Source organism: Dromaius novaehollandiae, chromosome 27 (genome assembly GCF_036370855.1).
Source record: "Dromaius novaehollandiae isolate bDroNov1 chromosome 27, bDroNov1.hap1, whole genome shotgun sequence".
NCBI classification, from domain to species: Eukaryota; Metazoa; Chordata; class Aves; order Casuariiformes; family Dromaiidae; genus Dromaius; species Dromaius novaehollandiae.
The window spans coordinates 633,313-773,393 of record NC_088124.1 but is presented as its reverse complement, the minus strand read 5'-3'; the positions used below and the strand labels follow the sequence as shown (position 1 = coordinate 773,393).

Here is a 140,081-nt window from a genome sequence, read left to right as displayed (position 1 = left end):
GCTCAGAGGCTCCTATGGCAAAGGGTCAGCTGGGTCCTGAACTGGAGCTAGGTTACCTTTGACTGTTTGCTGCAAGTCTCAGAAAGGCTGGAGCATTCATGGTCCCAGAATGTTCCTCTTGGGACAAATGGGCACCTTGTTTCCCCTGGGTGCTGCTGCCTTCCTGCATGCAGCCTCAACTGATGGTGCCCTACAGAACCCACCCATAGGGCCAGGCCAAGGCCAGGCAAACACATGTCAATCTCAGATGGAGGAATGCAACCCCCTCCCCACCTTGCCTGGTTTGAACCTGTCCTGATCCTTCTCAAGGTAGAACTGGGAGGACATTTCTACCTTTCAAATCACTCCCCTCCATCCAGGGCAGTCAAAGGAAGGCATCTGAGCTGACAGCAGTGGGAGTCAGGGGTGCACCATTCTCAGCCACTCTTGCTGGATATGTGACACCCAGCAGCGACATATCTGAGGCTTTATAAGAAGAGACAGGCACATGGATGCTTCCCCTATAGTGGAGCTGGCCCATTTAGGCTCTGCTCCCCCAGGATAAAGCACAAACAAGGCATATTTAATGTGATAGCATAAGCCATTCTTGCGCTAGAGATTGTCCATTTGTTCCCAAGAGCCCCAAATCTCTCCCTCTTCCTGAAAGCATTGTCCTTCTGACTCAAATGATGCAGCTGTAAACCTACATCTCCCTGAACCCTGCTTACGACCAAGTCAGGGCAGCGCGGGTTGCTGCAGCCAGACGCCCCTGGGCTGAGATGCCTTGTGCCCTGAGCCTTTGCAGGTCTCAAGTCAGGACGAAGGACCCTTACAGACATGGTCTGTGTGAGCTGCGCTCCAGCATCCCTCATCTCAGGGGAGAGGTGAGGAACTGTTGAGGCCCTGGGGTGCTGTACACTATGGTTGCACTGTGGACACCCTCCCCAGCAGCCATTGCTGGTGGTGGGAGGCTGCAGGACCTCGCCAGCCTCTGTTTGCCCACGTTTGTACTCCTTTCCGCACAGCAGTGTTTGCCTTCACATGGGACCTGGTGCTGAGCAAACAGAGACAGGGAGCGACGAGCAGACAGCAGGGAGGGCCAGTGCTGGCCGTGTCCCCACAGCCACCTCCCACTTCCCCCCCCTGCTTCAGGCTTCGCAATAAAAGTGCAAGTACAGGTCCAGTTTGAGCTGGGAGCCTGCAGGGTGGGGAGACCTGGCAAGCTGGGACTGCCAGAGCAAGAAAGGCTGTTGAGAGGCAACAGGAGAGATTGATCAGCTTCGCTTACAGGGGTGAATGAGTGTGTTTTACCCATATCATGCTGATGATTATAACACAAGAATTCCTACATGAGAGAGGCAACTTGCCATGACAGGGTGGGTGCTGGGAGAACTGGGTCTATTCTAAGTCTGTAGCAGTTTAGCCATGACTATTGAACATCTGTCATCCCTCTTCTGTAACATCTTTGTCTCAAAGTCAGAATCTCAGCCACGGCAAGGCTCTGAATTTTGCTTTCTGCTGCTTGGATTTTCTCTACACTTGTTTGATGCTGCAGACTCACTGCTATCCAGGGCTAACAGTGGGGGAAGAGCTCATAATCATCCTGGGGACCCAGTCCTCTGCAGCCAGTGCTGCCAGCTCAGTCAGTAGACAGCCTAAGCTGGCTGTTCCCAGGTAAGCCTCTCTGCAGAAACTGTGCCAATCAAACATAGGTTGTTTTTGAATTGATTTCTCCAAGGCCACAAGGATCCATGTGAAGATATCTGCAGTCCAGAGCCTGCTGACTACAAAGCGAAATGCTCCCAGTCTCAGCCTAGAGGTGAATTCAAAGCAGTAAAGTTATAGTGGTTAATGCTGGCAGATGATCTCCTTTTGGCACAAATAGGATTGTTGATGTGTTCGTTTATATAATTTGGGAACTGGTTTAAGCCAAACTGGAAAAAAGCCAGTGCTTTATCAGCAAAAGAGCAAACAGCCCAGGTCTGTGCTTGCAGAATGACCCACATGGTGAGATGGGTTCATCAGCTCCACGCAGAATAGGTCCTAATCAATATACAGCTTGTTACAAGCACAGTCTGGGTGTCCTGTGTGGTCATTGCACTCCTATGGCTAATCCTGTTTTCAGGTCAGCAGAGTCTGGACCTGTGTGTGCAGACAAGGCTGGAGGTGGTCCAGACTGGCTCAGACCACCCCATTGCCAATGTGAGATGCACTCAGGGAAGCAGCTGGAGTAGGATCAGCGTGTTCCTACTGCCCTCCATTGCTTTGCTGAACCCATTCTTAAAGCACTGCTGTCAATCAGCTTCTCCTAGTGATTAGCTTAAATCTCACCTGTTCCCACTAAAGCCTGTCCCAGCCTTGCTAGACATGAGAATCACAAGGTGCACCATCGGGAGACCACCAGCCAAGCTGTCTTGTGCTTGCCAGCAGGACTGATGGGCACAGCCACCCACTCTCTCACACCATCATATCCTGCTACTCTTCAGTGTGTGCCTTACATCCTCCAGCGAGAAGCGAAGCAGATGAAGACTTGGAGTATCCCCAGAAGCACACGTTCCACTCCACAGGTCACTAGCAGTGAAGAATGAACACGTGCTGCTGAAACACCTCAGGCCTTCTGTGACGCTAGAGAGGCGGTGCTGGGTCTCTGATCCTGACTCTAAAATACTGCACTTGATGAACACAGGGCCATTTGGGTGTGACTCTGCCAGGAACTCCCACAGAGATCTGATAATGCTTCTTGGCAGAGAGGAGGCAGGTGTATTATCCAGTCCCCACTACTGGGGAAGAAGGCATCCGACTGGACCAGGCATGGGATGACTGAGGAAGGAGCCAGGATGGCGCTGTGCTTAGCAAGGACGAGATTCATTGAGGGAGGTGAAGGGAGATCCAGACATTTCAGTAGCTTCTCTCCACAGCCACAGGGTCTACATATGAGTTCTGCTCCCTCAAGCAAACCTACCAGCTTTCTGCCTGGACAAAATACCTTCTGCCTCCCAAAGATGCACACAGGCACCCCAGTTTGCAGCCAGACTTTGAAGGCAAGCAAGATGGATAACAGAATGGGCTGCGAAGGCCTCCAACCAAGCATGTCATGAAAAGTTCTGCTGCTAACAAGGGGTTGGGAGTGAAGACTCATGGCAGCCAAGACCTGTAGTAGGGACCTTAGCTGGACATAAAATCTCTCTGGCCCTAGGATAGTCTGAAGCAACAGTGACCCAGATGCTTCCTTTTCCTGACTGTGGCCTCACTTACTTTGGCTCTTGTTCACCTTTCCTGCCTGCAGCCCTCACTACTGGTACTGGCCAGGTGCAGAGGGAAACTCAGAGACACGGCAACAGGCATCACGTGTACTGAGTTGCTGCAGTCCAGTGGTATCTTCATTGTCTCCAGTGGTATCTTCATTGTCTCTGTAAGCCAAAGGCAGGGAGGAGCTGCCCACTATGGGCACAGAGATTCATGGGCTAGTCCAGATGCATGATGAGCTTGTGTCAGGGCTGGGGCAGATCCAGACAAGTGCTCGGTGGTGCTGCAGACTCCACTCAGGGCTTTTGCTATCCTTCACTTTGCCTTGCTGCAATCTTGCCCTTTCCAAAAAGCCTGCAATGGGGCCAGGGTGGCCCACCAGCTCTGGGTTGGAGGACTGGGTGAGATCTAGGTGCTCGGTGGCCCTACTTACCCTCAAGGCACTTGTCCAACTATGGCCAGGAGGACAGGGTATGGGGATACCTGGCTTTTGCTTTATCAGGTTTCTGCTGTGATAGAGCAGCAGGGTCAAGGGCACAGGAAAAGGGGAGGGCTTGCTGTGCATGGGGCCCTGAGGTGCACGTATTTCTTTCAAACTGTTAGCATTCATGTCCATAAATAAATAAATACCCGGAGCCTGGCACTCGTCTGCTCCCAACCATTACAAAGAAGCCAGTGTTTGCAGCCAGGCTCCTCCTCCAGTGCTGTCAGGGCCTGCTCATCCCTCAGGCCTTGGGCTTTTCCTGAGTCAGGACATGATCTGCACTCCGGGGCACAAGATCCATTAGGGCGAGCATGCAGGGCTGGCCAGAGACGGTGCCCTTGGGATCCCCGTGTGCTGAGGCAGAGCGGTCCTGGGAACAGGAGGAACGTGGGGAAATTCCACTGCCCGGAAGCCTGTAGCTGAGCCGAGCCCTTTCCTTGGGAAGTCCAACGACACAGAGAGACGAGGTGACCAGCCCAAGGTCACACTATGAGTCAGCAGCTCAGGTAGCAAGGAGTAGGGCTGAGGACATACCTAAAAACTCCACAGCACATGTAACAACTTCAGGCAGAGCCTGCAAGGCTGCATATCTGCTGCGTAAAGGTGCTGTTTGACCCTCCCTATGCCCAAGAAAATATGAGGGAAGTTCAGAGGGTCCTGCAGCCCATCCCCTCCCTGCAAGCCCTTTCTTTCTTTGGGGAACGAGAGCAAAGTGCTGCCTTCATCCCAGGTCTGACACCTCATCTGATCTTGTGTTTAAAGGAATAAGAAGCTTTGTCATACTGCTGGTTTGCTAGGCCATCAGATCTGCTCTCTGGGGATGCACAGGCTCTGTGAGACAGCTGGTCTGAGGGAAGAAAGCAGAGGAGTAGGGCCACAGGGCTGCAGAATGGGGGAAAGAGGGTGTTTTTGAAATGTGCTTTGGATCTGGGTCTCCACGGCCGCCTTCAGTGTTGCTTTATATTTCCATGAACTAGCAACTTGGGAACAAAATAGTTTTGGAAACAACATGTTTCTGAAAGGAAACAAAGATCCTCAGAGCCTACAGCTCCAATACCTCCTCTGCCAGCCTTGTGCTGCTGGGATGGTGTTGCCCTCAGCTCTGCTGGCTCCCCTCTCCTGTGGCAGACCTGAGACACAGTCCCTACCCTGGCAGGTCTGCAGTGTGTCTGAGCACAGAGCTGTGTCTGCGCCCTAAATGCCCAGGCCCTGGCCAGCTGTGCAGCCACAGGAGAGCCCAGAGTATGAGGAGCGAGAAGAGTGGAGCTCAGGACCGGACCACATGCCCCCAGCGTGGAAGGGCTGAGTGGACTGTGCCTGGCCTCCTCTATGCATCTCACTTGTCCCTCTGTGTTGTGAGCCTACACTCAGGCTGACGAGATGGTCTGAGGTCTCTCCTTACCGTACCCTGATGTCACCTGCTGCAAGACAGTTGGGATATGAAAGCAGAATAGCACAGTGTTCCTACAGAAGAGACCCTAGGTCCCCAGCCACTGCCGCCTACAGAGTGCAGTGGGATGAGCGAGGGATTTGAGCAGCCCTGATGAGACAGGGGAGACAGAGGCTTTCAGGCTCTGCCTTTTGCCATGGCACCAAGGAAACAAGAAAATGGTGCTTGGGGACTCAGGGCTTTCAGACTTAATGCTACGAAGCGTGGGGCTGAGTTCAGCTAAAACCCTTGATCCCCTCAGAAATCCTGGGGTATCCAGCATGGCTGGCTGCCCTGAAGATCTGGATCAGTGTCGGGAACCTCCTGGCTTCCCACATCTCTGCCAGGAATCCAGCCAGAAGGCTACTAACTCCAGGTTTGTGTGCTCCTTGCTGGAGGAGGCAAACCAGGAATGCAGTCCCAGCTGCTACAAAACTGCTGTGGACCTGGTGGGAATTGTTGATCCCAAAATGTTTCAGATTCCCATGAGCTGGTGTTCCGCTTTGTTTGAAATTCCTACCTAGCACAAAGCAAGGAGTTTTGCAGTCCTGCTTGTCCTCACCGCTCTCTCCCCCATGTCCTGCTGCTGCCTTTGCTCTCCCGGGGTGACCTGGATGAGGCAGGTGTGGTTCAGGCTAGGCGCTCGCAAAACTCACAGTTGCAGTTTATTTAGTTCATGACCCCAAGTCTGTTTGCAAAATGAATGTCTAGGCGGTGCCGCACCCCTGGCTGACATGACGTCCTAGCTCAGATCCATGTTCTGGGACCATGCCCACACGTACACGCACACGCGCACGCGCGCGCGCACACACACACACACACACACACACCTCCCACAACACAAACAGAGCTCGGGTTACACCAGCCCTGGATCAGCAGCAGTGGTGTGAGGCTGCAGGTGGGTCCCTCTGCTAGGCAGTTCAGGCAGGGACCGTCCTACCCTCGTGCTGGCTCTGCGGGGGCAGCTTGCGGCTCAGCTGAGCGTGGCTGTCTCTGTGGGAGGAGGGAAGGATTTGTGGTGACTGTGTTGCAACTCTCCTAAACCCTCTCTCCTTTGCACTGCTTACGTGCCCTTCTGGGCTTTTGCTAGGCTTGTGCCCTGCGTGCTCTCTGTGTGGGGAGCACCTCTCCCCAGAGGGGCAGAACACCACTTCTGCCCATGCTTGTGGGTCTGGGGAGACCATCTAGGTCAGGTGACCATAAGATCTGCTCTGCTCCCAGCCCCAGATCTTGGGGACTGGGTACAGCACTGACTGATGGCCTCATGCAGGCTCACTGGGGAGGAGGAAGAGCAGAGCAGGAGGAGAACTCTTTTGGCTACAGGACGAAGTTTGCACAAGGAGACGTGAATGTCAGACACTGTCTCTGGCCATATTTCAGCTGGAAAAGAGAAAGCTTCCAATCATGAGGGCGGGCAGGAGCTGGGATAGCTTCCCAGGCAAGTGGCTGGACTGAGGATCACACCTGGTGTTAAGGCAGTGCTTGGCCTGTCTTCAGAGAGGTGGACACCCAGAGTCCCTGAAGCACCTGGGGGCTGTGTGGCCACACCAGCCCTTCACCCCATGGCCGGCCATGTGCTGGTGGCAGAGCCAGCTTTGCCACCACAGGGCAGACCTGGGGCAGTGGATGGTCAGCCAGTCCGGGAACAGCTCTCACTTCTCACCGTGCTCCCTGCACCTCGGCTTCTCCACTGAGGCTCCGCTGTCTTGAGACCTTGGCCAAGGCCAGGGCTCCTCTGTACAGACCGTGTGTGGTGGCAGGTTTCCGACTCCACTCCCTTCAAGGGGACCAGCAAGCCAAAACAGCAGCCAAAACCCTCTGCAACACCTGTGCTGTTAACCCAAGGGAGAGACACGAAGGGGAAGGCACTACAGTAACTGTGATGCTCCCTCCCTCCCTCTCTTTCCCCTACGTTTCCTAGGTTGCCCTGACTTTTGGAAAAGTGCCTTGGGCTTGTGGAAACCTGCAGGCAGGTGTTCTGAGCCACGCTGCCAAGTGTCAGATCCCCTACCCACCCTGGTGCACAACACAGGGAGAGAATAGTGGTGTTTGCAGGTCCCCTGTGTCTCTGAAATCCCAAATAGCAAGGGGGAGAAGAGAGAGAGTTGCAGCAGCTTGTGTGTGTCTGTGTGTGTATATGTGTTTGCATGGGCATGCAGAAAGGATGTGTGCAAGTATGTGGGGTACGTGCATGTAGGGTTGGAGTGTGCATGATAGGAGTGAAGGGTCTGTGCAGGCAGGGAGGAGTGAATATAAGGTGCTTGGGGATAGGGACAGGTTGGCCAGTGGGGTGAATTTGTTTGTGAATGGAGGGAGATTGAGGGGCGGGGGGGGGGGGGGGGGGGAGAGGGAGGCGCCTGTGCATGCAGCTGTGGTGTGCTTGCCAGATGAGGCTTGATGCAAGCATGTGTCTCCAGAGGACCATATGTAGGATAAATGTGGGACAGCAGGGACAAGAGTGGCAGGCATTGGGAGCTGACGGGAGGGAATCCAGCTTGGCTGCTTGGGCCTCAGTGCTGCAGCCTCTCCATGGTGTGTGGGATGGGCAGAGGCTCCATACAGCCATGGCAGGTCCCAGCTGGAAAAATAGTTGGAGAGCAGGAAGAAAAATAGCTTCCTGTGAAGGCACTGTCTGGTCTCTGAGATGCTAAGGGTGTCTAAATACCTCAAGAGGGCATCCTAGAAGGAAGAAGGGAGGTTTTGCCTGTTCCCCTGCTGCCCTGCAGGGTCATGGCTCCACCAAAAGGGATTTGCTCAGTCTGGTGATCTGATGGCAAAGAAGAGCCTGGAGAGGGCATGAAGGCTGATGATGCCTGGTGCTGCGGAAATGTTCTAGTCCATCCTGGGACATCTAACTCCCTGGTTCTGAGGCTGGGAAGAAGATGGTGAGGGATACATTGATTGCCAGAGGAACAGCTGCTTTCCCAAGTAGTGGAGGGATGGTTTCATGGTGCAAAGGCCATAAGGAGACAATTCACTTTTTCCAGAGAGGCTTTTTGTTGTTCCCATTCAGGCCAGGTCTCCAGATGTGACCTAGATGTGACCTAAATGTGACCTGTACTGACCCCAGCCTGCCTTGTTCAGCCTATGATTGTAATTATACTCTAATTATGCTCTGCGGACTGTTTAGCCAGCTCAGCCACACCTTGTAGCTGGGAGCTGAGTGTCGTGTTCACCCCATTCGTGCCCCCCAACCATAATGCAGTGCCTGGCACTAGGATCCTGAGCCTCCTCTCCCTGGGGCAGCCCATGGGTGGAACAGGGGGGCTCTGCTCTCTACGGGTCACCCTGGCTCTCATGCCCCCAGACAACCCATAGCTCCCTGAGCTCACCTGCTCTTGCCCTGGGCCACGCAGACCTTGAATAACCTGTTCCCACTCCTCCTCTCACCTCATGACAAAGCACCTGGCATGCAGCAAGGAGCGTTACCATAGCAAAGTGAGCTCATCACCATACTAGGGACAGCGTGGGGCAACCATGGGGCCATGGGAACAGCAATCAGAGGCCCCTGCCGGGGGCCTTGCCCTCTCCCCTACCCCACTGTGCTTTCTCTGTGCAGCCCCGTGCACCTACGTTGAGTGACTGCTTCCCTGCTATAAAATGGGATTTGCACCCACTGTTTGGGGACATGAGGACCAAGCTGGAGACTGTTGTAGATTTCCACAGTGCTGTTTCAAATCCAGTGTGAACATCTCCCTCCATGTGAACACCTCCCTCCCCTCACCCCCACCAACACACACACATACGTAGCAGTTCAGCCCAAATGTCTGCATGGTGCCAAGTCATTTCGTGATTTGCTACATCCTCAGTCTTCCTCATCTCCTACGTGCACTCATTTGCTTTGAACCCTGACCAGTGCATCTGCCTCATGGTAGAGCTGATGGCTGCTGTTATGCAACTGAGCTCCACCACCCAAGCCCTGTTCTCTGAGACTCCTACATACCACAATGCCCAGGGGAGGTTTGGTGGCCTTTACCTGAGCCATCTGCGATAAACAGCAGTCTCACTGTGCTCAGCTTGCTGGGGCAGCAGTTTGCCCACATATCTCTATGTCTGGGCAGCTGTCTGGCAGTCTCACCCTGGATCACAGGGCACGGCTGGAGAGAAGCTTCAGCAGCACCCCATGGGCCATCATGTGTAAAGCAGAAGTCAGATGGGTTTTTGGATTATATGTGAACTCCTGTCACAGGCAGGAGCAATGAGGGGATCCCAGACACCCTTTCTCCTCCAAGGAGAGAGGCACAGCCTAGATCTCTGCTTTGTTTGCAGGGAGATTGAGATGGTTGGAGACAGCCTGGGAGACCTTGAGTGGTTTGGCTTGTTTGCAAGTGGCTGGGCAAGATGTTGAGGCTTGTCTCCTGGGGCTGGAATGGCCTGGCTAGGTCCTGAAGGTTGTTTGTGACCCTCAGTTGCTTACTGAGGCTGTGTGTGTCAGAGGTCTCTGGCCCCAGGAGAGTCTGTCCCTGCAGTGCTGGGCTCAGGTCACCATTACGTCCCTGGGGACAGAAATTAGGAAAACAAACTGTATGTGGTTGCACAGCCCCTGGACAGTGGCCAGCCATGCCTGACACAGGCCCTTGTGGTCCTTGCCAGAGAAGCACTGGATGGATGCATGCCAAGGCAGGCAGGGTGCCGGCCAGCACTCCCCTCAGGTTCCTGCCTGGCATTGTCACTTCTTGCTAGAAGACCTTGCATGGGGTGGAGTCTGCCCATGGTTGGCCTGTGTCTTCACCAGGCGTGGCTGGGAGTCAGCTCTTGGCTATTGAGGGTCCTTATTCCCCCCAAACGAGGGCTCTCACTCACCCTGCACCTCCAGGTGCCCTCACCTATTGCTTCCAGCAAGCCCAGCGCTAGAGCAGGGGGTGTTACACCACTATGTGGTGTAATCCTTAGCCCCGTTGCCACCCCTCAGGGCTTGCTGCACATGCTGAAGCACTCCCTGACCCAGGGAGTGGGGCAGATCTGGCCGAGGGGTGTTCGGGCAGGCTGTCTGGGCATCAGCAACAGGAATGAGAAGCCGCAATGGTGGGGAATAGCAAGGCAGCCACAGCAGGACAGGGGGCTGTGGGGCACCCGGGCTTCTTTGGTGAGTGAAGGGTGCCAGCACAACTCACTCAAGTTCTGCTAACACTGCATGGAGTGCAACCTGACTGGAAGGTGTGCATGTAGCCATGGGTGAAGAGTAGTGTGTGGGCCTGTGAGTAACTGCACGAATAACCATGCGTGTTAACTGTTTGCATGCATGAGTAATACAGTATGCAACGCTGTGCATGTGTTTGTGTGTAAATGTGCACAACTTACAAGTGTGCATATCTGTGTGCATGCAACTGTGCAACACAGCACGTGATTATCTGTGTGTATAACTGTCTGCAACTGTAACACCGTGAGGGCATCTATGTTTTGTATGTGTGCCTATAGCTGTGTAACCCACTGCCTTTGCAGCTGTGTGTGTACCTGTGTGTGCAACTGAGTGTGCTTGTGGATAATTCTCTCACTGAGCGGCATACCTCCACGAAGCAGTGTGTTGCCCCCAGACATCTCTTTGTGCCTGGGAGAGACCTGTGCTGCTCTTCATGCCTGCTGCTGTGGGGCAATCCCTGGCAGAGGCCCTGCAGGTCTGGGCAAGCTGGTGGGGTGGCCGGTGCCAGCAGCCTGGCCCCACCCTTGCTTTACCTGTCAGACAGGTGGGGCTGGCTGCTGGCCAGGGCCTGCGCGCCATCACTTCTGGGAAGGGAGGATGCCAGAGGGCTGGGTCTCGGCACCAGCAAACAAAGGCTGGAAACCTGCTTTTAGCTGAACTGACCGTTTGTTCCCCTCCTCTGCGGCACTGAGAGGCAGACACCGGGCTCTGGGCCTGGCTCCGGGAGTGCTCCCAGCACTGGGCAGGAGGGACCCTCGAAAGCCTCAGGGTTCGAGTGTGCCCAAGGACATGGGAGCACAGTCCCCAGACACTCAGCCCTTCCATGTGGCCTTGTCGTCTCCTCCTGCCAGGCCCAAAGGACCCCAAAACCCACCCTTCCTCTTGCACAACCCAGGACCCCAGGGCTGCCCTACCTCTCCCTTCATGACCCACGGCTGGAGCAGAATCTCCAATGGCAAAAACCTTCTTTATTTGTGTCCTACCACCCTGCTGGGGTGAGGATGGTGAAGGGCTTTCCCAGCACATCCCAGGAAGTCACTGCCCATCTACCGTAGCAGATCCTGGACCTGGGTGCCTACTCTAACCCTGGCCCCTTAGATAAGGCCAGGACCTCATCAGGACTCTGTTAGAAGCCTGGTGCCAGGCAGAGTCAGCTCTTGGCTGTGTTCAACTGAGTGCACTGGGAATTTACAGGGGAGAACTGGGACACCCAGCAATGCTGGCATCTCCACATCTGTGAAGCTGACGAAGAGCTCATGAATGACGGTAGCCACACTGTGACCACTTCACCTTTTTGCTCTGGCAGACCCTGCTCACATGTCAGACTGTTCAGAGCCACTGTCGCAGAGACTGTTCTTGGTGCAGCTCGGGGGATATGGTGTTGCAGTGCGCAGATCTCACCTGGGACAGCTTGGCTGGTATGTGCACTCCACAGTTTCATGATGCAGGACCTAATCCCAAAGCTCCCATCCCCCCCAGCAAGTAAGGCAGCACCTCCTCCTGGCTCAGGCCAGTGCCATCTCCACGCTTGGCACATGGGTTCCTAATGATTCAACCTGGTCGCCCATTAAAATATGTCTTATGTAATGGCAGTGGCTGAGGTGGCTCTCACAAAGCGTGCTCTGAAACTCAGCTTATTTTTGAAAGGCCTGGAGCAATGAGATCCTCTCGTGGGACCCACCCTTTGCCCGAAAGCAGGCTCAGGCCTGGACTTGCTTGCCTGCAGTCCTGAAGGCAAAAACTACAGGAGCGCCTGATCTCTGAGGACCTGAAGATTCTGAAAGAGCTGCAACCACAATACCCCATGACGACAGCACCTCAGCCACCTGAACGCATCCCAGCTGAAACTGGGGTCTGTGACCAGGAAACCGTGAAATGATGCAGCCGCCTGAGCTTGCAGGCAGGCTGGGGACAACCTGGCCCTGGTATATATTGTCACAACAAAGACCTTGCCTCCCCAGGGGGCCAAAGACCCCTGAATGAAGAAAGTCTGTGGGGATTTGCCCTCCAGATAGATCAATGTGAAGGCTTAAAGGTTTCATGTTGGGATGACCAAGAACAGATTCTCAGCTCATCTCAGCCAAGGTCGTCACCTCCCTGGGCCACTTCATCCTTTGGAAATTGAGGGAGCTCTGTCATCTCCACCCCAAGCAGACCTTTGCCCTGGGGCTCTGGAGGAGCACGCTGCTGACGCAAAAGCATGTCTTGAGCTCAGTGAGGTGTGCCTGGGCTGTTCAGCAGGGTACTGCCATCCTGGTCTCCAAGGTACAGACACATAACTGGGCAACTGGAAATTTTTGGTGTTAATGGGAAATCACAGGATACATCACTTTGGCTGGTGGGGGAGCACCCTGCCCAGTGGCACGCCTGTGCTCTGTGGTGGTGTGCTGTCCCGGGAGCTTTGGAAGGGACTGGAGTGGGGTGATCCTCTCCCCCATGCCCTTCACCCTGCCCCCCCCCCCATGGCTGAACTGTCAACTTCAGAGACCGGAAGGTAGGGAAATCTGACAAACAACAAACTACACGGTACAGCAGAATGGACACTTACAATGTCTTTCATCTCCACTCACTAAGCCCATGAGCCCTGACAGCAATGGACACTGGAGGGGTGTGATGCCCCCTTTCATTACCCCTGTGCTGATCTCTCTTGTCCACCACAGAGCAACATGCTGACTCTGTGAATAGGAATGTAGCACAGGCCAGACATGGACTTCTATTGTGTGGACACGACAGAAGATATGGGACAGAGCTTGGCAGGGAGATGTTGTTTACATTGCTACCAGCTCAGGCTTGGTCACAAGAAGTGGGTGAAAGATAGCTTTGCTTCAATCATGGGTGGGTGTCCAGAGGCACCCTTCCTGTGTGCACACACTGCTCTTGTACCATAACTGACGACTGACTGCCCTCATACCGTACCTGGCTGTTGGTGAAGAGGGAGTGGATGCTGCTAAGAAGCCAGGAGCAGCCCCCCCCCCCCCCCCCCCGAGCTGTTTCTGAGCTTCCTGAGAGGGATTGCACTCTTCATCCAGCCCCATAGCCCTGGCCTCCAGGGACAACCTATTTGATGCTAATGACAATATAAAATGATCAGCAAATGGTTCCTTATGTGTTTGCCTTGCTTAGACACCCAATCACAGAATCACAGACTGGCTGAGGTTTGAAGGGACCTCTGGAGGTCATCTAGTCCAACCCCCCCCCCCCCCCCCGGCTCAAGCAGGGTCACCTACAGCACTTTGCACAGGATTGCATCTACGTGGGTTTTGAATATCTCCAGAGAAGGAGACTCCACAACCTCTCTGGGCAGCCTGTTCCAGTGCTCTGTCATCCTCACAGTAAAGAAGTTTTTCCTTGTATACAGATGGAACCTCCTGTGTTTCAGTTTGTGCCTGTTGCCTCTTGTCCTGTCACTGGGCACCACTGAAAAGAGTCTGGCCCCATCCTCTTTACACCCTCCTTAAGAAATTTGTATACATTGATAAGATCCCCTCTCAGTCTTCTCTTCTCCAGGCTAAACAGCCCCAGCTCTCTCAGCCTTTCCGCATACAAGAGATGCTCCAGTCCCCTAGTCATCTTTGTAGCCCTACACTGGACTCTCTCCAGTAGTGCCATGTCTCTCTTGTTCTGGGGAGCCCAGAACCGGACACAGATATTGGCGTCGCACAAAGGCAGTCAGCTTCTGTCCCACAGCTCCCACTACCCCCTCACATCTTTTCTCAAGCATTTCAGACACCTGTGCTCCCCCATGTTCCCTCTTTTTCCAATATGTTGTTCTTCCTTTCCTTCCTCTTTGACTACATGAGTTCATGTGCTCTGCTGTGGTGCGCTGAGGTGCTTCAGCAGGGGAAGACACTGACCTGGGGTAGGTCCCATTGCCTTGCTCATACACACCTCCATACAGCAGCAAAGTAGACCAGCCCTGGAGTGGTGCCCTAGCCACAGTGGCCTTCAAAAATGTAGACTCACTCAGTGCTCAGCGCCTTGCTCAACTGGGACCCAGGGCATACCCAAAATGGTCTGGTGGGATCAAATGCCTTCTTTTACTGCCTAGACTCTCAGCCGAAACTTCAGGAAGGACACATGGCCACAGCTGGGTAGGAAGGTGAGAAATATGTGGAGATTAGGATTACTAAACATCTCACTGTGAAGTGAATCTTTACAAGGTGGAGGAATGAAAATATTGGCTGGGAGCTGCAGCCCATGAGATAGCATAGCTGTCTTGCCCACATCCGATACCTGCACTACATGCAAGGGTCCCCAGCCCTGTGTCTTGGGGAGGTTACCAGTGTGCTCTTATCAACAAGCATGGAGGAAGCCCTTCCAGGACATGAGGCTTTCAAGGCCACACACCTTGATAGTTTGACAGAGGATTTCTGAATTTTTTCTTCATGGTCTGCTCAGCATGAAGCAGGGAGAATGGCTAGACATGTGGGATCGCCCACGAGAACATAGGCGACATCACTATAGCCGACCTTGGCCATGTCCAGGTGAAACATGTGAGATGGGAGTTGAGCCTGAGTAACCCTTGGCAGCCTCTTCTGCTTCTGCCCAGCCTGCTGATGATGCTGTGAGCTCCTTAAGTCCCTAGTCTCTAATTCCTGGACTTCCCAGCTCATGCTGCCTTTCCAGTGCTTGCATGCTGGTGTGGTGCCAGACTCCACGCTGTGGTTGGTGGATAACAAAGGGCAGAGTTGGCCAGGAAACAAGAATGCAATGAACATTTGTTTTTGTTTCACAGTGAGAGAACTGAGATTTTTACTTGCAATAATGGAGCAAGGGGGAGGGAGGAAGCTAGGAGACATCGACTCCATAAGACCCAGAAGGGCCACTCCTTTGGGGATGCCAGAGACCAAGGGCTGAACATCAGTTCTGAACTGTGAAGTCTGGAATCTGGCTTTTTCTGCTGGAGGGGAAGTATTTGTGCAGGGAACAAGAGCTGGGGAGGATGGAGAGATTCAGTGTTGTCAGACCTGGGTGGGAAAAAAACTTAAGTCTGGGAGCAGGTCTCAAAGTCTGCTCTTGAGGAGCAGGGACTAACCAAGGGAGAGCCCAGTGAAGGACAACCATGTGGCCAGCAGGAGCCACAGACAGGCAGCACCACCAAGCTGCATGCAAACCCCTGGCCCCAGAGAAGCAGAAAGGTTGGTAGAGGATAGACAGACCATGGGGTAAATCCCTGGTCCTGCCCAACATCCCAGGAGAAGGGAGGGCACTGAAAGAGGAGCAGACAGGCTTGAGAGGGCTGAGCGCAACAGAATCACCATGAGGGAGGCCAGGATCCACCCATCTGGGGACACAGACAGCTCTGGCCCCATCGCAGACACACTGGCATGCTGGTGAGGCAAGCAAGGGGACTCCCAGTGAAAACTGCTGGGAAGCTCAGGCTGGGGGTAAGGGATGGAGATGGGATTTGGCAGCAGTGTTGACCACAGGGAAAGGGAAACATGGGCATGGGCATGCAGAGACCTGCTACATGCCCAGGGATGGCACCCCCTCATGCCCTGGGGCCTTTCTTGCCTGGCATGCCTGGCACGCTGGCATCCTGCTGTCTCTGGTTCCAGGCAGCTGCTGCAGCGGCTTCCCCGTTCCAATGGCGTGAGCAGCCGCTCTCTTGTTTAACAACCAAACAGCCCAGGGGTTTAACAGATGAGTTACCAGCAGCGAGCAGCTCTCCTGGACAAGCCAGACACCCCCGGAGCAGCTACTGCTGGCAGCAACTAGCAAAGAAACTGTTGGGCTACCGGGCAGAGGAGACCATTGTCTGGGATCCCAGGCAACTGCTGTTACCCTGGGAAAGAGGGACGCAGCCCTGAGGCACCTGTCCAGCCCCAAGCATGCCAGGCCAGCCCTGGAAACCTGGCTAAGTTTGCACCTGCCATGGCAGTATCCAGCTAGGAACCCTGGCAACACTGCCTCCCATACAACACCCCTAGGCAGTAACTCTGCCCTCCATATAACACCCTGAGCAGCAGTGCTCCTCCCATATAATCCAGGGTCCCGAAGTGCAGGTATCCCATGCCATGTAACACCCCCATCCCTCACAGTACATGCCCCAGCAGCGTTTGCCTTCCCCCCACCAGTGCAATCCCTAAAGCTCCATCCATGAGACCCTTCCCAGGACTGCAATGCAGCCAGCAACAATGCAGCTTGCCACACACCCCTTCATCCCCCCCCGCAACCCTAGTCCCCCCATGTGTACCTAGTTCTCAGCTCCATGGATGTCTGCCCCAGAGCTCAGCCCCTGCTGTTACAGTTGTTCCTCTTCTCTGAGCAAACCCCTCTGCCATCCCTGTGCACTACCCCCCAGCAGCTTCCAGGTCAACCCAGGGATACACAGACCATCCCCCCCCCCCCCCCCTCCATGTAGGGGGAGGGAAGGTCATCAGGACAACATTTTCCCAGGCATCTTTATGCCAACAGATCTGTTAATCTGGTCCACTGTTAGGAAAGCACCCAGAATAGTTGGGCAGCCCTAACTGCCTGTTATGTTTGTCCTCTGTCACTTTCCCTGGTGGAGCCTTGGTGCTCTGGATCTTGATGCTATCCATGCCAAATCACGCGCACCTCCTGAAAGTCCAGTGGGGAGAGGGTTTTCCACCACAGCTGGAGAAATCCAGCTGCAATAAATGCCCCTTACAAGGTTCCAAGTCCACCCCCTCCCCCCCACCGCCTGTGTTTTTAGCAGGACTGAACCCAACACTTTACACACCTTCTTCTTTCTGCAAGTTTGTTCTCAGAGTCTGATGGGCTATGAATCCCACTTGCTCCAGGTACCCTGGGCAGAAACAAACCAAAGAAATGTCCACTCAAAGAAACGTTTCCTCTTAGAAAAGAAGATGGTGGATATTTTGAGTCTTCACTGCTTTTGGGTCAGGTGCCATCCTAGCCCCTAACCTGGGCTCCCTCCACCTGCCCCTTTTGTGGATCTGGGGCCAATCTCCATTCTTGTGCTGCTTGAGAGCTCCTGCATATATCAATGGGAAGGCAGTTGCCACCCCCACCACTCAGTTCCTCCCCCTTTGGGGTTCAGCCATGTTTCCTAGGGGGTGCTGAGCTAGGGGAAGGAGGGTAAGAGATGGTGAAGGCCAATGAAGACTGCAGAAAGCTTGAAGAAGAGGTAGTATGAGCAAGAAGGAAAGCTGGGGGTCCCAGGGAGATGCTCTCTGTCTCCTGCAGGCTGTCCCCACTCTGCACTGGTGTTCCTGTCAGCCCTGCCACACAGCAAGGGCAGCCACAATCCTGCTGTGCCCATCTCTGCTGGAAAATTGGGTCACACCATTGTGCTCAGGGCAGTTCATGGTCTGGCATGTTGGATGCCTTCTGCTGGTCCAGCCACAGGTGCTGAGTGAACCTGCTCCCCTCACCCCATTTCTCTGCTCCCATTTTTGCCACCTTTCAGCCACAGCAGCCTGCTTTGGGTCCATGGGTCCCAGGCGAGAACTGGCAAGGACAAACCAGCCCTCCCATCTTCCCGAACTGGGATCAGCAATGGCCCCTGTCCCTCAGTTGGGTCTGCAGGGGGACAGAAAACCCCTCTGTAATATACAGACTTGAAGGGCAATTAAGATTTTTCCATGTGATGGGAAAGATCTGTGGCAGACCCCGAGTGTGTGTGTGATGTGTCTGCTTTGGGGAAAATCCTCTTTCTCTGTTTTCTGCCTTGGTTTACCACAGCTGTAAGATCTGGGCACCTCTAAGCAGGCAATAAAAAGAAGTAAACCATCTCTCTCTCCTTCCAGGACACCAGAAAGCTCTGCTGGGCGGGCTCAGTGTGGGCATGGAGGTCACTGTAGAGGTTATCCTAAGTGTGTGTTCACATGTGTGCTTACGTGTGAGCATGTGTCTAGCCTTGCATACCCTCCCTCACTCCTCCCCGTCTCTCCCTCCTGTGGACCCATGCAGACCTCATGGGAGGCTGCAGGATCTGGTCCCCACCTCTGTCCCCTCATTCCCCTCCCTGGGACAGGGACAGCCCCAGCTGAGGGAGCAGGATGAACAGATGCTCCCTCTCTGCCCTAAGCCTCCAGGCTGGTTGCCCTTCCCATGCAACGTTTGTGGCAGGGGGCCGTGGGTGGGTGGTGGGAACACTGAGGGCATGGAGAGGCAAGGCAGACAGGTTTCCTGTTGCTACCAGAGCTGGTTAAACATTGTCCCAGGCCTGTTAGGTAACACAAACCGCAGTGGGAAAGAAATGAAACTGCTTGAGCAAACAAGGTGCGCTTGGCAGGGCAGCAGGCTGCGTGACAAAGTACTCTTCTCTCCCTGCCAATCTGCCAGGGTTATCTATTGACTGAGAATAAACACCTCACCCACAACCCCAAACTCTGAGGGACGGCAGCTAGGCGCACAGATGACACAGACGGCTCCTGAGAGACCTGGCCTGGGGCTGGGCTTGCCTTGCTCACAGTGTCCCCTCCCCAGACACGCTGGCTGCTTCCAAGTACCAGCACGGCCCCCTCCCACACATGCAGCACGTGTGGGCAGCCCAGGCATCCCAGCACGGTCCCTACTGCCATCCAGTCCAGCCTGCTTCTTCCAGCAGGTCATGGAGGTCAGGGATGGGCCTGGAGCACCATCTGTTAGCTGGAGACAACAGACTCCAGCTGGGAAAACCTGTTCCCTGGGGAAGGTTATGCAAGTAACCTGACAATGGACTGGCTGCAGCCCAGACCACGGACTCGTTCCCAGTTCAAACCCAGGGACTGGGACCTCTTCTTGCACCACAAGGCAGCCCTGATGGCCTCATCTCAGTCCTGTGTATGTGGGGGTCCATACAACTCCAGCCCAGCACACTAGAAAATAATTTTGTCATCCCTAGGGTTTTACATGACCACAGATCCCCTTTCCTGAGCTGTCTGCTGAACAGCAAGGGTGGACATAGCCTGGCATGGCAGAAGGAGACCAGGCCACCCAGCTGAGCCAGCAAAGCAATTCCTCATGCAAACAGCAGATGAACCTGCCCCAAAGAGGTTGGGGCTGGCCCATGGACACCTCCTTCCACCAGCAAGTCAGGTAGGCTCTTGCCATACTGTGCCCAGGACTTGGTGCCCTGTGGGTGCTTGGGGCCACTGCGGCATCATCAGAAGACCCTGCAGCTGCCGCTGAGACCACGGCCTGGGGGCTGCTGCCAGGTTGCATTGCCTACAGGACAAGGTGTTTTTCCTTTGGACACTAGCAGTCTGATTATTATGGTGGATCCCAGCCTGTGGCCTGCAAAACTCTGACCATGTACACCAGGAATTTGGAAGCAAAAAGGGAGACTTGGAGCAGGATCTGTGGTCCCCCCAGCTCCTGTATCCGTCCCTTGCTACTCATACACTTGTGAAATGGAGGCCTGGACTTCCGCAGGCAACACAGTGGCTCAGCAGTGGGGCTGCTTTAAGCCCACCGGCCTCTCCATCAAGGTTTGTCCAGGAAAACTGGGAGCAGTGTCAGCTCCTGCAGCCAGAACTGACCAGGGTAGCCAGTACAGATGGTCCACGTGAGACCTTGCTTTGTAGGTCTCATTTTTCTCTCTTTTGCAGACAGTCAAATTCTTCCAGGTGTGGAATGGGTAATTTTTAACAGTGCCACATCTCCTCCAGCAACAGAGGGCAGTCAGGTTACAATATCTGGGTCCCCCTGCCAAAAAGGCACCTCTGAGTCTTTGCAAAGCATCCTGACTGCTCAGGAAAATCCCCCCAAATACCCTCACCCCCTTGGTGGTGGTGGTCTGGCTCTGTTCCTTAGTCACTCCAGGCACTAACAGTAACCTTGCTGAAGAATGTGGCATTGGATGTGGCATTGCTTTTACCTGAGCATCCCAGACCTAGTCAAGCTCCAAGCACAGAGGGGAAATCCTAGGGCCTTTGCTCTTGACGGTGAACAGGAGCTGAGCAGTGCTGTTGCCTCCATGCTAACATTCAGGAGGGCTCTGGACACCAGGAAGATACTGGGATGACAATTCTGCTGGGTCCCAGACCCTGTGATGCTTGGTCAGGCTTTGGGAAGACTCGCTATGAAAAGTGGGTAACTCATTCCAACTGAGAGTGATTATCAACCACTGTTTGCCAGGCCCATGGTAGAAATATACCCAGGAGTGTTCTTTGCCTCCAGCCTTGTATGTTGCTTCTTGCTGCCCCACAGACATATCCCGCAGGGTTGGAGAAACCCTCTCAGTTAGTCCATGGCACCCCTGCAGCTCCCTTAGGCTCCTTCCCTGCCTCCCCATGGTTGTGCTAGCAGGGGAAGGCTGGTGTTGGCACTGAGCAAGAACGGATAATCCCTCAGAAGAGACAGTATGTTTGGGCTCTCTGCACCGCTGGGCCTCGGCAGTGCCCCCCACCTAAACACTTGACACCCCTTTGAGAGGCACCCAGGGTCTAGAAGAGGCTTCCAAATAGCCAGACTGGAAGATGAAGAGGCCTTAAAATCATTGCAATATCTGTGCCTCTTCTTTATGTCCTTTCATATCTCAGAAGAGACTGGTCAGAGAGGGGCTGGAGGCCTTCCCCTCAGTCTATGACTCCAGAAGCCAGGCCTTCCCCTCAGTCTATGACTCCAGAAGCCAGACTGGAGATCTAAATGCTGAGAGAGCTGAGTCCCCGTCTTGCCTGCCCAGAATGTGGGTCTCTGGGATCTGAAAGTTTACATCCCACCCAGAGGCTTCTGTGACTTATCAAACACCAGCTTGGAGATGGCTCTCTTGGAAAGCCTTCATGCAAAGGTGCATGGTAGGGCAGAAGTCTTTGGAGAATCCTCACAAGGGCCGAGAGCTGGGAACTGGTGCAAGATTCTCCTGCACTGATGAGCTGACTTTTATGCCCTGGCTTTCAGACATGACCTCTACCCCTCACTCCCACCAGGCTAGGGGCAGACTATCCATCCCACACTGAGGAAGACCCTGCAACCCTGTGCCAGGAGAACTGGGCAGGTCAGGCAATGCCAGGCAGACAGTTTTCATGCAATGGGACATCCTGTGTAACATGCATCTGGTCACTCCCATGTCTTCAAGGAAAGCAAAGCAAGAAAAATGACATACAAGAAGTTACAAAAAACCAAACAAATAAGAATTTATTCCTTTATGTTCCTAATTCAAAAGGAGGAAACTACATGCACCTGCTGGGTGGCTGCCTGGGCTAGCATCCCCCTCCTGTGGCTGGCACAGAGCCCGTCTGTGCCCCTGTGACATTGCTTCAGTCCAGCTGAGCATCACCACCTGCCACAAGACATGCGCGTGCCCTACAATGCACATTGTCGCACGGGAACATCTTATTCATGAAAAAATAGATCTGTACATTCATTCTGCACTTTTTTTTGTCTTACATAAATTAGAAGCCACTTGTGGGAAACAGGCCTGTTTCCAGATACAGGTGGCCAGGCTGGAAACTCAGACAAGCTCTGCTGTCTAGAGTCCGCTATCCTTCTGTGGGTTTTCCAGAGTTGGACGAGACTCCGTGTTGTCTCCATCTGCTCTTGGCTGATGCCATGTTGAGGAGCTGCTGCACAGAGGGTCCTCACTCATTCCACATGAAGAAAACAGGACAGTGGGCACCTTCAGCAGGTCTTGAGCAGCAATGGAGGAGGACACTTCAGAAAGGTCTCATAGCTGGGACAAGTCCTGTCTGGTCAAGGATGAGACAGTGGTGCTGTTCCTCTGCCCGGGCAGGAGGTGGGTGCCAGCAGGATACCTGCTGGATTCTCTCTTCAGTGCCATCTGTCACCCAGATTTCTCTTCCCCTTTGCCTTTGTCCAGGCTTTGAAACAACCAAAGTCACTGAAACTCCAGTTGGAGGTACAAATCCAACAAGGGAAATAATGGTTTACAATAACCTACTGGAGCCAAAATATTAGCTTTAAATATCTCTGTGCTGGCGGTCACCAGCATGCACATGTGTGCCCACACAAGGGGCTGGAGTCTCACACGCTGCATGAGGCAGCAGCTTCCATATCCAACTGTAGGCAAAATTTCCTGCCAAAGAGCCAGGTTCAAGGCTGGCCCTCGGGGGGTTTGCTGGGCCCCAGTTCATCCAGGACCTTTACAGTTCTTTGTTCTTGTTCAACACCTCCTCCTCTTTCCAACCACTGGAGTTCTTCCCGAATTTGTACACCAGCCGTCGCCCATCAACTCTCTCCAGGATCTCCCGTTTGTAGTAATACCTAGAGGGAACAGAGGTGGAATCAGGGCTCTGGATGCAGCACCATGTGCTGGAAGCTGCTGTAGGGGACCAGGGCTGAGCTCTAGTGGATCTGACCCAGCCCCATGGGCAAGGTACCCCCTGGGGAATAGGTGAGGGCACTTACCGCATGGCTCGGCTCAGCTTCTCGTAGGTCATGCTGCTATTCTTCTTCTTCTGGCCCCAGAGCTGAGCCACTGCCTCTGAGCGCAGGAACTTGAAGACACCTTCCCGCCGGTCCTCCCACTTCATCAGCCCCTCATTCAGCTCAGGGTGGATCAGGATGTCCCGGATAAACTCCCACAGGTGGGTACCTCTTGGGGCTGGAGGAGAACAGGCTGTTTGAGCAGGCAGAAGTTCTTGGATTTCCCTGTACATTGGGTCCCCCTGAGGCCCCTGCCAAAGAGCATGGCCAATGGACACCATCCTTTCTCCCACCTCCCCACCAAATGGAGTCAAGCTGGGAACAGGCAGTTCCCAGCTCCTAGCTGAAGGGGCCTGGCTGGAGTCCACATACAGTGCTTGCTCTTCCGGCTCTCCAGGCAGTCTCTGCTGTCCTTGCTGAGTTTTCGGGGCCGTCCCCGTTTCCGCTTGCCATGTTTGGTGTCCCCTTTCTTGCCCACTGCAAAGCCATCTGTGCACACAGACAAGAGGAAACGTTACTCTGTCTTCAGAGTCTTCTGGGTTGCAGCTCACACCTGCCTGGGCACAGAGATATCTCTAGCCTCTTCAGGACCAGAAGCACAGGGAAGAGCTAGTGATGGCAGGAATCAGGGGCTAAACCCACTTTGCAGGCCCAGGTACCAGAGAACTAGCTCCCTTAGAGAATGGTCTCCCCATTCCCTCCAGCCATCATCCCCTTCCCCACCAGGAAAGATGTGGCATGCCTCTCCATCCATAGGGCAGCATGTCATTCCTTCCCCAAACCTTGCTGTTCCCTTGCATCCCTGTCTGAAAAGCAGCTGGGATCAGTCCTGAAGAGGATTGACCCCTCGGCTCACAGGGCCTGGAAAATCTGGCTAAAGCCTTTGTCCGTCTGCCTCTGCCTTCCCCTTCCCACTAACCTCACTGCTGCCCTGGCTACACCAGCTCTGGTAAAAAGCAAGGCAAAGCCTGCACCATCACCATGCTCAGCTTGGGAGAAAGGGGTCCAGGGCACATAGAAAGCCGATGTTCTCCATCCTTCCCTGTGTGAAGATGGCTGTTCAGATCTTTTCCCTAAATCACTGTCAGAGGAATTGCACACTGGCCCTCACACTTTCCATCTGGCCCTTGCACTGTTACTGTGCCAGCCAGAAAGCTGGAAATGGCCAGGAACAAGCTCTCATCTCTGAGCTCCCAGGTGGGAAGTGAACGACTCACCATCAGGGAAGAGCTTTGCTTCTGTGGGGTCGAGGTCAAGGTCAAGGTCACTTCCACCGGAGTCCTGGGAGTTGGGGCTGTGGGACATCACAGGCCCTGGGAGATAAAAGCACAGGGCTCACACCACCAGCAGTTTGCATCTGAAGATGCTTTCCCCTGGCTTTTCCTCCTCCTTCTCATGAGGTTCCCTCAGCTCAGCCTCTTGATACAAGGCCCAAACCTTCCCTGGGGCAGGATCCCATCACCCTCCCAGCTCAGTGCAAACAAGGGGAGTTTGCAGCTGAGCAGGCAGTGGGCAAAACACTGACCTGAGATATCTGAGCTGCCTGGAGACATGGCACCAGGCAAGCAGGTGAAGTCTGTGGAGAGGAAAGGGTTTGTGAACTTCATGTCCTCCAGCGAGTCTTTGGCACAGGGATTTCCCAGCTCTAGAAAGGACAGAGACGGGGAAAAGGGGTTAGCCCTCCCTGCAACATCTGGTCCCTGGAGACAAAGCCTGGCTGAGGCACCTCTCTTACCCAGATGGCTGGTATCCAGGAATGTCTCTTGGGAAGTGACATCCTCTTTTTCCAGCAAGTCAATGATCCAGTTCAGCTCATCAGAGGCTGCAGAAAGGGATGCCTGGGATTAGCGATGCAGTGGGGAATGGCACACACAGGGAGTTGAGCCCAGCCCTGCCTGGACTCCAGGCTGTGCCCCCACTCCCCCATGCCATCCTGTCCAGCTTCCCCCAAGGCAGCCTCCCCCTCTAGACAGCCCTCTGCAGTGCCCAGGTGAGCAGGGGGTCCCTGGGCTAGCAGGAGGCTCTCAGCCTCATGCGCAGAGCCTACCAGCCCAAAGGCAGAGGAAGCACTGGGGCCACTCACTGATCTCATGCAGGCGGTCATAGAGCTCATCCCCTAGGGGCCCAAAGATGAGGCGCATCTGGTCCCTTGTGCAGTGGCAGAGAGTGTGCCCATCCATGTTGCAGCAGGAGAAGTCGATGGAGCTGGCATCATACTTGTTCTTCTCTACATGGTAGCTGATCCACTCCAGCACCTGCACCTTGGTCCAGAAGTATGGGAGCTCACTGAACCACTCTGGCTTGTCTGCAAAGGATGAAGAGTGGGGTTCAGGGCCAGGGAGGCAGTGCTGGGGCAGGGTGCCATGGGCTGCCTGGGTGGGGTCAGTGCCTGTGCTGATCATGCAGGGTACAGCAGGCCTTGCACTTGGCAGTTTATGGGGCTAACACGTGCCTGACGCCTGCTGCTGGTTTGCCAGCCACACACTGCCCTGCTCCGCAGAGGTTCTGGGGGACAGTGATGACCTGACCCCCTCCCTGCCACCAGGTTGAGGTGCTGTTTGCCCCATCCATGCTGGGATCTGCCCTGTTCTGCTGGCTGTGTTTGTCTCACTGGGTTCCCTATGCCTCCCCTGGGGCCATCCTGCAATGGTCCCACCCACAGTGCAGGATCCTAAGCACTAGGACCATATTTCTGAACTGCTCCGTCTCCCATTCAGCCCTCACAGCCTGCGTCCTGGGGATGTGTTAGGGGGAGGATAGCAATGATTCCCTGTCTCTCCTGCCCCCATACAGCCAGTGCACTCTGAACACCAGACTTTGTGCCATCTTGTGTCTCCTTCAGCAAACGTCTAGCCAACACACCACTAGGGAAACTGAGGCATGGTGCAAGCCATTGACTAGCCCCAGTGGGACCAGGACCTTGAAATGCTCTTCCAAGACAGTGGTACTGCCTCATTTCTATCCTGGATGCTGGGTCCCCCGTACAGCCCACCACCGCTTCCCCCTGTTATCCTGCCTTACCCCTACCTGTGCTTTCTGACAGCGGCTGGCTGGTGGGAAGGCTCAGCCCCAGGGTGCTGTCATCCGCAAGGTGTCCTAGCATGTCCAGGGTCGGCTGCCCCTCTTCTGGCTGGTACATGGCGCTGATGTAGTTAGAGAAGATGTTGCTGATCTCACAAGATCCCGCCATCAAGCTCTGCGCTGAGAGACCACAGTGAGTCTTGGCCCTGTCAAGGCAGGGGGGACCTGGGCCCCTAGCAGCCACAGCAGCTGTAGGACTGGGGCTGGGCAAAGCTGGGCTCACCCTCCCTCCAGCTAACGTCATCTCTCAGGTCACCTCTGCAGAAACACCCTTGCCCGGCACCCAGCCAGTCTGGGCTGGGACCTGACTCACCGCCACCACAGGGCCTGGTGTGGGCCAGCTCCCCATTCCTCCCCACAGCAGGGAGGCTCAGACAGAGCAGGCCAAGGGACACAGCATCATCACGCTTGCAAGAAAGTCATTTCCCCAATAGTCTGGCCTCTCCAATCCCTCTCAGGGCCAATGTAAAGAGATAATAAGCAAGCAGCCCTGCTGTCGTTTGCAGAGAGTGGTCTTGCAGAGCCCCTCTGTGGGGTCAGACATCGCAGGAAATTCAGCAGTCAGGCATTCCCCCAGCCCCACGTCCCAGCGGCACCCAGAAAGTCACAGCCCAGCTCTCCGCGCTGCCGACGCTGCCAGGGTCATGCTCCACTGTCGGGAGGGACTCTGGCATCAGGAGATCAAGTCCCTTGAACCCGTCGCAAAAAACATCCCAATATCTCTCTGGCTAGGAGGGCATCAAGCCCATGCTTGTCTGTCTTTGAGAAGCCAGATCTTGCCGTTTGCTTGACAAAATTTGGGGGCTAGGAGGGGGGCCCTCAGGATCTCTGTCTCATCAGCCCCCCCCAAAAGGGCTCACGGCTATGATGACAAAACAGGTGTGCAGCTAGGAAAAAAACAACTGCATCCCCTGACGAGAGCAAAGATGCACAGGAAGGAGAGCAAAGCAGCCATCCCGGGCCGGGAGGAACCTCCCTGTCAGGGAACAGGCACCGAACGGAAAAGCTTTGGTACCTTCTGCGATGGCAATCCTGGGAGCGGCAGCTAATCCACAGAGCAGCAAAAGGAGAACCAAAAGCACCGTGCCCTGCTGCTAACCACTACTCATGGGGGCCCTGGTCTGGAGTCTGGTGCCTATGGGCAGGCCCTGCCCTTGTCTCGCCTTTTATAGCATGCGCGCGGTAATGCGATCTGGCAGCCCGAGGGGAATTCCAGGCTGAAACGTTCATGCTCCCAGATCCAGGTGATTTGCATAATATGAACCACTGGGTCCCAGCCCAGCTCTGCCTTGCCGGGAAATCTGGGTTGGCCAGTTTAATCATTGTCAGAGCCCTTGCCCTGCTGGTGCCCAGAGTTTCACCCACATCAGCTTCTCAGGGTGTTTTCTTTGCTGCCATTTCACTCGCTTGTGTTTGTTTGCTCACAGCAGCAGGTTCATTCGGCTGCCACTGCCAAGAAAACACACCCGGAAGGTCCAGATGCCTCCGGGCAGGCCCTGAGGGCTGTGCATCCCCTCCCTGGGGGCTCTCACTGGGGCAAAGGGGCTGGTAAAGCTACTCCAGGTGCCCACCTTATCATGCAGCATCCCTCTCAAGAAGCCCTGCCCAGGAGGGAAGCCAAGGCTTGTACAAACTGAGTGCTTGCATAGGTGCCTGAGTCACATTTTGAGCACCAGCTTTGTCACTCGCTGATCCAGTGTAGGAACAGCTTGACCCAAAGGGGGATGAAGGACTAGGCAACAAAGTGTGGCAGAGGCTGGGATCGGGATCCAGGTGGGGACAGGCTGTCTGAGATGAAGTGGGGACAAGCAGGTGGCTGAGTATTTCTGGTGTCCATGTTGGGATAGGTCAATTTTTGCCTGTAGGTGGCTGGGATAGACTGCAGAGCTGTGCCAGCCCATTCCCTGCCATTTCACAAGTGCCTGTGCATGGGCACACACGTACACCTGCTAGGGACACATGCCAAGGGACAGGGCAGGGCTGTAGGATGCATTTGAGGAATTGCCTTCTGGTGGCCCCTGACTCCCTGGCTGTTGGGCAGGGGTATTTGGGACTCTCTCTGGATGTGTTCATGCTCTTCTTGGCCCTGTGCTGGTAGAGGGAGTCCCGGGCCCACCAGAGCCAATGGCCTGGCACCCACTTGCCTGAAGATGGTACTCTGCAGATCCAGCTGCATCCATGCAACAGTTTGGCTGAAGCAAACCCATGGCACTGTGTGAGTGGGGCAGACCATGGCATCACCCAGCCATCTTTAGGTGCCCCCATCTTGTTTACTTTGAAAAGGTGCCTGGGAGCAAACACACTTGTGTGCCCTTAGGGGTGATGGACAGGAGTAGAATAGGCATCAGTGATGCTCCACCTTGGCAGAGTGGCCAGCAACCACACTGTGGCTGCATGTCTCATCCCTCTTGCCACATCACCTGGTCTGCTGTCCTGCTAGGGCCCTTGCTGCAGCCCCAGGGCAGGCAGGGCCAGCCTGCCATCCAGGAGGCACTAGGTCATGCCAGCTCATCACCTGCCCCAGCTTCATTCTTCCCCTGCACAGTCACGAGTGCTGGGTGCTGCCATGCCCTTTTGTTTCGTGGGCACAGCATCCTGCAGTGCAGAGGGCTGTCCCCGTACCAGAAAGCAGCGCCTGCCATCACTGTCATGGGACAAACCACGACCATGGGGGTGATACACTGGTGTCTGGCACACAGAGACCCTTAAATCTGTATTCAGCTGGAGCTAAGCCCAGGGCTCCTACTGTGCCCAGGGACTCAGCTGCCAGGCTGGGCTTCAAGCATTTGTGGTTAGAAACTTGCCCCTGGGGAAGCTTTTTCCGCCCATTGCTGAAATGCAGCTGCTGCTGGAGTGGAGCGGGAGCACCATATGACAGCTCCATGCAGTGCACTTTACCTGGGCCACGGGCCAAGGGAAAAGTGGGATAGGTGTTTAGCATTTAGGAGCCTCCTTTCCAAGCCCTGCTCAGCCTGTCCAGTGCTCTCCCCCCATCCTGTGAGATATGATTGGAGGCCAGATGTGGCTCTCCTTTAAGATGGAGGAGGAGCCCTCTGATCAGGCTCAGCATTCCTCTTCCCAGGACTCCCTCTCAGCAGACCCACAGAAGGCCCCAGGGAAGTGCTGTGGTCAAGCCATGCACTCTGGAGCTGCTACTGGTGGAGAGGTGCCCTTAGTGGGAGGCTCAGTGTGTGCCCTACACCTGCCAGAAGAGAAAGGGGTCCAATATCCTGGGAAACCTCTGGGGCCTTCCGGAGCTCTGCCCTTTCCAGAGCCTAGCCTGCCCTACTCCCTTCATAGCCTCCTTCCTCAGTGTGTTTGAGGAGCCAGGAGGTCATCAGCCCCTGAGCAATCCCCACCCACACCAGCAGGCACTCTCTGGCTCTGCTTCCCTGTGGAAATGGGCTTCCTGCCTGCCCACCCACCCTACATGCTCCAGTTCTTCCCTCATTTCCCCCCCACCCCGGACTTCTCTCTACAACAAAGCTGTGACCAGGTGCAACATGGAGTCTGCACACTGCAGTCGTGGGCTCCCCTCTGTGGGACCCTGACACTCTGCCATGGCATGGCTCTGCATGGCTGGGAACCTGGGGAGCTCAGGGTGACAGGACCCCCCTCAGGGAGCCAGTCAAGGATGGGCTTGCATTGCTGTCACATCTATGGTTCTGGTCTCTCCCAACCTCCCTCAATTTCTGAGCAGGTAGTCTGGAAGACTAAAACTTTGTGTTGCGCTCTCCTCTCCTGGAGGTGGATGCTGCCAGAATAAACCAGGAGGCATCAGTCTTATCCCAAGCCTCTAGCTGTCTCAGGAGCTGACAGCAACGTCATGGGCCTGGAAGGGTGACATCTCACAGCAAGGGCTTGATCCATCCATGGAGGATGGATCAGGCCATCTCATGGCCAGAGCTGGTGGCTGTGTCTGTGCTGTCCCCCTTGCTGCTGGTTCAAGCTCTCAAGGCACCTGTAGGCGTGACGGGAGCATGGCACCGGGTGGTGCCAGCTCAGACGGGCACTGCCAGGCTCGGTGTCCTGCTGCATTGAGAAAGAGGTGGCTGTGGGCTCTTCAGAGTGAGTAGATGACAGAAGAGTCAGCAAGAAAAGGCATCTCCAGGATACAGTGAGCATGTGGGGCACCAAGAGGGAAAGGAATACCACCAAAGTCACCTACCTTGCTAAGAGGAGAATCTACCCTGGCAGCACCCTGGGGTGGCTGTGGGTATGGAGGCTTCCGTTGAGATAAGCCCAGCACAGGATGACACACAGTGCTGGGGATTAGCATGGCTCTGGGCACTGTTGTCAGCATTACCAGCTCTCCCCCCCCCCCCCCCCCAAAACACAGTTAGGGCCATATTGGCACACTGCTCTCCCCATTGTCCCCCGCTCCACTTGTGTCCCTGTGGTAAGCACTCAGCATTGTCTCATCCCCTCTTCCAGAGTGGCTCTAATGTTACCCCCAAGCCCAGCTCCCCTGAGGCGTGGCACTGCTTTCCGGAGCCTGCCCAGACAGGACAGGCGTTGCGGGATGTGTTTTGAGCCCACGGCTGGGATCAGCCTCCAGCTGGGATGAGCCCACGACCAGGATGAGCCCCCAGCTCCATGCCAGGACAGTCACGAGATGGCGGCAGGGTCTGAGGTGTCCCATCTGGGGAGCAGCCCCCCTGCCACTGCTGCAGGGTGTGTGCCTGCATTTACCACATCCCCCCGTCTCTTCTGGGGGATGGCTGGCGTAGAGACAATGTGGGGCTGGCAGTTCCCTGTGCTCAGCTGCTCCGTCTGGTCTGACCAGTGACACAGCCAGCTAGGAAAGAGAAAGTGGAGGCTGCTGGAGCCAAAGGCATTGCCCTGCTGAATACTAGGGGTGCAGCTCATTGCCAACCCTCCCCGCCCTGCAGTGCAGGTTTGCTGCCTGGCATTTCAGGGGGAAGGCGAGGTGCTACAGCGTGGTGCCAACATCCATCACTTCTGTGTGGTCAGTGGGAACTGCACATTGGCATTAGGATCACCACACGCTCTGTGGCAACAAAGGTAGAACCCAGGTGTCCTGGCCTTCATATCCACGCTTAAGGGTCCCCACCACAGCTCCTGGGAATGGCAGGAGCTCCTTGCCCCACTCCCTATTGCCACTTAACCTTCCTGTAACTCCTGCAGCAGTCTGTGACCCTGGGAACAGGCTCCACATTCCAACCTCCCCTGCACCCCCATCTCCTCCCCAGTCCTAGGGCTGGGTGGCCTGAAGTGAGGCATCTCTGGGGAGACACTGCTCTCCGCAGCCCCAGCAGCTCCAGCTCCACCTCGCCGCAGGGACCGAGGCCCCGCGGTGCGACAGTCGGCACTGCCACCTGCTGGCTGTCCCCAAGGTCCGGGGCCACTCGGCTGCAGGGTCCCCTTGCTCTCCTGGGGCACCAGCCATGGGCAGGTGGTCCTCACACAGCCAGGCTGCTCCCCAGGACGTGACACACAGTGTGCCGCAGATGGCCAGTGCCTGAAGAGCTTCATTCCCGGGGGGACGCAGAGCCCTCGTGTCCCCCAGAATTGCCCAGTCCTAGGGAAAATGGGGCAGTGGTGTGGCCACCACCACTCTGCCCAGGAGGAGCAGAAGGCACGGAGTATCCTGCCCCACTGCGGAGCTTGTACCATGGTCATGTCCCTGCAGTCCCTGGCTGCAGGCCCCAGTGACAAGGCCTTGCCTCATCTGGGTGCATGAAATGGGTGATGAGGTGCTGCAGGGCTGGGGGATGCTCTGCCCTCTGGAGAGCTGCTACTTTGGCTTGGGACCACCTGGCTTTACTCCTGCCTCCCCTCATCCCCCTCCTCACCAGAAAAGAGGTGCAGAGCCAGCCTGGCCAGGGCTGTGGCCCTTCCAGTTCAGTCCCTAATGATTCACCTGCAGCAACCATGCCCTTGGGGAGAAACCAGGCAGCCCAACCACATCTGTCCTGTCTGCCTCAGGACTCTCATCCCATAAGGATGTGGGTTAAGGTCATCATCTCACAACACCCAAGGCAGGGCCAGAAGGGCTGTAACTACACCACTCCTTCCACCATTTCCCCTAGTCTTCACCACATGCATCGGAACGAGTAGTTCCCAGCTCCGCTCCATCATTTCATTTCAATACATTTTATTGGTGAAGACAAAAAGGCAAGGAACAAACACATCCATTGGAAAAAAACATGTACATCATGAAGCTGAAATAACTTACACTATTTACAGGAACACACCGAGGTATAAAATACATGTACATGCCTTGTCCTATGAACAAACCCAGACCACTGGGCTGGGCTGCACAACCCGGCAGAGAAAAAAGCCTTCATTACAGTTGGCCTCTATAAAACAGCTCCGAGCAAGAAAAGGCACCTGCTATTTGCGATACTTGTGCAGCAAGAAGAGGTCCTGGAGCTGGCAATGAGATGCTACAGCTGCCCAAGCCCTGTTGCTGGCTTGGACTTAAGGTTGGTCTCAGGATGTGGGAGCAACTGGGCAGGTACCACGAGGGATGTGCATGGGGACCAGAGCTGTTATGAGTGGGGGATGAGCCCCCGGGGAAGGATGAAGGCATACGGCTATACTTCTCTGAGGATGAAACCCCGGGAAAGTCAGGACTGGGCCTGGGGGGGCAGGACTGTGCTGGGCTCCCTGTCAGTTACAGCTGGACATCTGCACCAGGGTGCAAAGGAACCAGGGTCATTGGAACCCCCCTCCTCCTCTGGACGGTGGAAGGGGTGCACAGAGGGAATGTCACCTGCAGGACAGTGCAAAGCAGTGAGTGTGCTGAAAAGCAGGTCTGAGCCCTGTGCTCAGCAGGAGTTGTACCTGGACCCCATCTAGCATAGGATGGGGGAGGACCAGGAGAGGGGCACAGGGAGGGCACCATGGGAGCAGCACTGGCCCTGCAGAGCCAAGGCCAGAGGACAGCAACTAAAATCCCACAGCAGCAGCTGTGCTTAGAGGTGCTGGGGGAGACAATACACCCGGGGGAGGCAATACACCCGGGGGAGGCAAGACCCTCATGCTCCAACTCCTTGCGGCTGGCTAAACTTGGAGATGCTATCTGGCCTGCCCTTTTGTGCCATAAAACCTGTGCATGCAGGGAAGGAGGGCAATGCCTAGGCTCCCTGGGTAGGCTCACAGTGGTTTGGGGGCCCAGGGCTTTTGGGCTCCTGAGTCATCTCCATCCCTTTTGTGCAAAGCTCAGCCCTGGGCCAGCACAAAACCACAGGCAAGAGATGGAGCAGGCCATTGTGTCCTGAAGGGAAAAGACCCACGGAGTGAGAGAGCCCATGACCAATGTGTCACACAGCAAATGTGTCCTTCCCACCAAGAGAAGGACATCCTGGGACAGCAGAAATCATTGCATCCTCGGCACGAACCAAGGCACCCAGGAAGAAGCAAAATGAGTGAAGGCAGCTCCAAACCTTCCCTACAATGGAGGGGTTGGCAGAGAGGCTCAGAGATCACAAGGAAGGGCTTAAGTTCCTCAACAGCACAACCTCTGAGCCCTGAGGGAACAACCCAGTTCAGAGTGAAAGCATGAAACACCTCACCTGCTTCCCTCAGCAGGCAAACACTCCTCACCTTCTCTCACATCCCCAACTTCCACCTCTGGGTATCTGAGCCCATGTCCCCAGCCTTAGCCTGCAGGCAATGTCCTCTCAGACTTAGAAAAGAGGAAAAATTGGGCAAGTGCAGCTCTGGGGCCTGTTGGCATGTGCTGTGATTTTGTGCACAGGCAGAAGCTGTGGGGCAAGCGGTGAAGAGAGGAGGTGAAGGACCACAGTCCAAGGGGCCACATTTGTTAGACCCTGTGCATGGTGGGACCTTGTGCTTCAGTGTTTGGAGGAACCTGATTCCCCCAATTGTGTGGCTCAGAGCTATGATCCCCCTTCCCAAACCCCATTGTGCTGTGAGAGTGGGGGACTGGCCCTGTGCTTCCTCTTGAGCCACGAGAGGAGAGTGGGGATGACCAGCAGGGCTCCAGGTTTTTCCTGATTGATGTTCAATGCCTAGGAGAGGATCTGGATTCAGATATCTTTTGGGCATGGAAATCAAATGTGACATGCAAGAATCAGCTTCTCTTACAGGCCAACTCAACCCAGGCAGAGGTTTTTACAGCACCAGTTCCCTGCTGCTCCAGACTGCTACCAAATCACAACTGGCTCTGGAAAATTTGGGCTTAGACCGGCCCATTCAAACTGTGTGCTTTGCCTGGTATTTCACAGACAAGAATTGCTTCATTGCAGCCACCAGCAATCTGCAGAGGCAAGATTACAGGCTGAGATGAGCCTCACAGAGGTCCCTTTCCATCTTTCAAAGGGACAAGAAGAACCACTTCCAGGCTGCAAATCAGCACAATAACCAACAGCAACAATGCAGAACCCTGGTCTGAGCATCCCACCAGCAATGGGATCAAAATCACTGTGTTGCAACTCAGCTGGGGCTCCCACTGTAAAGGTGAGAGAGGGCTGCTCTGGAGAGCAGGTTGCATTGCCCCGCCATGCTGTCTGTTGGGAGGCAGGGAGGGAGAGGCGAGGGGCGGCTCAGAGATGCAGCAAGGTGTGAGTGAGGCCATGTGTCCCCAGGACAAATTCAAGTGTCAAAATCATAACAACAACAACAACAATAATAATAAAAAAACAGAACACAACACCCCACCCCACCCCATCCCATCCCCCAAACCAGACCCAACAATGACAGCACCCAGCTCGCACCGTGAGGTAGCTAAACCAGATCAACACCCAGGAATCACTCTCCTGCATGGGAAATACCAACCCATATAGGCAGAGACACACACACACACACACACACACACACACAGAGCTATGGGAGCACAGTCAAGTCCTGCTTCAAAGACCTCCCCTTCTGACCTGCTTGCGGCTGTGCTATGGTACCCTGCTTCCTCCATCTGCAGGCTGAGAAAGCCCTGACAGGTGGGTGCCCAGCATGGGGGCTACACTGGAGGGAGAGACACAGCCTAATGAGTCTCCTCCAAGTTTGGAAGCCCAGGTGACACAGTGCTAGACATAGCAGTGTCACAGACACTCAGCATCTCCCAGGACTGGCCCCTCACTCCCCTGGGAGATTAAGTAAGCATCTGCAGCCTGCACACAGGAAGAAACTTGCAGTGAAAGCCAGGGAAGGTCTAAACCAAAATCCCCCAGCAGCAGATCCCCTCACCAACTTCAGCAGGGAGCAGCATTGAGAGGTTTTAGATCAGGCACTGGCAGATTTGAGTGCAGACACTAACATGTCATGGTCCACCTGCACAAGCCCTGGCTACATGTAGTCTCACACACACACACAAATACACACTCAACACTCGCACCCCTCACCCCACCCCCCCCGGCCAAGTGAAGGTTGAATAGGCTGAGCAATGAGCAGAGAAACCCTCTCCAAGTTGCTCTGTGCCCTCAGAGAGTAACACCACTTCTCTCCTGCTCAGCCATCTCACATCTGTGCGTTATGCCGGTGGCCGGCGTACCCTGTGCATTTTGTTTGCCCCCCCCTCCCAGTCCCAGCAGTGTACACAAAGTCCAAAGTAGCTATCCCTCCTGCCACCTCCCCGGGGGAACAGCATCACTTCTTCATCAGCGAGTGGCAGGAGAGGCCATGGAGCTTGCATCTGAGAACTTCAGGCTCTACCGCACTAGGATCCCTCTGGCATCAACCCCTGTGCAGTGCCAGAGCCTGTTCCAGGTGCTGGGGGCTCCAGAGGGTTTCCTCACCTCCAAAGCAGCTTCCAGTCCCAGGCTGAGGAGGGCTCAATAACTATAAAGAGAAGGCTGTTCACTGTCCTTGTCAGAATCACGACTACGAACAAGCCATCGTGCCTTCCATCAAGATGCGTCAGCAGGATTTTTTTTTTCTTTTCCCCTAAAAGGCAAAAAAAATCCATCAAATAAATAGAGATGCTCCTGTGTTTTGGGATGAAGAAGAATTCCCACTTTCCATCTGGAATGGTTTTAAGGAGGCCTGGTGGCAAAAAAACTGGGCCTGGTCTTCAAGTCATTATGCTTGGAGAAAGCAGGGAGAAAATGGCCTATGTTTTTAAGAAAGAATTGGGCAGGTCCTGGAGATTCCAGTTTGGCACTGGTAGGATTACATGGAGAAATCCTTAAATTAGAGTTCAAATACTGCTTCTTCTGTGACAGAAGGGAAGTGAGAACATGAGAGGAGAGTGCCTTTCCCTGGGTCTCCTCTGCTGTCCCATGACAAGCCCTGCCTTGCACAGGGCAGGATGGAGGACATGATCCAGCAGGTCAAGGAGAAGAGAGAGAGGAAAGTGCCAGTGTGAGAGAAGGACCTTGCTGACCCCTTGAATGGGAGGAAGGGAGAACAGTGGCGATGTCCTCTGGTAAACATACTCCTGAAAGGAGCCCCCAGCCTTTTGTGGAAGCTGGACTGTGTGAGATCATTCACAGGGGATGCAGACCCTGCAGGTTTGTCCTTCAAGCACAGGGTGAATCAGGGGCCTTGTGCAAGACTAGTATGTGCAATCCCTTCCTCCCCTGCTCCAAGCACAGACGACTCACACCTGTCCTCCAGCTGCAGCCATCACTTGCTGGGCATCCTCTGGCTCTGGACTCTGCTGGACCCCAGACCCACACGGCCATGCACAGCACCCATCCTGCCTCCTGGTCTCTGCTCTTGAGGAGCTGATGTGCCAACCTTGAGCTAGTGCCCTCCTTGGGAAGGGGCTTAGAGGAGAGCCTGGGGAAAGTTCACCTCCCAGTAGTGGCAAAACAAGACAGGCAGCTGGGAGGCAGGGGAAGATGTCAAATCCAGCCTTTCCTTCTTCACCTAGTAACTTTCTTTTTTTGCTTGTATTTCCAGCCTCCAAGGGGATTCAAATGTTTCAGGGACCCACCACAAAACACTTGCTAAGACCCAAGGTGCTGGGAGCAGGGCTAAGCAGCAATTGCCTTTCACATTGCAGAGTGGAGTGGGCACATGGGGAAGAGCTCAAGAACAACGGATCAGCTAAGTTTTTGATTAGGGCTTGGAGAACTTGAAGGGAACTTGCAGCAAATTAGTCTTGAAGTTGTCCAAGGGAGATTTTCCCAGGCTTACTGTACTCCTTGTGTCCAAAGCTAGGCCACAGCCAAGAAGCTCAGGGAGCCGAGTCAAATGCACATCTCCAACCATTGAGGCCAGCAGAACCATTGATTCTGGGGGGAATGGATCTACCTGGACACTCTTCTGCAGATCCGCTACCACACAGAAGCTGTCCCATGAGTAACTTCTCCAGAGAAGCAGCCCTCAGTGCAATGATGGGATGGGTGTCTATGGGCACCACACTCAACCCCCTTTCTGCCGTGGTCCTGGCCAGCAAAACCCATTCAGCCTTGAGACTGTGGAGTGGAGATAGACTGCTGCAGGAACTAGCCCTGGAGCCCACAGGAACTGAAGGAGCACAGATTATGACAAAGGCAGCATGAACCCATGGTGAACAGAAGGGAAACTGATGTGTCTGAGAAGGAGTCAAGGAGCTTAGCCTGGAATCTGACCCCCAGAAATCCCAGCAAATGTTACAGCAGGGTGAGTGAGAAGGGAGTTGAAACATTTCCTGGTCACTGGAAAGCCATCAAGATACTGCAGCAGGAGGTAAAGGGGAACTGACAGTGCCTCACAAAGCTGCTTCCTCATGGAAGCTGGCAGTGCACAAAATACCAGATGGGACATCATCCATCCTGTGGGATCAGGCACAAAGAAATTCCCCTCCCTGGGCTGAAATCTTGTAGACAATTAGGTCTTAGTAGTGAGGCAGAGGGACTAGGACCTTCGCTCTCCTGTTACTTTTTCCAGTCTTTTCGCAGCTCCTAGTTTGATCCAGTAGGTAATCGCCTCCCACTCCAGAGCTTCACTGTCAAGTCACTGAGAAACAAAGGTGAAAGGAATGGTTTGAATGAGGGGCTTCACACACGAAAGCCACAGACACACCGCGGAGAGGCACTGCTGGGGAAACACATGCTCCACCCCCAGCCCACGGTAGCATGCAGCCCACAAGACTTCTAGGCTACTTTCTCTTGGCAGGAGGTTGCCCAGTCCATGTTGGGGAGCAGGCAGGCCCAATGGGGCTCAGCCTCCAGATCACACTACTGGCAGCAATTGGTGACAGGGTACAAAGACACTATGATCTCTTGGGACTCCTGAGCTGACTCTGACAGCAGGACTCCCTGGAGCGAACTCTGACTCGGTCAGAGCTGTGACACTGCACGGAACTGCTGAACTTTGTCTTCCTGGGGCACAGGATGCTTTGGGAGGCAGCTGCCAACTCCCGTCCTGTCATGCATGCAAGGGTGAGGGAAGGCTATGGCTCCCACAGAGCTGCCACAGTAGGTACGGCCACTGGGGAAAAAAAGAACAAAAAACCCCCAAAAAACCCCAATAAAAACAGGGATATGACTGGGGCAAAGTGGTAAGTCACTTCTAGCAAAAATTTATCAAGTGGAGAAAAACGCAAAATAGTTTCATACCGTTAAGAAGCAGCTCAGACCAGAGAAAGAGATAGAGAGAGAGAGAAGCTAAAGCAAGCAACAGAGAGAAAGATAGAGGAAGAAAGAGATGGAGAGAGAGAGAAAAGAAAAGTAAGACAGAAAAACAGTGCATGAGCAAGAGAGAGCCAGAAAGAGCAGGAGGGTCAAGGCAGACTAGTAGCACGGCCCTTTATGGCAAGGACGCGTCGTGGAAGGCAAGGGGTGAGCCCAGGCACGTAATTCCATAACTTTACCCGGCAGTCACTGTGGCACAGATGGGAGGTGGGGGAAGAGAGACAGAGAGAGACAGAGAAAAAGGAAGGGAAAAAAGGGACATGGTCGAAAAGAAGACATCAGAGTCTTGCTGCCGGAGAGCTCTCCCAAAGCAGCAGGGGATGACCAGCCCCCAGGGAAGATGGGTCACCGTGTTAGGGACAACCATGGCATCAGCACAGTATGGGCAGGGGAAGGCTGGGGTCAGAGTGCTTGGCATGCCAGCAGGGAGCCATGCTCTGCAGGCCTTGCTATGGGGCAGGCTAACATTGGCAAGATGAAATGTAGGAGTGGGGGCACTACAAAGCTGCAGGGAACCCCCTCTTCCTTCCCTCCCTGTCCCACTTTTCCTTTGCTCTCAGTGCAAACCCACCCCAGCCCGGGGATGACATCTCCACCCCAGGGTCTCCCCCTCCCAGGGGGCTCTGGGGACCAGAAAGCCTGAGGCTCACCTGGAGGCAGTGAAGATGTGCTTTGAGTTGGTGCAGATGGCGTTGATGGGGCTGTCATGCCCTTTGATCTCCCCAACTGGGGTGAAGGTGTCCACATTCCAGACTTTGATCATGCCTCCGCGGCAGGCACTCAGCACCATGGGACGGCCGGGGATGAAGGCTAGGGCACAGACCCAGTCTTTGTGTGCATTGGGGATTTGCTGTAGGCAGGGAAACAGGACAGAGACCGTGACCATCCTCACAGCAACAATTTAATCTGCAGCACCCACAAGAGCTTCATAAATCCAAGCAGGGGTGCTCACATCACTGCAGCCCCCCATGTGCTGATCTGGATACTGGGGATGGTGTTGCAAAAGTCAGGAGGCCAAGGGACTAGATCCAAGACTCTGAGCCTGGTTGTCCCTTGAGCAGGAGACAACACTCTTGTCTTCAGAGAGGAACATGGCACCCAGGGACCCAGAACAGCAATTACTGCCGCAGCCTACATGCCAGGGGGAATTGGCAGCCCTGAGTGGCCTATAGCACCCACTTTTTGGGGGTACTGAGCCATCTGGCACACTTTCCCACAACAATGGGGCCTGCTAGAGTTCAAGGAATAGAGGTGCTCTTCCAGGTTAGCTTAGGACACGACACTGGTAGCAGGTCTCTGAACCTCCCCTTAGATTCTCTGCAGCAATACGCCTCTGCCCCACATTACCCCGAGGACCTGTTCCATCCATTCCCATCCAGACCTGGATAAGTTCCTGCTGCTCCAGATCCCACTTCTTTATGCCGTTGTCCCTGGAGCCACTGAAGAGGATGTCTCCCTGGATGGTCAGGCACTCAATGCCGTCGTAGTGAGGGGGCTCAAAGTTGTGTGTGGGGCCGATGTTGCCCACCATACCCTCCGTGATCTCAAACACCTGGGGGCAAGCAGTGGGTAAGAGACCTCAGATGGGAATGGAGGTCACCTGCTCTTGCAAAACTGGCTATCAGCCTCTGTTTCTAGGCTCAGAGTACTCAGACTGTTGCTGGAAAGGGGAGAGGTAATTCAGGCTTTTTTGGGGCTAAGGTCTAACCAAGCGTTCTGCCACAATCAGGGGAAATCTGTCACCAAAGGCAGCTCTCCTTCCATTTCATTTTACTCATGGGGAGTTTTTACACACCACCATGGGCCATGCTAACAGCTTGCAGCTGTCAGAAGAGTGGGATCCTGGTTCCCTTCCCAGCTCATCATTTCTCTCCACTTCCCTGGTGCCAGTTCCAGTTCAGCTTGCTAAAAACAGCAGAAAATGAAAAGGGAGGGGGGGAAGCTTTTACTGTGCTGGTGCTGTGAATAAGCAGGCACAAAGTATCTGTATCTGGGAGGAAAATTATGCAGGACAAGGCAAGTTCCTAATCTGCGTCAGCCATAACAAGCAAATGTCACCCACAGAGCCTGAGGAATGAGAAAGATGCAAACTCCTGCCTCCAAAGCTTCGTTTGTATCACGGGCAAAGTAAAAGGGAAGATTAGGGGCGAGTGGATGGGCAAAAAGCCACAAGCAGAGGGGAAAACAGAAATCAGTGTGAGGAGGAGAGAAGAGGCTTTGAGCATTGCCAGCAGCTGAGCGCCCCTATGGGACATAGGGCTCTGCCCAGGAGCCAGGGAAGAGTACCTTGACGTAGTGATCTTTGGAGCCTGTGACCACCAGGTCGTGGTTGCTTGCAGTCTGGTTTACCGTGAGACACATCACGGGCCCGATGTGGCCACTCAACTTCCCGATTGGCTGTAACCTTGGAGCAATGGCACAGGGTCAGCTCACCCTTTCCTGGGCACCAAAGCTCCTCCAAGGGGCTCTCCCAGACACAGACCCCCACACGCCTGGCACCCCTCTCATAGGGAATGATCCCCACTGGAGTTTATGAGCGGGGATATCCCACTTCCTAGTGATGCCATGGGTAGAAGAACAGCCTTGGGGCACACCAGCAGCCATCTGCAGAATCCAGGCAGAAGCAAAAGCTCAGCCACCTGGTGCCTACCTGGCAGGGGGGGGAGCAACAGCACAACCAGTGGGCTGCTGCTCACCCTCCATGATTTTCCCTTTCTCCTAAGCTCTGTCCAACTGATAGATAAACCCCCCCACCCCAGATAGCCCCACTGCTGCTCCTCACCTGTTGGGTCCCATAGGAAAGGTTACCCAAAAGTCCTTGTTCCAGGCAATCCCCACTGCTAAAAGGGCTTTCACTTTCCCTGGGGGGAGTCATTTCAGGCCCTCCTGAACAGGCAGTGTCGAGTGTCAGTAAGCTGCCTTGTCAGCTCCTGGCACTAGCCCTCACCTGCTTAGCTCCCAGATGCGGACAGAGTTGCCAGTGGCTGCGTAGAGCATGGTGCCGGTAGGATTGAGAGCGATCTGGTTGATCTGGTGCTCGCCCTGCACACCGGTGACAGTGCGGGTGGTGGTCCCGGCACACGCATCCCCAGAGATCACCTGGCCAGAAGATCTATGGGAAGGAGAGATTGAGGAGGAAGGATAAGCAGAGAGCTGCAGAGATCAGAACCACTGGGGCCTCACTGAGTAACTGGATGGGATCGCTGGGCTCCAGCTTGGCACAGGTGGATCCCATATCTGGAAAGGCCCTTGCAATATCACCTACTGTGTGGCCACCCTGAGATCGGCCAGATCTTTATCTCCCATGCCATTACCCTGCCTGAAAAGTGGAGCCAAGCGCCTTGGGTTCATGCATGATATGGAGCATCCTGCTCTGCCCCCAGTTTCCATTTTGGCCTGCTCTTTCCTCCTCCCGTTTCCCTTTGCTCCCTGTAGGAAGAGGAAGAGCTGGCTGGCCAGTACTGGCAGGTAGCACAGCGAGGCAGAGGTATTTGGCCTCATCATCACAGGTGAGCTGGGAGGGAGTAGCACCTTCAGACCAAGGCAGATGAGACGAGGTTGGATGGAGAAAGGACCGCTGTGCTGGAGCGAGCTGGTAAACCTGGCCGCCTGAGCGCACTCTCTCTACTAACCTTTGAACCCTGCTTTGCATTGGCAGACAGTAGGTACAGCCTGTCCCACGCTCCTTTCCAGTTCTCAAACTCCTCTTTAAAGACCTGAGCTCCCACTTTAGACTGCCAGGCACATTCCCCAGAGGCAGCTGTCTGCCACCTGCCAAATCCCTTCAAGGTTCTTTCCCCTGGGCCCTAATTGCAGAGTCACCCCAGGTCTCCCCCAACCTCCCTGCTCCCTTAGGCTGCAGCACTGCATTTGCTACAAACTGGCACTAAAGCAGCTGGTTTGGGGCTTCGTCGCTAGCACTTAGGGCCCCAAGAGGTCCTGGGATCAGCTTCTGCAAAGCTAGAGATGCTCAGTGCTCCAGGCTCCCTCAAGGTCACTCCCGCTTGCTACATACGTGAGGGTGCGGATGCACCGGGCTGAGTCCCGGATGTCCCACACTTTGATGTATGAGGTAGACACGGTGAACACCAGCCCTGTGTGGCTGCAGTACTTGATGGAAACCACATTGTTCGGGTGACCCTTGAGGGAAGCAATCTCCTGGCCCGTCACCAGGTTCCACATCTTGCAGCTCCGGTCTGTGGGAGGAGAAATGTGCCCAAGAATGTCAGTCTGGGGTAATCCCTTCCATGGACCTCGGGGCTTAGGGGTTTCCCCTGTCTCAAGGGGAAACGAGCCAGCCAGCCCTGGCACCAGTGCAGTGCAGGGGAAGGCTCAATACTGAGGACAGGACAGAGGCCCAGAAAGAACCATCCCCCTGGCGCCAGGCACTTCATGCATGTTCCCCCATGCTGACCTGTTGCCCTTGCCAGCAACCCCCCGTCCTCTCTACCTGCCACACACCTTTAGACCCAGTGAAAAGCAACTCGTCGGTGGCATCCACACAGAGCACAGGCTTGGTGTGTCCTTCTGCCACGGAGACACACTGCAGGGGGGCTGTCCGAGCATTCTTGGTGCCACCCACTGGATTAATGATGCCCCTTGCACGGGAAAGAGAGAACAAGAATGTTGGGGTCTGTGTGTGGAAAGACACCACGCTACGTGGTCCCAGAGGCATGGGAGGGCGAGAACTGCCTCATCCCAAGCATCTCCCACCAGCTGGCTGAAAAATGGGCCCCTCTGTCTGAACCAGAAATGCCCATGCAAACCTCTTCACGGAAACCCTTAGTGCCTCCCCATGATCATCCCCATCAGCCTCTGCCTAGCGTCTCTGCCCCAGCAATACAGAAAAGGAATTTGTAAAGGAGGGTTGGCCAGTGGTCTCTGTTCTGCTGCTCAACCTTTCATGCCCTACCGGCACAGACCCAACTAACTAGGAGACCCAGCTCATCTGCTGTCAGACCAATCTGGGAGAAACTGGACCCTGAACCTTCTGCAGCCTGTGGCTCTGCTCAAAATGAATGTTTCAGGGTAAAAACATCCAGCACTCCAGTTCCTTGGAGGCTAGAGTCCCAAGCCCACAGTTCATGGCTGGTGACACCCGCAGACAGGGCCCTGCTATAAGACCACAAGGGTGACAAAGAACAGCAGTGGCTTTTTGCACACAGCATCCATGCTGCAGTGACCACGGGAGCCCCGTCACCTATCACTGGCTCTAAGCAGAAGAGGATCGATCCCTGCCAAATCTTTTTTCCAGGGGCACCTTCACGACACAGCCTCAGGATACAGAGCACCTGCCAATCCCCTCCACATCAGCAGTGCTCAGGGCACTGGGTTCAGACAATCCTACCCTCCCAGTCCCCAAGGGACACATGCATGGCCACCAACAGGTCTTCCCAGCTGGGATCCCTAAGCACATCCTCTACGCAGAAGCGGAGCCCTGAGCCGTGCTATTCTTTTCTTACAGATAGGGAAACTGAGACACAGGGCTACAGAAGGGCAGGCACAAGGCCATGCAAGGTTTGCGTTAGTTGGGAGGACAGAGCCAAACGTAGGCTCATTAATTTGGGTTTGGAAGTCACATGCATATGATCTCGCTTTCTCGATCACCAGCTGCACTTCCAAACCCAAATTAAACAGCCCTGCCCTGACTCCTAGTGTTTATCCCAATCATGAGGTAACACTGAAACCAAATGGAAATCCCAGGTCCTCAGGGCTGCTGCAAGGTGAAATATTATCGATGAACATTGTTTTGCTTCCTAACTGCAAACTATCTTAGGTGACCCAGCATGCTCCAGCACAGCCATGTACCTAGTACCATCCCCATGGAGTGACTGGGCACCTATGAAAGCTCAGGGTACAGGCAATGCAAGGGGAAACCCAGGAGCTAAAGGGTTTATATCCCTAGAGGATGGGGAAAAGGTGGCCCTACTGGTAAGTAACTTCAACAGGTAGGATAGTACAGGGGGACAAGCCCAGGGCCATCTTCACCCTCAAGGCTAAGCTCTGCCCTGCAGACTGACTTGGTTTTTCTCTCTGCAAGATGAGGAAAGAGACTTACTCATCCTTACCCCAGCACTGGGAAAGCACACTCAAGTGTGGGGAGCACTTGGAGATATTTGCCTGGAAGATGCTTGCAAGAAGGACACACTGACAGTGCCCAGCACTGCTTGAGCCACCCCAGCATCACACCATTCTGCTAGAGAGCCGGGGGAAGGGATGGGACACTGTGGCATTGTGCTGATGAGAGCCCACCAGAGGTGGAGCAGAACTTGTGACCACCTCCATTCAGCCAAAGACCATACGTATTCCCAGTGCCACATTCCCAAAGGCTGATCAGAGGAAGAACGGCTCGAAACTAACAACGGATGGGACAGCGTCAGATGCTGGAGTTGGCATGCCAAGAGGAGAGGGACAGCACACACTAGCAGCCTGGGAAAGAGTCCCGGGAGATGGGGCAGAGCAGCAAGGTGCAGGTGGAGCATGCAGGGACAAGGGAGAACGGAATCATGAGAAAGAGAGAAGGAAGAGGAGAGGAAGAAGTGATAATAAATAGAAAGTTGTCTATACCTCAGCACCTCCGAGACAGAGGAATCGCTGTCATCAGACCTAGGGGCAGAAAATTAGCAGGATTACGGGAGAGAAAACCCAGAACAGAAGAGGCAGCAGAAGAGTCAGAGATGGAGGGTTGTTATTGCATCCAAGCCAGTGTGGGACAAAGAGATGGAGAAAGAGAGAGAGAAAAAGAGAGAAGCACACATGGAGAATCAGGGGAGAGGGCAAAGGAGCAGGAGGGGACATGAGGATCAAACGGCAGATCTCTGTCCGGGCACATCAATGCTGCTACGTTTGCTCCAAGACGGGGGCTGATCTTATGGACAACTGCCCAACCTGCCGCAGAGGGTGGTTGGAGCAGCATTTGTGAATTGGTGCAAGTCCATCAGCTTCCTCTCAGCCCCCCATCCTGCCTCACCCCAGCCCATCCTGCTCCACAGTCCTTCCCAGCAGTCCAAGACTGGCACCACCATGTCTCCAAGAATGCCTTAGCAAGAGCCCAGACCTGTGAGCTCCTGTGAGCAGCCAGTTTTGAGGGAACACACACCAGGTCACCACAGGACAGGGGCAAGAGTCCAGCCTGGCCCTTGCAGAGCATCTGCCCTCTTGCAGAGAGGAGCAGTGAGGAAAGTGGGTGGCAGGAGCCTGGCTGGAGCCGTCCCAGGTCCTGTGCTTCTATATCCTGCAGTGGGACCTGGTATTTGCTGTTTGCTGATACAGCACTGATCCCCCTCACTCAGACCCACCCATCCCACCAGGACTTACTTGTCCAAGGCAGACCCCTGGCTCTGGTTGCTCGTCAGACGAGAGAAGACGTTGCGATCGTTGCGTGGGCGGGTAGGTGGGGATGAGGGAGGTGTGAAGCCAACATCTGGAGGCCTGAGCCAGGAAGGATTAAACAGAAACATGACATGGGGTTACTCAGCTGTCAAGTGCCAAAACCTGTCTTGCCCACGCTGGTACACCAGAACCCTGCCGAAGCAGCAACAACCAGCGCAATGGGCAATTCTCCATTTGTCTGGGCCACTCAGCCTCCCCATGGCAAAGTCTTCAGCTCACCTGGCAGGTTGCCCACGGTCATAGGATTTCCTCCTTGTCAGAGGTGAGGTGTCTGAGCCACGAGATTGCCTGGGACTGGAGCAGAACAGAGCATGGTGAGTGCCTGATCTTCCCCAAGGCTGAGTCCCTTTCTGCTGAACCCACATGCCCTCCCCCAGCAGAGTAAATGGAGAAGTTAGGGTGCTCTGGAGGCATGATCACAAGGTCAGAGGATTTCTCAGGTCATCCCATGAGTGCAGATCCTTTTGGCACACTGGGAAGCTGCCAGGATTCTGCTGTCCATGAAGGCTGACAGCAGAACCCAAGACAATGAACTAGTGCCTCTCATGTTCCCTTTTTTCTCTCCTCCTTGAGTACCCTTATCTTCAGTTGCAGAAGATACCAATATATTCCTAGATACTCTCCAGCTGGAGACACCCACCATTGCTTGCTGCAAACAGGCCTGGATGGATGTAGAATTTGGCTCACATTTACTGGTTTGGAGGGTCAGGACATGGCTTCCCACCCCCCAACCCATGCCTCTGTGAAACTCTTAGTGCACAGAGACCCATCACCCTGTGCTCACAAGGTGCTTCCTCGCGTAGGCAGGCTGATGGTGCGGGACACTTTCTCCTTGTAGTAAGGGTCTCGGATAGAGAAGCTGATCCCATCCTCTTTGATCTCCATGAGGGATGCCAAGGACTTGGTGATGTTCTTGGTGGAGATATCCAGCGTGGGTCCTAGACACTCGGCTGACACTGCCTTCATCTGTCCTGAGAGCTTGGGCTCTCCCTAGAGCAGGGAAGAGGGCTCAGACACAGGCAGCCAGGGAGCTGCGGGGTGAAGCTGCTCACACTCCTTGGTCATGGGAGGCTGAGCTTCCCTGCCTCACACTGGGATGCCCATCACAGCAGTGGCTCTCCATACTCTAGAAAAGGGTGACAGCCTGGGCAGAGCAGTGGGATTTCCTCCACCTCTAACCACAAGTGTGGCTGGAATGTGGAATGGCTGTGGTACTGCCTGGGGACCTGCTCGATGCCCACACAAACTTGGAAGGTATTGGGTGTCCTTGTGCATGTTTCCCAAGTCTCCAGTCCTTCAGGAGATGACAGGACCAGGAGATATGGGACCCTTCTTGCCTAGAGCTGACCCCACCATTCTACCATATCCCAAGCCTGGCTCTCCAAGAGTCCATTGGAGCACTGCCAGACAGTGTGCCCTTCTGTCCCTCATCCCATACCCTGTGGCAGGGCCATGCAGCAAGGCCAACTCACCTTGAACTTGAAGTCATCCTGGCTGGCTGAGCCCTTCATGCTGAAAGACTGGGAGAAGCTGCAAGGAGTGCGAGAAGACAGAGCTGGATTTTCAGTGCTGAACTCTTTTCAGAGACCTGGCTACCCCCATCCACTAGACTCCTTGGGTCACCTCCTGCTCCTCAGCACCCTTTCCCTAAGGGATGACAGTCTTCATTTCCTGTTGGAGTCTGGGATGTTTGCACTCCCTCCCAAGAGCTAGGCACCACAGGAAAGCTTAGATGGGGCTTTCTTCATCTACAACCATCCTTGAGGTCTCATGGCACCAGACTCCCTGCCACACCACAGACACTATCAGGTCAGGCACAGCCTGCTGCAGGCAGGGCTAAACTGGGTGCTCACCTCCCATCCGAAGCCAGGCTGAATTCGGAGACCTCCTCATCCGTACTGGTGTAGCCATTCTCTGTGCACATGAGAGAAGGCAGGTGAGCAATATGAAGGGGAGCACATCACACCAAGTCCCATCCGGACTGGATGGCAGCAGGGCTCAGGGCAATGCCCGGGCTGTTGTGAGATGGCATGTCCTGTCGTTGTGACTCTGCTGCCATAGCTTGAGTTCCCTGCCCAGAAGCATCATCTGTGCAGCCCCAGGGGCTGATGCCTGGCCAGGTTGACCCCAGCTGTGGCATCTCCAAGTGCTCACTAGGGGTCTGGCACAGGCAGGCTAGGCTCACCCCACAGGGCGGAGGTGGAGGCTCCATGGGCAAGGACGCCTGGCCCAAGGAAGGGTGCCTGCTCAGCCCTTGCCCCACAGTCTGCCTCACCAAAGGCTCCTCCATGAGCTGCTGGCCCACCTTGCTGGACGTTGTGGATCAGAGCTTGCAGCTCGGGATGCGACTCCGCCTTCTCACGCAGGGCATCCAGGATCACGTGGTTCTGTGACGAGCCGGTCACATCTGTCTGCCTCAGGCGCCCCTCCAGTAGGCGGATCTGGGCTTCCTTCTGTGCCACTTGAAGCCCCTGGCAGGAAGGAAGGCCATGGTTAGCCTGAGACAGGCACATTGGAGCCCCCCATCTCTGGGTTCCACAGAGCCTGGGCCCACTGTCCACGCAATGTCCCAGTGCCCCAGTCACCACTGCAGCATCATAAAACCCACTGTCGCAAGGACAAGATGGAAGCAGGGTACCCGGGAGGGCCCTGTCACACCTTCCTGAGCCCCCTGCCTCAAGCAGCGCAGTCCTCCCATACCTTATCAATGGAAGCCTTCAGGAAATTATCCAGCAGGAGCCGAGCTTCAGCCAGGGAGCAGGAGCTGATCACCACCGAGGTGTCAGTGGAATCCAGCTCTTCCTGAAAATAAGAATTAGGAAGGGAATTAGAGGCAGTACGAGAACCCTGATGCTGGGCATGGGAAGGGCAGATAGCAGGCACAGTAGCCAGCACTGCTTCACAAGGTTGTTTGTGGCTCCTTTGCCACACCCCAGTGTGGAATCATTCGCTATTGAGTCTCATTTGCTCCAGTCTTCCAAAATGACTGTTGAGGAGATTTAGACATCGAGACTCCCATCAAAACCTGAATAGCTTTGGCACTGCCACTGGCATCATGGTGCAGACACTTAATTTGACGCTAATTTGCAGGCACCAGCCTCACCCAGATTCACAGCACCTCAAACCACCAGCCCAAAGTCTAGCTTGAATTAACAAGAGCCTCTTTTCCTCTGCTCATCTATGTGACACAAATCAGGGACAAGCTGGGGACAGCACAGGCGCCTCTTGTCCAAGGCTGCAGCCACTAGAGGGGAGCGGAGAGTCGGGAAGCTATACAGCATCCTTGCAGTGCATCCGGTGTCAAAACCAGACAGAAAAATCCGTGGTTTTTTGCTGGGAAAAATGCTGATCCTCCCCGAGGAAGTTTCTCATGCAGGCCCCACAAACGCTTGCAAACTCCCATGAAGATGAGTGACCGCCAGCCTTTGGGGAGGCCGGGGGCTGTGGCTTTCCCACGTCTCTCAAGGCTGAGGCATGAGGCATCAGGACGCCTGGGTTCGTTTCCCAGTCCTGCTGCTGAGTCCCTGCTGACTGAGCCTGGAGGATGAGTAAGGGAAGAGCCTGGCTGCCTGCCCTGCACTGGTGGTGGGAGCCTACCCGCAGAGGTGCTAGGAAGCTGCAGGCAACTGGCAGAGCTCCGGTTCACAGTTAACCACACAGCAAGACATGATTGTGCTGGTGCAACCTCTCAGTGTCAGTGACTACATCATAGGCCTAGAGAAAGAGCCCAGGCATCCAACCTGGGCAGACCGTAGGGATGCCCTAGCCTCCCAGGGATGCTCCCCACTCTGCATCCCAGCCTCCATATCTGCATGCTGAGCCTGATCCAGTTGCCCACCTTGGTCTCTTCAATCTGCATGATGGTAGCCTGGCAGTCAGAAATGCTGTCATTGATGTAGTCTATGTTGGCCCCCAGCACCTCAATCTCCTCATTCAGCTCCTGCAGACCTTTCTGCTCCTTGGGGCTCTCTGCCTGCAGTTTTGTCCTCTTGCCTAGCAATGCCTCCTGTAGCAGTGCCAGCTCCTCCCGTTTCTGAGGGAAGAAAAGGAGGTGCGTTGGCGTGGTCAGCATGGCTGTCCCCCATCCCTGCACCCATTGGCCAGCCCTCTCCATCCCTAGTGATGCCCTCACCTTGATGAGCCGCTCCATGTCAGCCTCCAGGTTGACGATGGTCATTCTCTGCATGACAATGTCGAAAATGCGCCGTTCCAGAGACTGCCATTTGAGGCGGGCAGCCTTGCTGAAGGTCTGGCTCGTCCCCTTCTTAGGGAACTTCTTCCTACAGCCAGAGAGGAGCAAAGGGGTCAAGGCACCCAGCCACACCTTCCTAGAAAGCTGAGCTTTCCCCTAAAGGATGCCCTGGCTCTGGCCTCCCAGGGGTGGAGGAGACATCTGCATCATTTTTGGATGACTCAGATCTGCCATCACTCCTGCCTGGTCTCACTAACTCTACTCACTCCTTAGCAAAGGCAGGGGCAAGAGAGTGCCAGATCATTACAGCAGGGCTGAACCTAGCAGGGTTTGTGCCATTACTAAAAACACTTGTAGGAGCCCAGTGTCGGGCTCAAGCTCAGGTGATGGGTAGTCATACACTGCCAGCCCAGTCTGTCACCAGATCAGCAACTAATACAGGTCAAACGTGCAATAAAGAACTAGCCTTCAACCCCTGCTCCCAGGTAAAAGCCAGATGTGCTATCGTGGGGATCCTGGGAAGGCTTATCACCCACCCCGTGCAGCCCCAGCTCAGCAGAGCCAGCCTGTCTCCGTCCTGACCTGGCAGGCCGAGCCCCATTCATGGAGGGCGAGGGGTCTCCCAAGAAGTTATTGATTTTCCGGTTCCACTGGCGCACGATGCTGGAGACTGAGCGAGCCCCGGATTCAGGCTCTGAAGAGGTGGTGCTGGCTGAGACCTCCGCGCCGGAGTCCAGCATGGCCGGCTTCTGGCTCATCCTGCCTGCGACTCGGTCCGACATGGGCTTGGCGAGACGGCGCAGAGCCGAGACCTGCCCAGAAAAGGGCAGAGCAGTGCCCACATCAAACAGGCATCCCCAGCATAATCCTGCCTCAGCAACCTCAACTCTCTGCAGGACCAAGAGCAGTAGCAGCTCTAAAGAGACCCAAAGCCCTGAGACACAGAGGGGTGCTTCAGACAGCAAAGCCAAAGTGGGAAATAAGTCCAGGCTAAGCAGCTCTAATGGAAGTTTGAAACCTGCCCTGGGGACATTTGTGTAACTCTGCAGACAGCACGCAGAGGATTTCTCCCTCCTTACTCACATCCATCCTCCTGCAGCCCAAGATCAGCTGCCCCAGGAGATGGGAAATTCCTCTGCTGGCCACAGTCATCTTCCACCTGGTTACTCACAGCTGTAAACATCCTCCCAGTCCTTTGGGAAATCTAACCTCAGGGCTAGCGTTCTCCAAATGCCTGGCTGTCTCTGAGTTGAGTACCTGGGCTGCGACGCCAGTGGAGGTAGAGATGATCCCTGTCTGCCCCAGCCAACTCCCAGAGGCCCCTGCCCCAACAGAAGTGGCTGCCACTTTCTCACCTCCTGTGTTTTCCTTCGCAATACTATTTCCTGCTGCCGCTTCTGAGACTCCAAAGCCCGGATCTGAAACTGCACAAGAGAGAAACAGATGCCTGGAGTCCTACTGGGGAAGGGAGGGCTGCCCAAACATCCTAGCAATGATCTCAGTCCCAGGGGTCCCACCACTGCAGCCAGGACATGGTGTAGTTCCATATTGGACCAGATTCTTGAACAGTTGTTTGGACTTGAACAGAGCCACTCCTGATTTCAGCAGAGAGCAGGTTTATAGTCCCCTGGCTAGCCTTGATGGCACACTCCCTTCTGAGCAGGGTGGGGAGTCCACAGCATCCCTGACAATCACACTGGGAGCTGCAGTAAGGCCTTGAGGATGCAGCTGTTCAATTAGATGTCCTGTGCCAGGGACTGTGCTGCTCTTTGCAAGGCAATGGGTGCAGCAGTGCCCTGAGTTTCACTGTGATATTTTTGAGCACCTCAGGGTGCTCTCCCTTTGAGCAAGACAAGTGTTGATCCTGCCTCCAAGCCCGGTGTTCCCTGCACTGGGACACCTAGTACGACATGGGCTAGCTGGACAGAGCTCTAACCTCCTGCCGGCGTTGCTCCTTCTTGAGCTGAGCAATCTCCCGATTCCTCTTAGTCTCCGCCAGCCGCCTCCGCTGCTGTTCCTCCCGCATCTGCTTCATCAGTGCAACCTGGAACAGAAGGGTGCCATTTGTCAAGGCACAAGCACCCAGCGGTGCAGTAGGCAGGGACCCCACACATCACACACAGACAGCCATCCTGTGCTTGCCACCAGGAGTAGAGAACATCATTTCTCCCTTGAGCAGAGCAGGGAGCTGCGCCTACCCACTTGGCTGTGCCAGTCACAGCCTCACTGCTACACTGGAAGATTCCTCCCATGACTGGGCACAAGGGATGCTCTCCCCATCCCAGCACATAGCAACCACCCGCCTGGTTACCTTCGCCTTCTTCATCTCAGCCACTTCTGCCTGGAGCTTCCTCAGTTCCCGTTCATAGCGAGACTGGTTCTTCAGCAGTCGAGCGTGCTCCTTCTGGGCTGCCTGGAGCTTCTGCAGGTCCCGGTTCATCTCCTTCAATCGTTTCTCATAGTCTGCCTTGATCTTGTTGGCTTTCTCCTCTGTGTAGCACTCCATGGTGCCTGGGGAAGCGTGGAGAGGGGCTGAGATGGCCATGCACCCGGGGCTCTTTCTGCACTAGCATACCCTGCCCAGGGACGCAGGGCACTGTGCCCTCCTCGTCTTGCTAGACCTTTCTTTACCCCCTCTGCTCTGACCCCGCTGGGGGCACCCTTCAGGATAGCAGTCTATGCCACAGTTGCCAGGGGCTTAGAGAAGCCATGGAAGTGGATCTACAGCCATGTGAAGCCTGCCTGAGCCTCAAGATCTGCTGAGCCTCAAGATCAGCTAGACTATTGGGTCCTTTGGGTCTCCACGTGTCCCTCAGTACCTCAGTTTCCCCAAGGGTCTAACAGGACCCCATAACCCAGGAAGCAGTGTTCAAGGATAGAAAAGGCACTGCCTTTCCTTCCTCTCCAGCCACCTCTCTAGTATCACTGGGGTCACCGGCTTTCCAGGTGACTAGTACTGCTCCCACATGACTGTGTGGAGGGGTGGATGCTTTAGCTTGGAGCTGGTGGGGCAGAAAGGGGGATTAGGGCTCGCTGCCACAGGAATGGGATCCCATGAGGAGAAGTGGTTCTCACTGAGGTTCTGCAGGACACGGTCCCGCTCCAGTTGCGTGTCCCGGATCTTGTTCTGCAATAGGATCAGCTTTTCCTCGTATTGGTGCTTGAGGGTCTGCAAACGCCGCTGGCTGTTCTCCAGCTCGTCGATCAGCTTCTGCTTGATCTCTATCTCACACGTCAGATCCGCCAGGTCGGCTTGGAAATTCACAGCTGGAGGCCAGGAGGGACAGTCAGGCAGGGAGAGACTGGAGACAGCATCACTCCCACAGCCCCACTGAACCATGGTGCAAGGAGGGGACAGAAGGAGCTGAAGAGGAAGGGGCGCAGGGCACACTTCTGGGGAGTAGCAGCACCCCAGAGAGCCCTGGATACTCTCTGCAGCAACATCTCCTGGAGGAGATGTGGTCCAGGGTCCCTCTGGACTCTCCCTTCCTCAATGCCAGGACACCATGGCTAATGCAGCCCCAGATACCAAAATGCTCACGTGGCCCTGAACTTTACCCTTCTCCTCTGCATCTGAGTCTGAGTCTACCAGGCTCTCTTCGCTCCCGGAGTCCTCATCTTCATCCTCACGCACATCCTCTTCCTCACAGCCGCTCTCATCTTGTTCTTCCTCCTCCTAAAAGGTGAATGCCAGGCCTCAGCTTGCAGCATGGCCTTGTCCTTCTCTCCATAGTTTCTTCCCATCTCTAAACTGGAGCTGATCCCCACGGCAATGGGCTGCAGCCCCAGCAATGGGCCTCAGCCTCCCAGACAGGATGTATGGGGGCTGCAGCACCCCTTCTGGAGCCCCCAGTGTACACAGTGGAGATGGGCAACTCTGTGCCCTGGGCCTGCCTCATCCCTCCCTGTGCAAGACTTCTCCCAGCTGAGCAGCACTGCGTTGCCCCCCCCCGCCCCGACCCTTTCACCAACATTGGGTAAAACTGAGCCTAAAAGGACATTGGCTCCTTTATCCACAACGGGATAGGCTGGGGAGCACCCTCCTTACTCTTGCTCCTGCCCTTATGGGGTCCCTGGCTCCATGACCCACTCCAGGCTTATCAAGGGGCCAGGTCCTTCTCCCTTGGTCCTTCTCCCACTCAGGGTAGCAGTGATGATGCTTCAGCACCCAAATGCTCACCCTCTGTGCCCCCTCACCTCTTCGGCCTCGTTCTCATCCGTCTCCTCCCCGTTGTCCTGCTGCAGCTTCGGCCGCTTCTTAAATGCTTCCTTCTCAGGGCTGGGAGAGAGAAGCAGGAGGGCTGGTGTGAGTCTCAGTGAGGGGGAGCCTGGGGATGGGTCTCAAAGAGCTGCCCCCGCTCCCCTCCCACAACCTCCTTCTTTTGACCCCTCTGGGAAAGCAACCTCTGGATATGTGTGATGCCTGTAAAAGGGACTGAGGGGGAGGCAGTGCTGGGGAAGGGAACCCAGGTGACTTGTGACTAGCAAGGATGGGGAGAAGAGGGCAGGATACCTGGCCCTGCAAGGACAGATAGGATTGACATGCAGCCTCCCCCTCCCCCAGTGTCACACAGGAGCCAACCTCTTCCTCCGCTGCCTCCTCTCTTTCTTTTTCAGACGCTCCAGGTCCTGTTTGGCCCGTTGGAGGACGTCAGAGGCCTCTGTCTCCACCGAAGCAGCAGGACTGCTCAGGCCAGCTAAGCCAGATGCTGGGGATGAGCCCATGGAGTAGGGTGGCCTGGCAGAGACGCGTGAGAGGCTGCGACGCAGCGACTCATTCATGGACTCGCTCTCCAGGAGCTTGGTCCTAGGGAGCAGAGACAGGATGTGGTCAAAGAGGGGACATCCTGCTATTCCAAGGGGAAGACCTGGCTGTTTTTTAAGAAGGCAAGAGTCAGGCACAGAGTCACTACCAAACCATCCCCACTCATCTTGGGCCAAAAAGACCAGGACACTGAGAACAGGGAGCACCTGAGGGATGTGTGAAACAAGTGGAGGGACCCAGCTCCAGGGAGCCAGCAGTCCCTGGGAAACATCAGGAAGTCCTGCCAGCTTTTCTCCTCCTCCATCGATGGCCACACAATGTATAACTCTGGCCAAAGCTCTGCCCAACACTGAGGCTGGGATTCACACAGCTTGGGAGGTGCCAGTGGTCTCAGCAGCTGCTCCACCGAGGCTTACGAATAATCCCTCCTAACAAACTGCATTCCCGGTGACCCTTTCGAGGCATGGAGCTCTGACCAGCCCATGGCCTTGGCACAGAGGAGGGCAGCACCTGGGTTCAGACCCAGTCCCTGCATACACCAATGCATGGTCCAGCACACCACAGGATCCAGGTGACAAGTGCTCAATCCACTAGACCTTACTGCCTGCCAGCATTGAGCAGAAGGGGAGAATGGCAGAGCCTGGCTTACCTCAGCTCTTCAATCTCCCGAATGTAGTTCTGGATCAGGGCACCGATGGCTTCATTACCGTCGCCTGGAGGAGCAGAAGCTCAGGTTGGTCAAGGCAAGACGCAGGCCCTGTCACGGGCACCATGGGCCTACGTCCTGGCTGTACTGGGTGGGTCAACCCCCTGCGTTGCATGTGCCCAGCCTCACCTGCCTTGGCCAGCATTAAGTTAGCCTCCTGGCTCATGAGATGCGTGACTCTGCTGTTGATGGCATCAATGGCCTCCTGCATGGCTTTCACACGCATGCGCAGTGTGTTGTTCTCCTTCTGGAGCATGGCATTCTCACGGAAAAGGTCACTGTAGCCTTCTGAGCCATCCTCCCCGATGACCCGCTTGCCCTTTGGGGAGAGGAGAGGAGCTCTTGAGCACAGGATGTGCTAGGAGGTGGGGGCCCACCAATAGTATTCCTGGGGCCAGATAGGCCCCGATCCCAAAGTAGGGGCAGGGAGAATGTAGGGATCCCAGGAAAGCCTGAGATCAAACACCCAGAAGGAAATGGCACTGACGGAGGGTGGGAGATGTTTGAAGGCTTCTCCCTGCCTCAACATCCCAAGAGATTTGTCCATGGTCCTACCTGTGGCAGGGCAGGAATTAGACTCCCATCTCCAGTGTCTGAAGCACATGCACTAACCACTAGGCCAGCAGAGGCCTGCAGTGTGGAGATAAATGACTTGGCACAAGCCATTCACCAACTGAGGGCTAGCTTTTATGGAGAGCAAAGCAGCAAGAGCTGGACAGATGCACAAGGGCAAAAGAAACCCTGAAATGATCTCTCTGCCCAGAAAAACATCCATCACCATTAACAGCAAACTGCCATTTTCACAGTCGCTCAGTATCTTGCTCATGGAGAAGAGGGGCTATGCAACAAGGCCACATATAAGCTGCTTATCCATAGCGTGAGTGTGTTGTGGACAGGAGGGTCCTGCCTGCTAAAATGGCCCCAGTTGAAACATGAGGAGGATTCTCTGCTTCTGGTTCAATCTCACCCCTATGGCTGCCTGCCCATAGGGCGCCACTCACTCGGCCACTCACCGCCTTGTACTCCATCAACTCCATCTGGAGACGAGCAATCTCAGCCCGCAGGGCACTGATCTGCTGGCTTGTCTTGTCTTGGTTCACCACCACTTTGTTCTTGATGTTGCGAGCCCGGTTTGCATACTTGAGTGTGTTCAGGGTCTCCATGAAGTCCCGGTCAGATGGGCTCACACAGGCGATCATAATGGTTTGGCTTGGGGAGATGAAGGTCAGGGTGAGGTGACAGTTTCCCCTGCTCTATAGCAACTTGGCGGATGAATCCTGAGGTTCAGCCATGTTCAGTGATGGGCTTCCTCCAGGACCCAACAAAGGCCACTTGCATCCAGACACCCACCCTAGACCCTTCTTTACTTCATAACCAAGGTATAAACCAGGTTTGATCCCTCCCTGAACCAGACGCACTGGCAGAACCCATATGTACCACCCCACCAGCACAGCATCAAGCATTGCTGAGCAAAATTCACCATCCAAAAACTGGCCCAGCACACGCAAAGCTTTCTAGAAAAGAATGGGCTCTTCAAACCAGTACACCCAAAACAGGCAGGAAATTAAAGCTGTCCCATGCTAGGCAATGCCACCTGCCAACTCCCACATCAGCAAGGGCTCAGGAGTGTTTTGCAATTTTGCCACAGCTGGCTAATTGTATCTGGGACTTGGGAGCAACTAACGTATTTAAAACTGCAAAGTCAAGCATTGCTTGCCATGAGGCATTCCCTCCCCACAGGACAACCCATAAGGCATCTGAGTCCTGATACAGCTCCCACACAGCTACGTAGACCCTCGTCCCCTTAAACATGGGGACAGCTCCCCACAGTTCTCCCACTTGGGTCAGCCCCCTCCACTCATGGTCCATGACAACCCCAGCATGGGACACCCTTACCTGTTGCCTCCAAGGGAATCCTGCAGCAGGCGAGTGAGCTTGGAGTCACGGTAGGGAATGTGCACAACTTTCTTGCTCTGGTCTCCAAGGGCACTAATGACATTCCCCAAGGCCAGCTGCCAATGCAAAGGAAAGCACCCCCCCAAATTCAGCCTCTGCTGAGAACATAGCTGTCGCATTCCCAGCATTTCAGGCCTGGGGTGCGTGCTATGCAGATTTGGGGTGCAACATATGGAGGCATGCAGCTTCCTTTGCCCATTCCAGCATTCACCCTCCTTCCCTGGGCTGCATGTCACACTCCCATGTGCACCAGGGCACTGAGGAGCAGTGCTGAACCCTGAAGTTGTTTTTAAGCTCAAGTTAGCAGACCTCCACCTGTTGAGGATTTGTACCTTTGTGCCCACCTGTACTTCCTCCCCACAGTTCAGCTATTGCCACACTCTGCCCTTGGCAGGAGAGCTGTGCCCTCCCCATTGGCATTTTGGATCATAGATAATCCTACCTACAGAGCCAGGTAGCATAAACCATGACAGAGGTAACAGCAACACCTACAGCACAGAGCAGCTCTGAGCGGGACCCCAAGGTGTCCCAGGCTCTTCCAGCCAGGCCCTGACCTTCCTCTGCCCTCCACACGCCAGCCTCCCCAGGGCCGTACCAGCCCGCAGTTGATGGAGATGCCTTCTTTTGCTCTCTCTCCTGTAGCACCCGTTCGCTTCAGCCTCTCTGAGCCGGCCAGGTCGACGAAGTGAAACTTGGCTGTGAGGGTCTCGTACTCAGTGGTGGGCTGGGCTCCATCTGGGAGTCCAGTCACCTCCCCGTTCACCTGCAGGCAAGCACACCGAAGGATCGCCTACCACAGCCCTGGAGCTGCCAGGAAACTCCCTCAGCCACAGTCAGCAAAAGCCAGCGTGTTTCCCCTTGACATCTGCCCCTTTGAAGATCAGGGAAAAGGATCCCAACAGCAGCTTACTCTGGGACATCCCCTGGGCCAGACCTCCCTGCCTGGGACAGGGCTGCTCCTGACCTTCGTTCCCCTGAAATGCTAATGCTTGCTTTAACTGGAAGGAAACAAGACACAGCCCAGACACTCTGCTTTGAGACTTCAAACTCTTGCCTTTCCAGGGGAGCCCCTGCACATTGCCTGGGTATCAGAGTTGAGAATAGCCCGACCAAGAGATGAGTGCTCCCAGGCCTCCCTGTGTCTCACCATCTCCGGGCGGGCACACACTCTCATCTGGCACAGGTGAATGGTGAAGATGGCATGGGATCGGGAGCTCTGCACGTTCATTTGGGTACTGGCAGTGGTGCGGGAAAGAGCCCCCTGCTTCAGGCACTGGATCAGCTGCAACAATACAGGGGAGCAAGAAGTGAAACCTTGAAGCTCCCCTCTAGAGATGGCCAGGATGCGCTTTGCAGCTCTGCGGCACAGGGCGGCTGCAGACCTGCCCCCTGCATCACCCCAGGGCTGCTCTGTAACCATCCAGGATGAGTTTCTCCATCCTCACGCTATCGCCTCTGGGTGGCATGTCCCCAGCCTGTGGGCTGCATTCCCTCTTCTGCACACACCTTGTCCCGCACCCACCTCATCCTGTGAGCTGATGAGGCGTGACGTGACTCCCGTGGTGTAGATGCTCCCACTAGCGTCCTCATGGATTTTGATGTTGGATTTGCGGTGGCGTGCATCAGGGTCACGGGTGCTGTCAAACAGGTCCAGAATCTCCTCATTGTACAGCTGAGAGGGATGAAAACATTTGTGGGATGAGTAACAGTAAGCAGGCAGCTGGCAGAGCCTGGCAGAGCAGGAGTGGCAGGAGCCACAGCCCCCAACGGCTGGGGTCCTGAGAGCTGGGAGAAGAGCTAGTGTGTGTGTCTGTGTGTTTGTGTGTGTTCTTGCATATGTGCATGCATGTGTGTATGTGCCTATATGTGCTTGCGTGCGTAGGCAAGGATAACCAGGAGTGCTAGTGTGGACATGCATGCAAGTGTAGGAGAAGCTGCACCTGTGTTTGTAATGTGTTTGTGTGTGTACATGTGTGTAGCAGATAATGCATGGGCAAGCTTGCGTGTGTGTGTGTGTGTCTGTGTGTGTCTGTGTGTCTGTGTAGCAGAGGATACAGAGACAAGCTGGTGTGTATGCTGCTTTGGAGCAGAGGCTGTGCAGGAGAGCTGCTGTGTGTGCACATGTGCCAGTGTCCATGCCCCTGCAAAGCTCTCAGTTGCACTTTGCCAGCTGGTCCCAGCTGCCAACCTCGTCCTGTCCCTGGCCCACACAAGCAGCTGTGTGGGAACCAGAACAGAGCCCTTTCAAGGGAGTCTGAATGGACACCCACAAGTTACACACACCCCTTGGCCTTTCCTGATCACCCAGGAGCGACTGGGGGGCTCCAGTCCCTTCCAGCGCTGGGTGGGAAGGATTCAGTGCAACCTATGCCTTGACCTTGCTGCTTCCTCCTCCTGGCTTCACGGCCCTGGCCATCCTCCCAGGTTGTTCCCACACCTCCTCCTGCCCCTAGGACTTGCATCCCTCCTCCCCAGCTCCCCTTTTTCTTCCACATAGTGCAAAAAGCTAACTAGTGAAATACCATAGCCTGGAGCAGCCATTTCAGCCCTGCAACAGACCCAGGCACAGAACTTGGGCATCCGGGCTCCTAGAGCAGACTGGCACCAATCACTCCAGAGTTGCTGTTAGATCTCACCCTACACGGTCATACTCACTGTAGCCCTGAAGATTCTGTTTCTGTATTGCTCGTAGAGGGCAGGGTCCCCTCAAGTGACCCTGTGTACCCAGGGGTGTCACTGGTCACTGAGCCAGCAGATCCCCCTTCTTCCACCGTGGCTTCCACAGGTCACCTCTGCATTGCAGGGCAGTAGGGAGAGGGGACACAGGGGCCATGGAGTGCTGCACAAGCAGGGACAACCCCGAGGACCCAAAGCTGTTAGGGGACTCCCCTATCTGTGCCTTGTCTCCATGGTGTCCTCTCACCCCACAGTGGAGAGACACCTCTGTCCCCCTTCCCCCCCATGATCACTCAGTGCAGCACGACACGTGCTGTCACCCATGTCCTGACTCAGAGATTGAGGTCACCTGAGGACCGCAGACTCCTGGCCAGTGGATTGGATCAGGGCTAATTATCTCCTGCTGCCCCAGGTTCAAATGGGTTCTCGGAGCATTTAAACCTCCCTCTAACAAGCCTGCTCTCAGGAGGAGTTACAGGACAGGGATCAGTAGAGCCAAATCTCATTCAATTGCTGGGATGGCAGAGTTGGTAACCAGCCTTTTACCCAGCCACATGCCCACACTGGCATAAGAAGGCTGTTTCAGCCACAAAATCCTCCCCAGGATGTCTGGCCAAGGGTGGATTTAGGGGTAGGTATTCAAGCAAAGGCACAAGATTTGTCCTGGTTTAATGTCTTTCCCTGCAGGCAGGGTGGTCTAGTGGGTAGAGCCATCAACAGGCTAAAACTACCTTTGTCACTGGGCTTTCAGGCAATGGGTTTTACTCTCCCCAGACATAATAGGGCCCTTGGAAAGCCTTCAAGACTCCCAGCTGGCAGAGAGCATGGCTCTGCACGTTCCCATCTACACTAGAGATGACCCTTAGGGCTGCCTGGGCTCAGCTAAGCACGAACACAAGTGGCTTTGAAATATGTTAGAGGAATTTGTCTGGAGGAAACCTTGTCCCCATCTGCCATCACACACCCTTGAGACCAGCAGCACTGCAGGCCCCTCCAGCCTAAAGATCTCCAAGGCTATTTCAAGAGCCAAAAATACCAGGGGTTGCAGGGCGGCAAAGAAAGGGAAAGTACACAGGACCTCTCTCCCTACCTGTCTCCTCTGGCTGTACGTCAGGACATCAGCCAGGCCAAGTCTGTTCAGGAACTCAGCTTTGCTCGACACCACCCTACCACCCCATTGCTTTAAACCAGTTCCCATCTTGAACTTCTTGGCATGTTCCACTCCAGAAACAGCCACATGATACTTGCCAGGGAAACAGCAACTGCATATACACAACCCACAAGGTCTGCAGGCTCTCTGCGACAAATGTCACCAGGTGAAAGGAGCAGTTAATGGAAGAGGCCTTTAAAATTGAGAAGCCATAGTGGAGGTGGGAGGTGATGTAATGAAGCATCCTCAAAATCAAAGATGCACCAGAGGACTTGTGAAATAACAGCCACTCCTCAACCCCCTCAGAAGAATGGAGCTCGTTCACCTCCCTGTTTCAGTGGGAACTCTGGTCCAGACCCAGGTGGGAGATGAGCAAATACACCGAAAATCCCTGATCTCAAATAGGAGGATTAAGGGAGCCCAGTGACCCTTGAACCTCCCACCCCTCCCTGGGAAGCTAGACATGAGCCCCCATTCACGTGGGAAAGGTATTTCTCCACAGCCAAGACAGTGCCGCCACAAGGCACCTTGTGCATGGTCATCACAAGGTCAGTCTGGTACTTCAAGTCTCCTCTGCCCTCGCATGCAGGCTCGGCTGCAGCAGCGTGCGCTGTCTTCTTTCCTGCCCCAGAGCCCAGCTTAGCTGGGGAGCAGCTGGGACACGCAGGACTCAAGGAGCCCAGGGCACTGGCACTGTAGAAAGAACCCCCTGCCCCCGCAATGTCCCTCCTGACCCGCTGGTGCCCACCTCCAGGAACTGGGCGCTGACTTTGAACTCGGGGGCTGCCATGCCCTGACTCTGCGCAGCTCGCTTGCGCTCTTCAATGCCGCTGAAGAGATGGCCGATGGCCCGTGGAATGATGCCCTGTTCGTCCTCGGAGACATTCATATCGAAGCCAGTGCCCATGGTGTATGTCTTCCCTGCACCAGTCTGCAAAGAGGGAATGAGGGGGGGGTCAGCTGTGCCATCTGAGGCTCAGCTCAGCCCATGGTGCCCCACACCTCCCCACACCACCGTTTGGCTCTCCAAACAACTCTGCTAGGCCCCTCTGATCCCCCTCTCCCCCCACTCTATTGGCTCCCCAAGCCCCTAAACCAGCTGTGCCACCCCTTCTCCCACCCATGGACACCCTCCACCCTGGCTTCCACATGGCCCAGGAACAATCGTCTGTCCCTCTCCGCAGCCGAGGGCTTTAACACTCCTGCCTTCCCCTAACCTTCACAGGTGCCACACTCAGCAGAGAGCTGACGATCATGGCTCAAGAGAGCCCAGGGCCCATCCCAGAGTCCCAGGAGGGGGCAAAGCAGGTACCTGGCCATATGCCAGCACTGTGGCATTATAGCCCTCGAAGCAGCCTTCGATGAGCTTGCCCACGCACGTCGTGTAGATCTGCTCCTGCCAAGTGTCCAGGTCAAAGACAAAGTCATAGGTAAAGGCCTTGTCCTTCCCCAGAAGCACTTGAGGCTCTCCGGGTGTCACAGAGGTGCAGATGTGGCATCCCTCGATTTTCTCTTTGGACAGCTGGGGACGGATCCTGCCGGAGGAGAAACAGGGTGAGAACAGCCTCAGGAGTCATCCCACTGCCTGGTCCCAGGGAGACTGAACATGGTTCTTGCTTGAAATGTGGCTGCTACAGGAAGGGAGCTGATAGCACTGCTGTGTGCGGTTTGAAGCAAACAGCACATGACGCATAGGGGATGTTTTGACTTCTGCTCCCCTGCCTGGGTTCGCATGCCCCAGCAAAGATCCTCATCTGCTTGTGGGTGAGAAACAAACTTGGTGGATGGCAGCAATGCCACTAGCCACCTCCACGAACGAGGAGAGAGGCAAGGCTGGGCAGTTGCAGGGCACCACAAGCACTGGCAAAACAAGCAAAAACCAGGCAGCCCATACCTAAAATTTTCCTCTTGCACCAAGAGCTAAATATGGCTCAGCACAGCCCATATCAGGCCAGCCAGCCTCCCCATTCCCATATCGGCTCATTCACTGCAATGTCCCTGACTAGGCGGTGAGCTCCAGACTGCACGTAGACATTAATCAATTCATCGAAGCAGCCCTAATGGGGACTGCTGGAGCACAGGCAGATAGATAGGATGTGTTTCAACTGGAAGTCACACACCCACCCACACTGCCTGCAACGTGCGAACACTCGTTCGAGATTCAGCAAGTTCAAGCTGTAGTTATAAAGGCCTCAAATGCAAAATCACAATGAGACGGTCCCAGCACCAAAACAACCATTTAAAATAAACCACCATCCAGCCTGGTGGCTTACCCAGATCAAGGATTCAGCAGATGAGATGGGGACAGGCAAAGCTGCACTTGGCTCCTGGCTCTGGCTGTGTGCAAGACCTACCCACTGCGTTCTTGTCCTCTGCACCCCAAATCCTTCAGATACACTACAGTGGATTGAAAGAGCTGTGAAGCTGAATACAGAGATGCAGCTCTGCTGGGTAACGGGCACCAGCTTTTGTTGAGGCTGTAACAGCTCTGGGTTTCAGGGGATCATGTTGGCAGCAGAAAGCTGGCTGGTCCCAGGGGACTTGGGGAGAAAGAAGGAATACAGAGCCAAATGCCCTGGCAAATGCCCTAACTCTCATTAGAGCTAATGACTGCACATCTCTCTTCCCTAGATGCTTCATAAATACATCTATTAATTCCTCCTAAGCCACATAACTAGCGGGATGGGATATAGACCACAGCAGACACTTTGTAGATCAGGACTCTGCATTCATTTGCACAACATACCAGGCCTTGCCAAGCTGGCCAGCAGCAAATGCACAACCCTAAAGGACCAAAACCAGCTGCATTTCGGCCTGGGGAGAGTCCGTTCCTGCACAGCCTGTGAGCGGCTCACGTATGACACTGGAGGACAAGGCCGACAGGAGGAAGCCTGAGCATTATGCATCGCACAGCCAAGAGGCTTTGCTAGCAGACATGTGGGAACAGCTCCTCGCTATATATGTACGTGGGTAAATTTAGCTCAGCTGCCACAATAGAAAGCAGCTTCTGATGTGCTCAGCACTAGACTTGCTTCAGTCGCCTTCCCAGGGTCCCACCCTCCTCCAGGAAAATTAATTAAGACTTGTTGGGTTAATTTTTGACCAATATGATGCAGTCCCCCCACCCCACCCCCACACATGCATAGTGACAATGTCCTCAGGGAATGGGGAGAGGAACAAACTGAAAGCAGGATATTTTTGGAAAGTCTCTCAAGAAAAATGAGAGCAGGGTTTTCAGCAAAAGATTTCTCTCCTACCCACAAGTGATTAAATATGTGCATGCGTGTGAGCTTGGAAGAGAGGATGTGCAGGACAGTTGATGAATGTGTGTATGTCCTTGCACGTGCGTTTTCCATAGTGTGTTCAGGACCCACCTTGGGCCTGGCCACACTGTGCTGAGCTTTTCCAGATGTCCACACACCAATGCCATTACCAGACGTCTCCCCCGCTTTGACTCTTGAAATGTGCTGTCCAAATGCATCGGCCAGCTCCAAACACCCAAGGGGACCCCATCCGTCACCCCAGCTCCCTGCACACGTAGGACTCAAGGGGCTGGAGGGGACCCAGGCATCAGCCTAGCCCTCAAAGTAACCACCCTTGTGCTGCACCGTCTCCCCAGAGCAATTGAAGACCCCCAGTGCTCACTCCCCTGCCAGAGGTGCCCTGCATGGAGCACAATAAAGCCCAGGTTGTGATGTGGGTCCAGTTTTCCAGCCAATCGGCCAAGTGTCACCCGCTCCAGCCCCAGAAAGGTGCTGACAGCAGCTGCCACCCAGGCTGTGAATACTGGGGCCTCCCAGCTGTGAGAGCAAGACAAAATGGAGCAGGGGGGCAGGAATGAGAGCACTGTGTGCCAGCAACCACTGGCAGACACTGCGGGCAGTGACGACAAAGCATGGCCCTTCATTGCATGGTGCAGAGATGTCCTGGGGAACTGGCTGTCACCAGCAGCCCTGCCACCCGGCATCACAGGAGATTTACATGGCCACCAAGAGATACTGCATAGGGTTTCTCTTTGCTGGTGTAACTGATCCTCCTGCTCCTGGGTGTTAGACAGGCCTAGCTCACCACTACTGGGAGACTTTGATACAATCCCTGCTCTTCTGGGAGGAGCATCTCCATTCCAGGCAGTGGGCAATACAAGAACTGGCTGGGCCATGCCTTAGAGGTAGAGAAAAAAAACCCACTAGGATCAATTTAAGACTGCAGAGAGCTCAAGCAACCCCATCCTGAAACACCTGCATCATCTCTGGTTCTTCTCAGCACCCCAAACCATGGCAGTTCCAGCACCTCCACATTGGCACCCTGCCCTCATCTGCAACCTGTGGTGGAAGGAGCAGGGTGTATTTGTGGATAGTTAAAGTCATGACCAGGCAGCACAAGACCTCTTCCAAATATGCACTAAGGACCTGGAGACCCAGCACAGGTTCTCCGTTCAACCCTGCCATCAACCCCATCAGACAATGCTGGGCGAGCTGACAAGTCTTGCCTTGCTCTGCCTCAGTTTCCTTGCTTTGCAGCAGAGATGAGCAACTTTGCTGGCAGGGTGGGAAAGTCATAAAGTCACTATCTGGATTGGTTCTGGCACTTTTTGTCACCACCTCTATCAAAAAGGAAGCTGGTCAAGTCCTATCTGTCCATGAGCCCTGGGAGAACTGAGGGTGATGCTGTCAGCAGCTCAACCTGAAAGGTGATCAAGCCAGCACCTCTGGACACCTGCCTGCTTTCAGGCCTGGTGTGAGCGCATGCAGAGCTGCTCTTGCTTACTAGGGTCCTCCAGCTCCTCCCTAATGCAGGCCTGTACCCTCCATGTGCTCCCTTCACCCACGATCCCATCGGCGGGCCATGACTGGCCAACCCACTCTGCCTGTGATCATGGGTACCAGGTGAAAGGACAACTTGTGCTCACTGTCAAGGCCCATCACAGAGCCAAACGCGCCAGGGTCCGCTCACCCACCAAGAGCCCACAGCACAGACTCTCACGCTTCTTGGCAATTAGGGGCTTATCCTCTAAGCAGCACCCAAAATAAACCAGAGCTTAACCAGCGGGGAGCTACTCGCTGTCCCCCTGGCTCAGGAGGGATTAGATTAAGGTCCCAGCTCCGCAGGGCAGGTTGTGCCCAGCAGTCCTTATGCTGGCACAGACAGAGGTTTCTTCTGCTCAAAGCCACTGGCGTGGGGGAGATACGGGTTGCCCCAGGGCCCAGCCAGGAAGAGCAACATCAACCCTATATCTCACTCATCCGCAGATCAATAAATCTGCCCTGGGCAAGGCAAGGCACGCTCAAAAAGCGAGCAAAGGACACTCAGCAGGTCTGCAGAGGCACAGAGAGCCTGGCCATGGGAGGAGGTGGATGGCGAACAGGGAGAACGAGATCACCAGCTGCCCATCCATCTATCCACCCATCCGGCACACACATCCACGCCTTCAGCCTGTTCCATGCAAAGGGATGGTGATGACAAGGGACCAAACAGAGCAGAATGCCACAGACAGAGCTGCACAGTCCCAGCAGAGCATCCCTGCCAAGCAAGGTTGGCTGCTTCCCAGCCTTGGGCACCCGGCACACAAAGCTGGAGGTGGATGGACGCACAGAGACAGCAGTGCAGGCAGGGGTGGAGATTGCCCCAGCTAGAACTGTTGGTTTGGGAAGGAGCAATGACAGATGATGCTGCAGGACCCTGCCTGCTCCAGCATCAGCATCTAAATTCCACAGCAAGAGAGGCAGTGTGTGGCAGGGAGAGCCCGTATCCGGTCTCTGCTAGAGTCAGATTCAAGGGAAAAAGAAACACAGAGCAGTTTATAAAGGCACAGAGGCAGCATGCAGGGGACCTCGGCAAGGAGCCTCTCTGTCTCTCGCCCTTTTCTTTCTTGCCTTTCTGGCAGGCTGTGAAAGCGCCCGTCTGCACGCCTTGGCTGCCATGGTGATGGAGCATCAGGGAGGAAGAGGGGAAGAGGGGAGTGGGTCCTGTACCCCAAAGGGCAGGGAGCTCTGACACGCATGCACAAGCGTGCTCTCTGGCAAGCCCAAAGTACACAAAGGCCGGGTTGTTCAGCTCCACTGCCGTAAGCCAACATTTAGCCAGGAGGGGGGCAGCCAAGCCAGGCTGAGAGCCAAGCTTTCGAAAGGCACCAGCGGGTCAGCTAGCTCTCACAGGGAGCCCTCAAAGGGCTGGTCCTGTGCTCCCTCCAATCTGAGCAGGAGCAGCGGCTCTGGGAAGAGGCACATACATCCTGGCACCCCACGCCCTGCTCCCCGCAGAGGGGACAGGGGTACACCACACCGGGTGCACAAGGTGTCCTGCTGTCAGTGCTTTGCCTCTTGCAGCCTGGGGGCTGTACCCACTGGGTGCAGGGTGGACACCTCCCAGTACCCTTCAGCCCCCAAAGATGTATGCAGAAGAGGCCATTACCCAGCATGAGAAGGCACAATACATGTGAATGAACTGCTGGGTTCATGTCCCAGTGTCCCTCTGCCTCCCCACCCTGACTGCCTCAGTTTCGCCCCTCCTAGCCCATTGCTGTGGCAATATCAGGGGGCTCCAGAGCATCCTTCCGCCCCTAGCACTTTGCCAAAGCTGTCGCAGCACATGTTGCACCCCATCTGTCTACAGCAAGAGCCATGGTAGCCCCTCCCCCCCCACACACACATCTGAGCACAGAGCTACTCCCATAGCCAGGCACATGCCATGCTCTCCCAGAGCTGCAGCACCCTACTTCAGTAGTTCAGTACTTCAGAGAGGCTGTTCCACTGGGTAAAGAGCAACAGGAGAGAAAGGGCACAAAGGAAGAAGGGACCTAACCTCCCTTAGAGCCATCGTCCAGTGCTCCACTTCAAACAGGGGCTGTACCAACCCTCAGTGCTCCCCACAGAGGCAAAGCACACATGTTCTCACCACTGGCACAGGACTGCATGGTGGCCATGCCAGATTAGGGGTGCCAGTTTACTTCCAGACCCTAATTGGTACACAGGACCTGGCATTTCATCTGCAGCTGCCTCTCACTGCCTTTTATAATCACGCAACTGTGAACTACCCTGTGGACTGGCAGAGCCTGCCCTGGCTACAGCAGGGAGCTCTCATCCCTCAGAAACTGGTCTGGGAGCAAGGATGGCTCTGGGATGGCAGGCCACTGTCCTCGCCAACAGGACTGCCAAAGAGGCGAGATGCTGCAACGAACTGTTCCCTTCCCAAACCTCTCCCGAGGCCAAGGAGGCTGCTCAGCCTGGTGGGGTTGGGTTTCACAGGGAGCTGAGCCAGCACTACCGGGCAAAGGACTCGAGAGCAGCAGAGTGGAAGAGCTCCGCAGGATTTTCCCTCTCCGTGCCAGGCCCTAGAGGTTCGGTGCCACTTGCTCTTGCCCTCTCCATCTCCAGAATGGCAAAGCTGGCTGCTGGCACACTGGTGGGCCCACCTTGCATTGCCGCTGCTCCAGTGACTGGCAATAGGGCCAGGGCACTGTCCCCCACCTTGCTGCAGGCATCTCTGCAGATGTGAGCTAGCAGAGGGAGGAGCTAGCAGTCCCCAAAGCAGCCACACAGCCCCGCGGCCTTGGGTGTGCTTGCCAAGGCAAGAGGGCTGAGCAAGTCCAGGCAGTGCCTGGGTCTGCTTCCCACATCTCCTCTGTTCATTCTGGCTCCCATCCCTGCTCACGCTTTCTCCAGCCTCCCTGACAACGGAGCTGCAGAAGCATCTACCAAATGACTCAAACTTGTGCACGGTGCATCTGCCAGTGCTCCCCACATGCTTTGTTCACCTCTGCCCCAAACTTGCCCACCAAGCTTTGTCTGCCCTGTGATCCCTCCTAGTATGGGTGAAAGCAGGATGGGACAGCCTGGGAGGAGAGGGGTCTTGGTTGGTAGGAAGACCAGGGAAACCAGCCACAAGTTTTTGATTTAAGAAGTGAGGCCAGACTAGAGAAGCCTATCTCTCCCCAAGGAAAGGAGATGGTGGACAAGCCAACGAGCAGAAGGCATCCCTAACATCCTTCTGTGTCCCTGCAGGACACCCTACAGGACAGGGAGCCCCCCACCAAGCATTGCAAGCCCAACATGTAAGACAGCGCACACAAGGCTAGCAGCACGGTGGCTTACAAACTGCACTCAGCCTGATTTGCCAGGGAGCAGCTCCCCAGGGCAGCTGGGTGCTCTTAGCATCACCAGAAGAAGATCAGAGCAAGAGAGTTTTGCCATATCTCCAGGCCAGTACATTAACCATTGAGCCATCCTCATCCACCAGCAGAGAGTGACAAGTCAGAGCCTCAGCTCAGCTCAGAGTGTGTCCACCCATTTGAATGGTCTGCCCTTCTCTCCCAGAGTCGAATGGGGCAGACTGGGAGGCTTCTCTCCCAGGATCAGAAATCTCCAGCCTCCTTCCCCACCAAGAGACAGGGTCTCAGGAGAGGGCTTGTTGCCAAGAGAAGGCTATTTGCACACAGGTTGCTTTGGACCCAAATCAAGACAAAGTTAAGCATTTAATTACCACAGCAGGGAAGCAGCTCGGCAATCAGAGAAAATCAAATAAGGCTCCCCTGGGACTGTCAGGTCTGGTCAGCGAATGCTCAGATTAAGAGATATAGTAAGCCATTTCCTAGCAGGAGCGAGCACAACATGGGAAAGTGCTGGCCTCAACCTGCTTCCAGAGCCACCTACTGCAGAGGGATCATTACCACCACCGAGGCAGAAGATGCCACAGACAGCATGGCCTAGTGGTTAGGGGGTGGGCTGGGACTGAGAGTAGGGATGAACTGCCTGGTTTAGGGTTCCCAAATCTCTGCAGTGCTGAGTGGTGTGGGGGCAGGAGAGCACAAGCAGACCTAGGGTGTGCACAGAGGAGTGCCCGGTGCAGGTCTAGCAGAGGGGCCTGCTGCTGTCCCACGCCCAGACTCTGAAGGAAGCCGACCCCAATGTAGACCCTCCCCTGCTGCTCTCCATGGCCTGTTCCCATGCAGTGCAAATGCCACGTGCCCTAAACACGGCTCAGCAGAGCACACCAGTCCTACAGAGCCACCTGGGCCCCTTCTAATCCTCCTCTCCAGGCTTTCCCAGGCTTAGGGAAACCTTTAAATCAGGCCTTGGCAACCACCATGTGCTGCTCATTAGTTCTGGCAGGAACACACCACTGATGAGCTGCACCATCTGGTCTGCACTGAGATCCACAACAGGAGCTAAGGCCAGGGAAGGGGCAGTGAGACCCACCTCCCATGCCAGGAGACCGTCTGCACAAAGGCTTCAGCATCCAGGGGCAAGGAAAGACCCAGAGAGAAATCCAGCCTAATGCAGAGGGCATAGCACATGAGGCTGGCAGGATCCTGGGGGAAGAAGAGGGACTGTTTTTTACCCAGCACCTCACCTGAGGGGAAAGATGCGGATTAAGTTTGGGACCTCCCCAGATTCTTCCACCATCTCAGCAAGCCAAAGAAAATCAACGCCCAATCCTATCAGCTCCATACAAGATTAGCAGGCCACACACAGGGAGTCTGAATGCAACTGGTGGGGGCAGATGGGAACCAACATCTTCCCCAAGCACTGCCTAGAACAAGGGGGTGGAAAATGCCATGAAGATATTTGCAGATGATGGACAGTAACGCAGGGCAGTCATCTGCAAAGGGGTACAGGGCCCCAAAACAAAGCAGCAGGACAGGACAGGCAACACAAGGTAGCACACGTGGTAAAACAACCAAATTCAACATATACCCTGGTAGGGCCTCCATTTAGCTGCAACCATGCAGGGACAGCACAAGGGCTATGAAATCACCAGTTCAGCAGCACAGTGTCAGTAATTAGTAATAGGAAATCATTGTTAGCCAGGAGATTCTGGCCCTGGCATACTGTCAGCTTGAACCCAAGCAGGCACAGAAATGCTACAGGACCGAAGGCGGCAGACAGACACCCTGCCTTCCTGTAGTCCCGCGGATATGCATCCTAGTAAGCAGGCATGACTCCTGTTTCCTTCCCAGCCAGTGGATTATACCTGCAGGGTCTCTCCCTTTCTGAGGTGCTCCTGGGAGGTCCTGAGTCCTGGTCCCACCTCAGTACTAGTGAACCCTTACTGGAGGAAAGGGTCTCCCAGCTTCCTCAAGACCAGGAGTGCCCATAGCTCCCTGAGTCACTGCAGCTCCCAGTCCCTTTCCATGTCACATCCCCACTGGAGGGCTTTGATCACTGCCAAGAAAACAACCTATTTCCTGCAACACCAAAGCCCACAGGTTACATCAGGAGCAACCTGCCTGCAAGAGAGGAGAGCGACTGGAATGAAAGAGGTGTTTCTCCCCTATAAAAATCCCTGAGCACTTGGACAGCAGGAAGGGGAATGCTACAAATCACCCGGGAGTAAACCAAGGCAAGGCTTACAGCAGGGAAGAGAAATGGGCTTGTTAAGCCCTAATATTCCCCTCGGGCAGGTCCAGCATGAAATATAAATGAGCAGAGGCTGTAGCCACAAGACTCAGAATCACAAAAGAGAATCACAGAACAGTTGAGACTGAAAGGGACCTTTAGAGATCATCTAGTCCAACCCTCCTGCTCAAGCAGGGTCACCTAGAGCACATTGCCCAGAACCCTGTCCAGATGGCTTTTGAATATCTCCAAGGACGGACACTCTTCAGCCTCTCTGGGTAACCTGTCCCAGTGCTCTGTCACCCTCACAGTAGAGAAGTTTTTCCTCATGTTCAGATGGAACTTCTTGTGTTCCAGTTTGTGCCTGTTGCCTCTCATCCTGTCACTGGGCACCACTGAAAAGAGTCTGGCCCCATCCTCTTTACACCTTCCCTTCAGCTACTTATACACATGGATAAGCTCCCCTCTCAGTGTTCGCTTCTCCAGGCTGAAGAGTCCCAGCTCTCTCAGCCTCTCCTCATATGCAAGATGCTCTAGTCCCTTCATCATCTTAGTAGCCCTAGGCTGCATTCGCTCCAGTAGCTCCATGTCTCTTGTATTGGGAGAACTGGACACAGTACTCCAGAGGTGGCCTCACCTGGGCTGAGTAGAGGGGGAGGATCACCTCCCTCGACCTGATGGCAATGCTCTTCCTAATGGAGTGCAGGATGCCATTGGCCACCTTTGCCACAAGAGCACACTGCTGGCTCATGGTCAGCTTGTTGTCCCCCAGGACTCCCCAGTCCTTCTCCGCAGAGCTGCTTTCCAGCAGGTCAGCCCCCAGCCTGTACTGGTGCATGGGGTTATGCCTCCCTAGGTGCAGGACTCGGCACTTCCCTTTGTTGAACTTCAGGAGCTTCCCCTCTGCCCCTCTCTCCAGGCTCTTGAGGTCCCTCTGAATGGCAGCACAGCCCTCTGATGTATCAGCCACTCCTCCCAGGTTTGTATCATCAGCAAACTTGCTGAGGGTGCACTCTGTCCCATCACCCAGGTCACTGATGAAGAAGTTGAACAGGACTGGACCCAATATTGACCCCTGGGGGACACCACTAGCTACAGACCTCCGACTAGACTTTGTGCCACTGATCTCAATCCTCTGAGCTCTGCCATTCAGCCAGTTTTCAGTATGCTTCACTGTCTGCTCACCTAGCCCGTCTGCTCACCTAGCCCATCTAAACTCAAGAGACCCGCTTCTCCTAACAAGGCTTGGGGCCACCATAGGCAGGGGCCCAGGCTGAGCCAACGGCTGCGGAGGACAAGCGAATACCTTGCAGCCGTCTGGCCTGACAACACCAAGCCCAGGAAGTGCTCTCACTCAGTTCTGGAAAGGCAAAGAGGGGCAAAAGCAGCCAGTTGCCTTCACGCTGCAAGAGGAACTTTCTCTGTCTCATTCCCCTCCAACACAAGCAAAAAATCAGCTGGGTCCGGAAAGGTACCATGTATTTGGGTCATGCAGGGTGCATGTTCCCGGTCTAAGAGCAGAGTTCTGCTGAGTCAGGTGCTGTACAAACACACAGTAAAGGTCTCCTCCGACAAGCAGTGTCTGGCTACCTATCTCAGTCCTTGATCCAAAGGACGGTGCCAGTGTGGCCTGACTGGGTTGGGAAGCCGCCTTGATGGCTTCAGCCAACTTTTGCAGAGGCAGTGGGCTCCTCTCTGCCTCCCCCAGGAGGGAAGGGGCAAAGAGTATTCACAGATGCTCCCAATAACCCTAAACACTGGGTGATCCCCAGAAACATGGCCTGCACTGCCCCTGGCATGCCAGGAGCAGGTGGGCTGTTCCTCCCTATCATGCAGACACATTTTACTGGCATTCAGTGCTCCCCCCGGGTGATGCAAAGCAGCTTAAGTCAGCTCAGGCTCCTGACCACAATCAGGCCATTTCTGCACAAATCTAACAGCTCTCGCAAGGGCCAGGACCCCAGCTCTAGTCTTTTCTTCAGACTCCAGCCTTCCCTACTGCCTCAACACAAATACCCTTCCCAGTATCTCTCACCTCCTCTCCAGACCACTGCAGGGATAGAGACATCAGTCTTGCTGGCTCTATCCAAGCAACATGTCCTACAGTGTGCCCACAGATGAGAAGGGCTCTGGCGATGGATTATTTTGGTTATTATATCAAGCACTACAGAAGCTCTCACGAAGGAGTGGAAACCTTATGACTTCTTCTGGGGAGGAACAGGCTGAACAGACGCAGCACATCACACACTACCCCACAGAGTCCTTGAGCCCCCAGAGCATCCCCCATCACCTTGTCCCACGCCCCCAGCAGCTGCTCTGTTCTCACGCACACGGGACATTTGGTCCCGGCACTCAACTGTGCCCAAGGCTGTGGCTGAAAAAGAAGAAAGAGCCCAGCGGGAGCAGTCACTGGCAATTTTGTCCCTGATGTTAAAGGTCAGGCTGTACAGCTCCCCAGGGAAGGGGCTGAGAGCCCGCAGGGTCTCAGCTGTGTCAGTTGGGAAGATGGATATTTATTAAATCTTCTACCCCTGGGGAGGGTCAGGCTGGTGCCAGCCATCCTCATCAGGCCACCTCAGTGCCAAAATGCAGAGCTCTCCCCTTGGGGCTGGCCTAGATTCGGGACTGGCTATGCTGGGAGACCAAATCCAAAGCTGGGGGAGGGGGAGATGCTAAAGCACCCCCCGCACACCCTGGGGGACGCAGCAGAGAGGCACCCACCAAACCCTGAGCTTCAACAGGACACAGGCAGAAATGCAGATGCAAAAAAACAGCCAGGCCGGCACAAGGTGGGGCAGGAAGGTGTTAACATCCCACCACCCAAGGTTATGCAGAGCACGTGGGCTAAGGGCCATATGGGATCCTCTACACACCATCCCACTCCAGGGAGATGCCTGGCTCTCAGGAGAGCTGAGGACAGGAGAGCTTGGAGCCAGCTTTGCTTGGCCAGCTTGGCTACAATGAGCCATGTCATGAAAACACTCTCCCACCAGCTCTGGTGAACTGGCCTGAACCACAGGAGAGAGGAGGGGAATTTGCTTGGATTTCAGACACTCGCAGCCCCACTCCTGGCTGGGACTTCAAGCATAGCTACAAATAGTCACTTCGATATTAGGGGACTGTGTTTTGTCCACATCAAGCAAAGCAGAGAGGCAGATGTCACGCTGGATGTGGCTGCTGCACTAGGAGCTCTCACAAGAGTTTCTGTGGGCCCTGTCAGCCACCCTGTAGCCTCGCTGGACACTGTCCCCCACACAGGGCCAGTGAGAAGCACTTGGCACTCAGGGACAGCAGTGGCAGGGATGTGCCAGGGAAGAGCCTGGCATGGTGGCACTGGAACAGCTCGCAATCTGCTCAGAGCAGACCCCCGGCTGATGTAAAGGGGAAGGCAGTGATGGTGGAGGGGAAAAACTTGCTGCTTTCAAAAGCAAACCTACCCCCTCACCCCCTCGAACCAGGGGCAGCTGGCTGGGTCACAGGGCAAAGCAGTTTGAAGCCTGTAAATGCCAGCGCTCAACAGAAATACGCCCGGCTCCCCCACAGCAAACAAGACAGGTCCACGGAGAGGACTGCTGGGCTGCTTTGCCTTCCCTCCCCTCCAGCTGAAGCCAAGGCAGAAACCCTTTAGCATCTAACCACGGTGGAAATCACCCAGCTGCATGCTCGTTCCCCACAGCCACTCCAGGGGGACAAGGAGGTGGGTGGCAGAGCCTGGCGGTAACACCTCTTGCAACCCAGCACATCCCAAATCTCCTTGCTGTTTAACCTAGCAATACGGACTATTTTGACAGCCTCTGGCAGGAAATACCCCCTGTGGGACCACCAGGGCCAGCCCCACAATGGGAACAGCATAACAACTGCATGGCCAGAGCTGGCTTTTCAATTAGTGCTGGGCTCAGTGGGGGTATCTCCTTTTCTCTCTGTGGGCTCAGGAGTTTTATTCCTAACAGGTTTGTTTAGAGCTTCATCTCCTGCAATTTTCTCCTGCCCCCAATTTTACTTCTTTGCTGTAACTAATACTCCTAGCACGGAAAAGCTGTAGCTAGGCTTAGCTCTGCCCTAGCAGCTTAAAAAGAGCCCATGCCTCAAAGTCCCCGGCACTTCATGGTACTAAGTACTTGAATCCCTGTTGACGGGCAAGGGGGTGCAGGCACCAAAAGCCACTTACAGCTGTCTTGCCCTGGGTGATGCTCCAGGCTAGGAAGTCTCTGCATTTAAGCAATGTAGCACTGCACTGCGTACACTGAAACTGCGCTCCTGCGGATGCCCCCCCGTCACGTACCATCAATGTTTCCATCTCCTTTTTAACATTTCCGCTATAAAACCCAACAAGCGTGTGTCTGATTTAAGCACAGAAAAAAAAAAAAAATCTCTCGCCCACACACCTGGACTGAGCAACCCTCTTTGAGACCAAAGCCACTGCTCTCCTGTGCCCTGCTGGGGTCACAGATGCAGCTCCCCCCCGCCACCATGGCGAGCTGAGGAGGAGGTCTGCCCAGGCCAGTGACTTTCCCTTGACAGAGCAGAGAGATTGACTTAAACAGGCTCTCTGAAGACACGGAAGCCAAGAACATGCACACATACACATTGGGCTAGGGCGTGCAAACCCAAAAGTGAAACCGAAGAGCAGCAGCGGTCACCCTGATGGGTTTAGCACAGCTATGAAACACACAGTGTGGGACCTGGGGGGGCTCTGCTACGAGACCCAAGTGACCCCTGATGGAGGTGAAGGATGTGGGAAACATCCTGGGGCTTCCCGTATCTGTGTGCTGCATGCCCAGATGGCTACAGGCTTTAGCAGCCTCCTGAGATGTGTCCTTCCTTACAGCGCAGAGCTCTCTGGGGGCCCAGCCACAGGCCCCTCCCCCAGGAGCTGAGGTAATGCTCCCTTTGGACCAGTTCAGTGCTGGGGTGATGTGTCCAGGCCATGTTAAATCCAAGCCAGCCCTTGTTCTTTGCGAGAAATGTGGCATGAGACCAATACTCCCCTCCCCTCTTCCCTAGGTTGGGCTCTGCAATGACACCAGGATGGGGCGTCCCACCTCTCCCTTTCATTGGAGCTGTGGCATGTCCCCACACCAGGCAGAAGGAAGAGGACACACTGAGGGCAGAAAGGCTGTGGAGGTGGGGATGAGTTTGTCTCTTCTCCCTGTCTGCCCAAACTCCTACCCTCTAAAGCCAACACGCACAGCCCTGCCAGTTCTGAGCAAAATCATGAGCCAGACCTGGAAGCAGACAGCGTCCCATAAGCCACCCCATCCTTCCAGGTTAGAAGGGAGCTTGGAGCCATGGCATCACCATGATGACAGCAGCCGTACCAGGCTGCAGCACCCCTGCCTGGGGCAATGCTCTCAGTCAGCACTTGCACCCAGCGTGACAGATGTTGGGCTCATGCCACTTCCACAACTGCTCCCAAAATTGCCAGAGGTGGAGACAACCCTCAGCATAGCCCCTCTCTGATTGCTTCAGGAAGGCTGGAAGCACCTTGGCCCACTTGCCTCCTCAGAGAATGACTCCAGCTAATCCCAGAGGCTCCAGGTTCCCATAAAACCATCACAGCAGATACAAGAGCCCCAGCCATGTGGTAGCAAAAATGCCGGAACATTGGCAGGGCCTGGAGCCCAGTTAACCCTGCTGCTCCCTGGTTCCTGGCACCCTGCGCTGAGGCACCAGGCCTTTACCACTACAGTCCCAGTAAGCGGGGGCCTGCCAGGGGAGGCTGCAATCACCACGTGCTCACACCGACCCTGGCTGCATGGATCTCTGTCCAAAGCTGAGCTATACGTCCCTTCCCTCCTTCCCAAAGACAGAAGGGATGGAGATGAGAGCAGCTCCCCACAGCAGGAGACAATCGGCATCCAGGCTGTCTGCAAGAGGGGCACAGAGTATCTCGGCAAGGGTGTTTATGAGAGCAGCAGAGGACTGGAGATTGCACGGTTTAAATAAACTTGAAATCCGACTCAACTTCCTTCCCCAATTTCACAAGCTCCGTTTCCTGAGTCTCCACAGCCCGCCAGGCATGCTTGGGTGCTGCAGACAGCTCAGGGTGGGGGGCTGCTTTTCCTTCTGATTGCACTTGAGCACTCTGAAAACCCTTTTGGGGAGCATGTCTGCAGCCAGTCCAGTCTCCCAAACCTCCCCCAGCCAAGTCCAAAGAAGGAGTTTAACGGCCTCCCGGTCCCTGGGTCAAGAGGCGCCATCGGCCCTTCCTGACACAGCAAAACCTCCCGCAGCCAGAGAGGGGGCAGGACTCGACTTCCTATTGCCAGCCCAGCGAGTCACGCTCTTGCCGCAGCACCCCAGAGTTTGCCGTGGCTGCAAGAGGCTGACAGCACCTGGCTGTGAGTTTGGATGGTGTGTGGGGGGGTACAGATGAGGCTGAAAGGGAGACAAGCCTCAAAACAACAGCTGTCCTCCCAGATGGAGGACACGAGCAAGAAACCTGCAGAGCTGGTTGCATCGCAGCAGCCGGAGTTTGAAGGTCACCTACAGAAGGAAGCAGTTGAAGCCCTTCCTCTTCTCTGGAGCAGTTCCTCCCCCCCATCCCCCAAATTGCAAGGCTGTGGGGTGCAAAGACTCCTGTCTCCGCTGATCTCAGCGTGGCACCATCAAAGCTGGTGGCAGTTTCAAGGCTGAGTCCGTTAAACCAGCGCAGAAAACATGAACGCGCAATTCCGCTGCAGCATCACTCGTCTCAGCTCTGCCCCCCCTCACTTCCTCCTTACGGTATCAAACACTTCAAGATGGCAAATCTAGAAGCACCCATGCAGGGATCGCCTGTGCAACAAGCCAGGTTTAAAACCAAATGAAAAGTGAAGACAGACTGGCTCCCTGCCTTCTGCCAGAGGCCTTCAGGGAGTGCAGGAGAGTAGGATCCAGCACTCCTCTCGGAGACAGTAGTGTTCCTCGGGGAACAAGGACAGGCTCTCTTCTGTGTCTGTCAAGCATTTAACACTGGGCCAAGTTGCAGCTTTCCAACACTGGTTCAAACAAATCCCTAGACGAGAACGAATTGATGTGCCTGCATTACTCTCTGCTCACAAAGGTGCTGGAGCAAGTACTGGGCATTTCACTTTGTGTGCAGACAAAGCCTAAATAAACCCACTTGCCCCTGATCAGTGGCTCAGCTTTCAGGCCCTTTGGACTCCCAGTGCCAAAAGTCCCCTGCTTCCCTGGGCACCCAGAGGGTCTCCAAAGAGGACGGGAGAAGATGGGAAGTTTTACTTTAAAGTCAGCAGTGAAACATTACAGCATCTTTCCAGGCTCCTTCTGCCAGGAGGTCAGAATGACCAGCTGGGAATCAGGAGTCCCCTTCAAGGATCAGCTTTTGCCCTGGCATTTCCAGGACAGACCTACCCCCTAGTTTGCACCTACACGACAAAGAGTCAAGCCACAGCACTAGGAAAGCATGGTCCTGCCCTCCTGACATTGCATGGGAGAAGAAGGGAGCTGGGTAGAGAACAAGGCAAGACCCCTCTGCAATGACAGCTACACTGCCATCTCAGGGGGACAGGGATGGACTGTCCCCCTTTCTCATGTACCTTTAAGACAGATCTGTGCCTTTAGCTGGCAGTCCTCAAGAAGGCTGTGCTGGAACTGGCTTTGATGAAGAAAGGGGATTGATTTAACAGCCCCAGTTCTGCCCCTGCTGTGCCAGGTGGGCATTTGTGCACCAGGTGCTGGGATCTCTGCAAATTTTGCTTCATTTATGCAGGTGTGCCCAGGATCTGGGTTGTTTATCTTTTTAAATGGCCTTTGGATCAAATCCCCTAGGCTGGGCTCTCCAGACAAGGGAAGGAGCACGGCTGGAACAGCCCTGCTATCCCTGTTCCTCCAGCCCCCTGGGACTTGGGCAAAGCCCCAAAGGCAAGTTCTGATGGCTGCAGCACCTCTGACATCAAGGAGACCATTCCCAGCACCAGCAATTTAATCACAGTGACAGACAGAGACTTCCTCCGAAGCCTCCATCACCCTGCAGCATCCCTGCATCTCCTCAGGGTCCTGGCTGGTAGTTGCACCTTGCTCTCACTCAGCAGCAGGGCTGTAAGGGGCTGGGACACAGAGAGCCCAAAGAAACATCATAGATGGCAGATTCAGGTATTAAAGGGTTTCGGGCAGACCATAACAGCTGTGGAAAGTGGGATCTGAAGGTGGGTTTCAACCCACTGCTTGCACAGAGGGTGCAGGGGGCACAGAGGGTGCAGGGGTCTGTGAGACTCCTACAGCCCTGGCTGCTCCACCGGCAGGGCTTTGTGAGATCCCAGCGTGCACACAAAGAGAAACCTCACTCTCCTTCCAACCCGGGGCAGGAGGGGACACAGATCACCCTGCCCCTGGGGCTGCTTTGGCAGAAAAGCCGCACACGCTGGCTGGGCTCTGGGCCCTCTAGCTGTATTGTCCTTGAAGGAGAACAGCTCAGCCCTTCCACACCCAGCTCAGTGCTGGGGAGCTGCTCTGTACTACCAGCACAGCGCTGCAAACCTGCCTGCATTGTCTCGCGCTGGATTGCATCGCTCAAAATCCCCCTCCTTCATGCTGCAAACTCACCTCCTGCTACAGCATCCCTCCTGCCCACCCAGCCGCAAAAAAGCACCACACCGGACAACAGCTTGCTCCTTCAAGGGGGAGGTGGGAAAGAGATGGAGCATCCCAGATGCTCACCAGGATACTCCAGCCCCACTGCAACACCAGCAATCAGTGGTCCCGTGGAGGGGAGCCTACATGTTCAAATCACCTCCCACTTATGATCCCCCCCACCGCTTTCACCAGACAATCAGTGACCCCGTTGCTGGCATGAGGATTAGGTGGGAATGGCCTGGGACAAAAGGCTCCACTGCTGCCTTCCCCCACAGCACCCGCTGGATCTCCTGGGGAAAAGGGACCCCCAGGCCTGAGCAGGGCCTTTTGTTAAAAGGCTCCATCCTGAAAGAAATGCAGGATGGAGGACGGGAAGAGTCTGGCCAGCAGGAAATCTCCACCCCCAGCCAGCCGGCATCACTAGGTTCCCAAGTCAGTGTCCTGGCACGGACACCCCCCTCCCTGGCACAGCCCCAGCTCTGCCCCTGCCCGGTCACCCCACTGGGTCCACAGGAACACCAGCACAGGAGGGACTTTGTCACCTTCTGTGCAGCTCCTCCAATTTGCAACATCTGAACCTGGCCCTGATTTTCAGCCTCTAGAGCAGAGCACAGCAGAAAATCACCTCCCGCTTCCAGCATGGGAAGGCTCAAAGGGCAGGCAGTGCTGGGAGGTGTCTTGGTGCACACACACGCATGCACACACATGCACACACACACGCACACATACATATGCAGCAGTGCTCGCAGCCCCACACCCACCCACTCCCCCTCCATCACAGACGCTGCACTGAGCATCTTTTGTGCTCTTGCTCTACCCAAACAGGCAGAGACCAGCCAGAGCAGTGCCATCTGCAAATCTTCCAAAGGCTAATACGGACCCCCACAGATTGCTATAAACACCCCCCATGCCCTCCCCACCTGCCTTATGTCAGAGCCTTTCTGGGCTGTGGACAGCAGGACACTGCACCCCCTGTGCTCCCCAGAGCTACCCCACAGATCTGGCAGGAAGGCCACCGCTGCTTAGGGCCCACCGCAGCCCCACAGCAGGAGGCAAGGAAAGAGCAGCTGGATGGGGAGATCGGTGTAACGCAGCGGAGCTGAGCCTGCCAGCAAGCTGCCAAGCAGTGCCTCCTCGGGCTGCTCAGGGAGGCCTAATCCTTCCCTCATGACGCCCTGCAAGGGAGCACTGTGCACTGAGGGGCCGCACTAGGCTCACGTCTGTCCAGAAAAAGCTGGGCTGACCCAGTGCAGGCATGGGGCAAGCTGGAGGAAGCCGTACTCCCCAGTCCCTTCTCCACGCTGGCTGCCATGCAGGACGAGTCTGGCCATGACAGCCAGGTACGGTTGCACCCTGCTCTCCTGCCGGGCTTTGGCTCCGCGCTGTCTCTGGGGCACTCTCTCCCCAGCAGCTTCTACACCCCCTCCAGCTGGAGGCTCAGCGGTCTCCTTGCCCTCCTTCCTCCTTTCTTGGCAGAGAGGAGCAAAGAAAACGACACCGGGCTCCAAGACCCCAGCGGCTGCGCTCAGAATACGCCCAGCCTGGTACAACGCTAACAAAGAGCCTCCGAATCTGGCCCCGAGTTTCCTCCATCCCTGTGAAGATTTGAAGGCAATGAAGGATCTGCCCTGCTGGCCACCACCCAGGTCAGGGCCCAGCCCAGTGCCCCCCCCCCCCCCCCCGTGCCCCCTCCCTGCCCCCTGAACAGCACACGAATCAGATGCCACTGGCACCTCCACATGCTCCTTCATTTAGGTGCAAGACCTATCAGGCTTATTGTTCCCAACCTAGAGACAACACAAAGGATACCGAGATGCCGCAGTGCCCAACTACCGCGTACCCGGGGCGGGGGGGAGGGGGACAAGCAGCGATCCCCCTGCCCCCCCATCAGCCTGCATTTGACACCCCTGGGTGTCAAACCCACGCACAATACGGCCGGGAACTGCCGCGGCGCAAAGGCTGGAAGGCAGCGAGGTCTCGAGGTGAACGGGCCCCACTGCTCTGCAGGGACACAGGAGGTCCCCAGCCTCGTCGTCACCCCCCGGTACGACACCGCGGGGCTCCGGCGGGGGAAACCGTGCCCTGGAGGGAGCAGGAGGGAGGGAAGCGGGGCTGCGCCCGGGGTGATGGAGGAGGCGGGAGCTCGGACGAGGCAGCCCCAACCCAGCGCGGAGGGGGGAGGCGATGCCGGGAGGAGGCCCAGGGCGAGCCGCAGCCTGGGGCTCGCTTCCCTCGGCGGTTTCTCCGCTAAACGCCGGGACTCGCGGCCGGCGCGGGCGGGGTCCCGCTCCCCGGCCACCGGCAGGCGCCCTCCGCGCACGCACACCGGGACCCCCCCACGCCGGGCGTGCGCCCCGAGCTGCACCGGGATGCTCCGAGGCCCCCCCGCGGCGGGTGCACCGAGCTCCCCCCGGGATGCACCGACACCCCGGGCGGGGGGGGGGGGGGGGGGGGTTGCACCGAGCGCCGCCGCCGGGACGCCGCGCCGGGACTCACCTCACCGCCACCTTGACACAGCTGTCCGGGGCCGCCATGCCCCCGCCGCCCCGGCCCCGCGCGGCCGCCGCGGCCCCAGCGCATCCACGAGGAGGAGGCGGGGGAGGAAGGCTCCAGGTGCCCGCGGGGTGGGGGGGGGGGGAGGAGGAGGAGGAGGAGGCTGGCGCGGGGCGGGGGGGGGCGCGCTGCCGCAGCCCCGGGGCCGCGCGTGCCGAGCGGGCACGGCCGCCGCCGCCGCCGCCGCCGCCGCCGCCGCCGCACCGGGGGCCGGGCCGGGGCGGGGCCGCGCGGGACACGCCCACGCGCGCAGAGGGGCGCGCGCACCCGCGGGCACCCGCGCACACACGCACTCCTCGGTCATGTGCATCCGCTCCTCTGCACACACACACACGTGTGCACACGAACATGCACACACACGCACACACTCCTCTGTCATGTGCGCCCTCTCCCCGACACACACACCCACGCACACACGCTCACACCCACACGCACACTCCCCTGTCATGTGCGCCCTCTCCTCTACATGCGCGCGCGTGCACACACACACACAAACACACAGGCACACACACACACACACACACGCACCTACTGATGTCATATGCATCCTCTCCTGCACACACGCACACACAATGTGTGCACACGCACATGCATGCACACACACGCACACGCTCTTCTGTCATGTGCCTCCTGTACACACACACGCACATCACACACACACGTGCACACACCCATGCACACCCACGCACATTCCTGTCATGTACGTCCTCTCCTCTACACACACATGCATGCACACACACACACACACACTCCTCTGTCATGTGCATCCTCTCCTCGACACACACATGCGCACACACCCGCGCACACACAACCACACACACACGCACACTCCTCTGTTATGTGCATCCTCTCCTCTACACATACACACACACACGCAAACACACACACATGCAGAGCTGTCATGCGCTTGATCCCCTGCACACACTCACACGCCACATACCTTCCCCCCCAACAGCACACACCTGCGTGTGCACTTCCCCACGAGACACTCACAGCCCCACACTCACCCTCCACTCTCACACAAACTCTCTCCCACGTGTGCAGACATGCTAACGCACAGTCAAGCACACACACACTTGCACACTCACACACACGTACATACATGCACTCACATGCTCACACACACTCATGCACAATCTCACACGTGCGCTCACACACACTCACCACGCTCCGCCTCCCCCACATACACACTCCCACTTCCCCACAAAACACTTACCCCCACTCTCACACAAACTCACACTCATGCAGACACGCTCACCACGCTCACACACATGCACTCACATGCTCACGCACACTCATACTTGCACACACTCATGGACACAAGCACACACACTGTCACACACACTCACTTTCCCACACACTTGTGCACAAACTCTTACATTTACACACATGTGCATGCACACACACTCTCAGTCATGCACACACACACACTCACATGTGCACACATATACTTTCACACAAACTCACACATTCACACACACTTGCATGCTCACATGCACACTCACACACACATTGTCCCCCCCACACACCTGCACACACAAACACACACTCACGTACTCATACAATCACATGCACACTCTCACCCATACACACTCTTACACACACATTCAGACTCGTACACACACTCTCACACACACGTGCACACACACATACACACACTCCCACTCACATACATTCACACACACACTCTCTCGCTCTCTCACATACACGCACACATGCACTCATACAAATGCATGCACGCACACACACACTCACATGCACACACACACTTTCAGACACACATTCACACTCTGTCTCGCTTTTATACACACATGCACTCACACAAATGCATGCGTGCACATGCACACACACACACACACATACACGTACACACGTACACACACACACACACACACACACTCAGCCCCACCCCGGGCGCTCGGTGGTGCCAGGCTGTCGCCTGCCAGCCCGGCGGGGGCCCCGCTCCTGCCCCACTTGGCGGCAGTGACCTGCGCAGCCGGGCCAGACCAGCACAGTGGCAGTGAAGCTTCTGGCTTGCATTTAGCAGGAGTTTTATCTTGAAAAGCTCACGGTCTTCTAAAAACCCATTCCACCCATTGCCGGCATGCATCTTCTTCAGGGATTGGGCCCAGCTGCCCTCTGCGAGTGTGCAGGACCGCCGGTGCACAGCAGCGAGGGGATGGCCAAAGCTGCTCTTCCTCCAGACACAGTCGGAGCTGGGCAGTGCTGAGAGGCAGAGTGGAAGGATCTTCAAGGGGCCGTGCATGGGGTCGCATGAAGCCCCGCTCAGCCCACGTGGGAGACCAGCCAGCCTGCAGCAGTGCTGCCTTCCTGCCAGGAGCAGGAGACTTCATGGGTTCATGCCCCAGAGAAAGCTTAGAGAAGCTGTGAATGTGATGGACTCACTGAGGCTGCACAGGGGCCTGGGCTCGCTCCCTATGGCCACCAATCCACCAGAGGCCCCCTTCCTTCATGGCAGCTGTAAAACACCTAAAAGCCCCTTTTATTTGGAGCCGATGTCTGGGCAGAGCACAGTGGCAGCTGCCTCTCTCATGGATGCTCTGCCAGCCATTGCTCATTTGATATTCCCATTTCTGCCTTCCTGCTCCAGCCCCAAAATGTGTGGTGGTATCCAGCACCAGACACAGGTGGAGTGAGCTGTGTGGTACCTGCTGCTACAGTTTCCCAGTTCAAAGTGTTCTGGAGCCAGCCCAGGAAGGCCTAGCTGCTCACTATACAGCCAGTGTGTGGGTCTGCAGACCCCTCCAGGCCAGGCCATACTGGCTTTTTTACCCCCCCACCCCCACCCCCCCAGCTCCCTGTGCCAAGGGGAATCAGTTGCCTTCAGGCAGAGGCATGGCCATGCTTCCCTGGGCAATGGTGAAGGGTAAATCCCAGCCACATCCCTCCCTCCTGCCTGCCTCCTCTTAGGCCTGGGAGTCTTCCTCCTGGTCATGCTTGGGCTAGTTGGGTCAGATCCTGTCCAGAGCCACTGTGCTCCTTGGGCATGTCCCAGAGTAGGGTAGCTGCCCTCTCGCCCTCCCTAGGCGGAGCCACCTGGTCCGAAGCCAGGCCACCCACCTACTGCTGCTGGATCCCGGGCAGCAGCTGAGATGGAAAAGCAACCCATGCTCTGTGCTGGCCAATGCCAACAATACCAGCAAAACACCACTGAACATCTGGAATCCTGGGAATGAGCAGCAGCTGGAGGGATCAAAGTGCCTGTCTGACCACATTGCCCACCCCAGCTCTAAGCTGCTACCCTGCTCCTGACCTGCCTTCTCCCTCCTGCCCCAGAGAGAGGACAACAGGGGCAATACCAATGGATGCTACCTCTAGGGTTCCCATGGGCACCCTCTTCTCCACTGCCCCCCTTCAGTCCCCCCAAGAAGTGGCTGTGTTTCTTACAGCTAGGAAGGGATGAAGGAACCACCTCAGAGCTATGCATAGACAAGAGTGCAGCTGCATCTGGGCTGTATGCACACATGGTGGCAGTGGTTGGTTGTTCAGCTGCAAGACAGGGAAGGGATTTTGGTTTGCTTTTGCAAACGGATCAGACCAGTCCTTTTGCACCCTGTTGCCATCTCCCTCCAGGGTTGAGCTGTTTCAGGGAGAAGAGCTCTGTGTTTGGCCCTGCAGCTGCTTCACCCAGTGCTGCTGTTCTAGGGCCATGCCAGCAGGGACAGCCATCACAGTAGTGTTAATTGGCACCGTTGAGGGAAACATCTATCCCTGCAAAGGGGTTAATTGCAGCCCAGCATAATCATAGGACCAAACCTGCCACTCCCATGGTCCCAATGAAGAACATTCCCCCCCTGATGCAGCCTGCTCTAGGGAGGTGCTGACATACTGAATGGCCCCGAGGGTGGGAGAGAGCTGAGGACTGTGCAGGTCCTTGCCCCGCTGGGAGACCAGCAGTGATTGGAGGATGATGGAGGCAAGAGAGGCACTCCCTGAAACAACCACCTCTAGGGCTCAAACTCCCCGCAAAGTTGGCATCACTCAGACACCCCCGCTGCTTGACTCCTGTCCCTGCCTGGTGCTCTCTGGTGTGGGGGTCATGATGTTATTGAGCAGAAGGAGCTGGCCTAGGGCAGTGGTGATGTGGATGCTCCAGCCAGAGACACTGGGCACTGGAGGACTGGTAATACTGGGAGTTGCCCAAGGCCATAGCAAGAGCAGCTCCAGGCACAGAGGAAAGGGAACTAGGCAGATGGGAAGAGGGTGTTGGGATGGTGCCAGGGTAAGAATCCCAGGCAGCAGGGAGTTCTCAGATAGGTCTGAGAAATCTGGTCAGCCTGGGCAGCTCTTGCGCTGGGTGGATTTCCACTGCTCAGGTTACATCTACCTTCTCAGCAGTTCTCTCCTCTTCCTCACTCTCCAGCATACCCACACCATACAGAGCAGCTATGTGAGGGACAGAGCAGTGAGTAAATCCCCCATGTTGGGCACCCCATACTCAGAGGAAGAGGCTCTTTGAGGTGACCGTGGTCCATCCCTCCCCCACAGGTTCATCAGAGCTTTCATTCATGAGCTGCTTTGGGGGAGTGTAGTGAGGGGGACGGAGGCCCCTGCTCAGGCCCATTGTGGATCAGGAAATGGGAACCACTGGGCCACAAGCAGCTAAGGAAGTCCCGTGCCAGCCTCTCCGTCATCTGTCTTGATGTCACTGGGGCTGATGCTTCCAGGTGGCTGTGCTGCAGGGAGCCCAGGGAGGCCCCTGTGCTGGGAGCAGGTGTAGGGTCCATGGTGCCCCAGGAGCTGCAAAGGACACAGGGAGCCTCTGACCCTGCAGGAGAAAGGCCAGGCCAGAAGTATCTTCCAGCCCTGAGCCGGGTGTGGGACCTGCAGGGGAGACTCCTTGCCCTGCAGGTTGGTGCTGATGTCAAGATTTACAGCCGAGGGAGTGTGAGGGGAAACTGAGGCTCACAGAGGCTTACTTAGAGGTGCCCAGGCTGTGTCCCAGTTGAGGTTGCTCATCTGCTCTGGGACAGCCAAGATATCCCAGCTCTGATGGCCAAAATCTAATGAAGGCAGCGTCGTGCCCATCACCATGCCTAGCACTGCACCCTCTTGCCCTTCGGTCTGGGGTTTGGACCATGTTCACCTCAACAGCAATGTCTCAGTGTCTCTTCCCCCCCATCTCCCAGTGCTCCCTCCCCTTCTGAGGCGCCCAGCAAATGGGGCCATGTGCCATGTGCACATGAGGTTCTGCATCCTTGGGGAAGGGGCTCAGCACCTGCTGGGACGAGTGATTTCCAGGGCAGCTCACTCTGGCCTGCTGTGATGGGGATGAGCAGGATACAGCCTGTGTGATGCCCTGGAGGTATCTGGGTAGCTGGCATTTCTTAGCCTTTGGGGGGCCTGTTTGAAAGCAGCACCTGGGGCAGCGGGGCACCTCCCACCTCTGAGCTGCCAGGGGCCGTCTTCTAAGGCTGGATCTATCTCACGTGGCCGGTGTTGGACGGCAGTGTCCCTCTGGGATCAGTGGGAGACAGAAGGTTTTGGACCCTTCTCCATCGAAGCGGGGGCACAGAGGGGCAGTGACCTTGCCATAGTGATGCTAGCCACATATTTCTGCCCCCCACCCTTGTGCCAGCTGTGTCACAAGCCAGATCTGTCCCCGATTCAGCTGGGAACCAGCTCAATGAAGAATCCTCCCAAATACTAGTTCTGAGCAGATCAGCTACCCATGCAGCCACAGGCACCAGGGAGAGGGCAGGGAGGCACTGCCCCATCACGACAAAATGACATGGCACCATTGTGTTACCCTGCCTGTTTGGAGCACCTACCTGCCCCTCTGGCCTAGGAAAAGGGCACACACAGTCCTTTACCATTTCTTCACTAATGGGATTAGGAAACCATCGCCTTCCACCTTGTAATTCTCTTCTAATGAAACATGTCCTTGACGCTCCCTCAAGGACAGCAGTTGCCAGAGACTCATTAGCAACCACTGCACATCCTCCTCTCCCACGAATGGGTCAAGGTGTTTGTACGTGTGTGGTATGGAGGGTAAGGTGGCGTATATCCTGCCTCATGGCAGTAAAGCAGGAGCAAGGGGTGCCAGGGCTACCCCCACCACTATCCTTGTTGATGGTCTGCATCCCCTCAGGGAAAAGCTGTCTGCGCTGCAATCCTCCATATACAAGACTGGCTTTGCAGGGCTTGGGCTGCAGCTGGAGTTCAGCAACAGCAATTTCCCTTTTATTAAGTTAACAAATAAATGCCCTGCTGGAGAGCAGGCAAGCTCTATTGATTCAATATCTCCCCTGGGACCCATCAGTTCTCTGCATTTTAATACATATTAGCAAGAAAGAGCCCTGTATTACCCAGCTAGGGTGGGCTGGAGGCCCTTTGGAACAAGATCACTAACTACAAAGAGACAGCCTCACCCAGATCCCTGCTGGGGCACTGCAGTCTGTAACACTAACCTGGGCAGACCCCTTCCTGGAGGGAAATAATCACAGCTATTTGGTATCCAGCACTACACAAAGCAGCGCAGGACAGAAATGGTAGAGCTGCAGCCACCTAGTAATGCACCCCTGGCTGTGACGTATCTGGCCTGTCCCCCGCTGAGCAGTGGGGATGTCTGTGGGCTGGATGAGACCTTCCTGTAGGCTGGGCTAAGTAGTGGGATGGCCATGCAGTGTCCAAGCCCTACATCCAGTGTTTAGAGATACCCAAAGTGATAGAAATTGCATTGTGTCCTTTGGAAACTTCTCCCTGTGGCTAATTCCCCTCCCAGTTAAACCATGGGCTGTTACACTGACCTGGATATGTTGTCACATCATGTTCCTGTCTCACTTTGTTACCCAGCTGGGAGAATGAGCTAGGAAACTCATAGGCCTTGTTCTGCTCGGGGAACTGGCGCAACGCTCATATTCAATTGCTCTGTGCCAGCCCAAGCCAGATCTACCCCCAAGCCATGTTCCTCTGACAGCACTCATCTAGCTCCCCACAGGAAGGGCTCAGCTGTAAGCAAGAGAAATAGATTCTATTATAGACATAAGGGCTGTAGGTCCAGCTGCTGGTATTGGCTCCTGGGATGCCAGGGGCCACTCGGAGCTTGGAACTCCCAAAATGGCTGGTTAGGATGTGAGCTCCCCAGATCAGGGACAGATCTCTGCCAGCACCCTGGGGGTGGAGGTTGTCATATGAATCACTGCCAGATCTGGTTAAATATGGTCTCTCATTTGCAGTTCCCTCCCCTGGTTGGGGTAAGCTGGCAAGCAGCCTTGGGCACTGGCTCTGGCCAGGGTGGCAGAGGAAGGAGGGGACAGGGTGATCCATGAGGTCACACAGCAGGAGGACTTTAATGACCCATTCAGCTCTTGCAAGACCTTGCTGGCACAGTGTTGTCATGTTGTCCTGACTTGACACCAACATGCTGGAGACCTGGCCAATATCCTCCCGCTGCTGAGCAGAGAGCTGCCCTTCTGCCCTGGGACAAAGCCCAACCAGCCCCAAGGGCAGAGAGGGGGAGAAGCATGACATATCTCTAGTAACTGCCTTGCAAGCACCTGAAAGAGGCTGTGCCCATTAGGCAGCATTGGCAGCTCACAGGCAAGTGATGGAGACGGTCTCCTGGGAGGTGGCTGTGCTGAGCTCTTGGGAGATGGGTGGTGATGCAGCCAAGGTGTCCTGGTGGGCAGAGCAGGTTTCCATGCTCTGAAGGTTTTCTCTTCCCTTTAGCAGTTCCACAGCTGCCTTCTCCACTTCGCTCATCTCCAGCTGGCTGCTGGCTGCCATCTCGTTCCTGGTCACTGCTACGAAGGATGGGTCATGGGCCAGAGCTGTGAGGCCCCCAGAGATCAGAGCCTGGAGCCATCAGTGGAGGATGGGGGTCACAGCTCAGAGTGTGCTCAGTCTGTAGCAAAGTGCCCCCGCCTGCAGGCAGCCCATCTCCTCTGCCTTTGCTTTGCTCCCCTCTGTGCTGGCACAAAAATGCTGTTCACATCCATGGCTAAGCTTTGCCCTCCAGCCCCTTCCTTCGCATGAGCAAGGCAGCCCCCCCCACCAGCCCCTTTGCCATTCCCTGGCAGCCTTTCCTTGCCCTCTGCCAGGTTCCTGCCCCTGACTTACCTCCTGGATGAGGAAGGTGATGGCTGGGGTGGAAGCTGCATTTGGGTCACTGCTTTCACTCTGCTGGCACACTGAGCTGGACGCTGTTCTCTCCACAGAGACATTCTCCCTGGGCAGCTGGGTGAGAGCAGCAAAAAGGTGTACCCTGGGCTTGGGCAATGTTCAAGGAAAAGCCCTACCTTGTCAATGCAGGCACAGCAGATACTGTCCCCTGGCCTGGCCACACACTCCCATCCTTCTGGAGCTCTGCCCAGCAATGGAACCACCGGGGTCATGGGGGCAGAGAGAGCTGGGAACCAGCCCAGAACCACTACTCTGCCTAGGCACCGAGGCAGGAAATCTGCTCAGAGATGCAGCATGAGGAGTGGTAATGTGGAGGGGACACCAGGGCTCCCCACTCCAGCCAAGAGGGATGAGAGCTAGAGAGGGACTCCCTGCCCTGAGCAAAGGCCTGGCTGTCCTCAGTGTGTAACCAGGGACAGGGACATGGCATGGCTCAGCCTTCTCACATCCACTGGCAGGGTCCTGGAGATCTTTCCACAAATCTGCCTACTGGGAAGTTTCAGTGCAGAGTGAGTGCATGTAAACACCCCTGCCGCCTGGTGTGTTCCCGCTGCAAAAGGGGCTGGGAGACAAAGGGGCACTGTGAGCCTGTCAGCTAGAGCAGTGTGGAGCAACCCTGACCCCCACTTCTTCCTGCCCTGGCTCCAGAGGCAGTGGGGAAGTCAGAGAGCTGCTGCTGGCAAAAGAGAGTTCTGAGCTCCCCCAGCTTGGATGAAAGCCCTGAGCCCACCACAGTAACCAAGGCAGGAGGCTTGGCTTGTTCTCCGAGCTGATCACAAGTGGAAGTCCCAGTTAAACTGAGATCTTGTCTGGGGAGCACCAGGGACTGGGTGCCTCTGCAGCATGGCACTGTTGGCCTTTCCTAGGAAGGCAGGCAGGTTCAGCCCACATCCCCCACATTGCTGTCTCTGGAAACGTATTGTCCCCTTTACCTCCTGAGGCAGAACATGCAGCTCTGACGATGGGCAGCCCCCAAAAGTGGCCACTCGCCTTCTGCTCAGCCTGTGCTGCAGCCTCTCCATGGGGAAGGTGTGGTTATGCTCTAGGGGAGGGAAAGGCAGGGGGTCAGGTGGGCACAAGAGCCACAGCCACCCCAGAGGCTATCAGTTGAGAAAGGGTCATCTAGACTGGGAGAAAGAAAAGGCTTAGGGGTAGTGGGACAGAACAAGGCCCCCTCCTGCCCGCTCCCCCATGCTTGCTCCTAATACAGGGCGAAGATGAAGAAATCATCCCTGTCTGTGGAAATGAACGTAGCCTCGTGGCTCTGCCGGCTTGGGGGTCACCAGCCCTCCCAGAGCCTGAGGCACCTGGCTCCATGCTCTATCATTCTGGAGGGTTGAAATGTGGGGGAGAGGTGGGGAATTTATTTGCAAACTGCTGGGGGCTCTGTGTCTTCCTCCTGTCTGCTGAAGAGCCAGTCCCTTCCTAGTGCTCTGGCCCCTAGGGACTGGTGCAAATCTTCCCAAGAACAGGAGCAATGCTGAGACTCACCCAATGCTGGAGACAGGCGTGGCTGCCTGGGTGCTGTCAGTACCTTCTGCCCAAGCAACTCATCCTCGTACTTCACCCTGGCAGGGGCAGGGAAGTGGGTCAGCCTGAGGGATGCAGCCCTCCCTGTCTTCTTTACACAGGGGGACACAGCTCGGGGGGCAGACCAGGAGGAGTGTCTGGGTTGGATGAACAGGGTGGAGACCACAAGTAGGAAAAATTATGTCCTCTTAACATTTCTAACCCTTGCCCCTTCCCCAGACTGCTCCAGCCTTTCTGTACCCCATGCTCAGGTAGGCACTGGTGGCTGTGGGGCACAGGGCTTCCTGGGCACCACCTCTTCTGCCACCTTAGCCTGGGTCTCGGCATATAGAGATTGCAGGAAGAAGAGGAGAACGGTCTTTCCTGCATTTCCTGGAGCTCTGATGTCTACCTAGATCCTAATGCCACCAAGACGAAGGAACAAAGAGAAAGGAAGGGAAGGGTACACAGGGGAGTTGCACACAGAGATGTGTGGAGACACCTGTGTCCTGGGGATGTCTCTGTGAGTCCCAGGCTGGAGTTGGAATTGGAGAGAGGTGTCAGCCCTCACTGCCTCCTTGCCTGGGACACTACTTCATGCTCTGAGGGCTGAATTTCTTCACAAAGGGCTCGTGTCCATGGAGCCACTTCCGAGTGTGGAAGTAGTGCCCAGCGTTCAGTTACTTCCTCCAGGGCCCATTTTGCCTCATTGCTGGAATCAGTCACGTCTCTAGATCTTACCTGGGCAAGACCAACCCACAATCTACCACTGGCACAGCCTCACTGTGAGCAGGGCAGGGCACAGCATCTTGCTCTTCCTCTAGCCTCACCATGCTCACATGAGGCTCACCAACCCTTACCCTTCCAGTGAGTTGTTGTTGTTGGCATTGTTGACGTTGGTGTTGCCTTCCTGGGGGAAGTCATCGAGAAAGACAGGGGAGTCGAGGTCTTCGCTGCCCACCTCGGTGAACTGCAGAGGTCTCTGGCTGGCCACATGGGGCTGCAGGGGGCTGCTCCGCTCCAGGAAGGTGTCAACCTGGCCAAACAGGCCGCCTGTCCTCTGCAACCGATGAAGAGTGTATAAGAGCAAGTGTGAAGCTCTGGGCTGCTCTGGGTTGAGGAATGAGATCATTCCCATGGGAAAAGACACATCTGTGTGCCCAGAAGAACACCATTCTGTATGATAACCTTTCTGCCAGGGCCTTGTGTACTGCGCGGTGTCAAGAGCCTCTCTGTCCAGGTGGGGATATCGAGGCACTGACAGGTGACATGATAAACCCTGTGTCACACAGCAGTGTTGGGATGAGAGCCTCCAGCCCCCTGTGATGACAAATTCTGCCATCTCTGTCGGACACCGAACTTGTGGGACCTTTGGACACAGCAGGAGCCTCTGTGACACCACAGTGGCTCAGGCTGTCTCACAGACTTTTCAGGAGTGGGGAGAGAATCTGTCTCTGCTGTGGTAGTGGTGACACCTGAGCTGTCCTGTCTCAGCCTGGGAGGACGTGTGGATGGGTGTGACCCAAAGCTGTGGGTCGACATTCAGCATATCCATGCCAGACATAAGCAGAATTATTTTACAGAAGCAGGAAGCGGGTTGCCCAGCAGAGTAATACAATGACTAAACCAGGGTGTCCTGATGCCTAGGCAGGGGAAGGAAGCGCTGATCCAACCTTGGTGGCTCATGCTGTCTTTTATGATCAGGCTCACCTATGTGGACTATGCTCCACCTGCTGGTAGCCACACTGACCCACTGGTGGACCACCAACACATGGAAATGGGGGATGACTAGGACCAAGTACCCCTCAGCCCTGCTGGGCATCTGAGGTGTCCTGAAGGCTGTGCTCACCCTGTATATCCCTTCTTCCATGGCAGCCTCCACCATTGCTCTCTCTAGCTCCTCCTCAGCTGTCAGGTCCCCAGAGATGGCCCGATGGATTTCAGGGGCAGCTTCTTCTTCGATGCTCCTGAGCCCAGCCTGGTAGGGACAAGGAGGCATGGTTGGATATGGCCTGGCCCCACAACCCTTCTCTCTTTGGACTTTGGAGAAGGAAACACAATGAACCCCACTCTCTTGGTTCCCAAACCATGCTGCCATGACAGAGCCCTTACCAGGGACAGGCCAGGCGTTGCCCTGCAACTAGCTGACCCTGTGTTTGGTGAAGCAGCTTCTGGGCAAATGCAGCTCCACAAAGGGGTTTGCTAAGGACAGTCTGAAGAAAGGTCATGTTGATGATGCCCAAGAGTAACTATGTCTTTGTCCCTACTCTGGGGGCATCTGAGCTGGGACCCTGGCTCATTTCCCCACTCTGCACTCTTTGTCCCTCATCTCTTATTACTACAAGTGATTTTCTCCCTACAAGGAGGTCAGCAGAGGCTGGGGACATTTCTGTAGCTTTGGCCAAACACATAAACTTCTCCTCTCCCATCTCACCCTAACAGCATCCTTCAAGGTTGCCTGTGTAGGCTTCTCTGACTCTACAGCAGTTCATGTCCAAGATGATGCACACTAACCCCTCTCCAACTAATGCTGTACCAACCAAGATATGCAGAGCACCAGGCACCCAAGACTGTCAGTACCACGGTCAAGGTGAGGAAATGGAGAAGGACCTGGCATTGGAGAAGAGTTGGTGGGTAAGCAGATGGATGAGCAGAGTTCAGGCTAAACATTGGTCTGAGGTAAGTGCTTCCAGATCTTACAACTGCTTCATGAAGCATCATAGCCATCTGAGTCTTCTCTATGGCAGGATTCAGCAGAGGAAGAGCCAGAAAACTCCTCTGCCTCAGGACTTATCTGCACTCTGGGGACTAAGGTCACCTTAATCTGGAGGAGCACTCATGACCAGTTCAGACAAGTTGGGGCCACCCCATTTTCAGAGCCTGAGGGACAAAGATGCCATGTCTCATCTCAGCCCTGTCTCTCTTTATCATCCTTGACTCTCCTGAGCTGGGGAAAGCCCCTTCCCCTATTTGCAGAACTCTCCACCATGCTCTGTACAGCCCCTGGCACCTAGGCATGAGTCACTCCTCCACCACCACTCCAGAACTCTCAACCTGGATCTCCACAGGATTCTTCTTGGGTCGGTAACCGTAATACTCCTCCTGGCGCTTCATGAACTTCCTGAAATGCTCTTGGATGAGGAATGTGGCATAGAATTTACCCACTGTCACCTCGTCATCTGGAGGGGAGAAAGCCAACCTGACGACATCACTTAACACAAGGCTCTGAAGAGCCCGGAAGACCCAAGACCCCAGTAAGGGGTTCAAGCCCTCTGGGAAATGCCACCAAAGAACACACCTCCAATAGGTGGGATGACCTGGTCCAAAAGCTTCATACTTGTTCGCTTCCAGATTTTCTTGATGATGGCTCTGAGCTCCTCATTGGCCTGCTCAAAGTTACCTGTGAGGAAACGAAGCAGGGATGAAGCGTTTTTCTTCCCCAGGGGACCATGGACATGAATGAAACCAAAGCTTGTGAAAACCTGTCCAGACTCATGCAGGGTGTGACAGCTCCTCCCCAGCCTCCCTGCCCAGCAAAAATTAGCTTTCTAAGAATGGGTCTTTGATTTGAAAAGACCTTAACTACAGGGTGGGTCCCAGCAAACAGCAAATGGGTGGGCTGTCAGTGCCAGCTTCTCTGTCCTCTGTCTGGTCTGCTGGTCAAAAACAGATCTCTACCTCCCCTTCGGTGCTCTCCTTGGCTTCACCATTTCTGTTAGCTTGCAATCCCAGGCTGTCCCTATGTGCACTCTGAGATTTCCTGTGCTCTTTCCAGTGCTGTCTGCATTTTGCTGAGAGTTCTGTTTCCCAAAGTCCTTTCCCACCTCAGCTGAAAGGAAGACAGACATGCACTGCCACTGGAAGATGTCTGATGCAGATGGACCCCCACTACTCAGCCTCACCTCCTGCCAGAGCTGGCTGCCCCAGCCCTGCTGCAGAGCTGCTTGTGTGATTGCTGCCAAACCCAGAACCATGGAAAACAAGTTAGTGTGGTGCATTCTCAAAGCAGGGCTTTGCAAACTCCACTGCTGGCAAGGAAGGGGGTGAGAGCAACTCTTCCTAAGCAAATGCAAAGAGGATCCCTCTAGCCCCTTCTGTCCCAGTATGAGATAATAAATACATGGGGAGATACAAATCTAGATCAGGCAGTACTGTGATGGGTGTGGAGGAGGACCAGACTATGCTTAACAATGTGGGAAGGGAGCCTGCCAGCCGTGTACTGTGACAGGGATGGGAACTGGGTGAGAACTGCTCCTGAGCTATTCAGGGTGAAGTTATCTAGCTGGAGTGGCACTGGTTTGCTTTTGGGGCATGCGACACACAAGTACAACTTAAAAATGTCCTCCAGGCTTGCCCTGAGCAGTCCCATGCATGTGCCCATGGTTCCTGATCCAGGGAAATAATGGTATGAAGCTGGGGAGGGGGGGGGTGTTGGAAGCTTGCAGTAGCGGGTCTAGCCCAACAGGGAAGCAGCCCTGTGGTTCTTGGCAGAAAAGGTGTAACTAGCACCCTGTGTCACAGGGAGAAGGTCCCCCAGGTCTCCTGGCGAGGTGACAGAGGTGGACACAAGCATCCCTCACCTTCTGTCTTGATCTTGAGAGCTGTCCTCACCAGTGCAAAGAGGGTTGCGTTGAAGGTGACAGTGCCATCGCTGTTCAGAGGCATGTTCATGCACACCAGACGCTGCACAACAAATCGACAACCATGTCCCCACTCGACTGGAGCAGGCTGGCACCTCCATGCAAACATGTAGCCTGTCTTGGCAGGAGGGCAGCTACAGCCCCTCACATGGGTGTGAGAGAGACTCCGCACGGAGGGACACGTCTCACTCTGAGACGTGAGCCAAGGAGCCCTCCCAGCTCTGGCTATCACAGTCAGGCCAGCTGGACTCTGCATCATCTCTTGGCAGCACACAGGCCAGAGAGAGAGAGACATCACTCATCCTGATCAGCTAAACTGGACTGAGTTTGAGGAGGCTTAGATTAGACCTGTGGAAATAACTCGACCTATGGGCCCCTGGTGCTACAGAATGAGTTGGGAGGAGAGTACATGGCATTGTTTTCAGAGCAAGAAGGAAGTTGTTCTAGGTTGCACTCCATCCTCCAAAATTGCATCAGGCTGCTGTGATTTGGGGATCAAACCTCCTAACAAGTTTGCCCAAGACCCGCAAGGGTTCATACCAGTGAAGCTATCCTGAGCTCTGTCCTGCTGAACATGGTTTTCATACAAGCTTCAAACAGCCCCTGGCTTTGTGCAGTATGAGCCAAACTGGGAAAAAGATACTCAAGCCTGCAGAGCAGGAGTCTCTAGCTCCCTTGGTGCTGTTGGCTCTTGGAGACAACCTTCTGTGGCCCAGGCAATGTACCAGGGTAATCAGGCCCAGCATTGCCCTCCTGCAATGGGAGGGAGAACACTGTGGTGGAATCTGGAGCACTCCATTGTGGCTCAGAAATTCCTCTGCACTGAGGGCTCAGGGTCAGCCAGAGTCCAGGCCACTGTAGCTATCTCCCACAGTGCTGCAGTGAGCACAGGCAGGTGCTTCTCTTCAGGACCCTGAAATGCATCAACTCTAGCCAGGTTAAAGCATCTCTCCTTGTCCCCAAATGACTCTTCTCTATTAAACACCAGAGATCAGAGCATGAGCATAATTTATGGCACTGGAAATCTGGTTGGATTCCTGGCTGTAGCCCCTCTGGTGAGGCAAGGCAGGGGGTACATGGATGCAGAAACAGTCTATGAAAGGTGCCTCTATGTCCACTAACCAAGCCATCCCCTTGGCTCTTACCTTACAAGCTACACGATGTGGGCAGAACTTCCCAAAGCCCAGGGGAGGCTGGATACGTCTCAGCAGAGTCACCACATCAAGGTGTTTGATCCTGCCCCTGTGGGAGGCAACAAACTGCATCAACAGTGTGGATGGGAGACACTGTGGGGCACAGTGGTGTGGGAAGGGATGGGTTGGTTTGTCCCCTTGGCCTGCCCTGTGCTCCTTCGGTGGGCAAATCCCTTTGCTTTCCTGCACTTCTTGGGGAGAGCCACTGTTACCCGTGGCACTGGAGAGCAGATAAAGCTGTGCTGTAGAGTGAGAAGAGCTGGCAATATCATTGGGGTTGGATGAGGAGGGGACTGGAAGTCTCATGGCCCCAAACATGATGATGGTTAACATCTACCCTGGGACATGCTGAAGAAGCTGGCAGTCTGCATTCATTTCTCAGTCAGGGACATAACTCTTAGACACTGCCACAGCTAGCACTGTACCTGTCTCAGGGGTTGCAGCAGAGGGAGCAGCTCATCCTTGGCCTCTCTGACACCGCCCCCACAAAGACTGTCCCCTCATTACCACTCACTCCATGCCATGTAGGATTACTCACTTGGCCTCAGGGTCATACTCAGCCCAGATCCGTTTGAACTCATCCAGGTGATGGGGCCCAAGTATGGACCAGTCGCGCGTGAGGTAGTCAAAGTTGTCCATGATGACAGCCACAAAGAGATTAATGATCTGAGGGCAGACGAGTGGGTGTGAAGGACACCAGGTCGGGGCAGGGCTGGGCATGCAGTGGGTCCACACGTAGAGGGACAGCAATACCCCTTGTGACTCAGAGCACAGAGCAGGGCAGCACTGCCCACTTGGCCCTGACCAGGGCAATGGGAAAGTGAAGGCAGACAAGGGTCACCTCAGGAGTGAGAAGGGGCTTGGGATCCACCCGCGCCTGTGGATGCTATAGATTATCCCGTGCATGGAAGGGCCTTCTGTCCTAGCCTTGGCTGCAGTAGGCACAGGGCAGCTCTTCCCTCTCCACCCTCACAGGAGACACCTTCGCATCAGACACTAAACACATGGCCTATTCATGTGGACAGCAGCACACTGCGGGGCTGTGGCAAGGATCTACCTGGAGGTCCTGGGCCCCATGGGAGTGCAGGTGCTAGGTTTACACCATAGGCTGGGGGATAATGCCTCTGGGAAGAGGGTGCTCTGGGCTCAACTCTGTGAGATGCATGGCCACCTGAACACCCAGGAGCTGCCTGGGACTGGGAGTGGGATGCCAAGGGGTGTCCCAGGTTGAGCATGGGACCTGTCCCCCACCATGATGCAGGGCCCAGCAAGAGAAAGGTGTACCAGGAAGGCGCAGAGCATGTAGAAGCTGATGAAATAGAAGTAGGCGAAGCCCGTGCCGCAGGTGTACTCCTCGCCCTCAGCAAAGTCTGATTCAGGATCACACAGCTTCCCGTAGCTGCAGGCCAGTAGGATCTCCTGCCAGGCCTCCCCTGTCGCACACCTGAGGAGAGGGGATGCCAGCTGGTCTCTTCTCTGTGCAGGATGTGCACTGGGCTTGTAGTGAGGGCTAAAGCTGGCCCGTGCACAGGCGAGCAGAGAGCCTCTTGGAAAGGAGTGGTCAGGATTCCAGGGTTCACTCTCCAGCTTGGGGGTTTGGATATTCAGCTATTATTGAAAGCTCTGAACTGATCTGTTTGGGACTAAGACAAGCCTTGGGCTGAGCTCTTGCTTCCCCTTGAGTTTCTTGAAATTTCACAAATTAAAATCCAATTTGGGAAGGAAACATTCAGAATAGAAAACTTAAAGCACCCCCTTTCTCCTCCAGCTCAGCCATACTAGACAAACCAACAGCCATTCCTGAAGTGCTTCCATTGCTACGTGACATTTTTCTGCAGGGGAAAAAACAAATCAACTACAAAAATACTGGTCGTCTTCACTCCAAGCTGGTGGGCAGCCGTGGGAGAGTTTGAGACCAGCTCTCTTCCAGAGTTGACTGCTTGACAAGAAAAGACCAACCTGAATAGCAGCAACACAGCTTGTGGGAAGGTTTGGAAGTTGTTGTTTCGGTTGATTTGAGTACCATCCACCATGGCAATCTTCCCAAACATCTGAAAAACACACTGTCAGGTCCCCAGCACCCTTCCCCAGGTATCCCCTACCCTCATGAGAGCAAAGTCCCAGGGAGTGTCTGGCAGAGTGCCTGGTTTCTCTGCCCCAGCCCACACTTTGGATGCTACCAGGCTCAGTGTGGCTTTTCAGAACCAAATCCCAGCTGTGCCCCTCTCCTTACCTGCATCCCGATCACAGCATAGATGAAGAAGAGCATCACAATCAACAAGGCAACATAGGGCAGAGCCTGTGACAAAAAGAACACAGGTCATGTGAGACAACACCCCCATATCAAGGCAAGCCTAGGACAACAGATTGGGTCTGGAGGTACTACTTGGAGCTGGCAGTCAGGTTTCCATGTGGGGAGGGGGTTTACAGTTTACTTTCCACGTATCCCTCTAACCATCGCCCTGCCAGCCCCATTCTCTGGTTCTCATGCATAGAAGGCTTATGCCAAGCCCCAAGGGAGCACTGGGGTGCTGCAGCTGTGATGAAGGCTGAGCAGGCCTGGGAGACGCTCAGGGCTGAGGGAGCTGCCCAGACTCATGGACTGGTGTGCTGAGATGCTGCAGTGTGTCCCTGAGCTGCCCCATTGATGCAGTGCCCCAGCCTTGCTGGGTCCAGGGCTGATGCCCACGGGCATTTCCCTGCCTGTTTGGTCAACCATTAGGGGACACCCAGAGATGTCTCATGCTCCGAAACATGCTGATGTCAGCCTGGGGAAACCCACCCAGATATTCCCAACCATGCAGACAATGGTGTTGTACATGGTGCAGACCACCTGTTCTAATGTGAAGCCAGCGGCCTGTGACCAAGGGAGCTTTCCTCCTCTGCCTGTCTAGAGAGACTGTTAGCCCAGTTAGCATCCGAAACAAAGCCTGCTGCCAGCCCATGGCATGTGCATGTCTGGGAGGGGAGAACTGTCCTTTACACACCTGGAATGACTTGATGAAGGTCCACAGGAGGGTTCTGACACCTTCTCCCCGGCTCAGCAGCTTCACCAACCGCATCACCCGGAAAAGACGGAAGAAGGTGATGGAGACGCGGGAGTTGTCATCAGAGTCCTGCAGGCAGACCACAACACTTGGAGGACAGTGGGTGCTGATGCCTCCAGGCAGATAAGGGTGGGAGCAGGCCCTGGGGGCAGAAGGGCAACAAGATCCCTCCTCCAGGTACAAATCATGCTCCCCATGACCCTCGCCTGTATAGAGGACCGAACAATGATGGTGATGTGGTGGCATTTTCCCTCCAGCCTCTACAGAAGTTCATCTCTCCAGCCCTGCTGTTCCACATTTCAACTCACCCTGGACTGACCAGGGGCCAGCTATTTACATGTATTAGAGAAATCCCATTAGCTAGGGGGATGGAACACTTCAGGGAGAAAGACATGATGTAATGCAGGTTAGGGAGAGCTGTGCAGTTCACCACATGCCAAACAGGGCCACCCAAAGACAGATTAGGGTCCCTCCTGGCTCTTGTGTGCTAGGTACCATTTTGGCTCTTCTCCCCCCAGCTGTGGGTTTCAGGGCCTCTTAGTGTGGTTAGCTCTAGGCCAGGCAGAGGAAGGGGTAATAATGGCTGTTTAAGCACGAAAAGGTTGGTTTGATGATTGTTCAATCCTGGGCACATCCCAGTAGGGCTTTCATGGGACAAATGGAGAACAGACAATGAGTAGGCTCTGAGTGGGAGTCTGCCACTGCCACCCCTGACCTCAGTGATGCCTCCTCTTGAGGTGGCTGAAGGCCCCATCCTTGGAGGTGGCAAATAGCTCCCTCCAATCCAGGCAGTGCACCAGGGCTGGGGACTCCCTGGTTCACAGAAGAATGGGTAGTTGGCAGTAGAGCAGGCAGGCAGCTGATCCTGGGCTCAAAGTGCCAGGTTTTGTCTGTGCAGAAACACAGCAGCTGGGAGCATCTGGAGCATCTGGGTGTGAGAGATGCTGTGGGGGCTCAGTTACCCATTTGGTTGCTTAGTCCAATATGGTATGGTGCTCAAGCCCCAGCCTCTCCCACTAGAAGCCATGAGCAAATTTTGCTAGTCTCCCTCCAGCCACCATCCATCCTGAGTTCATCACATCTCTCTGGCATCAGTCCTAGAGTGAGGGCTTGCATACACCCACATATCAGCAGGTCACAGCTGGGCCAGGGAGCCTGAGTGCTCAGGGCAGCTGCAGCAAGTGCTCTCAAGCTTTGCTAGTTCAAAACCATGTGCCAGGACTAAGGGAAGGCATCTTGGGACAATCACTGGCATCCTCTCTGACCCACGGCTGCCTGATGCCACACTTGCCCAGTTCGCCTCCCCCCCACCACCACCCCAGCTCTCCCTCAAGAGGTCCCCCTCCAGAAGGCTTTCTGGACACAGTCCCATGATACAGCCCAGGACGACTGCTGCCTCTCCCATTGCCCTCTCCAGCCTCCCAAGACTTCAGTGCTGCCTGCCTGAACCACATTATTCCCATCACCCAACACACCAGTTCCTGGCTATGTCAGGGCAACAAAACCACAGTCTAAAACATTCCTACTAGCAGCTCAAACTTTCTCAGCTTAACATTTCTGAGTTCTCAGGACCCCACTGGGAAACACCATCTCCCTCCACCATATCTCCTTATTTTAACTTTCTCTATTCCAGCATACAAGAGCTTCCCAGCAAAAATGGTGGTCAGGAACATCTGCATCAACCTCACCACATTGTCTCCCCACCCACTGGGACCTGAGCAGTGCTCAGCAAAGGTCCAGTGTGCCCTCCGCAGAGTCACCAGCACCAGGGAACCCTGAGAACAGGCATTGTGGATAGCTGGGCTGTGGGATTTCCTTCACCAGTTCTCAGCAGTGCACAGGCTCTAAACATCTGCCAGAGTCGGGTCCTCTCATGGCCTTGTGCCCCCCTAGGTGTGTGAACCCTGAATGTGAGCCACATGCTGAAATCAGCCTCCAGCAGGGCCTGGAGGTATTCGACTCCAGCACTGTGTGGGACCTTGAGCTTCCCCTCTCCCCACACTGCCTGATCAGAGCAATTCTTGGTCACAAAACCACAGCAAGAGACCTGTAGAAATCCTGCCTGGGAGCCAAGGCCTGGAGGCCCGGACGGGCATCTGGGATGAGGAATAGTCACAGCCACCCAGCTCAGCAGGGACATGCTCAAAGGATGCAGCCTACTTTCCTGGGCATCCAGAGGCTCCTTGCCCCTGCTCAGCAGGAGCAGAGGATAGCAGGCCCTCAAGTAGAGCAGTCCACTAGGATCTAAAGATTGGAGCTGATCAAGAGCATTTCTGCCTACCCCAGCATGGTTGTCATCAGGCCCAGCACAAGGCAATCACTGACCATCATGATCTGCCCTGTCAGCCAGCTTTTCCCATCTTTACAGCTCAGGACTTGGACTCTCCTCTGAGCCAACCCAGGGTAGCAGTACACCCCTGGCCCGCTGCACGCCGGTACTCAGTAACCCCCACGGTGGTCTCAGACATCAGCATGGGGACTCTCTCTGCCTAATTACCCCAACACAAGCAGATCAGGCCATGAGTATGGCTGGGCAAGACTTGGGGGCCCGTGTAACACCAGCCATGGGACACAGCCCATCTACCAAGGGGAAAGTAAGGCAAAAGAGTCAAATGTCTGCAATTTCTCTGGTTAACAGTGTAAAAAACTGCACAGACAGATCCTGTTAGGCCTTGCACAAACTAGAAGATGGTTAGAGGAAAGAAGGTCAGGAGCCTTCAGCAGCCAGAGGACACCTTTGCTAGGTGGGCTGTTCTGCTTAGCTCAGTTATCCTTGGTTTCATTGCCTGGGGGTGGGAAGGGAGGAGGGAAAGCCTGGGTCAGCAGATGAATGCACCGATGGCTGGAGAACAGGTTGTTACATCCAAGGCTGGAAAGGGATTTCCTATAGAAAAGGGCTGTGTGTGTGTGTGGAGGAGTATCTCACTCCAGGCCCCTCTCAGCAAGGGGAGATCTATGTGTGGGAAAGAACAGATGGGTTTGGTGTGTGTCTTAACAACATGCAGAACACATGCAAACACCAGTCATAGGCACACTAGCAAAACTGTGGGCAGCAAAAGGATAAGGGGCCCACTGCAAGCACATGCAGCTGATATTTACAATGCTATCACAGCCTCCGCCGAGGCAGTACAATCCACCACTGGAAGCAAGAACAGTCTGTCAAGAGAATAAGACCATCAGCAAGAGAAGTGAGGCAGGAAGTGAGAGAGAGAGAGAGAGAGAGAGAGAGAGAGTGACAGATGGACAGATGGATGGATAGGAAAAAGAGAAAGACAGACACAGAGGAAAGAGTAAGATGAAAACTGAGGACAAGAGAATGAGACTAAGAGAGGAGACAAGGGGAAGGAGGGACAGAGACCCACCATCATGTGGGCTCTTTGGACAAGGAAATGTGATTCCTGTGGGGCAGAGGCAGCAGAGGGATGGTGGGGAAAGAGTTGGTCATGATGGACTTACCCACCTATGTGCCCCAGTGTATTTCATTTGCTGCAACATTTACATCTGGGACAGAGGCATGGCAGGAATATGGACTAGTATGTCTGGTCCAAAGACCCAGGAATGTGTAATTTAACTGCCTTCCACAAATTCCCCTCCAAGCCAGACACAGGGCTGCAGTAGGTGGGATTTGAACCCAAGCTGACAGGCTCAAACTAAACCACAGCTCCTCTCCCCAACAAGCTGTGCTGCTCTCATTAAGTCTGCTTGAAAGCTGGACTACATGTGACTGGTGCAAGTTTGTTGGGGAGTGAACTCTGAAAGTGGCTGGCCCACACATTGCTAGGAGGGCAATTCACTTCCCAGCACTGTCCACAACACTAATCAGGAGGGTGAAAAGCAGAAAACGCTGGTCTGCATAGACACACTCATACACACACAAGGCACACACACTCACACGCAGAGGGGAACTCACTCACTCTCTCTCACACACACACACACGCACACACACTCTTAAAGCTCCTCAAAGCTACCCAGAGACACACTCCATTCTTCAGGGGAACCTGTGCCATGCTGGGGCACAGAGACTTTTCACCCCAAGAGCCAGGATGGGTATTAATACACCACCTTCGATGGGCTGGCCCAGCCTCAGCTCCCCTCTGCACACAGACAAGACTCATACCTGGAGCCTGAGTGTCCTTCCAGTGATTTCAGGGGACACTGGGGTCAGATCTTGCAAAGATCCTTAGCTTCCAGGGCAGGCTGTGGCAGGAGTGAGTGACACAGCACCATGGACACTGCCAGCCCCATATGCTCCAGAGTACATATGGCTTGGGGCAGCACTACCAGAGGGACTCCAATCCCCATTCTCCTCTTGCTAAAACAAGAACTGCCCAGGGCCCCTCAGTACACCCCTGAAATCAGTGGGATCCAGATGACTAAACAGCCATGAGAATACGGCTTTGGTCGCTAGTAGAAGGCTCCTAATAGCACAGCTCTCCCCACCTCTTCATCCCAAACAGCCATATACAGAGACATGAGAGAGAACAGAGATGCAGAATGGAAGGAGAGAAAGAAAGACAGGACAGACTTTGCAAACCAGAATCACATGTTTGGGTGCCCCCAAGAAAAGCTTGTTTCCTGAGGAGGTTTAACCTTCTATCCTAGTAGTGCTGGGTGCAGACTTGTTTTCTGATGGCCACACTCCTGAAAAAGCTGCTGCCCCAAAGTCTGCCTGCTCAGGCAAGGTGGCCTGTGGCAGATGCAGTGACTGTATACAGCTCCTGGGGATCAGAGAAGAAGGACTCACCTTGCACTGACCTCTAAGCAAGGGGGAGATTTACCAGGAGGAGAAGTGAGGCTGTCCAGTGATACATATCTCTGCTAATTCTAATACCCCCCTCCGTGTCACCAGATGGCTGGCAAGAGCTTAACAATGCTGGGAGCAATGAGGGCTGGATGGAGAAGAAAGGGGCATGGAGGGAGGCTGGGGCACCGTGAGGGGCACAGAGAAGGGCCTAAGCTCTGCTCTCAGCAGAGCATTCAGACAGGCTTTAGGGCATCTGAGGACCGTCCTACTGTCAATGGTTGTGGAAGTGCCCCAAGGCATAGGGCAGAGCAGGACTTTCTATGACAGAACTACCTGAAGAGCTCAGAGGACTGAACTACTGCAAAGGGGAGACAAGAGCTCTAAGTGGTGCAGCACCAGGATCTGGGGCAAAGGACACAGGTAAGTTAAGGTCAGACAGGACTCTTCTTACCACCCTGTCTGGCCTCCTGCACTGCACTGGCCACTGTGACAATGTTGCAGCATGCAGTGCTCAGCAGAGGGATAGACTTTGGTCCTGGAGGCTGTGGCATCACCTGGCTCTGCCTTGGCATGGCAAGGTGACAGCTGACACTGACACTGCTCTGGCCTGGGTTAGTCCCTGTCAGCAAAGTCAGCCCAGCTAGGGCACTGGACTCCTCTGGGGGCATGTGACATGTGTCCCTGAGTGTGTTGACTTGCACCAGCCCCACAGCCGAGCACATCCTTGGCATCTGTGCCAGCTGACCCAGTTTCTTGCTCCACATGGACTGAAAAGCTCTGCCCAACTCAGGGCCCTGAGTGTCCCTTTGAATCTCATTTCTGAGTGAAAACAGGACCTTCAGGATGGGGAAAGAGGTGGCATCCTAGGAAATGATGCCCTGCAAGCAAAGGGAAATCAGGCCAGAGGCACTGAGTGTGCTCAGAGTTGGTGGGCCCTGGAGGACCTGGGGACAGCTGAAAGCTGCCAGGACTGGCAAGAAACCTGGGAGCTCATCAAGGCTGAAAAGCCAAGAGGATCAAAGGACAGCAGTATTGAAGTGTTGGTCTGTGTAGCGAGGAATGTGTTGCTGTTCCAGAAGGAGAGTGGATGGCTCCTCTCACCTCAGTTCCATGGTGTCTGGAAAGGCCTCATCCTCCAGAGAGGAATGTTACTGCTGCCAAGGGCCTTCACACACTCTCTCCTCCCCAGCACGGAGGAGAATGGCTGAAGGCCACCTTATGCAGGGCTGGGCCATGGAAGCAGCTCTGCCTGACAGAGCCCTGCAGGATGTTGGAGCTGGTAAGCCCCTGCTCTAGAGAGCAAATGGCAAGCTAAATCACTAGGGAGGGTTAATAAAATCTACCTGATCCCATAGCTACTTCTACAGTTATCATTAGATCTGCTAAATGCAGCACACAACCTCCAGGTGCACAGAGGCATTTTCAGTACTGGGCATCAGGTGTGAAGGTCCCAGTGCTGTGAAAGGCAGTGGCACATTGACTTCCTAGCACAGCTCTCTCAAAATGCTTCCAGCAGAGTATTTACACGTATAGCCACTGCCTGCAGCCACCCAGCAGTGACACAGTGTATATGGTACAGAGCTTCCAGAAGGCAGTGTACAGGATATACGCATGCACATATACAGTCTTGTGTGTGTATATGTATGGATCACTGATCACTGTATACAGGGACACATGCAAAGCAAATGCTCTGAAATTTGATCTGTCTGACCCTCCCATGTATGTGACAGAAGTGTCTTGGGACAGGGAGGTGAGAAGAACCCTTTTTCTTCCCATCTGCAGCAATCTGAGGATGAACAAGTGGGTGACTGCCTGTCCAGGTGTGTGCATGGGGAAGAAAGGCAGGGTGAGTGGGCAGGGGGTGGCACACATCACACTCCTCATAGTCTAGTCCTGACTAAGCAGACTGTTTCCCGAAGGATCCTGCTGCCTGTAGATTTTGGGGAAGGAAGGGGACAGGGCAGTGTGACATGTCGGCAGGCTGGGGGAGATCCCTTACATTTATATAGTGCTTTAAGGTTCACAGTGTCACGGCTGTGATCTGCATGCATCCATGTCACAGGCCGATCCTGGCTGGCTGTCCTCAGAAATGTGAGAAGCAAGGACTGTGTGTCCTGGGGCAGGGAGAGAAGAGAGGGACACTGACAGGCTGTGGAGCTGGGCACTGCACTGGTGTCCCTGTCCTGCCCTAGCACAGCACTGCAGAACGGCCCCAAGCACGTACAAGCAGCGATGCTCCCTGGGGACACCCTGGTGCTGGAGCAGCTCAACACTTACATCAATCTCGCTGAGGATGACATCGATGATGCTGCCAATCACAATGAGGAAGTCAAAGACGTTCCAGGGGTCCCCGAAGTAGCCCTGCCAGGGGTGAACCAGAGAGCAGAAATGAACATCGAAGGGCCAAGTCGAAGAGGAGACAGATACTGGTGCCCAAAGGAAGGTAAGGCTGACAAGGGGACAAAACCCCCTACAGAAGAGATGCCCCCTTCTCAGCAGCTAGGGCCATGGTGCCTACACTATCTGGATACAGGGTGAACAGAAACCACTTCTCCACTGGCAGCAAGGGAGGAGGGCAGTGCTCCATTACCAGCCCAAGCAACAGTGCTGCACTGCTTGGGATGAGGAGGATTGTCTGCAACCTCTGATGCCTCAGGCAGAGACAAAGGGAGGGATGGTAGTCAGATTTGGGATCCCGTCATCAAGTGTTTGATTTTGTCTTGCAATGGTGTCAGATGAGGAGGGTACAGAGAGGTAGCTAGAGGTACAGCAGGTCTCTGGCCCCCAACCCCACTAGAGACAAAGATGACCTCAAAGATGGGAGCAATGGCTAGTTGCAGTGGGTTAGATGTGGCTAGCAAGGGTAGTCCTGGCAACCGATAGTCCTTCCAGAGACTCGCAGGTCCTGCTCGCTGGGGTCCCCAAGTGTCCCATGAGGAGAATTTCTCTGGAGTCCCAGGTCTGGGGGGCTTGTACAGGAGGAATGCCAAATGCAAGGGAAATGCATGACCTTGGCCCAGCCTGAGACCATCACCTGGCCTATGGACCCTGTCCTGCCCTCACCTTGGCTTTAAAAGCCATGAGCTTGAGGATCATCTCCACGGTGAAGAGGACGGTGAAAGCCACATTGAGGATGTCTGAGACATGGTTCATCTCTGCAGACTGGTTGTAATGCTGAGGAAATAGCAGGAAGAACTGTGTGAGCCCAAGGGCAGACGCAGCCTCCATCATGAACCCAGAGATGTGGGCAGGATGAAGACCCTCTCACACACCTATGGCTGAGAAAGGGTCAGCAAAAAAGGAATTCTTTTCCCCTGCAGCCCCTCCTCTGGGTTTCCCACGTCCAGCCAGTCCCACCTTGCTTCTAGCCCCAGGGATGCTCAACACACAGCACCAGTTTTGCCATGTGGGTCCCTCTTCTCTTCAGAAGCTCTCTGAAAGTAATGGAGCTGAGGCAGTGGGTCTGGCACTGTTGACACCCCTTCATCACCTGTCGTTGGCACTCTGCCCCCTTACCTGCATGCCCAGGCAGATGGTGTTCAGCAGGATCAGGAAGAACATGAGGTACTCAAAATAGGAGGAGGTGACCACGTACCAGATCTGATACTGGTAGGGGTTCTTGGGGATGTAGCGCCTCAGAGGGCGAGCTTTCAGTGCATACTGCACACACTGGCGCTGGGGAAGAGGAGGACAGATGTGATGTACACAGAGGGGCATGGGGTAGCGCCAGTGGCACAAGCTCACAGCCAGCACCCATGGCAATGCTGCATATCCCCGTAGACACAAGCTGGTTCTCCCGCTCTTTTTTAGACAAGTGACATGGGCCAGGGAGAATGACGTTTCAAGTGTCTGCTGTGCTTTCTGCAGAGACCCCCTAACAAGCACTCACATGGGACTAAGTTTCCAAACCCACTGCTTGCCCTCCAAAGTTTGTTATGTTGTCCTCTCATGCTGCCCACCTTGATCCCTCAGATTGCCTGGTTTTCATGACACTTTTGCAGGGTCAGCAGGAATGGTAGAGGGCAGCCTGAGGGCATCATGGACACCATGGCTGCAAGGGATATTGGATTTTCTCTCCACACTTCAGAGTTGCTCAGCAGGCACTTCCCTCCCTGGCTAGCTAAGGTCATCCTTGCAGGGTTCATGTGCACACCAGCCCTGGCATCCCCAGCTCAAAGTGCCCATGCTTCATCTGCAGGCTTGCTCAGCACCTGGGCATCCCAGCGCCTCCTTTCAGCCTGCAGGCATCCATATATAGTTCTCCTCACCAGCATGTGCTGTGTCCCCTGCTGATGCTGGTCTCATTGCTGCTTCTATCTCCCCTGATGTCTCCAGACCTCTGTTCCAGGACAGTCTGGGCACCCCACCTGAACCAGAAAGCCCAGTCCCTTATTCTCATCCACTTTGCCCTGCCCTTAGAAAGCTGCTACCTGGTTCTCGTCAGGCTTGTTTTGTGCCAGGAGTCCTTGTACTGGGCACTAGTGCAACTGATCCTGCCCCAGAGTGCTGGGACCTGGCACAGCCTCAATTCACCCTGCTCCAGCAGTGCCAGCAATAAGGGCTGATCAAATTCAGGCTGCCCCAGAAGTGCGAGAACCCAGAATAGCTCCAATTCACCCTAACCCAGAAGCATCAGTACTCAATGCTTGTTCACTCCCCCTGCCCCAGCAGTCCCAGTACCTGGTTCTTGTCCAGCTCACAGTTCTTGTACTCGCTCTCCCCTTGCTCCTGGAAGGTGACGATGACAAAGCCCACGAAGATGTTCATCATGAAGAAGGCAATAAGGATGATGTAGATGATGAAGAACATTGCAATCTCCACCCGGTAGTTGTAGATAGGGCCCGTATCCTCAGTGTTAGTGTCGATGGCCGTGTACAGAAGCCTACAGGAGGGACAGGGAAGCAACAGAGACCCTGACTGGGAGAAAAAGAATGTGTTTTCTTGAAGGACACAGAGAGCTGTGGGGACATCCCAAATCCAAAAGGAGTGGAATGGGCTGCCAGGGATGCCCTGTCTGCCCTACAGCCCCCACCAGGAGGGTTAGCTCTGCTCCCTGGCCTGGGCAACTTTTCGTTCCTTGAAAAAGCCCTCTCAGCTCATGGCTGTTAATCTGAGCCAGGTAGCAATGACCTGCTTCCAGCACAGGTCTGGCCCCTTGGCTAGGCCTATACCCCTGCCTGCAGACTCACTGTGGCCAGCCCTCGAAGGTGGAGACAGTGAAAAGTGACATCATGGCCGAGAAGACATTGTCAAAGTGGAAGTCATTGTGCAACCATTCGCGCTGAAGCATCTCAATCTGCGTTGGGTCCCCATCCACATAAGTGATGAAATAGCCCCTGCAATGGGAGAGATGCAATGCTTACAGGGCCATGCCTCCTCCTGCCTGCCTGATGTAGCACAGGCCAAGGGCTGCTTGGAGCCTGGCAGGGAAGGATGGCCCTGTGCTTATTCCCAATATACACCAGGGCAAGGGAGAGCAGCACGAGAAACAAAACACCACTTTTGACTGCAAGATCCCCTTGCAGCAAGTGATTCACCCCCCAGCCTTCACCTCCCCGGCCTCTGCCTCACCAGAGTACCCAGTTGGCCTGTGCTGCCCAGAGCTCTTACCTGCACTCCTTCTCCGTCAACTTGGATGGATCTGTACAGCTGTAAAACTTCCCCTGCATTAACAGAGATCAGGAAAGACTATGATTTTTGCTGGGACTTCAGAAGCCCTGGGAAAGTCTGACTTATTCATATATCACAGCCAATCCCCACTCTGCATCTGTGCTAGTTCTGATATGTGCCACACAGCGCTGCAGCCTCTCCCATGCCACTTGTCAGCACAACCCAGCCCTGAGCTCAGGGGGTATCTCAGGGGCCATGGCAGCCCCTGTGGTCAATTCTAGGTTGAGACAAACAAAAGCTGCCTAGTATTGTAGTTCAAACAAATTTTCCAGGGCCCAGAGCTGACTCATCCCATCTGGTAGCCAGCTATTTGGAAAACAGAATGAAGAAGTAACTATAGAATTAGCTAAAATCTAATGTATGCTGACAACTCTGCTGAGTTTGCAGTGAATCCTGAGAGCTCTCCCCACATTGGCTGGGAATTTAGGCCCAATTATTAGAACAAAGCTGCGCTCAGCCAGGGCTGGCTCTGCCTTTGCTAAGAATAGTCCCAGGGAGCAGCCAGGGGTCAGACAGCAAGGGTACTCTTGTAGAAAAGGTGCATCCAAAGTGCTAACGGAAGTCATAAGCACTTGCCATCTTAGAGAGGAGAAACTGAGGCAGTATGTGGGGAGAGGGAACTGGTCCCTTTGTGTGTGTTATCTGGACCCCACAATTACCTGGATGTTCCCTGTCATCCCTCCCACCAGCTGGGTCTTCTCCCTGGAGGTCTGATGCAGGCAGGTCTCCTTTCAGAATATGACCTGTGCTAACCCCAACACTGGGAGATGGCTTCCCTTGACAGTTATGGCTAAAAGTCTGTCCAGAGCATCCCTGAACAGGAGGACATGTCTTCTGCCTGGGGAGGACATCTCTCACCTTGAAGAGCTGGACCCCAATGCAGGCAAACATGAACTGCAGCAATGTTGTGACGATCACAATGTTGCCAATAGTCTTGATGGCCACAAAAACACACTGGACGACATGCTGCAGAAGGTGAGGAAAGAGCACGTGTGAGCACTTCTGAGGGAGGTTCCCCCAGCCTTCCCTCTCACTCACTGCAGGGACTGGACCCAGGAAGAAAGGGCAGGTGAAAGCAGGGTCCTACTAAGGACAGTGGGATCAGGTAAGCCCCTTCCACATACTCCATCTCACAGGGAGGTGGAATTCAGTTCCCAGCATGGCGAACCCTGAAGAGTACGGAGCCTGCCACATAACCTCACATAGGGATTCCCATGGGTTGAGGACAGCTGTTCCTGTCTTCCCTCTTACCTTCAGGCCCTTTGCCCTGTTAATAGCTCGCAGAGGCCTCAGTACCCTCAGCACCCGGAGGATCTTCACCACCGAGATGGTGCTTGACCTGGAGAGGAAGGCAGAGCTGAAAAGGGGCAATTCTTCTGCCCGGGCCAGCCTGGCATGGACTCGTCAAGCAGCCAGGTAGGCCAGACTGAGAACATGGGTGAGCAGCACGGGATGGCTGAGACATGTAGATGTCACTAAGCCATCATGCTGGCTGGAGAAAGCAACTGCAACTTGAATTTCTGCCTGGATGTTTGACTGACATGAAAGAGTTTTTTCTCCTTGCTTCCCAGCCATCTATACCCTATTCTTCTCAGTGTAGGGGCAACAGACACTTTATGGGCACTAACACATGGTTAACACCCCAGTGGATGGCTGTTCCTTCTCCATCTAACCTGGGGAACTACAGCACCCAAGCTGACCTGCCTGGCTAAAGAGACCAGTGCTGACTCCTGTGTAGTATGGAGGTGCTTACTCAATTCCCATGGAGATGAGAGAGACAGCGACAACGAGCAGGTCGAGGATGTTGAATGAGTTCCTGCAGAAGGAGCCTTTGTGCAGGAAAGCGCCGTATGCTGTCATCTGGGGAGCAGAGAGAGTTAGTAGAGAGGCCAGGCAAGGCTCAGGGACATGGTCATCACAGCCTTGGGACAGATGTCACAAGAGGGGCTTCTCATAGACCTGTGGGCTGGGTACCCTATCCTGCTCAGACCTGTTGCTCTGGAGCCAGGCAGGGAGCTGATTTCAGGTGAGCTGGAAACCCTCCATGCTGTACTGGCTGGAGACATAACATTTCCTAATCATTCAGCAAATTAAAGAAAAGAAAAGCAAAGAGACTGCAGTGGGAGCAGCACTCAAGAGCTGCTTGAATTACTGTTTCCCTCCTTAGCTTTTCACTGCTTTCTCTTTTGCAAAGTGTTTCTTAAAAGCATGTCTGGAAGAAAATGCTGGTGCCATGCCCCATCTGTCCTTGTGCCACAGTAGAGCTGACTTGGCTGCCTGATCTCACTGCAGAGGACACATGGCCCCTGGGGCAGGTCACACACACCCTAGACTGCAGGAACAGCAGAGACTTGAGTCTCAGCCAGAAGCTTTTCCCCACTGGGTCCTGGAGCTTGTGGAACTGGACAAGCTCCAAGCCTGGAGCTTGTCACCAAAAAGATCGACTGCCCATAGCCAGAAACCAGCTTAGACCCATGCTCCAGGTCTTAACTTGCCCACTCCTCATGGTCTGCCTATGTGGATCTGTCTATGCATAGTCACTTCCTCTTTGTCAACAGCTGGAGGGGCTGTGCATGGCCAGGACCACAGGGGCAGAGGGACTCACCTTCAGGACAATTTCTACTGTGAAGACAGAGGTGAAGCCAATGTCAAAATATCCAAGAATCTGGAGACAGAAGTATCAGAAATTGGTGAGATTCTGGTGACATGAGAAACCCTCCAGTGTGTTCAGATGTCCTGGTGTTGTGGTTTGCCTTCCACTCAGTGAATGCGAGAGTCCATCTAGCTAAACAGAGGCTGCAAACTTGATGCTAAGAAGACTCATGAACTTCCCTCAGCTTTGCTCATTTTCCCCAGTGCATGGTCAAACTTGCAGCCTAAGACCGAGCTCTTAGTTTGCAAGTGGATGAGTGGTGATTCACCTGAAAGCTTCTGATCCCCTAAAATATTAAGTGCCCTGGGAAACTGTCTCCCTGTCAGACCCCACACCCCCTGCCAGACACTGCAACAGTGCGGACCCACACATGCCTTGAATGGCTAGACTTGCAGCTACCTCTGCTCCATGTAGGCAGCATTTCAGGGTGTTGCACACACCAGTGGCAGTTTGCTGGCTCATGCGATGTCCCTATCCCCAATAAGTCACTACAACTTTGAACTAAGATAATCTTCACCCCTGGCAGGTGGACCTCTTGATGCAGAAGTAGGCTAAGGCATACTTCTACCTTGTCCCTATCATACACTGAGAGGATAACATAACCAGCCTCCTCTTCCAGAAGGTATTGCCCTCCCATAGTCAGGCCTGAACCCAGGAGTCTTAGTCCCTCAAACTAATTCTTCCTTGGACACAAAACAAGAGTAGGGTAAGCAGGTATGCTAGAAGACTTTCTTCCTGGAGACCAGAAGAGAAACAGGGAGCTCTTAGTAAGATTCTTATTCTCTGCATAGAAGTCTCTCACAGGGAGAAAAAAAATCACAGGTACCACAACCTGCCTGAGCACGATGCCTGGCAAGCAGATCTCTGCTTACTGGGGAAATGAGGGTCTCTGTGAAGTCTTCCCACCCATTCCATCCCTCTGGAGCCATGCGGGCACCTGATTGCGGAAGGACTCAGCCCGGATGGGATCCTCGGCTGCCAGCGAGATGCTGCTGAGCAGGATGAAGAGCAGGATGAAGTTGGTGAACCAGGTGGCATTGACAATTCTGTGGCACAGCATCCGAAACCTACAAAGGACAGGAATGGCATGAGACACTGTTGTGGGGCCAGAGGGGTATTAGGTGGGGCTGCAATAGCTTGAAGGAGGGTTATGGCTAAAACTTGAGAGCAGGAGGGCCCTGGACATGAAGGGATGTCTGTATTAGCTTTTCCATGGAGAAGACTGTGTTGTCCCAGTGAGCTGGCTACTTCCAGGCCTGGCTGTTATGCATAAGTTCCTGTGGGGAAGGGTTGGTGCCAGAGGTACCCAAGCCAGCCCTGGTTCCATCATGTCAGGAGAAGGGTGGGTACCTACTTGTTAGTGGGGCTGAAGATGAAGAAGGAGCTGGCTTCAGGCATAGGCACAGCCTTCTCTTTCAGCTGTAGCTCTGCCAGAGGACGTGGCCGAGGGCTCAGAGGGATTTCAGGCTCATCTTCCTCATCATCACCTGCAGGGTGGCCACAGAGAGGGAAAAGGAAAAGGTCACCCAGAGAGGGAGAGGGAATGTGATCCTGTGATGGATCCTGTGATCCTGATCTGGCTCCTGTGCTAGAAAGATCTCACCGCCCTGAGGCTGGTGGGGGGTTACTGCGTCCTTCACCCCTCACACAACCAGGGTGGTGGTACCATCCCCTGCAATGTCTGCCCAGACTTCCTGCTCTCCCTCCAGGGACAAGTCTTACCTGGGAAGTCTGCAGAAGGGTAGGGGTCTTTGATCTCATTGACATTGGATTCAAATTCATCCACTTTTAACTGAAACAAGGAAGAGACAAAGAAGAAGACAGGCAGCTGAGTGTGCCAATATTGTTGCTGAATACTGCATGTCAGCCAGACCTCAGTAGTCTGGAAGCCAGGTAGTGAAGGCAGTTTCTTTGTGTGCTGCCCATACAGCATGCAGCACATGGTTGCCTGGCGCAGGATGGAGAGGGGGGGGGAAACATTTCAGAGATGCTGCGATCTGAACAAAGAGCAATATCAGGAGGATTGGGCAGGGAAATATGTGCTGGTCAAGAGCCCTGGGCCTTGCACCTGTACAACAGGTGGACCAAAATGTGGAGTGATTCCTGAGCTGATTCCTGTGGACTATCTAGGGAAAGAGCTGCAGGCCAGATGCTCATGAGGCAGCTCAGCACACAGTCATCCTGGCTGAGCAGAAGGCTCTGCTCACAGGGAGTGCTGGTGTGAACACCGAGAATGTGTGGATGTGAGTCTGGGATGCTGCTGACCTGCCCTGTTCCCCTCTACGCTGCTGTACACCAGTCTGCTTCAACTACTGCCAACTGGCTGTGTCCAAGGAAATTAATCACAGAAAAGGCTCCCCCGAAATGTTTGGGACCATCCAGCTCTGGGGTTCCACCAGGCAGCAGGTCCTGCCAGGGCCCCAGAGAGGCCCCATCACCAGAGGATGCTAATGTGAGGGTTATTCTGGCCCAGCAGAGTACAAACTCAGGTTGGTTCCAAGCCTTTGAGGCACTTTCAGTCCTGCCTGGTGGCAGAAGGTGCCTAGTCCTTCACCAGGACCTCCCCAAGTCCTGGCCCTACCAGCACCGACCTTGGCTGTTGTGGGAATCCCTTCTCCTTTTGCTTTCTGCTCAAGCTTCTTTGCCAACAGCTGCTTCTCATCTTCAGACTTGTCTGGGTAACCTCTGGAGAAGCAGAGAGGAGAGGAGAGGAGGGGGGAGGAGGGGAGGGGAGGGGACTTGACCCAAGGCAGAGGCACCACTGATGCCATGCGTCCTCAAGCTCCAAAGCTCCTGGTTTAGGAGCTCCCACTGCCAGGGACCACGTCACTCACCTGGACATCTTCCGCCGCTTGCGCTCCTCTGCTTTGGCCTTCTGGGCTGAGGTAAGGCTCTCAGCCTCGGCCAGGTTATCGACTGCGATAGCCAGGAATACATTGAGGAGGATGTCTGGAGGTACAGCGCTAAGGACATGTGGGAGATGCTTCCCCTTTGAAGGATATGGCCAGACTGCCCATGATCTCCAGGTTGCCCTGAAAAAACATTCCTGGAGCTGAGCCCTTGAGACATGCCTGGCTGGTGATCCTTGACCCTGCACACATCCCTCTTCCCTGCATGAGCTGAGCCCTTGGCTGACTGACCGATCCCTCTCTTGGCTTGGTTCATCCAGCTCAGTCTTGTTTTTGCATTGACTAATGCCTGAAGATCTGCCTGTCAGTCACTGGAACCTGCCCTTGTGGTATGCTTTACTCCACCCTCTGGACCCCAAACCCCACCAGTGCAAGCCCTAAAGCCTGTGTTTTGTTCCACTGCTGTTCAGCACTGAAAGGGTTAAGGCAGCCCCACCCCCACCTCTTTTCATCTGCCCCTGCACAGCCCTTTTCAGTGATGCTATGGGGTCACTGCACCAGGGGACAGGAAGCCTGGACTCGACTTCACAGGTGGAGGATACAGTTCCCACAGACGAAGAGAATGATGAAGTAGATGCAGACCAGCATGCCAGGGAAGGATGGGCCCCCATAGGCCATGATCCCATTATACATGATTGAATTCCAGTCCTCTCCTGTAAGGATCTGGGAGCAGAGCAGGGATAACATGAGGCAGGAATGGGAATTACAGAGCACCTGCACCAGAGCAGGACAGAATCCCACAGCCAGATCCCATCTCCCTCCCTCCAGCTCTGAACCAGCGTTGCCTCCCATGACCCCAGTCTCATCTCTGTGCTCCAGCCTAAAAGCCATACCATCTCCTGCAAACCCACATCTCTCTCCTAAGCCTTGGCTCTCACCAGGAGACACACAGGCTAGGGAAGAACATCAGCATCCTGTCTCCCACCTCTACATCCTGTTTGCCACAGTCCATACCTGGAAGACACTGATGAGGGCCTGGGGAAAGTTGTCAAAAGTGCTGCGCCACACCTCCATGTCTTCAAAGTCAAACTTGCCTCCAAAGAGCTGCATGCCCAGCAGGGCAAAGACAATAATGAAGAGGAAGAGGAGTAGGAGTAAAGAGGCAATAGAGCGGACTGAGTTGAGCAGGGAGGCCACCAGGTTGCTCAGAGATGTCCAGTACCTGGGGAGGGGTGAGACAGGAGTGTATGGGAGGAAAATGACTGGAGCAGGCTGCAGGTAGGGCCAGGGCAGCAGGAACATGCTGCTCTGCCCAGAGAGCTGCACCAATCACCCAGCAAAGGGGTTCTGGCCCAGTGCCACTCATAGGGCTGGAAGCTAGGACTTCTCCAGCCAGGCCCCAGGAGGTGGAAATGAAGATCCAAGTGCAGTGTGCAAGCCATCTCACTGCCTACGCAGAGCTCCACCAGACAGGAGCAGGAGATGAACACATAGTGAGTTGGTGCCAGAAGGAGAACCCAGGAGTCCTAGCTCACAGAACCCCCATTTGCAACACACCAGAACCCAGGGCAAGAGGGGAAAGCCTCTGGAAGTCCTCCAGAAACACCTGCTCAGTCCTCTTCCCTCCTTCCAGACCTCATCCTGAGGATGGAGAAATCCCCACTTCGGCCTTGCCTCTCCCTCCAAGAGCGCCTTGCTCTCCTCATACTGCAGCCTTCTGAAGGGACAAGGCCAGTGAGGCTTGGGAGGGCAGTGAGCCCACATAGCCCACACAGCTCCTGCACCAACCTGGTGATCTTGAAGATGCGGAGGAGCCGGATGCAACGCAGCACAGAGATGCCCAGGGGTGACAGGATGCTGAGTTCCACCAGGATGGTCTCCAAGATCCCCGCGCACACCACAAAGCAATCAAAGCGGTTGAAAAGGGACATGAAGTACTGGCGCAGGCCCAGTGCATACATCTTCAGCAGCATCTCAGCCACAAAGAGTGACAGCAGCACCCGGTTGGCATTGTCTAGGGTGGGAGACCCAGCCCATCAGAGCATGGACCTTTTCATCTCAGCATAGCACAGCATGAAGGCCGTGCTGCCAACCTCCCTTCTCTGCCCACCACTGACCCCTGAGTGGCAGCTGCAGCAAATCCTTTTTCTAGGGAGCACGCAGGAGAGAAGGGTAAGGAGATGGTTGACACATCTACAATGATGTGCTTGCATTTGTGAGTGTGTGTTTGTATCATGCATGCAGTTTGTCCGCATATGTGTCTCTGCATGTAGTGTGTGTGTGCAGGGCTCTGTATATGTGTATACATGTGGCTGAACTGTGAATTCATGTGTGCACGGCTGTATTGTATGTGTGCATGTGTGTGTTCACATGTGAGCATGTGGTCAAGTGTCTGGGCGTGTATACTCTGTGTGTTCCGTGGTAAATATATGCATTCTGTGTGCGCGCTGTGCAAGACCATGTGCGTAAGAGTATACACTCTGTATGTATAAGCGCACACACTGTGCATGTGCCATGTGTCGCTGTGTGACAGCACTGTGCTGGTGGTGCACATACACTTCTGTGCAAGCAGTGTTTGTGTGTGTGAACAAGTTTGAATGTGTCTAACAGGCCCTGTGCTATGCTAATGTGACATGCAGAATGAGTGTGTGCATGTCTGCATGACAGCAGAGTGTCCACAGACCTCCCTCATTCTGGTGCTCTTCACTCACCTTGCACCCTTGTTAGCCAGTCAGGCTGTAAGTGGTGTTCAGAGGCGATGGACAAGGTGTTCAGTGCCACGAGCAGGATGACAAGCCAGTAGAAGAACTTGGACTTCACCACATCCCTGCACTTCCTACGAAACATTCGGTTCCAACGCCTCCACTGGCGGCTAGAGAGACAGGCCAAAAGGGTCATGCAGGGCCAGCCAGCAGGTCCTGCCCAGCCCTGGTGACTGGGGCAGTGCCTACAGACAGCAGAGTAGAACTACCCTTGCTCCCTTATCCAGGGCCCTTCCTGACCCTGGGAGGGTCAGCCATCGGTGGGGCCATGTGAGTGCTGGGAAAAATGCATGGTGCTACCCCACTAACAACTGGGGGCTCTGGGGTAAGGGGAAATAACCAGGGGACATACCCACTGGCTACGTTAACTCAAGCTTTGCAGTTCATTCATACAAACACCTCCTGAGCCCTTTCTGGCTTGCAATGGCTTCTGGTTTCCTGCCATGGGTGCAGCTCCTAAATCACAGGACATGCTGCATGGGGCAGGAGAGGATGCCTGAAGCCTGGTTCCAAAGTGAAGAGGCAATTTACCCTGAAGTGGCTTCTTGCCAATACCAGAGCAAATTTCCCTGCTGTTTGATATCCTGGATGTTTGTATCTCATCCTTAACACGTAGCCCTCAGCTTTCCTCAAGGAACTGTGGTTGATAAGACAGCCTGGCACAGCCAGGATGGCAAGAGAGAAACCGTGCAAGCCCACGTGCAAGGTAGCAGATGGTCCAACCAGTGCATACTCACAAGTAGACAATCCATTTGTTCATGCCCTCAATTTCATACAAGCTCTCTGTCTCCGACCCTCCTTCATCCAACGACATCATACCTATAGGGGGAGCAACATTGCAGGCTTTCCTTGGAGCCCTTGGGAAAAACACTGGGGAAAGGATCTCTCCCAGGAGTACATCTGAAAGAGCTTTCCTACTTGAAGTGAATATAAGAAACACAGTCCCAGGGAGACAGCAGAGAGAGCCTTGATAGGTGGTTTTGACTGTCCCATGCAAACCAAATAAATAGGAGGAACTGGGAACACCTGCACTGCAGCAAGAGCGACAGCAACCCAGTGGGGTAGGCTGAACAGCCAGCAGTGTATAGATAGGTTCCCCCATCATGCAAGATGCTTCCAGAACAGAGAAAAACTGGGATCAATAGTGATCTAAACAAGTGCTGCACAACAGGAGGTGTTTAAGAACACTGGCTGCAGGTGTGAACTTTGATCTTTCCCATTTTTTCCTAAGGCCTTTTGCACACATGTATCAGCTCAGCTTAAGGTATCAGAAGTTACTACACTTCTTGCTGGGCAGAGCACTGGCAGAGGACATGACTGAACCACAGACCCCTCAGTGCCAGAGCTCCCCAGGCCTTGACGCACCCTTGATGGCTATTTTTTCATCTCCTGCCCTGAACCACATCTAATCTTTCAAAATAGTCAAGGTCAGGAAACTCATGTATCTTTTAATGTGTGAGCTAGTAACCCCACACTCTGCCCCTACACACACAAGTGCACACACACATGGCTTCTCATGACCATTTCAAGTGCATTTTGCAAAAGAAAGATGATCTAGGCCTTGCTAACTGGGTGCCGTTACCTTCTGCAAATATTAAATAGGGTGGTTGAGGTGGAGATTTCACACAAGGGCCAAGTTATCTGCTAGTTTGGATCAGATTCAATAAAATGATTCAGGAAAGGAAAAAAGAGGAAGAAAACTGTTCTGCAGAAGTCAAAGCATTTTGTTCCGTAAGTTTTCAAACAAAACCAGTCTCTGTGACTTCTGCATGGCTCCCCACCTTGCTGTCCCTCCAGGATGCTCAATGTTAGGAACTCAACCTCTGCGCTAAGAGTCTTAGCCCAGGCAGAGCTGGTACCTTCTCCTCTGGCCCGATCGCTGTCCATGACTTCAGCATGGGTGATCCAGTCCATGTAGCCCTTCATATCCTCCTCCAGCTGCTGCTTCTCTCGCAGCTTTTGAAACGTGCCCCGGGACTTGGCCTTCTCACGTTCTTTGGTGAACTCACTGGAACAAGGCAGGAAATAGAGTGAGATTTAGGAGGAGACAGCATGGAGGCTGTAGCCTTGGCCACATGTCACAGCTCTGTCCCAGGCCAGTCCTTGTAGAAAGATAAAAGCCTGAAATACTCTACCCCAAGAGACTGCTCTACTGACTCTCCTTTCTCTTGGCTCTGTTGCATGATGTAAGAATACAGGGGAACACCATCCCCTTGATGCCAGTCATGGTTTCTTCCCCATCACTGGCTCTTCTTTGGGAGCTCCTTGCTGCAGGTGGCTGTGGCTAGACAAGCTAACACTAGATGCTGCAATGCTGCAAAGGCTGTAGGAGATCTCTAGTCCTGCTAAATGCCAGAGCAAGCAGGGTCCCACCCATCTGGAGGGGCAGAAAACTGGCCCAAGCTCTCCACATGGGAAAGGTGAGCTCATCACATGGCAAGTAATCAGGACACCTCTTTCGTGGCAACAGGGAGAACGTAAGTCTGCCAGGGCGAGTGACACGCCATATGCATAACAGCTTTAACTGTGTTATCATTGGAATTAGCAGTAATTGGATAATTTGGCATGTAAGTGTTAGGATCATTTTAAGCAGACCGATGATAACTGGTTATTGTATTTCAATTAGACTGTTGAAACATTGATTAGAATAATAATAATTCTCTTGGATCTTTTGCACCCACATCAAAGGTGTGTCCTTACCTTGCCCATAAGAAAAACACACGGGCTCGCAACAGGACAGTAATGTCACAGACACCCAGTAAAAGAGAACGGCTGTCTTGTGATGCGCACCCATGGGGTAACGACTGCTGATTGAGCTCTTTGCTCAGCTCCTTTTACCTCTGGTGCTTGCAGACTGCAGTACAAACATATAATGTCTGTGTTTACTGACATCTACTTATGCTACAGAGAGATTTCTTTGTTGACTGTTGAGCTAAAGTCTTGGACAGCCCCAGGCCATGGCAGTTGATACAACAGCTAACTGAAGGCTCAATGTTTCTAAATAACTCTTGCATAGTTGAAACCAGCTAAGGCCCACACTCAGCTCATTCATCTTCTGGCAAAGACAAAGGACAGGGCAGCACTTACCCGCTGAGCACCCCCAGCACCAGGTTGAGAACGAAAAAGGAACCGAGCAGGATAAGGCTGACAAAGTAGATCCAGGGCCACTCATTCCCAATGGCATCGTTCACCTCACAAGGAGAAAAGCAGATGAAGCACCCTGAAGGGGAGGCATGATCTACCCCATATTTCTTCCCTGGGGACCTCTCAACAGCCTGTGGGAGCTTTACCCTCAGAAAGGAGAGTTTGGGCTGGCAGCACATTAGCCTGTTTCTCTGAGCCCTGGATCCCCACCACTCTGTACCTAGCCTCAGGGGAGATAAAGCCAGACCCAAGCATTTGGGGAGCAGAGTTCAGCCCAAACTTCATCAAGATATTCTCCCAAGGACAGCAAGATACAGCCCTGGAGAAGCATCCAACAGTCAGTCATGTCTGGGCCCAATCCATACCCTTTCCCTATGGCCTCACTGGCTTGACAAAAATATCAGTAGACCACTGGGTTTCTGAAAAGCTCCAGCACCAGAAACCCTGGAGCTCAAACTACCTGCCCCTGCTCTTATGAATGAAAGGTTCCCCTGGACCAGGGCATCTCCTGACAGGTCAGAGGCCAAGGTCGGAGTTGAAGCACCCTTAGAGCACAATTATGCCTGTCTGGAGAGAGAGGGAAGCTCAGGCAATGCCGCACAGCAGACATGCAGATGTGCCTGATGTGATGGAATGGAGACTGCACTATCAAGCTTGTGCACAGGATGTCTTTCAATGAGGGAGAGATCTTAGCCCTGCTAAGGGGTCCTGTGTACTGGGGGGAATTGCCACCTGTGAGGCAGGGCAAGGAGTCACCAGTGTGCTGAGCTGGGCTGCCCAGGCTGCTGGAGCCTACCCAGTAGAGAACTTCAGTCCAGCCCTCCATGGTGATGCACTGGTAGACAGTCAACATGGCGAAGCCAAAGTTATCAAAGTGAGTAATGCCTTCGTTGGGCCCTGGCCAGCCACTTCGGCACTCAGTGCCATTGATGGTGCAGTGACGCCCGTGGCCAGAGCTGGTGCATGGGGCTGGCTTCTCTGGCTCCACTGTGGCAATCACATCTGAGGGGGGAAAGCTGTGTTGTAAGCAGCGGGCTAGGTTAAGGAGATCAGGTCCCAGCACCTCCCAATCTCCTGGTGAAGCCTTCCAAAAGGGGCCCCATTCACCACCTTCTCATATCATGTACCATCCCCAGAGCTGTGCCCTCTACCAAATAACCTTCCTCCATGCCACGCTCCCATGCCTGATGCTGGTAGGACTAGAACACAGGCTCTGTGGTCCCCAGAGCAGCCACATACAAACACCACTGTCCTGCTGCTGCCTGCCACAGCCCCACCTGTCCCAATGTAGTAGCAGGTCTTGTGCATTTTGCCCTTGAAGAGCTCTTGCCCGACAATGGCGTAGATGATGATCATGAAGAGGACCAACAGGGCGATGTGGAGCAGGGGTACCATGGCCTTGATGATGGAGTTCAGGACAACCTGAAGGCCTACACCAGAGAGAAGGGAGAGGAGGTCAGCCACTTCCCAAACAGCCTTGGGTGTGCCTTGCACACTTCTGCTGGCCTCTCCAGACCTGCAGCCTCCCCAAAATACCCCTTGCCAAAAGGAGAGAGAGGGGCGACACCAAAAGCTGGCACAGGTGAGGTAGGACTGAAAGCCCTGGAGCAGGAAATCCTTTCTCTACCCACAATATGAGAAGCTGGGAGACCCCAGCAGAGCTAGTTGCCAGACATTGTTGGAGGGTGGTTCATACCCCTCCATTTGTTCTGTTCCTTTCTTCCTGCCTGTATTCACACAAGTTATGGGAGAAGGAGATCCCTGTCTGGAGAAACTAGAGTGAGACTCTGGCCCCCTTTCCACAGCCTACCAAAAGGTGCTGATGCTGAGCCCTGGAGGGAGCTATGTGTGCTGTGACCTGCAAAGCCCCGATGTTGACAGCTGCAAGCTGTAGGGTTGAGTGAAAATTTGCAGCTCCTCTGCACCCACTTTCTGGCCAGGCATGGCCCAAAATCCATGTGAAACCTGCCCTGTGCCCCCACCCCCATCCCAGCCAGGAACAGGGGTTCATATCCATCTGCTAGCCCTTCATGCTGACAGGGTGAACATCACCCACTTGGCACTCCAGACACCAGGCGCAGGGGTCTCAGCACGCGAAATGCTCGCAGGGCCTTTACGTCAAATCCACCTTTCCCACCTGAAGTCCCTCCTTCCCTGGCGTTGATCTGCTCCAGGGTCATGGTGAAAAGCCTATAAGAACCAGGGCACAGGGCAGGGGAGGAGGTGAAGGAAGGAAGAGAAGGACATGAGGATGGAGACTAAGAAATCTGTGCTAGGGAGTCAGAGCTCCGCAGCCAAGTTGAGCCTGACCCGGAGAATGACTCTTGGCTAAGCCCAGCTCACGGGTGCACCCACTGCTGGGCACCCATCTGCTGGGATCTAACCTGCTCTGTCAGGCAGCCAGGAGGCCTCCCATCCCCCTGGTGCCCAGTGGACCCACTCTCTGTGTGCCAAACCCCAAAGGACCCCATGCCACTCACATTCTCCAGGGCAAGGAGCCCTGAGAAGCATGAAGGAGTCAGACAAAAAGAAACAGGAGTTACAGAGGAGCCCAGGAGGAGAGGGCAGGGCAAGAAAAAGGGGCCACATGGGAAAATGGCATAAACCGACTCTACAAGCTGCCCCAAAACCCACTGTGCTCACTAGAAAAAATGATCTAACTGGAATATGGATGAGGCCTGGGGCAAGCTGAGTATCGGCAGCTTCCCCTCCTCACATTACCCCAGAGACACGATGGAGAAGTCAAGCACATTCCAGCCATTTCGGAGGTAGGCGTCTGCATGGAAAAGAAACCCGTAGGCAATTATCTTGAGCATCGCCTCAATGGCAAAGAAGATCAGGAAGGCGATTTCGATCTTCTCCTGGGGGTTGCAAAGAGAAGCAGACACAGTGTTAGTGCAGACTGCCACCTCCCCTGTATCACCAGTCAGCACAGCTGCACCCGGCGGGTGTCTGGATCTGCCCTTGCTACCAATGCCGTGATCTCCCATGCACACTAGGCAGCACCTTGGCTGCCCCAAGCAGAGTGGGATGGCACACTGAGGCATCATATGCTACTCTCTTGCCTGTGGCATGTTCCCTTGCATCCCTTCAACAACAAGCTGCCAGGAACAGGTTCCTGGGCTAAAGATGCAAGTTCTTAAGAAATACATCAGCAGAGCCACCATTTCCTAACCCAGTGTCCAAAGGTGCCTTGTCCAGGGCATTGCATATCTCCAGTTCCCCTCCCCACTACCCTATCCTTCCATCCCTGCCTGGCATTCCTCCCACAGCCCACACTGCTTCCCTCTCCTCATCCTCTCTCTCTGAGGACAAGGCTTGCTGGCTCTTTTCTGGAGACACTGTGCAGTTCCCATGGAGTGAGCTGGCCACATTGTGGCTTCCCTTGGGCATCAGGCTCCCAAGGGAAGTGAGGCCCTATCTAATGCCACAAATCTGCATGGCAGACATGCCTGGTAGAGTGAGCTGCTAGAAACTGGCCCAACAAATGTCTCATGAACTTCTCTGCAGGGGATCTGAATGGCAGACTGGGTGAACCCTGTCTAAAAATGCTTTTTTCCTGCTCTCCCTGCCTGCTGGGTAAATTCTTCCCAAACAGATCCCCTGCAACAATATGTCCCTCCCCACACCTCCAGGCACTGAAGGATGTGGCATGGCGTGTCTCCCCTTGGGAGAAGAAGAGCCAACCCATGGCTCCACGGGGCAGAGATGCTGTGCCTGCTCCCACACTGCGTCTGGCGTCCAGCTGCATGGGCTCAGCACAGACCTCGGCAGCCACAGGGCCCAAAATAGCTTGCCTTTACACGAGTGTAGCTGTCTGTGCCCACTTGGCTCTGTCTGTCACTCTGATCACCGTCCTTGCTACTGATGGTCGTTTCCAGACTGGGATTAAAATGCCTTTGATGCAGACAGATGGATGAGGGTATTTATATTTCTGGCTTTCCATAGCCCCTCTTCTCCATCTGCACCCCACGGATCAGCAATTGCTGAAGGACGGGAGGCAACCCTGCTTGGCTCTGCAGGGAATTACATCTAGAAAGGCAAAAAAGTCACCCTGGGACCAAATCTGCATGTAGTTCTCCACTGGGGAAGGCCTGCAGTAGTCGACCTAGTGAAAGCACACAGTACACTGTACCCCTTCCTCCCATGGTCCATCAGGTTTGTCAAACCTAAAATGCTGTCCATTCAAGAAACCAGGACCAGGGAACAGACAGGAACATTGCTTGCTCAATCATCACCATGTCCAAAAGCAGTGAACATACCAAGTGTCACAGAATCAGAGAATCACAGAGGGTTGAGGTTGGAAGGCACCTCTGGAGATCATCTAGTCCAACCCCCCTGCTCAAGCAGGGTCACCTAGAGCACATTGCCCAGGACCCTGTGCAGATGGCTTTTGAATATCTCCAAGGACAGAGGCTCCACAACCACTCTGGGCAACCTGTTCCAGTGCTCTGTCACCCTCACAGTAAAGAAGTTTTTTCCTTATATTCTTGTGTTTCAGTTTGTTCCTGTTGCCTCTCATCCTGTCACTGGACATCACTGAAGAGTCTGGCCCCATCCTCTTTACTCCTTCCCTTCAGATGCTTATACACATGGATAAGCTCCCGTCTCAGTGTTCGCTTCTCCAGGCTGAAGAGTCCCAGCTCTCTCAGCCTCCCCTCATATGTGAGATGCTCCAGTCCCTTCATCATCTTAGTAGCCCTTTGCTGCACTCGCTCCGGCGTCTCCATGTCTCTCTTCTCCTGGGGAGCCCAGAACTGGACACAGTACTCCAGAGGTGGCCTCACCCGGGCTGAGTAGAGGGGGAGGATCACCTCCCTCAATCTGCTGGCAATGCTCTTCCTAATGCACCCCAGGATACTGTTGGCCTTCTTGGCCACAAGGGCACATTGCTGGCTCATGGTCAGCTTGTTGTCCCCCAGGACTCCCAGGTCCTTCTCTGCAGAGCTGCTTTCCAGCAGGTCAACCCCCAACTCATACTGGTGCATGTGGGCAGATTAGGTGAACCCTGTCATTGTATCAGTGTCATATATACAAGTGCCAACTCCTTGTTGGATCTGAGGGCGAGACTCTGAGCAGAGACCTGTGATTACTGTGATTACTGGTGCTACCGGGGCTGGGTCACCAAGGTTTTAGCTGAGGCAACTCAACACAGCTTGCCTCCCCTACTTCAGAGAGGTGGATCCTACCAGTGTGAGTGCTGCTCCCCTGACCCCTCCAAACCATCCACAGCCTCCTGCTCTCTTCCATGCCCTCGGTTTCCACTCCTGCCCCTGCAACATCAGCATCCCCATGCCCTTCCAGCCTCTCTGCCACAATCATGCCCCACTCCCCTTTCTCCTCACATCCTTAACCCTCTTCACCTCCACTGTCCCACGCTCCCTTTGCTACCTGGCTGGGTGGTAGACCTTACTGTGGCTGAGTCAGTTATGTGCACCAAGGAGCTGAGCAGGATGCATGTGTGGACTATTCATGCCAGAACATACAGGGCAGATAGCTTTTACCACCATAAGGCTGCTCTCTAGGGGCTCACAGCAACCATGCTTTGCAAAATATAGAGTAGCTTTATGTCTTTCTCTCCTTCCCCTGAATGCAGCTGGGACAAGCCATGCAGATTTGAAATGCAGAAGGGGATAGGACAGCCAATAAACAGTTGGCACACAGTTACAGCAATCTCATAGCCTCCCCTTCCTTTGGAAACTGAGATAAAAGTGATGCAGGACACTGGGAGCAGAGGAAGTGTCCCACAAATGCTGTGGGAAACCCTGCATGGGAAGGTCACAGCAGAAGGCCAGGCAGGCCTTGGGAACTGTCACAGGGTATGTCCAGGGAGAAAAATTTCCAAACAGCTCCTGAAATGCTGCTTCTCTTAATAGGCTTTTATCAGAGCATGGGGAGTGCTTGGGGGGCAGAGATGTGCAGGAAAGAATTTGGAAGAGTTTTCTGAATGATTTGCACAAATACTTTTGAGCAAGGGGACTGGACTAGATGATCTCCAGAAGTCTCTTCCAACCTCAACTCTTCTGTAATTCTGTGATTTTCCTGCCTTGTCCCCCTACCCCCAGATCCTCCTTCCCCCCCACAAAAAGTGACAGGGCTTGACAAATCCCAGGGTTGCAGAGACAGGATCCAAAAAAGCATTCTCTGCCTCTGTCCTTGCAGGCCTCCTGGTCTCAGCCAAATCTCATGCCAGCAGGGAGCGTCCATCCCTGCTGATTTCACCTCCTGCTTTCCATGCTTGATCTGTCCCAGTTTTTCTTTGCTTCTATTATCTTTTGGCTGAGACAACTGCACCTTTCAAATCCTGCTATGCCCCTGCAGTCAGGGAAGCAAAGCAAAACCAGTGTCTTAAGCTTAACTCTGTCCTGATCTTGCCAGGCCTCAGAGAAACTGGTCAGACTGTGTGCTGTGTGGCTGAACAAAGATGCCAGGAATTTTCTCTGTGTGGGTATTTTTCATTACCGTCCTCTATGGATCTGTCTTGATTTTGTTTTTAAAAGAAACAATAATACATTGGTAACAGTGGCCCGTTTTTACTCTTATTCCAAGGAAATGAGAAGTAAGCACTACTTTAATGTCATTGAAAGCCTTTTGAGAGGGAAAGAGCCAAAAGCAGCTAAAGGAATTAAAAATTGCTCAAATAAAATCCTTATTTTGTATTTTATATTTCAAATCCTTTGAGTGCTTTAATATATTCACTGCAGAGTCTCTAAGGAACAGGCAGAAATGAGAGGTGTTTTTTAAGTAACTAGGTGCCAGCAATATTTGCACACAACCCCCTCCACAACACTAAGAAGTCCTAAAATCAGCAAGAAATAACATTTTACTAAAACAAGATGCATTTGGATATTTTGATTCACCACCCAAACTTAGACACTCAATGGAAGTCAATGTGGATTGAACCACAAAAGAGATTTGAAGAGGAGAAAGTAGTGGTGAACCAAAACTGATGCAAACTGTTGATTTAGATCACACCAAAATATCTTATTCCAGGCAAAATGGAGTGTCTGGAATAACTGATTGCAATGGAGTGACCTCTCAGCTTAACAGGGTCTCCCCCCTCCCATTTAAAAGAACGTCTCAAAATTAAAAGACAGTTTCGAAATGCAAGGTCAGAAAATTTTGTGCCAGAAACAATGAAACAAAACATTTCAGCCTTTCAGGAAGAGGATGCTCCCTTTTGGAAGTGTCACAATAAAAATTTGAGTGGATTTGTTCTTTTTTTCAGCATTAATTCTTCCTCCCTCTGTATTTCACATACATCTGCTGGCTTCGATCTCAACCTGGGGGTGGTTTCAGCCCCTCTAAAAACCCATTCTCTCTGACTTTGCAGCATCTCTTGCTGGACGTAAAAGGCCCCATTTCACCCTTCAGGGAAGCAGAAGCTTTTGGTACAGCAGATTCCACCATCACAGATACTACCACCACGTACCTATGGGGAATAAGGAATCCTTGTGCTATTAATCTGCAGTTTTACATCTCAGTGGCGAGACAACAGATTTAAGTGATAAGTCAAAACTTTTCACAGCTGCTGTGGTTGTGGAAGGGGCTGTGCCTTACCAGGCTGGAGTTTGCAATGTTGGTGTCATCCTCAGGCATTGGCAGGTAGATGGCCAGTGCCACACAGTTGGCAAAGATGGTCAGAAGGATGATGATCTCAAAGGGTCTGAGAGGAAGCATTAAGGAATGGAGACACAAGAAAGGAACCAAAAAACAAATACAGCCTGTGCCACTGTCCTGACCTGTCTGGGTACATGTGGGGAAACCCCACAAGCTGTGCGGAAACCTTCCGTTGGGGCAGGAAATCAGAACAGTCAGGCTTCATGCTCCACACTTGTTCCCCTTTGTTGGGCCCCTGGGGATGGAGGGGATTTGGTAGTGATGGACCAGGATGAGACACAGGGCATGGATATTTGGGACATGGCTGCCAGAGAAAGGCAGCGCTATCATGGGATATATGGAGAGGGGAAACAAACTAAAAGGCTGCCTTTGGGGAATAAGCAGGGCATGGAAAAGCTGACAGTCTCCCCCTCGTCATCCTTTGGTAGGTTGTCTGGAAGGTTCAGGATCTTCTCCCCAAATGTAAGCACTTAGCCAAAGCATCACCATTTGGAGTATGCTGGCCCTTGCTCCCTCTGCACTCAATGGCATTAGGGAGACACTTCTGAGAGGCAGATTTCAGGGGGGCTGTGTCACTCCAGCTAGGAGGTACCTAGGGGCAAGACAGCTTAGCCAGAGTATCCTCTAGCAGAACATCCAGCTGCCATCCTATGGCCTGGAGTGCCCCAGTGTAGGCAGTACCACGGGCTGGGAATAACCAAGGCAGCCAGCCTGAGCTTTGTCCCCCACTTTAAAAGAGGGTATTGAACTGTCTGGGCCCTGTGGCATCTCCAAACAAATGGTCTGACCTGCTATTCCCCCCGCAGGCCCTAGGATAGGCACTTGGTCACAGCTGGGTTCCTGCTGCCTTCACTGCTCCGCTGGGCCATTGAAATCTCAAGATCAAGCTCTAGCTCTCATGTTCCTGAATCCCTGACAGAGCTCAAATTTTGTCCCCAGCACCCTGTCCAGGGAAGGGCTCTGATCTCAGGGATCCCAAGTCACTATTTCTCCCAGCATGGTGCAAATCCACTCCGTGGTCTCCAATGAGTGCAGCAGACATGGTTGGACAGCTATCATCTTTTGCTGTCTCTCATTACCTGACTCTGCATAATTTAGTCCTTGCTCGAAGACCCAGAGAGATCAGGACAAGCACAGCATACTTACTGACTGTGAGGAGGACTGATTAGAAACAGTAAGCAGTGCTCAGGACTGTCCAGAGCCCCTGACCCAAAGTATTCTGGAGTACTTTGACCACCAGAAACACCCTCATACTCTCATATCCTTAGTGACTGATTAAGCCCTGGAGCTGGTTACACCAAGGCCTTGCTGCAGAACTGAAGTGCTTCTGGGTCCTAGACGTGCTCTAGTCAATGCACCATGGGGCTGTGCTTGTGCCTGAAAGCAAAGGGGTCTTTTCCATTCATCCAGTGGCCTTGTCCTGCCAGACGACTTCATACTGGATAGAGCATGGGGCAAAAAAGTACACCAAACATTTTCCATCACAATGCTCATCCCAAAGTTTTCTGACAAATAATGTTCCTGATGAGTAAATGTCAGTTCTCCCTGATTCACTTGCTTCATCTGCATTCATCAGTAGCACTGAAAACCACTGAAACCAAAAGTACATGTAGGAAATGAAAAAGTTGGTCCAAGTGTCCACTGGGCCAGACCCACCCATAGCATAAATCAACAAATAGCAATCAGCATATCCAGTAAATCAGCACATCTCCCCTGCAGCCCCTTCTCCTCACCAGTGTCCTACTAGGCAACATTAAGAGCAAGAAGTTATGACTACAGCCAGTGCCTACCCCCACAAACTGTTCTGAGATCTCTCTCATCGGCATCCCTACCTGTAACTACCAACCTCCCTGTTTCATCTCTATCACTTGCAAACTGATACATCTCATACATTGGGTACAGATGTTTCAGTAGCACAAGATGGGATTTCTCAGTTTTTCCATCTAACCTTGGGCAAATTCTCCGAAGGAGCACAGCTCCCAGGAACACCATCTGTGGGAACATCTACAACTCAGCCATGAAGACTGATACCACTACAGAGTTCAGCATAGCTGAGGGTGAGGGGCACTAAGGAATATTCTCTCCATCTCCATTTCAGCCTGCTGAGCTGACTGAGTGCTGCCAGTTGTGTCCTCCTGTGCTGGTCACAGTCAGGTTATTTTACCTTTTCTGGACCCTTCTGGCCAACAAATTGTTGATACTTTAAAAACTAAAGTCAACTGGAAAAGCTGCACCCCTCTGTGCCCCAGGTAACACAGCCTAGCCCAGGGGATAGAGGCTTCCCTGCCTGCTCTGACAGAGTGAGATGAGCAGTCCACCTTGCCAGCACTCATTCCAGACTCCACATGGTTGCGAGGATGCAGGGGTGTAGGAACCAAATTAGCAACATGGAGCAAGCTGGTGAAAGCAATGGAAAGAGGAGCAGGAATCATGGCCCATATCCTGCCCCAATAGCCACTAAACTGCAGAAGTAAAAGAGCTTTTGCTTGTTTCTCTGCTCTGGTGATCTGGATCTCCCTCCTCCTAGAAGGGAGAACTATCTTGCAATTGGAGGTGAAGCTAGGACCCAGTGCTATCCTGGTATCAGTTTGCTGCCTGCAAGTCCCACATTGCCTGCCAGTGTTCATGAGCCTGGCACTGTCATTAGGTAGAAATGCAGTGGGACAATTCACCTAGCCAAAAGTCATGTACTGTCACTGGGACAAGGGGTCTCTGCCTCTTGTCACTGATCACTCCAGAGACTCAAAACCCTCCTCATCTCCTTGCCCTGCAAATATCTGTTTTGCTCCCTAGCAGCCTCCTGCCATGCAGCATCCAAGGAAACCAACTTCAGCCTCACAGTGGGAATTAGGCACTCAGTGCCTTGTTCATGGTCCCCAGACTTCTCACCCTTCTGCCTTAAAGTCCTCCTGGCTACAAAATGACCTGGAATCCCAGCACTCTCCAGCTGCCTGGAAAAGACCGTGTCCCAGCTCCGTGCCTCAGCTTTGTGCCTCTGACAGTGCAGAGGCTATGCAGTAGAGATGGGGCCAAGGAGCAGAGATGTGTAACAGCATCCTGAACCTGTTCACCAGGTATCCCCACAGAGAATGGTCATGCTAATCTCCACTTGGCAGCTGGTCTCGCCTTGAAGTCCATAACAACCCACAGGAGCTGGAACAACCCCATCATGCCTTGCAAACCCTGATCCCTGAGTGAGGGGAGACAGGTGCATTGGTGTATAAATACAGGCAGGCACAAGAGTGGTGCCAGCGAAACCCAATGCCCAGAATCATCCATCTCCCACAGGTCAGGACCACCTGCACCTCTGATCTTCTTGGTGAGACATCTACCTTTTCCCTCCATGCCCCTTACCCAGGTTCCCAGTGTGGGAAAGACCCCTCTCAGTGTGCTATGCAGTTGCTCTGGCATATGTTGGCCCATTAGTAAGAAGGCATTTGAGCATGCTGGAAGATGTATATACTCTTTGCAGCTCTACCCCTGCCACTCGGGTCTATGGACAAGTTCTTTCCGTGTTCTGTGCCCATGTACGATACAGTCACAGCTCTGGGAAGGAAGTGCTTGCAGAACACCCCATTCCTCAGCCAAAGAGAAGCAGAAATGGCAAATTCACCAGTTTTGGCTCTGCTCCCTCCCCTCAAAGGTCAGAGAGCCTCTTTGTGCCAGGTAGGAACAAGAGGGCTCAGACTCCATGCCTAGCAAAGCACTGCCAATGGTGTGAGCATGCTGCAAGTGTCTGCAAATGGGCAGCTCGGGCTTTGAGCAAGATGGCATTGCTGGTGGTGCTGGGGCATGGCTTTGGTGCCGCTGTAGCACCATGTATACCACAATGCAGACTGTGTTTCCAACCAGCAAGGCCTGGCTCTGCAGCCCCCAGGCACAGGAGGAAAGCTTGCTCCAGTGGGGCAGGGCTGCCCAAGCTACCCCAGAGAGGAGAGAACCCCAGACTGAGAGAACCCTGTCAAGGCCAGGGACACCTAGATGCATCCAGTAACTGAAATGAGAAAAGTTGGGGTGGGAAGACTGGATTTGCTGGAAATGCCCAAATCCCATCAGTTTCAGTTAAGCCCAAATGTTTTGTTGAAACCAAGTGAAATGTTTCCTCTGCCATTAAAGCAAAAATATCCTCTTTCCTTCCCCATAATACAAGTTGTATTTTAAACAAACAATGGCCTAAAATTATTCCTGGGTGGGTGGCAGAAAAATGGCATTTTGGCACTTCCAAGCTAAAACACCCCAGTCAAAGCATGGCCAACTGAAGAGCAACCATGCCAAACCCATCCATAAGTAAAACCAGAGGCACAAAGAGATACTGTCCCTCTAAACAGCTTCACCCATGAAAGCCTTCACCTGTGACAAAAGTGGTGGGGAGGAAGAGGATGAGGAGATTGAGATGGTAATGGTGTTGGCAGGGTGCTGGCTAGCTGCCCACGGCAATGGCAGGGAGCAGCTGCAGGAGCAGGCAAGCAGTGACACACACACAGAGCCCAAGCGGTTCTCCGTGGTTTCCCTGCCTACCTCCCAAGCCTCTCTTCCTTTAGGCTGGCCTGTCCTCCCAAGCTGCATCCTCAGCACCTGCTCTTCCACCCTGGCCCTCCTCCTCTTCTTGGCCCCATCCCTGCCCTGGGACAGGCCCTGCATCCTCTTCTCTGACACCAAACTCTCTCCCCTCCGGACAGGCCACCTCCTGTTTCTCCCCAGCATGGCTCCTACCAGCCACAGCCAGCACAAAACATGTATATGCCCACATCCCTTGCCACCCAGGCTGTCTCCTGCTTCTGCAATACCTTGCTGAGGATCCCCCCGAACCTGGTCTGCTCCTCAGCCCTGTCTTTCCCACTAGTTTATTTGTGCCTCCAGGTTGCACAGCCATCGCCTTTGCCAATACACCCTGCTGGGGTGGCCTGCGCCCCCCTTTTCCTTTCCTTGCTCCCTCACAGGCCCAGTGAGACAGCCAGCACAAACAGCCCCACCACAGCATATGCAGAGTCAGCTCACAGACTCAAAGTGTGCTGAGGACTTGCCTGCCTAGCAGCCCCAGGGGGGCCTGCTCCAGCAAGCACTCCTCCTTAGCACCCATGCTCACAGGCACGCACACATACGCACTCCCGAGTCCACCCAGTCCAAAGGATACTTCCACTCCACGATGCTGATGCATGCCTTCCGCAGCGGGTTTTGCAGGGTTAAGCAGAACAGAGCCCTGGCTGGCCGGGGGGCTGCTGGCGGCACCGGTTTCTTGGACTTCTCCTTCTGTTGCCTCTTCTTCACGTCATCTTGGGGGGAAGCAGGCTCCATGGTGTTTCTCCCCTAGCTGCCTCTTCCTGCCCCACAACCCAGCCCTCTTTCCCCAGATCCTGGCCAGCCAGAGCCCCTCTGGATCTTCCTTCCTGCTAAGCCCGTCCCCTCTGTGCACTGGGGGAGGTGGTGGGGGAGTGGGGGCTGGAGGCTGCACTCACATGCACAAATGCACAAAGCATGAGTTTAAAATTAGACACTAGCCTGGCTCCAGGGTGCTGTCATAGTTTCTGAGGCAGCAAAAGGACCCCAGCAGCTGTTGCTTCTTTACCCAGCTTATCCTGAGGCGGGTGAGTGCTTCACATGCCACTGAGCCAGGCGGGGGGTGGGGACAGGCCACCCAGAGTCAGGTGCACACCCTCCAAAGGAAAATTGCCCTCACCCTGGGTCACCCCATCTCCCTTGGCCTTCCACGCCCAAGTGGGGAGGCTGGGCTGGCTGGGGGAATGCGTGTGGCCCCATTTGCTGAATTGCATTTCTGGGGTGAGATGGAGAACCTGACTCTGGCCAGTGGGACACTTCCCCAAGGAAGGTCACCTCACAAACTTATCAGCCCTGTCTCTGCAGGATTTCACCTTCATGTGGAGATCCTCAGATGCAAACTGGTCTCTCGAACCCTGGGCCCTGAACCTCTGGGGATGGATCTGTCTCACAGACAGGGACTTTGACCCCAACCTCAGAGGTTCTGGGAGTGATGCTGAGCCCAAAGTATGCCTTGGCTGGCACTGGTCACCTCAGACATCCCCTGGTCAGGCTCACCTCTCCAATTTTGCTTGTAGGGCAAGGGGCATGTCTGAGACATGCAGGAATACAAGAAGCTTCGGGTAGGCTCTGTTCTGCTCCAGGGGTGTCTTGGCAGTTCAGCTGGGCTTAGAAAAGCCCAGCTGGATATATGGACAATGCTGGGGACTTCTGAGCTAGAGGTGTCAATACATGTAGAGAGAGAAAGGGGTTATCACAACCTTTCCACAGCAAGGGAAACAGAGGCATCAGGAAGGGCAGTGCTTTGGGTTTTCCTGCAAACCATGGACTGAGTCAGCAGAATAATTACACAAATTTTCTTATTTACAGGTATGTCCCTCAGCAAATCTTATCCCTGTCCTACAGAGATGCTACAGCCTAACATGGCCAGGCAGCTACGCCCAAGTCAACCCCTGCATCCCAGAGGGAGCTCTACCCACTGTACCACACTGCCTTGCTCAAAGCTGCTTCTCTGCTTTGCAGGGTCATTTTGCCAGCTGCAGAGCAGGCTGTGATGAGGGCCAGGAGGGCCATGGCACCAGGTGAAGCCAATCATTCCCTTCTCTGTAGCTCATGGCAGGAAAACAGCATAAGAAAGCAACTCCTGCAGCTGCTCCAGCCCATTTTTACACAGCTGGAGGGGAGGAGGCCTCAACTGTAAAGGTGCAAACTCAGTAACCTTCCCCCTCCTACACCACTCCGCTGCATTTTCAGTAAATCAGAGTCAAATTATTCCTGCCCAGGGCTCCAGCCTTGCCTCCGTGTCACTGAGGCACGTCCAAGCATGCCCCTGTTTCTCTTCTGGCCCTCATTCTTTCCCTCTAAGCGCTGCCGAAAGCCATGAGCTGTATTTCTGCTGCTGCCGCCTGTGCCTGTGCAGGAGCGCCTGTTCTTGGACTGTGTCCTTCCTGTCAAGACAAGGATTTGAGGTCCACCTAGTGGTGAGCCAGTGGACAGGCTGCAGCATGCACTTGGCATGCTTATGCTGGCAGCAGGCGCTGCTCCCTGGCATGGGGCTCCAGCTTGCCCTAGGGCTGTTCCTGAAGCTAGGACACTGTTGGCACCTTCTCAAAAGGCCTTTGCAGGGCATGAGAAGAAACATCTGCCCTTTGATTCATCCTGCAACAGCTGTCCCAGAGGATGACAGCATGGTGGAAGATCTGCTGCAAGCAAGGGCCTGGAAAGGACACTCAAGGTCTCTCTGGACACCTTCATTCACCATCTGCTCCCTTCTGAACCACATATCTCCATCCTTGGAGATAATTTGAACTAAACTGGATAAGGCCCTGAGCAACTTGACCTAATCAGACCTGCTCTGTGCAGGGAGTTGGACTCAAGACCTCTGGAACTCCCTTCCAGCATGCCTGACTCATTAATTCTCCCACATACACTCCTGTGTGCAGCTGCTGGGAACTGCTTGCTGAACTTCTGTGCTCTGCATTTTGCAGAGGGCTGTGCTGGCAAGCACTAATTTTACATGGCTTTAACAAAAACTGCTAGAGCTTGATCCCTGTAGGCCAGCGCTCACTCCTCTCCACATCATCCAGGCATGGCACTGCTGGTGCCAAGGCCAAGCACTTCTGTGTCTCCCATGTGACCTTAACTAACTTCAGAGTTAGACTGAAAAGCTGAAGCCTCACACTTTGAGGCATAACAAAAGAGGACTGAGACAGTGGGGGCAGCACTGCATAGTCCTCTGCAGGGACTACACTTCTCTCCCTCTACAGACAAGGCAGGGGAAGCAGAGGGGAGATGCTGGCCTGAGGACAGGGCTTCGCTGCTCTAGCCCCTCTCTCACTTACTCTGTAGCAAATTGCTCTTACTGTGATCTCTACTCAATGGACATGTTCCTATGTATCTGGCAGGGGAAGGCTGCTTCCTCTTGAAACTGAAGCCTCCATCAACAGGCCAGGGGCCAAGGCCAGCCTGTTTTCTTCACCTCTTTGCTCTTCTTCCTCAAATCCTTCACAAGCTTCATGCTCATCTTCTGCTCCTTCACCACACCTGCACAAAGACATGGCCTTAGGAAGGGTCAGTGCCTCTAGTCCCAAACACAGTGAGCCCATGACAGAGCCCCGCTCAGCTTGGAAGGAGAAAAGGTTAACGTGGGAGCAGGAATTGCAGTGGAGGCACTCCACCGCAGCAATCAAACCCTTTGCAATGGCTGTGTACCACAGGGCAGAGCCGTAGGGACTCCTGAAGGCAGAGCTCAGCCAGACTGGCCCAGGCCTGCCAAATCAGAAAGGCTTTCCCCTGCCACCTTGAAGAGTGGGGAATAGAAATGTTCCATTCTCAAGCAATATTCGCACACGACCATGCAAGCAAACATCTCCTGACATGCGCATGCCCCCTCCTCCCCCCTGCAAAGGCTTCCCCTTTTCCCAGATTAATAACAGGTACCTCCCTGCTTTGCCACCTAGCTCGTGCAGGACCTAGACCTAGCTGTCACAGACCTGTGGGTTGTCTGAGCATGAGGCAAGACGACAGCAGGCAGTGTGCCATACTCCAGGCCAACCAAGGCTTTTCCTTCTTGCATGTGACACCCAAAGGCAAAGTCACAGCAGCTCATGGGGACCTTTAGCAGTAGCCAGAATCCCTGCAGCAGCTCTTCCAATGCCATGCATGTGCTGGGGTGTCTTGAGGTGAGGCTGGCACGCCAAAATGGAACTGGGCAAAGGACTAACTCCTTCCAGGGGTACATTCCCTACAGTTAGAGCAAACCAACCATTTCACTACAAGAAAGGGCCTGAACCACGCCACCAGCCTCCTGCTGGGCCTCGCCGCCCTCGGGGGCCACACCACAGCCAGGGCTGGCGGGCAGGGGAGCAGAGGATGGAGCAGACCCAGCACCAGACCACCATCACATGTCCTGCTGCAGCCAGGGCTGGGGCAACCCTGCCCTGCCTGACCTGTGGGGCATGTCCTGAGGCCAGCGGGGCCGAGAGCTCCCCCGCTCTGTCTCAGACTCTCCTGTCGGCAGCCCCAGCGGAGCTCTGCTGCTGGCCGAGGTGGGGAGGGACAGGGACAGGGACGCCCTGGTCCTGGCCCTGGCCCTGCTCCCTCCCTATGTGGAGCTGGGGGCAGCTCCCTGCCCCTTTCCCAGACGGGCTTCTGGCAGCACCGTGCCCCCGGCAGCTCCTGCCACCATGGGGCCTGCGCTGAAGGGCCTTGGGCCCTGCACTTAGCCCTGGGCCCAGCCCAGCCCTGGCCCCTCTCCGGCCCCAGCCCAGCCCCATGAGCTGTGGGGTGGCCCCACAGCCTGCCCTGGGCTACACAGTGGGCCCTGGGATGGGGCCTGTCCCCCGCAGACTAAGCCTGTGGGGCCCTGTCCCCACAAGACTGCGCTAGCTGGGCTGTGTCCCCCTCTGACCGTGCCTATGAGGCCCTGTCTGCTCCTGATCATGCCTGATTGGCCCTGTGTCCCCCAGAGCAAGCCTGATGGGCCATGTGTCCCAAAGATTGTGCCTGTGGGGCTGAGTCCCTTGCCCGACTGAGCCTGTGTGGCTCTGTCAGCCCTCCTGCCCCAGACCGTGCTGCAGGACCTTATCCATCAGAAAGTGCCTGTGG

General features: G+C 54.5%; 3 protein-coding genes across 6 annotated transcripts; all 3 read right to left on the bottom strand.

The window, feature by feature from the left end:
• Positions 1-21,301: 21,301 nt before the first annotated feature.
• ELF3 (E74 like ETS transcription factor 3) lies at positions 21,302-26,792 on the bottom strand. 2 transcript variants are annotated; one of them, XM_026101281.2, is made up of 9 exons: positions 26,672-26,792; positions 25,603-25,776; positions 24,659-24,880; positions 24,311-24,397; positions 24,101-24,220; positions 23,793-23,888; positions 22,948-23,064; positions 22,558-22,753; positions 21,302-22,413 (listed from the first exon to the last, which is right to left on the bottom strand). In XM_026101281.2, exons 2-9 carry the CDS (start codon positions 25,763-25,765, stop codon positions 22,293-22,295), a joined length of 1,122 nt encoding a protein of 373 aa, XP_025957066.1. In that variant the 5' UTR covers positions 25,766-25,776; positions 26,672-26,792; the 3' UTR covers positions 21,302-22,292. The 2 variants fall into 2 exon arrangements, with proteins under 2 accessions (XP_025957066.1, XP_025957068.1); XM_026101283.2 differs by having other exon boundaries at positions 25,603-25,771.
• Positions 26,793-31,757: 4,965 nt separating this feature from the next.
• Positions 31,758-82,596, bottom strand: KIF21B (kinesin family member 21B). Of its 3 annotated transcripts, XM_064498286.1 has the most exons (36): positions 82,446-82,596; positions 62,351-62,573; positions 61,787-61,969; positions 58,735-58,884; positions 58,360-58,494; positions 57,808-57,975; positions 57,153-57,268; positions 56,270-56,465; positions 55,386-55,575; positions 55,200-55,263; positions 54,368-54,592; positions 53,983-54,064; positions 53,344-53,461; positions 52,861-53,052; positions 52,097-52,296; positions 51,722-51,829; positions 51,141-51,209; positions 50,368-50,597; positions 49,726-49,873; positions 49,432-49,626; positions 48,294-48,395; positions 47,899-48,064; positions 47,447-47,507; positions 47,066-47,123; positions 46,378-46,583; positions 45,813-45,887; positions 45,519-45,632; positions 44,769-44,807; positions 42,663-42,799; positions 42,217-42,397; positions 41,149-41,313; positions 40,488-40,605; positions 39,583-39,753; positions 38,852-39,051; positions 37,430-37,524; positions 31,758-35,523 (listed from the first exon to the last, which is right to left on the bottom strand). In XM_064498286.1, the coding sequence occupies exons 1-35, from the start codon at positions 82,481-82,483 to the stop codon at positions 37,470-37,472; spliced, it is 4,878 nt and encodes a 1,625-aa protein (XP_064354356.1). In that variant the 5' UTR covers positions 82,484-82,596; the 3' UTR covers positions 31,758-35,523; positions 37,430-37,469. The 3 variants fall into 3 exon arrangements, with proteins under 3 accessions (XP_064354356.1, XP_064354355.1, XP_064354357.1); XM_064498285.1 differs by having other exon boundaries at positions 31,758-37,524; XM_064498287.1 differs by lacking the exon at positions 44,769-44,807 and having other exon boundaries at positions 31,758-37,524.
• Positions 82,597-89,958: 7,362 nt separating this feature from the next.
• Positions 89,959-135,828, bottom strand: CACNA1S (calcium voltage-gated channel subunit alpha1 S). Its single transcript, XM_026101232.2, has 44 exons — positions 135,613-135,828; positions 130,419-130,524; positions 125,580-125,719; positions 124,915-125,048; positions 124,136-124,288; positions 123,655-123,860; positions 122,802-122,905; positions 121,574-121,722; positions 120,452-120,533; positions 119,664-119,824; positions 118,741-118,966; positions 117,967-118,174; positions 117,555-117,675; positions 116,938-117,052; positions 116,695-116,788; positions 115,826-115,895; positions 115,458-115,590; positions 115,041-115,170; positions 114,056-114,115; positions 113,204-113,310; positions 112,702-112,789; positions 112,309-112,416; positions 111,391-111,443; positions 110,970-111,116; positions 110,461-110,662; positions 109,297-109,455; positions 108,844-108,954; positions 108,058-108,141; positions 104,136-104,192; positions 100,977-101,105; positions 100,223-100,288; positions 99,949-100,040; positions 99,274-99,433; positions 98,528-98,655; positions 97,942-98,038; positions 96,737-96,839; positions 95,455-95,556; positions 95,211-95,335; positions 94,006-94,134; positions 93,017-93,216; positions 92,139-92,215; positions 91,580-91,689; positions 90,585-90,701; positions 89,959-90,320 (listed from the first exon to the last, which is right to left on the bottom strand). The coding sequence occupies exons 1-44, from the start codon at positions 135,771-135,773 to the stop codon at positions 90,060-90,062; spliced, it is 5,565 nt and encodes a 1,854-aa protein (XP_025957017.2). The 5' UTR covers positions 135,774-135,828; the 3' UTR covers positions 89,959-90,059.
• Between the last annotated feature and the right edge of the window lie 4,253 nt (positions 135,829-140,081).

Excerpts from the sequence above, each read along its gene's own strand:
- KIF21B (XM_064498285.1), bottom strand. The coding sequence starts at position 82,483 with ATGGCGGCCCCGGACAGCTGTGTCAAGGTGGCGGTGAG. Across the intron at positions 62,574-82,445 it reads TGTGTCAAGGTGGCGGTGAG|GATCCGTCCCCAGCTGTCCA; the intron begins GTGAGTCCCGGC and ends CTCCTCCGGCAG. Across the intron at positions 49,627-49,725 it reads ACATGGAGCGGCTCATCAAG|AAACGGGAGGAGCTGGCACT; the intron begins GTGAGGGCATCA and ends TTCTTCCCTCAG.
- ELF3 (XM_026101281.2), bottom strand. The coding sequence starts at position 25,765 with ATGGCGGGATCTTGTGAGATCAGCAACATCTTCTCTAACTACATCAGC. Across the intron at positions 24,398-24,658 it reads TGACCGCCTGCATGAGATCA|CCTCTGATGAGCTGAACTGG; the intron begins GTGAGTGGCCCC and ends CCCTTTCTGCAG. Across the intron at positions 23,065-23,792 it reads AGCAAAGCTCTTCCCTGATG|ATGGCTTTGCAGTGGGCAAG; the intron begins GTGAGTCGTTCA and ends CTGTGTGCACAG.
- CACNA1S (XM_026101232.2), bottom strand. The coding sequence starts at position 135,773 with ATGGAGCCTGCTTCCCCCCAAGATGACGTGAAGAAGAGGCAACAGAAG. Across the intron at positions 104,193-108,057 it reads TCATCCTCAGCGAGATTGAT|ACTGTTCTTGCTTCCAGTGG; the intron begins GTAAGTGTTGAG and ends TTCTCTTGACAG. Across the intron at positions 98,656-99,273 it reads ACATGCTCTGCGCCTTCCTG|ATCATTAATCTCTTTGTGGC; the intron begins GTACACCTTTCT and ends GTCTGCCCTCAG.